At 43.1% G+C, this 144,179-nt stretch overlaps 3 protein-coding genes across 3 annotated transcripts in view; 1 reads left to right on the top strand and 2 right to left on the bottom strand.

The window, feature by feature from the left end:
* slc23a4 (solute carrier family 23 member 4) overlaps nucleotides 1-210 on the top strand; it is a 5,525-nt gene extending 5,315 nt beyond the window's left edge. Inside the window, exon 12 of the mRNA XM_076139553.1 lies at nucleotides 1-210. This exon is cut by the window's left edge and continues 68 nt beyond it. Within this exon, the coding sequence (XP_075995668.1) occupies nucleotides 1-210 (210 nt within the window).
* Nucleotides 211-786: 576 nt separating this feature from the next.
* LOC142988395 (protein FAM180A) lies at nucleotides 787-3,602 on the bottom strand. The gene is made up of 3 exons (XM_076137562.1): nucleotides 3,524-3,602; nucleotides 1,202-1,299; nucleotides 787-1,116 (listed from the first exon to the last, which is right to left on the bottom strand). The coding sequence occupies exons 1-3, from the start codon at nucleotides 3,600-3,602 to the stop codon at nucleotides 787-789; spliced, it is 507 nt and encodes a 168-aa protein (XP_075993677.1).
* Nucleotides 3,603-41,087: 37,485 nt separating this feature from the next.
* Nucleotides 41,088-118,268, bottom strand: tmtc2b (transmembrane O-mannosyltransferase targeting cadherins 2b). Its single transcript, XM_076169526.1, has 12 exons — nucleotides 117,842-118,268; nucleotides 84,648-85,224; nucleotides 66,082-66,916; nucleotides 65,501-65,615; nucleotides 64,965-65,050; nucleotides 63,359-63,543; nucleotides 62,288-62,366; nucleotides 58,994-59,115; nucleotides 54,310-54,391; nucleotides 52,736-52,850; nucleotides 49,011-49,074; nucleotides 41,088-43,276 (listed from the first exon to the last, which is right to left on the bottom strand). Exons 1-12 carry the CDS (start codon nucleotides 117,922-117,924, stop codon nucleotides 43,097-43,099), a joined length of 2,523 nt encoding a protein of 840 aa, XP_076025641.1. The 5' UTR covers nucleotides 117,925-118,268; the 3' UTR covers nucleotides 41,088-43,096.
* Nucleotides 118,269-144,179: the final 25,911 nt, after the last annotated feature.

The following is a 144,179-nucleotide window of genomic DNA, read 5'->3' as shown; positions in this document are numbered from 1 at the left end:
CAGAGCGGAGAAGTCTACAACCTTCCCTTCGGCATCAGCTCCTACTTCTCCTCCTCCTCCTCCACCTCCTGGCTGAGGTTCATCCCTTTCTGCCCTCCTGGCCAATCGAGCTCCCTGGACGGAAGCAGGGCCGACATCAACGCCCTGGACCCCAAGCAGCGGCTGGGGAACCAGGAGGCCTCGCAGACCATCATCGGCGTGGCTCTGTGAGTTTGTGCGCTCGCATCAGAGGAATTTGGGAGGAATTCCAAAAATGATGACATCACTGGGAGCTCACTGCGGACGTTGTGCCGTCAGTTGGAGACATTGTACTGTAGCAACACACCTCACATGCTTCACTTGGCCTTTTGGATCGATGTTACTGATTGATGGACTGTTAGGGAGGAACAGGAAGCTTTTATTTGAACTTTTATAGTTGTCAGCGACTGTATATAATCTTGAAAACAGCTTTTATGTACAGGCAGATGTGCATTCCCCGAGCATAAACAATCATTCCTGAGGTGTAAAGATGAAGGTTTTACTCCTCCTGTCTGTCTTTATGAGTCTTGCGATGCTTTTACACCCGAATGCAGGTGAATGAACGCTGGAATGACACTTGAATGTATACACACAATCCTATACACATATAAGTGTTTGTATATTACCTTGTCTGTACCTCACATTTGAACTGAACGCACCACATTCCATATTACTGCATTTACATAACTTTACACATCGCACAAACCAACAGGACCCATTTGTCACTTGCAGACCCCAACATGGAGCTATTGCGTCATAACTGTCCACTCACTTTGTGCCATCCAGATCCTGCTTGATGGCTTTGTACAAGTTCACAAAAGATTCTGCCCAAACGTCTCTTTGGTGGTCAGTAGTGGAGTTGGCCACCTGCTGGGCGGCGTATATCATGGTCAGCACAGTCCGCTCAAAGTCATCCTGATGTAGGGGACCCAGATGGCCGGAAAGGTGAGAGGTCAGCCTGCGGATGTCCGTTAGCTTCCTGGGAATGATCTCCTCACAAATGACCTCCAGGTTTCTCGTCTTTCGCAGGGAGGCGAGCTCGGCGTCTTTCACTAAGAGATGTCCGCTGGCTTCAAAATGTATGCCTGCCAGCAGGATCTATAGGAATATCGTCAATAAATAAAGAATATCGTCTAATTGCTGGCTTTCAACTGAACGTGTGTATTTGTTTGGTCGGGCTCACCTCAAAGAATAGATGAACATCATTGAAGGAGTGGTGGAAGGTGGGATGCACCGTAGCTGCCAACCCCCTCTTTAGTCTGCTCGCAACTGGGAAGAGGCCTGAAGGTAAAGGAGGGAGAGAGAGAGAGAGAGAGACCTCAGATCAAATCCTGGACAAAATCTGTGACAGTTAAAAACCATATTCTAATCCATCGTCATGCATCATAAATAACAGTTCTATAGCAGTTCTATTTGACTGGGTCAGCGCCTTAGCACATGTGAGACCCAGAACCATCAGGGCACATTGTTGTTAATCATAAACACGGTGTGCGTGCGGCGCGTTTCAAAGTGCGATCCGTGACCTTACAGACTGACTCCTGTCTACAGGCCGTGAGAGATGTGACCTGCAGCTTCAAAGGCAAAGGACGGATCAAAGGCGGAGCAACACATGGAACTATACAACCTTCTTCAGATGATTCCAATATGCACTGGATGGGCTTTAAGCAGTCCTGTGTCATTTTCACAGCATTGCACTTTCCCTTAACACTGTGGCAACAATTAGACATAAACGGTTGTATTCCTTTGCAAACATTCCAAGATTCCATTGACAAGACAATAGAAGGGAAGAGAAAAAGGGGGCAAATAGGAGAAGAACTGTTACTCATTCTCAGCAAATCCTAATACAAACGCTGCCGTGATTCTTCAGTGGGTGGTTTCACTTCTGTGTCAAACAATCTGGAGCTCATGAGCGTTACATCTCAGATGGTTTAAAGGAGACCAGATGGAGGGAGAGAGAAAAATAAAGACAGGAAGGAAAAATACAGACGGAGCTGCAGACGAGAGAGAGAGAGAGAGAGAGAGAGAGAGAGAGAGAGAGAGGAACCTTCCACTTGTTTGTGACACACCCAACAAGGGAAGCGATGGCGATCAAACACCTTTTCTCCTCATATTTGGTCCAAAACAACAAACTCTCTCCATCACTTCGGATGTCCTCCTCATGTTGCACAGACATGCTACTGTGCGTGTGTGTGTGCCTGTATGTGGGAGCACAAGTGTTCTTCCCGGCTCTTATCATGCAGTTCTTGTTCACTGATTCCCTTTCTACGGCTCAGATAACTTGCAGTTAATACCAGCAGGTTAAGAATAATCAAGAATAATAAATAATGCATCAGGAGACTCACTCAGCGCTCAGATCACAAGCTGTTCCTGCGTCTGTGCTACGCTGCTATGACTGTCAGCTCCAACATGGCTGGGAGAGGAAATTGAAAAATATTAATACCCTGAAGTCATGCAGCATCACACGGCATGAACCTCTCACCAACTGGAGCCATATGTGACTACTTCATATCAAAGGATGCCAAGAGACGAGTGTCTACCACGTGTCTATGTCTCGTGATTCTGGGTTTCATTGGTTGGAGTGCTGTTGTGTTGTTAGATGGACTGGAGACTGGAGCGTCAAATCCAAATCAAAACCAGAATTTATGACCAGCAGCATTGCAGAACTGCTGTCATTGTGTTTTGGTGGCTTAAAAAAAGCCAGAATTAACACAAAAAAAGGGACCGCAGACGTTCTACTTCATCAAAAGTGAATCTCCCCGGGAGCCAAAACATTCAAGTCAAGGAACATCACTTTTCTCTTTGTTTCCTATTAGAAACAGGTGCAGGTAACATCTGAGCCTGGTGTTCATTAGAGGGGAAAGGAAATGTAAAGAAGCAATGTTTCAAATCTGTATATGGTCAAATGGTTTGTTCTGTGTTGATTAGGAACATGAAGAAGAAAAGAAAGAAGGAGGAGAGGAAGCTCCGCCCAGCAAGTGACTGGTTTGGGTGTTTCCTGCTTCCATCTTCATGTTACAAACAAACACTGGGACCTTCTCATAATTCTAATTAATGTGGACAAAAGCTGCAACAATGTCAGGAATGTTGTTAAGTATGATTCTTTAAACAGAGAGGTGTTTTTTGCACATTTGAAAAATATGGTTTGCGCAATGAAAACAAACATGATTCATTCTGATCATATTTCAACCAATTTGAACAAAGGGAAGTTTAACTATTGTTTCCCTCATTTTAAGAAGATCTGTTTTGTGAAAGTGACTTTGTGAAAAATTCCTTACATTTTTGAATTTTTTTCATCTGTGGACTAGGAGTTAAAAAAGGCTGGACTTAAACATGGAAAATTATTAAACATATTTACATTTACATGTCTCACACATTCTAGTCTCACAAAATATGTACTTGCAATATGAATGTGATTTTATTTAAGTCAAATAATGTCAACTAAGTAAAGTAAATAAGTCAAAGAAAATAGTAAATAGTAGTAAATAGGTAAAGGTGTGAGTCTTACCTCTGCTGTGACGCTGTGAGGCAGCCGTGAGGATGACGCAGGAGAAAAGAGCCACAATAATGAGCCTGCAGGACAGCATCGTACAGCTCAGAGACAAACTGATGTCCTCCAGCTGTCTCACACTGCTTCTCAGCCACAGAGACACAGAGACTCACCCTCAGATTGTCCCACTGTCACATGTCTTCACTCCCTTCACTTTGAATTTGTTCCCTCACTAACATCATTTAATATACTGGACAACTTCTACATCGTCTCACTCTGTGTGCCCAGGACTGTTTCTCTCTCTCTCTCTCTCTCGATCTCTCTCTCTCTCTCTCTCTCTCTCTCTCTCTCTCTCTCTCTCTCTCTCTCATCACACATCTGCTCTCTCTCTCCCTCTCTCTCTCTCTCTCGCCCCCCCCAGGCTAACTCTCCTTTTAAAACTTTCAGCTGGTTGCTATCAGGTTCAGAGACTCGTCTTTTAAATCAAGCATGTGCAGACGATGACACTTGTCCTTCTCCACCCTCTTCCTCCTCCTCCTTCCTTCTCATCATCACCTCTCACACGCTGTCCTTGACTTACTTCCTCACAGGGTTTGCTGACAAAGTCAAGTCAAAATCTACAAATCTATAGCTCTTGTCCTACTCCTTCTGCTGGAGGAGCCAAACCATCAGGCTCATCTCTTATTGTTCAGCAGTGTGTGAACTCTGTGATCTCCTAGCTATCACATACTAACTGTACATGTTTGCTTTCTTCAAACAAGCTTGGAGGAAAAAACTGTGATTTACTTTGGCTTGTGCTTGTTGATGGAAGAAGTAAAGAGGTGACGAACGGGCGTGAGACCATGTTTATTGTCCTCTGAGGGTTGTTTATGTATCCATAGGGTCAAAGTGAGCTCTGCTTTGGCCAACAGCAGTGTGGCTCAGCGGGTTGGAGTGTGTGCACCAGTGCCAGGATGACCAGGGCGATCCAACTCGGCTGGTGTTCTTCAGGATGCCAAAAGTGGAAAGTTCACACTCTAAGCACGAAATCCACCGCAGTGATTATTCCTAATTATGCAATGAGCACAAGCTCTGGACAGAAAACATATGCAGCAACCACAAAGAGAGACTTTGTTCACAACTTGGCAGAGTTCAGCTCCTCCAGAAGGAACAGTTACTCGATGTGCACCCATATAAAATAACTTTTTATTTGTTCTACACTATGTTAACATTAATTTATAAGGTAACCACTGCTTACAATTGCACTTTCTATATTTTTCCATAACCCCGGTGACTCGGAGGAGACAGAATGAGAGTGTGTTGCTCCTCTGATGAACAGACACGACAACGTGCTGAGGCGTCTGTGGAAGCTCCAAGAACTACAACAAGCTGAAGTTGGATAATCATATTTTTCTTTCAGTAGGCAAATTAAAAGGAAATCTTGTTGCAGGCTGGACTCCAATTGATGTCTTTTCTCAAACTGAGCACAGGTAGACAGAGCAGCCAATTACTTAGCGTCACGGACGATCATGACCCTCACTCAGTAGTCATAATTAAAGAGGCTCAGTGTTTAATGAAGCATATCTGGTGTCTGAGTCGAGTACTTGAAGGAGGTAAATTGCTCCGGCTGAACACACGCTGTCACACATCATTTTTCCAAGCAGCCTTTGGGTTAAAGAAAAACGACAAACTGGCAGAGCTGAAGAAAAAGGAGAACATTCCAGCTGAATCAGGACAGGACATGCCTGTGGACAGACTCAACTGTCTGTCACATCTGGTACAAAGCTGTATAGCTGACTGCGTTTCTGTGGTCAGTGACTTATGACGCTAGAAACAATTTAAGAAATACTTTAAAACAATACAACTCCTCATATCAAATGCAACATAAACAAATTTAAGAATACCGTAGAGGAGAAGGCTGAAAAGGTATTTGTATTAGCGCTAAATATCCGCTAGATGGCAGCATTACACTACATTTATTTTAAACTGTCGCTTATCTCACATTACAACAGTCAAATCAAAAGGGGGATTTTTTGTGTGCCTTATAAGTAAATGTTTCATTTGTGGAAGTATTTGTTACTGATGAAATACATATTTGTCACATTTTTGGAATTTCATTTTGTATTTCCTGATGCTTACAACATGTTTGATAAAGCAGCACATGAATCAATCTGACTCTTCTCTTTCTGTCTGTCTGCGCATGGATGAAACCCTCTTGGCAGACTGATGAATAAACTGTTTGTTTATGCGTCAGCCTTTTCTCTGCTAGAGTTTGGAGATGTGAAGGATTTTGCTTCACACTCTCTGGACACTTGGCACTCTGCAGCCCCGGTGCCACAGATGTCCCATCTACCATCTACATTACAATCATTTGGCAGACGCTTTTATCCAAAGCGACTTACATTACATTACCACCCTTCGCAGGGGGGGAGCAATTGAGGGTTCGGTGCCTTGCTCAGAGGCACCTCGGCAGGGACTCGAACCGGCGCCCCCCCCCCCGGTTCCCAAGCGGAAGCTCTACCCACTGAGCTACTGCCTCCCCATCTGTCATTATTACACACTCATATTTTACAGTGTTGTCTTCAGGGTCAACCTAATTAATGATTCCCTCTACCCCCGGTGATCTTATATGGCTCAAACTCCTCATCATGTCTGACCTCAGGGATTTGACTCCCTGACCAGATCCCGGTCGCATACCGACACATCACCACGTTTGACCGTCAAACCCATTGTCCATCTGTTCCTCATAGACTATATAATGATAACTGTAATTAGCTGCACAGGGAGGTTAAAAATCGCCACAGCCTACGGTGGAAACAAGACTTTCTGGGGCGGCCCGCATCTAAATCACAACCAAAAATAACAGAGTGGAAATACTTTAGATTCTGCGTTGAACTCTGTTTTGACAAATGGTGTTTTTTTGTATTTACAACGCAACGGATGTCCAACCGCATCAAGGCCGAGACAGCAAGGACAGCACAGCCTCACTCAGACCTATGAGAGTACATGTATGTGTCTTTACAGGGGGGGTTAAAGGAGACACAGAGGCAGATTGTGCCGAATCGTTGAAATGTATTAATGTAAATTGGTTAAATTTGTCCTTGAGTGAGAATAAATAGCAGATGGGTTTCTCATGAAGTCTGCAGAATCAAATCAAAGTTCTCTCTTTCAGATATCATTAAAAGTAAATCTAATTTAGTTGCTTACATATAGTTCAATGTCACTTAAGAAGAGACAGAGTTTCCCTTGGCTCATCCTTGTGCGCCCGCTGCCTCGGCTTCTCGCTCCAGTTGAGGAAAGACGCCTGCAAGAAAGTTCTTAATCACATCCATTTTGTCATATCGCCTCTCAGTTTCATTCAGCAAAAAATCTTCCACGCGGAAATCTGTCTGCCTCACATCCTGGACTCATCCTGCTCCAATCCTCTTGTTATCTCCGAGGACGACAGATGTGCTGTCTGCTGTGGCGAGGCCTTGACTGTGGCCCTCATCCCTCACATTCAGCCCTGGCAGTTTTTGTGTGAATTTCTGTATGCATGAATGTGTGTTTGCATGTATCATATCCACAGCGAGGGACACACTAGTCACTTAGGCAAGCCTGTGATGTTTTGCTCCTTTTCTTCCCATAGCCTTCACATCCTCCTCTGCTCTCTGTACCTCTGCTGCTTCCTCTCATACATCTCCATCTTGACATGCGCTATCTATCGTCAACAGTCTCCCCTTTAGAGATCACAAGGAAAGGGTAAAGACGGAGGCCGCTCGCAATCATCACACAAAATCACACTCAAACATCACTTGGATTCCCGAACTGTGCAGGGAATACTTCAGTTTAAAACCCAAGCTCACATCCACCACTTTGAAGCCACTTGGGTTCCTCTCTCCCCTCCTCGTTAAGCTGCAGTAATGGCTCCGTCATCTGTGCAAGCAACCGTAGAACTCCGTTTTGAGCGTGTGAAGTTCAATGGCATTACCTCAGCGCTCGCTCGGAGCTCGGTTGCGGGTTGGTGTGTCACTCCTGTTAGTGGTTTCTACAAAGAACATCGCAACAACGAACACACACAGACACAGACACAGACGCACACAATGAAATATCAATAATGAGCAATCTCAGCGTCTTTGTCTTGACGTCTGTGTTTGTTTAGTTTAATCGTCGTGGTAGTCGATGTCCTAATGGAACTAGATTTCATTGAAGTTACAATTAAGGCTATTGACTTTCAGTATGAGCTCTTTGACAGTCTGCATGAGATCACATTAAGCCTCTTCAGCTTTTATTGCCTCCATCACTCTGTCTTCTCCCTATAGCCCGTTTGGCGCAAGTTCTCCCCTTCTTCTCTTCTCCGCTGTCCTCCATCTTTCCTTGTCTCCCTTCATTAAAAAGTAAACCTACGTATAAAAGCCACGTGCGCACACACACATCCAGCTCCCCCAAAAACATAGGATTTTTTTAAGCTTGTTGAATTGAGAGATATGTTCTATGTGTGTGTTATAGTTTTCACAGCTGTGCACTTGGCACCTGGAGTGGGTGGTGTGTGTCGGGGCGAGCGCAGTTGAGAAGGAGAGACTGGAGCTGGAGTGAGCTGTTACACTGAGCAGAGCAGGTCGAGCTGCAGCGTGCAGGGGAGATGAGATGAAGGTTAGTTGTAGGTGATTGATGGCGTCGCCTGCAGCTCTGTCATTGAGTAATTGACCCGAAGTCATCCGAGTTGTTAGTATTGAATCGAGCATCTGTAATGAAATCATAGACCCGGGCTGTGCTAAACGCAGGGATCCGTCTCTAATGCAGTGAGAGTAATGAGATTACTGCTGCTCGTGTTTCATGTGCTTGTGTGTGGGTATCCTGTTCAGACTCAGTGTGACACATTGAGGTTGTAATAATTCTATAATCGCCCATAAAATTGAAGCAGAAAACATGATTTATGGTTTTGTTACCTTTGCCAAGGAGGCTTTGTTTGCACTCGTGTTTGTTGGTTGGTTTGTTCAATTGTTTGCAGGATTATTCTAAATGTTATGAGCTCATTAGGACACAATTTGTGGATGGCGGGCGTCACCCAGCCAAGAACATCATTAAATGTTGGTGTTGATCTGGATTCAAGTATTTTTCCAAATGTTTTCCTTACATTGGGTGGCATTGCGCAATATTTCTGTCAATTTCTTCAAAAGCAACACATCGACCACTACAATGACCACTGTGTCTGATTAAGGAACATAAATGGATAGAAAACAATAAGTTTGCTACACGTTTGGCCTCGACTCAGGTATTTATTTATGAGTTGATTAGAGGCAAAATCTCTGCAAACCACACAAAGAGGCAGATTAGGAGGCAATCATGTCTGAAAATTAAAGTTTGCGGTTTAAGTAATTTAGAGAAACACAATCCTCTCAATTAATGCACACATGTTTGTCCTGATGCCATTCATGCAAATATTGATCCAATACCAAATCAGAATCAAACCCTGATACACAGACAGCAGAGCAACGTTCACTCGTGTTAATTTGACAAATTCATTGAAATCATAGCTTTAAAAAAAAAATCTATAAGTCCAGCTGAGCTTTCTTCTTAAGGTAAATGTTCAATGAAACAAACACTGCACTTGGATGACGACAGCAGCCTTGCGGCAGAGCCCACAGCTTTACGGGAATGGGACTCATGCAGTCTCAGGATAATTCCTCATTCACATGCAATACTCTTTCAGTCAAAACGTCTCTTCTAGTGTTTGGGAATGTCGGGTGGCTCACTTCTTCTGTGGTCTGACCACAAACTGCATCACAGGCTAAAAAGAGAGTTTGTTTAAGTTTGTTAGCAGGTTTTTGGTCCTTTGGTGCACTCCAATGAAAGCTTCTATAGTCACTTAAGGTTTTACAGCCACTGGGAGAGAGTCATGAAGCCTTCACCCCATTTAATGTGAATCATGTTTAAGAACTCATTCCCATATACAGCGTGTGTATTACTCATGTATTTGCAGGTAAGCACACTTCTACTACTGCTACTAATAATAATATAGACCTTTATGGGTGCATATTCATTTGTAAAGGCAAAATGCTGTTCTTAAAAGTAAGAGAAATAAGAATAGTATCAGCATAAAAGCAGACAGGTCAACATGTGACTAATAATTTGTCATAGCGAGGTTATGAGTAATGACCTGATCATGAAAACACAATCTCTAACTTCTGGTAATGCTGTTTTTTGCTGAGTGGAGGTTCTGGGAAGCAGCAGATTAAGGCCATATTGACTCATTAATAACAAAAACATCCACAGCACACGATGGCTTTGTTTTTGAATAGTAGTAGTAATAGTTTTCACTGCAAAGTCACCTTCTTCTTAACTTTGTGCTCCTTTGTGAATAACACATTTGATTTTCCCCATCATCAGCAGACAGGCCAGCAGGGGGCGCTTCAGGTACCGCAGAAGGCCCTCGAACCACATCATGAGAACCCCTGGTTTCAGAGAATAGGAGCTTGGAGTATAACAGGTAATTGTTCAAACAGTACAGACAAAGACAGACAAACAGAGAGAGAGAATGAATTGAAGGTCTCATCTCTTACTTCCTGTAATTTATCAGACATGTGACAGGGTGTAAGTGGTTAGAATAGTTTGGATCTACTTCTGGATATTACAGAAATGATTTAAATCATACAGCATGTGATTATCAACAGATAAACTCAGTCTGGCTGCATCTGAAGAGTATTTATCATTAAAATCTGTGTACCGTGGAAGTGCTGATGTGTAACAAGTGCTGATTGCAACTTAATCATCAAAACACAAGTGAAGCAATCAAGATATTGTTTAGTTTCATTTGACTTAATCTAAAAGTTGTACAAACAATGAATATGAATCATGTTAACGGCAAAGGAGTGAGAAATAACAGGCGTTAACATTAAGTTTCACTTTGTTTCTACTATTTTCATATTACATACCAGGAGAGTGAAGTGGAGAGCAGCTGGGTGTGTTAAAGGGTGTGTGCTCGTCTCCAGGGGCGCACACAGAAGTGTAATTCTGGAGGTATAAACTGATTATCATGCTGTATTGGAATGCTTGTGACAATACAAATAAGAAGTTATGAACAACGGGGGGGACAAAATCGCAACATTTGCCACAAAATTCAGAAAAATTACCACAGCAAAATTAATGACTGTGATTGCAAAGATTCACCACCAAAATCCACCCAGACAACATGGTGAAGTGGCGACGGTGGCTGTCTTTCTGTTCCAGCACAACACATTCCTGTGGGTTTGTCCTGCTCATAAGTCTTCCTTTGGTTTTTTTGGGTGAGTTCAATTAACATTCTGTGGAGAACTGTGACATATCCGCTCTGACTGTATCTCCATGGGCATGAAGGGTTCTTTCTCAGAGAGCTGCTCTTTTGTTCGGCTTTTTGAAAAGTGATATATCACAGCAGCTGCTTGGCCGTCGCTCCTCCGGCAGCTGATGGGTATGTATGTACATGCGTATGTGTGTGTGTGTGTGTGTATATGTTCACACATGCATTACAGAGAGCAGTTACAAGCAGCCACAGTGTCCTCCACACATTTCCTCCATGTCCAACACTAACCATGCTTTCATTACTTCACACTTCATGTTGTCTCACAAGATAATCTGCGTGAAACACGAACAGATTTAATAATAAACTGTTAACATGATGTAAGATGGCCGCTTCACTAAATTACTGCACACAGAGGAACACGGAGGAAGTACTTACACAACCTTTCATTGTCTGTTTAGACACAGAAAGCAATAAAAGCCCAGACCTCACACTGCTTAAATCACGTTTTTTTACAACCTGCCTTCCACCTACTGCATGCTGGGATAGATGCCAGATTTAGAAAACGAATCAGAATGAATAATAACGAGGGAAATTATGAATAAAGGAAGGAAGATTTGCCACATTTGCTGAATTTGTGTGCTTGTATTCAATTTCGACCACACTGGAGAAAGTATCAATGTTTATTATCTCCAGAATGAGACAAAACGAACAAATTAGGAGTGTCGACGTGCTTTTATGAATCCTTCATATGAACCATATGGGCTGTATAAAACGATTAAAACCCAAACGTTGTTGTTTTTCTTTGCCTGTTTTGCTTCTCGGATAAGGATGACCATAAAAATAGAGCTATATAAGGCATGAAATACTTGTTTGGAGACAGAGAAGTTCTCTCTGAATGCTCTGAATTTAGAGCCTACTCCATTTTAAACAAACAAGATAAGCCCACACATGTTGTATTTTGTAAATCCATTGTTGTTTCATTCATGACCCCGATTTCAGGTCAAGTTATCTACGTTCTAAGTGTAGTGGCCAGTATTTACTCCAGCATCTGTTTCAATCTGGCCTTGTATCACATTTCATCCTGCTTTTACTCCCATTTTTCCGGTCACACTCCGCCATGAGCAGCAGCAGTATCCTGTAAGGGATCAGTTAAATGCCAGAGAATATATCAATGTTTGTGAAACAAATGATGCTGTCACTAAATTAATTCCATTTTCGGTCGTGTATCATTTTAGTCACAACACAACTATCAATATAAGGATTTATCCTGTCGGAAAGTCTCTTTGTAAATGCTTTTCACAGAGATGTTGACCCGAGTTTTTGTTGGCTTCCTTTCAAGGCAAATGTTCCAAAATGCTGTGTACATAAATTACTCTTTAGTCATTATATCACAAAAATCCAACATATTCAATAAGGATGCAGTATCAAGGTGCTACCCTTAAAAATAAGTCAAGAAAGTTACACACAAGACAAAAACAAGCATTATTGTTGTCTTTACAAAAACAAAAGCTTATTTATTGTTTTCACCAAAATATGGGAGCCAAATTCAATGAATAGTCAAATCCCCTTGGACTTGAGAAGGTTAAATATCTGGTATCTACATGAGTTTCAGGAATATCCTCATGTCACTGCCCAATCTGTGTTATGTTGCTAAATTCGATCTGAATGAACATGATGGTTGTTGGGTAAAGCATCGAACAACAAGAGCCAGATGCTTTCAGGAGAATCCTAACTGCTTTGTCCTGTCGATGCACTCTCTGTCCTTGTGATGTTTGAGGCAAAAACATGATCCTCACTGTCGAGACCAAAGCCTTCATCAGATGAGAGCAACATTATGTGTTGTCATGCTGATGCTCTCCTGCTGCGCTCAGCTCCACACCGCTCCTCCCTTACCATGTTGACTCTTGGCCAAGGCACATTAGTCTTGTGTTTTCTCTCTCCAGACTGCATCCTCCCTCCTTCCTCCTCCTCTTCCTCCCTCCTTCTGTCCTCCAGACCTCCCTTTCTGCCCTTTTCCTCCCTTCGCTTCTCTTTATTTCCCCTTCTGTCCTTCCAGCAAAGCTTCATTAGATTTAATGAGCAGGTTGTGTGGTCACATGGGAGGTGCAAGCAGTTTACATTCATTTATTCACAACTGCGGGCAATAAAAAGACTGCTCACAAACCAATGGGATGTGTCCGAGGCATTTGCTCTGACTCTTCTGTAAATCATTAGCTCCGTTTTCAGTGTGTGTAAAGCTTAGTGTGTAAGCTCCGCTAGGCTTTGTTCAATATGACAAATAGACTCAGCAAACACCTAATGTGGCTTCAGAGATTCCTTTCCTCACTTTTGCTTTACCTCATCTATATATATATACTTTGTATCTGGGTTTAAAACCAAAAACAATGAATAGAAATGTTTATCCCATAACTAGTTATCCATGAACGTCCCCAGAAGTGTCTCCAATCTTCTATCAGAATGAGACAGGAACTAGGTACGGCCTTTGGTTCTCAAACTGTGCAACCACTGGAAATAGAAGTGCCCAGGCTGGTGCAACAGAAGACTCTGGTTTCTGCATGTTAAACATTCAAACAGCTCCCAAAGGCCTCATTCTATGACCTGGATTCACCATTTAAGTGGCGATTAATCAGACGACATATGTTTACTGTCACTTTTACTTGTTTGTGAAGGAATAACAGCATCCTGAGTGTGTTAAAGCACAGATTAGAACATCAGGGGGGAAATGACATTTACACATTTCCTGGCTGCAGTGATCTTTTTGAGGGAGCATTAAGGAGTTGCCGTCTGTGATATTTCATTGCAATTATATTATCTGGGATTTATGCTAAAATGACATTCACCTTTATAAGAACTTGTAGGAGGACGACGCTCTCCCTTCCTACAGCGCTGCACATTCTGCATGAAAAAAAGCAGATACACTTCCAGAACAGGAACGAAAGAATTAAGAGATCAGAGAGAGCAATTTTATCTTTTTCATTCCTGCTGAAAAACAATGAATCTTTATTATTTGCAGCCTGTTTAAAAACAAAACATACCGCCGCTCCACTGCGGCGTCGTGTCCGGCCTGCTTCCTGTCCCTGACCTCGCGGGTCACGGCTGCATAATGAGCGCACACTCAAGTTTCCCCGTCTCGTCTGCGCCGCTCTGCCACTGTGCTTCCTGCAAACTATCGCCTCCTCAAAGCTGTTCTGCTTACATGATTTCAATTTCGATTTTCTGCCTGTATTCTGTATATTCAAGGACACATCAGCAGCACACATGACACTGACTTATGGTGAAAGCCAAACAGGACTGAGTGCAGAAATATCACTGACTATGATCAACATAAACACACGTCTCGGCATTCAGCAGAGGCTCTGCCCTAAAACACTCATACATCAATGTGTCACCGGCTGATGCACAGCACACAGCATCAGAATAATATTTTGTTTTTGCGGCTGATTCAATTTTACACCAGACACCATTACTGTATCCATTCTATTCCCCCGTAAGATTTTAATAATCACATATAGGATTAGATTTGTGCTCTTTGAGAGACCACAATACCTTTGGTAGCAGAGAGCGGTAAACCTCATTAATGTTGCCGAAAGAGCAAGGCTCTTTTTAAAGCCGCACGGTGGATTATAAAAGAGACTGAGTCAATATAGTCTTAATTTATATATACAAAGGCTGTCAGCAGGTTCTCTGTGTTGTTTTCCTGAGAGTCACTTTTGATTTAGCGTGTGATCCATTTTGATACAGAGAAGGCAGCTAAGCAGGAGAAAGAAAGCGGAAAGGAGACGAGGAGACGAGGAAAAGAGGAAATTATTTACCAAGGAAGGAAAAGCAAGCAGCAACACAAATACAGCGGAACACACACGAGACACGTTACCAACCACGCTTCAGATAATAATCCAGTATATATTCAAAATATTGGTCAGAGAAAATGCAAAGTAGGTCACATTTCCATTAACCGTGTATAAGCAAATACAGCTCACTCCTCCACATCGCCTCTGTGAGGACTTTAAATAGATATACGGATGGAGAGAAACACAATATCAACATCAGGCAAAAGTTTCTCACTCCTTTGTTAAAACTAGTTGCAGGTTTATATGAGATAAATTTGAGCAGCTATTCATAATTTATGTATTTATCACTACAAACAGACAAAATCCACTAAAAGGATTTCTGATGCCTCACAAATATCAGCTTAATAACAGCAAATGCCGACAAGCCAGTTTGAGCTCTCATACATCACAGAGCAATCAAAGCATTCACAGCTCATGCAGAGAGAAATGAAACCTGGGGGAAGCCAGATTGATGGTTTCCGTAGTGATGTGTGTGTACTTGTGGAATGTCTGTGTGTGTACATGGGAGCTCTCTCTGTCCCACTGTGCTGTGAATCCCTATAGCAGAAAAAAAACACATACACACACAATCTCTCAGCAGCTCTGCAGACTTCTCTTCTGCCTATAGCACGGTTTTATCCTCCGTTCAACTCTTTCTTGGCAGCGTATAAAAGCGCATGGCTGCAGTCGGACAACTCATCACCGGCTGCCAAATAAGAGGTCGCAGCCTGGTTGAGGGGGCAGCAGCCTGCTGGTGGATGTATTGCCGCAGTAGGCACTGTAAATTAAACATCCGACAACTTCTATCTCACTCCGAGGCTGCCTCAGCGGTGTGGGAGAGGAGGTGCAGAGGCTTTTGTGGGGGTCTGTGAATAATGGGAAAGCAGCTGAAGTCAAGGAGGTGCAACACACGCTGAGAAGTGAAGAGGAATAAGCTGCTAATGAAGAAGTGAGGATTATTCCAGAGGAGGGTGAAGGGAAGGGGAGGGCGAGTCCATGAACAAATAACTTGTCTTTTTGAGTAAATAAAGGAGACTAGTCCTCTTTCTCTAACTCCTCATGGTGGAACAACAGTAGAAGGCTTAATCAAAAGCAGACCTCAGGGTAGGAGTTGGCATTTTCTCAGGCTTCAAAATGATCAGCTGCCACTTCTCAGCTTTTTTGTCTGCACTTTGTAGCTCATCTCCCACCTCTGCTGGATGGAGTTGGAGGTCTGGCACCAGACATCCTGATAATGAGGAGAAAATGCGAAAAGCGGAAGCGGTGAAAGGAAATATCCCTTCAAATGTACCCCCCTTCTCCTCTCCTCTTCCCTTCCCTCCTTCCCTCTCTGCCCCCACTCCACCCTTCAACCTCTATTCCCAACCCGTACACCAAGCTGCGGCCTCCATGGAGAGCAGGAAGCTGGACTGGGAACTGGGCGCCTGTCGCCGAGCCAAGGCAGCGGGTATAAGATGTCTGCCTAGGAGAAGGTGGCCACTTTCCCAAGTATGAGCCAGAGTCAAACTGACAACCATGTTCAAGAGACCTGAGGGAAATTACAGGCTCTGAAAAACCTGAGAGCACAGGGGCACTTCTGAAAAACCGGCACCCACTGGATGAGCATAATAACACACACTGGGCTTTTTAGGAAATAATTAAACAAATCTCAATCTGGCACACAGAGATCCTGGGAAAACTGTTGGGTTTATGGAGCTTTAGTGAGGCCATGTGAACCACAATCCAGACAACTTTAAGAATTCAAGTTTTGTTACCAACCAAAAGCCACCCGAGCACTATTCCCATGGTTACGCCTCTGCATTTGTTGTTGCCTCCCATATGTTCCTGTGTATAGATGACAGTGAAATATGTGAGAGTAAAGGCCTCAGTATGTTTCATCAGAACTCCCAGTCAGACATCACTGGAAACCTCCTTTCCACCAGTCACACACTCCTCCCAACCCTCCCCCTCCTAGAGTAAAAGCTTGTGCTGTTATCCCTGTTTAGATCATTAATTATGTTGAGTTTACTACGCCAAAGCCCCCACAGAAGGGAATTCTAAAAAGGTAAAAATAATCAAGTTGTTTTCAGACGAGCTGAGTCAGATGGAACAAGCTGCTACTGTATGTAAGCGGGACCTGTCTCACTGACTGTCTCCACTTATTCTAAACCACAGCAAGCAAAAGCCCTGTAATGTCGATTTCATAATTTTCAATACATCATTTTATTTCAATGGTTTCCACAAAAACATACATTTAGCTTGAAGGTGTTTTTGTTTTAAACACCAGTGTGATCAGTCATCTCTATGTGGCCGTCTGATGGCAGAGCAGCGGGCAAACAACAGGCACGTTTTAAATCCTAAATTGTGACTCATTGTACAGGAGTGTTATTTGGACTCCAAGAGAGGCGGCTAAATGAAGCAACCTATGGTCGAGCTGGTTTCATGTAATTGAAAACACACTGCTCCCTTGCATTCTTGTGGCTGGGACTAGTCTTGTTTTCTGGGGGTTAGCTTCTCTGTTTTTGTCCCATGTGTCATAGTAGAATTATAGTGGAGGAAAAGAAAAAGATTTAAAATCATCCGCACTGTTCTCACCCTGCGAGCTCCTATAGGATGTTTTCTACCACATCACCCTTGTGGAATGAACAAAACATTAGTTAGATGCTCAGAGATCGGATTTTAAGTGCTGTGGAGAGCTGGTTTGTGTGTTTGATCCAGAGGGTTCCCATAAAATATGTTTTGGATTTGAGCTACAACTGTATTTGCTTACCGAGTGGGACTACTGGGCTGATTGAGAAACAGCAATCACAGGCTTATTCATAAGACATATGTTGTGGTAACCCACTTAGCTTCCAACACTGACAGAAAAAAAGATGAAATACATTCATTTTGAGTCTAACAGGTAATAAAGACGTTTACCACGGCATCACAAGTGGAACCAAAATGTTCCCCCTGCTTTTCCCCTAAGTAGCTTTAATTGCAAAATAAATAACACAACCAATAAAGTGTGTGCTGAGTCAGCTCTTCACTGAGGCTGAATCACACTATATATTTTTATAGCTGCACCACAACATTAATTTAAATTCACATTTTAATGTCACAAGTGAGTTTTTGAGAGGTAAATGGCGGCTAATATAATTGATTATATTTTAATGCAGTTTGTATTTGGTCAGTATGTAAACTAAAGCTGTGTGGTTTATCACTGCAGTTATTGTTTTCCTGCAGCTGTCTGTGACCCCCCTCATGACACATGATTGATTGTTGCAGTACTTTGTGAGAGCTGACAGCTGATACAATTTCCCAGAGGAGGCCTCGCTAACCAGAAAGCCATAATCCTTTTTGACTGGACAACATCCATGATGTGTAAGCTGAAGCCAAGGTGTCCTGGTTGTGTTATGACAAAGTTATGAAAGGAATTTGTCTTTCTCGTTATCTGTAGGGAGTTTTCTTTCAGTTCCACTCTGAGAAAGATGTGAGCTCAGTGTTCTCTGCTCATTATGTCTATCGAATTATTCTTATTATGTTGTTAACCATAGATAGATATCGCACTATAAACATTCTGTCTGAGCAGATGTTGCCACACCCTAGACAAGTAAACAGGTCCGCCCTACTGGAAAAGGTACAAATGTGCTGCTGAGCAAATATGTGTGTATTGACAAGAGGATCCTCCCTGAATAAACAGCTCGATATAAAAAAGGATTATAAACCGATTGGACTCAAATGCAGGCCAAACAGGATTAAAGTAGGTTAAAGTATTAGAGTGTGACGTTTGGCAGAAGAGATGAGTGATTGGAGGGCAGGAAGTCAAGTGACCAGAAATGTGAACAGCCGATAACACACAATAAAACAGAAAATGAACTCAACAAAACACAGGGTCGTGACTCATACATACATTTTTGCATATGTACTGTATGTGATAAGTAGACAACATAGTTTTATATCAGATACACAACAGATACAGACACATAGACAGACATATAGATCATTTGTAGTTCTGCCATAATACTGTTCTTTTCTGCCAAACATTTAATGGTTAATTACCCATGTATCTTTAAAATAGAAGGAAAAGAACATCTGACAGTAAGTACTCTTGAATATATGCATTGTATACGTGTGAATGACAGTAAAGAGAATAAAATAATCATTTACAGATTGATGGATGTTCCAAGTGGAGACTGGGATTTCTCCTTTAGCTGTGGCCTGTCATGCTGTCAGACTGTAGCTGCTGTGACTGTGGAACTATCTGACTGTTCCTAATATTTCAAAGCCTCTCATACTCTCAGCATGACGTTGAGGGACCAGGAAAGGCATCGCGAGGGCTTCAAACAAGCCTACCACATTAAACATCAAGCATTTGGGATTTAGTTTGAGCCGTGGGAATAGAAACGTAAGCTAGCAGGCTACTAGAGGCCTCAGAAATACGTTTTATCATTTGGAGTAATTGCGGCCTGGAAAAGCATCAGGATCTACATCATTGCCCCGAATATTATCACTCTTCTTTAGTTTTACTGCCAAATACATACAGTAGATGGTTTGTTTTCTCTCTTTGTAGGCTTTTACGGCCATCTGACCTCTAAACGTTTAAAGATGCTGACGGTGCCCCTCACCCACAGAGTCGGAGCAGCGTTTGACCAAGAAGCAATAAAGTTTAGTGAAAGTGCTGCTGTTATCACAGAGGGAGGCCCTGACGTAACCTTCACAATCAAATAGGATGTTTTTTTCCTAACATTTATTTGACTTTAACACAGTCATGGAAGTTGGACCGAATTTGGAATTATACAAACTGGGGGCAAGAGACGGAAAATCTTTCAGGGTATTTTGAACTCTGAGCTGTTGGCCTGTTTTCTGTGTTATATACGTTTACAGCCTTTATATCACGTTCACCTCTGTGTTTCAATCTGTTACTGTATTTTGGGTTTATTCATGTTCTGGTCATTTGTTTAGCACGTAAATGAGATCTGCATTAATCCAAGCATGTCTGTTTTTATACTCTCAAAGTAGTATGACTCCAGAAATGTCTTCAGGCTATATGTACTGAATTATGCTCATACATTAGTTTGTCTACAGCTCCTTCACTACTCACAAGCTTCTTTGTTAGTTCAGTTTGTTTTACTGCAGTGGTCTGCATTTGTTAACAACCTGCTCTTTTCCTGGGAAAGAGCAACACACCATCTTCTTCCTTTGTGCCGAGGAAGAGAGACCCTGGTGTGCATCCTAAGCACCTATCTGACAGCCCTGTTATCAGCATCACCATGATCATGGTCCTCAAGCTGTGGCTGGGGATATCTGAAGAGCCAATAACAACAAGTGGCTGAACAGAACAAAACAAAGCATCATACACCTCCGAGGTTGGAAACAAGCCAAACATTCAACAGCCTGGGCTTGGCAGTGAAAGGCTAACAAAGCAATTGGAGAAAGGTGGCAGAGAACACGAAGGCAGCCGAGCATCAGGACCTTGTGCAGCAGTGCAAATGGAGGTTGATGCAAAGGCTTTTTTAGCGAGATATTCTGTAGAGTGAACAAAGCTGCAGATATCGCCGGAGCACAGTAGAGGAGGGCCATGAAAACCACCACTGAGGCATTAGGACACACTTCTTCTACATGGCTGTGGAACAGGACGATGCTGCTTCAGGGCCTCAATCGATCCTGTTCAGGTGGCCTGGGTGAGGGTGTGTGATGCTGTGAGACCTTGTTTCCAAGTGGATCATTTCATGTCTCCAAACATAGTTATTTATCTTGTATTATCTTCGTATTAGTTTTGGTTCAAATCTTGTTTTAAATGGGGGAATTATCCGAAGCGAGCCCTCTTAAGCCATAGGATATAACTTTAATAAATGAAGTGTCCTATAGTCTCACAGCAGTGCCAGATAGTGTTCTGTAGTGGCAAGAGTTTGACTTCTTTCCAAAACAGCTACATGCAGCAGGCCAAGAGAAAATGAGGATTTGATGAGGGATATTTAAATCCACTATCATTCAAAGACAATTGCTTGTAAAGACAGGTATTTCATAATTTAATGCCTCGGATTTCCAGAAAACTGATCAAGAATCCACACAGGCATCATCATCAAGGGTGGGCCTGTATGTGAAACACACACAACTCACTCACACACACACTCACACACTGCATAAGCACCCCACTGTGATGACATCCAGATTAATGATGTATTTCCTTTTCAAGCCAGCACACCTACACACTCTTTCTTCACACCAAACAACATTCAACCTGAAAGCAATTGAATGTGAAACCCTACAGCTTGTAAACTCTTTCAATATTGAATGGCTTAACAATTCAGTTTCTGTTGGTTTTCTACTTTGGGGAGTAAATGATGGTCTGAAAGGTCTAGCTTTGAATGTTTTATGATCAACCAGATGAGATGAAGGTTGTGGTTCGGGGTCTAGTTTGGCTTTCCCAGGAGCCATAAATGTAAAGAAGGACTTCCTGTGGTTCAGCTCCTTTCTGTTTTAATTAAGACGTCTGGTTCGGATCATTTGTGAGAAAGGCAGTGAGGTTCTGCATGGCGGTGATGCACTGAAAACATTATTCCACACAATGTTTTCCACCCCACTGAACATCTTCATCCTGGTTTACCCAGACTACATGTAATGTGTTTCAGCTTTAATGATTTAATGTCATTCCTCCTCACAGAAAGCAACAGTGCAGCTACATTATTCAACTTATTCCAGCTACGAGTTTGCTCTTTAATTCATGAGCCACTGCCAAAGAAAAGCAAGACAGTTTCTCACCGCTGTTCATTATCAAGGATCCTCCACCGCCCCAGAATCTACCTGTTAATCTGAGATAAGAGAGGAGAATCCACTGTGCTGGAGCAGCCGTGGCTCACTTCTACCTATTTCAGCATTTCCACTGACTGGAAATTAAAGAGTCAGACATGTGCTTATCTGAGAGAGAGGATCATTCCATATTTATGTAGTATATGAGGACATAAAGTACATCTTAAGACGATATGTATGTAGAGATAGTGCATGTTATGTGTGCTCTAGGCCATAGCATGCTTCATATAATTCAATAAATCCTCAGGGGTAACCACCACACACACACACAGACACACACACTCCCTCCCTCTTTCTCTCTCCCACCCACAGTCATGGCCTTCTATTCTTCCTTTATGTAAATGTGGTAATAAGGGGCCCAAATTCATGTGAACTGGCACGGTGGAAGCTGAAGGAAGGAGTTGCTACTGTGGTGCTGTTACTCTGCCGGAGGGCCTCAGAGCCTCTTGTCTGCACTTAGACCTTCATATGCGAGTTCCAGATCCTAGTCAATATCACTATATCACATACAATGTCTCAATAGGAGTTACAGGCCCACACAGCCGTGGTTCCAAACCCGGTCCAAACTCTGCGAGAGGAAAAGGAAAACCCATTAGCAAGTAAGGGAAAGAAATGGAAGAAAGAAGGTCAGGAGGGGAGGAACAACCTCAAACCAAACAGATTAGAGAAGAGCCCTGAGCACTTTCCAATATAGATATTGTGTAACTCTTGGTAGGTTTATCCTCATTCCCTGTCATGCAATTACAATAAACAGTGATGAAGCAGGGATGAGTGCGAGCGCTTTGCTTCATTTGTTTCCTTCCAGCCGCCTTGCCCTGCGTTATTACATCCCACCTCCCCCCAAATCTGAAATCACAGCTCTCCTCTCATCTCTCTCCCCTCGCTGTGTTTTTAGTGGCACTCATCTAAGAATAGTGCCTGTTCGTCACAGCTGCTCCTAATTTCTGCCAGCCTCACCGCAGCGTCAAACCCCTGCTGCACCCTGATCCTTGATCTTCTATTGGCTCTGAGCCACTGTGGATGAGCCGCAGCTCTCAGTCGCATTGGAAAATTTCAGAGGGATACGCCACAATTCCAATATATTCATCTTTGTATCGGCTTCCTGTGATGCCCCAGACATCTTGAGGTTGGAATAATGGGAGCAATAAATGAATTAAGGGCAAATTCACAGATATTGAAACCAGCGAGGGGCTTTTGAGTCGCAGCTTGATCCTCATGGCAATATTTCTGCTGTATTTGAGAATTTAATATTACTCCCAGCAGGCGTGTGTTCTGTGACAGCACCCAGAGGCTCAGACACGTTGGGAAGCTCATTAATCACCCAACCTGGAGTCACAGTCTTTGTGTGATAGATTTCACAGAGAACGAAGACTGTAACTACGTTTGTCTGTGGATGATTTAATATGTTTGGGTATGTAAATGCTTAAAATAGCCGTTAGTGATAGTGAGTGTGTGTGTGTGTGTGTGTGTGTGTGTGTGTGTGTGTGTGTGTGTGTGTGTGTGTGTGTGAGTGTCCACCTGTATATATAGAGTCTTTCTTCATATTTAACCCTTCCTTCATTAAGAATGATTTCACAGCTGATGACACAGTGTGAGTGTGTACAAGCATGGCATGACTTAACAGCGGGGAGACTGGTGGCCAAGGTGAGGCAGATGGAGGTGATTCTGTTAACATCTGTCCCCGGCCGCCCCTGCAGTAAAATAAATCCCCCTTCTAAGGCCCAGACACTGTTCATGAACATTATCAGGCCATGTAATCACGCTGTGCCTGTGAATGTAATTAGTCTTCCTTTAAAGGAGAGCAAAGGAGCGTCTGAAACAGGTGTCCTGTGAAAAACCCTTCCTCCTGCAGGTTCAGAGAGCAGAAAACCACAATATGCAAATGCAAGCCGCTGCTGCATCCAAGTAGTTTCCCATTCATGAATCCTGTGCTGAAGTCTTAATCAAGGAGTATATTTACAGTAGTCACTCCAGCAGCCGTTACTCATATGACTCAAATTGTGATGTTACACTAATGGGCCTTGAACGAGTCAAGAGACCTTATTCCATGAAGTCTTGCCTTTAATTTGTCAAGTTAATGCTGCATTCAGTGAGACAGCAGCCACATGGACTAACCTGGCACCTCACACTCATTTCCGTTGCTTTTTCTAGCTCTTTCAGCCATTTTTACACTTTACGTACAGGGGGTCTTTTGTGTCTTGAGAAGCAAAGCCTGCTACATGTCACCCTCAGCTTTGACTATTAAAACCGTTCCACAAACAAAACAAACCTTCCGTCTCATTCATGCACGTGGCTTAAGCTTCTCAGGTGGCTTGAAATTTACGACACTAAGGTGCAGCGGGTGGGTTGGCCCCTGAGTGCGTAAGGGGGAAATGGGAGAAAGGGCATTTTTGTGAGCTGTCCTCTGACACACCACCCACACAGTCCTAAGCGGGGTGTTATCCTCCGCCATAAATCACTCGGGTCATTAAATCCCACCCCAGACACTCTTCTGCCCTTTCTCATCACAGTGCTATCACTTCATCTTTATTCAATTAGGGAGATTAATGGCCCAGGATACAGCACCCAGGTTGACATTCCGTTATGGGGGACATGACTGAAATGTCACAGGATGAGGAGGACAGGGTGTGAGAGGATGAGCAGAGAGCCTCATTTACTTCGGACACGGTGGAAATCCCAGCGGAGGGACACTTTATTCCTGTTTATGGCTTCACCTGTTGCTGCCTGTTGTGGTTTCTGGAGATACATACATTATTCATCCTATACACCATGATCAAGATTTAAATTTATTCCTTATACAAGACATATTATGAATGTTAATGCACTCAAGTCTAAAGTCACCTTGAAAGTGCTACTTTTAATTTAATTTGGCTTTCATTTGCCCCCTAAAAAGCTGCACTGTAAGACATCCTTCAATCCTTCACCTGACAGGGCTCCACTTTTGAGTCATGATTGTAGACAACAATGGAAAGCTTTCACACTATTTATTAAATTATTTACGTATATTTTTGCAAGAACTTTCTATAATCAATAGATACAAAAAGTGCTTTCTTGAATAATTTTCAGAAATCATGCGCCATTTTCGAACATATTTGATGTGATTTAGGAGGTTAATATATGTTATTGTGTTTTTCATTGCTGTACTCAATGTTACAGAATTAATGGGATAATGATTTCCCCTTAATAATTCTGGTGCACTGTTCTGCAGCGTTGGTTACAAATGTGTTTTCCTGCTGTCTGATGACGAGCCAACTGAGAGCTCTATCCTCACCAGGATCATTGGTAAAACCTCATCACAAGATCACAGACAGCAATCATCTTTTCAGTGAGGCTCACTCGAAACACTTGTGGTTCAATGTAAGCTGCTCTATCAAACCTGGAGACAAGGCACTCCCTCGACTACCCATCGACTGCCAGAGCCCACGGTATTTCCCTACAATAGAAATGGGAAATGAACTGGGGATTGGCCAATGTTTCATCTGTCAAACAGCGGACCACAGATGAATATCGGCCCTGGGCAAGGACTTTGAAGCCTGCTTGTTAGTCTTTCCACAAGAACTGCCACTGAAATGCAAATCAGGTGGTCAAACCCTCTCTCAGGGATAACAATATAAAAAATGAAGACACAGGCACACAGTTCCTGATGTATTGTTCTGTTGCTAAGCAAAGGAGAGCTCCTGAGGGATATTTCATCATGATATTTTCTACACTTGGAATTGAAATGCATATTTTATGCATTTGTAAGCACTGCCGGGATGGATGACAAGCTCCTGAGTAAAAGGGCCTTTCCCCAAACATCCACAGCCACTTTGATTAAGTAAAGGGGGCTATTTTATATGTTTGTAGATTTTGTAGGTTTGTAGACATTGAAGTCATTCTAAATTTAGACAAGAAGGTGAGTGCAGATTTTAACCTCAAAATGTACACACTGATTTTTATCCAACTCATCTCATCAAACAGACAGCTTGGCAATTGTGAAATTTTCTCCAGATCTGGGTTTGGATAAGTACCTAAGTCAATCATTTAGGAACAGACAGGAGAAGTTTAACGATCCAGCCTGTCATCAATTGTAACAGCGTGTATCCCTCTAAGTCTTTTACATTTTAACACATCCACAGTACATCCATAACCATTTAAGTGCCACATTATAATCGTCCTTGCGTCACTCCAATGCATCACACATATGAAATGTTGCCCACCTTCCTGTATGGAAACAATGAGAGGTGGGTTTTTGTTTTGTTAGCTGTACTTTCCACATAGGTTGCAAAATTGACTTTTGTGATGCCTAAGAACCTGGAACAAAACAAAACGGAGAATACTTTTGTAACATGCATATCTGAATTTCTAAGCAACATGCGTGTTGTGCCTGTATTCCTTTCACTTAAATCGTCTCCATGGCCTTGGAGATGTGGGAGTTCACTCACTGGTGTCCCATCACGCTGAGAGGTCGTCATCTGGCAGGTGACTGACAAGAGCAAACACTCAGGCAGCAGTGGTATTGTTTGTGGGGGTGAGATCTCCTGGGAACTCTCTGCACAGACCCCTACACTTGCAAACACAGACAGGATTGTCTACCATTAGTTAATATTCATTCCATCCACAGACTGATTGTCAGGCTGTGGGTTGCCTTTGTTCAGGTTCTGTAGTGTGGTTTCAGATGTTGTAAAATGTGACAGTTATTGTTAGTTAAGCATGTCAATAAGCCAGTTAAAGACGGAGCATATGAAATAAAATAACCACTCTAAATTAAAATGTAATAACATTCTAAAGATGCTACACAAAAATTAAGAGGCAGTGTGTAATATATGTCAGCTTAAATGTAGATCACTTTAATATTTATCTGCAGCTTACAGCCAAGAGTCCTCTGAGCATTGCTAAGATAATTAGCCTTTTATTCAAGCAGGTGGGCCAAAGCACAGCGGAGCAAAACAATCACACAAACGTCTTCCTGCACGCAAATTCTGTTTGCCTGTGCGTCTCTGATGAAATAAAGTGGAGTAAAAAGCTTTAGAATGGATATAATATGATTGTACAGGGAGTCACGGGTGTAACGTTTCCAATTACAGCTGTTTAATCAAAACACAACCTCCCCAGAGTAACTCCATCTAGGTTTATGAATTCTAATTAAGAGGGCTTATTTGCAGTGTCTAGTTGTTTTTACTTTGGTACAGCGTCATTATGCTTCAATACATATTTCCTCACTTAATGTTGTATCCTACCTGCATGTAGTATTATATGTATACATTTAAATACGGTCCAGCCAAGAACCCATTTATGAAATTCAGAATTATCAGCTTACATGTTTTTAACATATTCCCATTTGAAGACCTCAGAAGTGGTTTAGCACAGATTTCTTGTATGCAAGCTGTGAATGTCTTGGCAGTTGAACCAAACAGCAGACAGCAATAAGGCTCTACACTTAAGTAAAATAACTGTGATATATAATGATATATAATATGATATAATGTTAAAGAAGTAGGGAGCAGGAAGTCTTTCTGACAGACTGGAGCTCATAGTAGAACTCCTACATCTCGCCTCGGGATGTATTCCAGCGTGTCAGACAGACCCAGACTAGGTTATATGTAGGAGGATATTATGTCCCATTTGGCCTGGGAACACCTCTGGCTCCCTCAGGAGAGACTGGAGGACATGGCTACTAAGGATGGGGACATCTGGGCTACTGCTTGGTCTGTTGCCTCTGTGACCTGCACCCAGAGGTGGAAAATGTATGGAATTATGGATAATGGAAAACAACTAGAATTCACTAAGCCCATGTGCTCTGTAGATCAGAAAATTAGAAAAAGGATCAAGGTAAATTCCGTATTAGGCTGGTTTGGGTGTGATTTTAAAGGTTGAACCAACAGTGGATTAAATTGAGCAATGGTTTTGAATGGAAACATAAAACGGTAAAGGAACACACCGATCTTTATTGCGTGATAGTAGAAGTGCCAGTGAAAACAGAGCTTTCTTCTTTGGTTATTCAACATGGCCACTGTTATGGCAACTCCAAGCACAATTACAGCCCTCTTTTCATTAAACCGTCATTTGTCACTATGGAGAAAAGTCAAGCGTACCATAAGCCCTTTCAGGATTGTCCTTTCTTCCCCCACAACTGTCTTTTTTGACCGGTGGTTGTCAAGGTGTAAGCATACGGTGTGCTGAGAAACGTACAGGCCAACATGCAAGTGTGTCCTTGAATGACAAGAAAATGGACTTAATCAGACCGTCGGGCCCAAGTTAAATAATAGTTAAAGGTGGATGGAAAAGGTTACGCCTAGCCTGGCAGTAGAAATGTGCACTCTCCTGCCAGAATAGCTCACAGCACGGCCTGCAACTGTACAAATGTTGTCATACTGTCAATATTTAACAAATTACTTTCTGAGCTGTCTGTTCTGAGCTTCACATCAGCATAATAAACTGGGCTATAAAGAAGACATGCACTGTAATCCTTGCGAGCCAGTTGTACTGCTGACTTGCACTGGCTTCCATTCCTTGGAAGAGAAACCTTCTCGGATTCACGGGCAAATGCGAGTCTGAGCAGTGACGCGTTCACTTTCTCATTCTTCAGTGGGATTGATACATGGTCGGAGGCGAGGCGAACGAGCAGCTTGGCAAATCCATTAGCATAATTGCATCATTAATTGTGAATCCTTTTCACTTTGAGAAAAAAGTGGCTGGTACTGGATTGAGGTTTCTAGTCAAGAGAAAAGCTCCACACATAGAAGTTTGTAACGAGCCAGAGAAACGCCTGCTGCCTCATTAGTGCGAGATCCCTGCAGGCCTCCTTCCCTGAAAGAGGGGGGGGTCTGACGCCTGTGAATGACAAACCCATGGTGTTCGGCAGAGTGGAGGCATTCAGGTGAAAGTTATTACACTTTTCTTCCCACACTCAGCTGCCTAACTCAGCTTTAGTGTTTTCCCCACAGGGACACTTCAAGGTCGATTGTATCTCTCCAAGTAAAAGCAGCAACCAAACTTGTGTTTGAAGAACTATTCCCCAAACTGCTATCTTTTCATAATGGGAATGCTCTCACCACATTCCAGCCTGCTGGTGCTCTGACACAGAATGGGAGAAAAGAGTGTGAAGAGGATGAATGAGTCGGTAATTAGGAGTGTACGGCCCATCTTGAATTAGTAAAGGAATGACAAGTGAGAAGCCCGGCCTTTCATGTTGAGAAAGAGCAGTGGGTAGTGAGTGGGCAGCACACAAGGCACAATGGTGTGAGCTTCATTTAACAAAACAAAAGATAACGTGTAAACACAGTGTAAAATCTAGACCAAATTGTACCAGGATTTGTGCTGGAAAAATACTAGTACAAAAAATAATAATCAAAACATTCAAACCTTGAGTCTGTTTGATTTTTGCTTTAATCTCCCTCTCCCATTTTCCGCTTTCAGCTAAATAATGATCATGGTCAAGTTGCTCACCAGTCCAAAGCCGATAACATGCCTGATGGCTCCCAGATGAAAAGAAGCCACCAGAATTACTGCAACTTTGTTAGAAATTAGTCTTTCACGGATGTGTAAACGCTGTCTTTCCAAAGCAATTATCGGGTACATTTGCTTAGCCTGTATGGTTGAATAATTAGTATTCCTCAGTGCTAAAATGTGAATCAGTTTTTAACAGGATAATAACTGACTTTTCCAGCTCGTCGAGCATCACAGATAATGTAACACGCCAGAGCAACTATCAATTGCAAAATAAAAGATAGTTTTCAGTAAAGAATAAAAAATATAATTCCTGGTTTGTGTGCTTGTTTTCATATTTAGTTCATTATTCATAAAAATGGATAAGACGTCACGAGTCATGGGTCAGATGTTCTGCAGCACGTCGGCACTTTTCAAATCCTACAGCTCTGTTCATGCTCCGTCTCTGCTGAAAATGATTATGCAACATTTCACGTCGATGTAAAAGCTGAACAGCCTTCTGCTCAGTATCATACATGAAGAGAATGAAAAGATTGTGCTGAAATTTTCAAACACACAAAACTATTCATAATGAACAACATCCACATGGGAACGCGAGTCTCACATTTGAGGAAAGCCAAACACACTAAAAGGTTTTAGCTGTGCTCATTCTGGATGGTGAAGCCGGGTGATGAATGACAAGATTGAGATTTTGGCCAGTTTTTAACCACCCAGGTGAGGTAAAAAGGCCATTCAAACATTTGTTGAGAAGTCTAAACCAAAAGTGGCGTTATTTTAAACAGGACTGTCGTATGGAATACAAAGTTTGTACATTCTGTGAATATGTAACATTTAATATATACTGTATAAATCCAAATGCTCCACATTTGTCACAACACTATTTTAGTGCATTATCAACTTGTTTAAAGCTGCATAAAATAATGAAATGTTTGAAACAATCTCTTGTATTGGCTGGAGAGTTGCACAAGTTATAAAACAAAGCAAAGTTACCGGTCTAGCTGATCCTCCTGCTAATACACTCACCACCCCTCTAACATTCAGTCCTGGTAAATATTACAGCGATGACACAAATACAGTATATCACATCAACACATATGGCCGCTGTTTCCTCTGTCATACGTCGGCCTGATGGATGATGACTTCTCGGCAATTAAAATCAGTTCTGCTCTTTCATCTTCATAACAAATGGAGCATCCTGTCCACGGGGAGTCTTTGACGTGATAAGCTGCATTTATTTCTAAGGTACTATTCTTACTCGGTACCAAACTGGATGTCTGTTAAAGCTGATGACTAAACCAGACCCTCGCTTGCAATCCCATTTCCGCTATGCCTGACCTTTGGCCCGGTTTTATTGGGAAAAATGCGAGCCGTAAAAAAGCACAGAGAGAGGATGCTTATGATGAAACAAAGACGCAGCAGGGTCGTATTCTTGATGATTTCAATTATATCATAAACAATGTGTAGGTAAGAGACAAGTACAGGGAGATAACTCATGTTTGATACAAATATGGGGTGTAAATCATCTCTAGGTTCTGATCTGGGAAACTACATGTATTATGAATCGGGCCCATGGTGGTTATGTACACAAACGCTTGTGTCTTGAGCTACTTGAAGTTACTCCACCAGATAATTCTATTTTTAGGTAAATTGTTATTTTTGGAATTCGCAACACAAACAGTTCTTTTTTTGTATACATTTACTCAAAAATGAATAGCAGTTATGCCTCCCTCCTTGTTTACCCCCAAACATTCTGAACCGGTTCATTTCACTTCCCTGCCTTCTTATCGCCAACAGCTAGAATGGGTGGTTTTGTACCGTCTTGTCTTTTGGATAAAAACAAGTATCAGATGTAAAACCACAACCACCATTTAACAATATTTACCCCCCACCCACTCAAAAGACCACTCTTACATCTGGCTAAAAGTTTAGGATGCCTGTACAACACATAAACAAAAGCCTGGCTCACATTTCTTGCTCATAAACAAGCTCTCGAGAATTCAATGTCTGACCAGAGAGCAAACGTAATTGCCTTTAAGTATGATGCCTAAAGTAGAAAGGCAGATCTTGTGATTAGAATGGATGATTACATGGTGAAAATCCATAATCATCTTGGATAACGTCTGCAGAAACACAAGCGATTCACATTGGATCAGCTCTCAGTCTTGTACTTCTTTAGACGAAAAACCTACAGGCCAATAGCGTCTGAGATTTCCAAAGGCTCCAGTTTCTACCATCTAAACACTGGGAGAAGATTGGGTCCTTAGAACTTGACTATCTGCTGTTCTAAGGTCAAGGCCAAAAATGAAAGGAGATTGTGGTTTTGCTGTTGTCCTTTCGCAAGAGGGTGAAACTACAGACACACAAATTAACATCAGAAACTCAGAATAAACATGAATTATAGTGGCACGTATTTAGCATGACACTGTGTGGTTTTGATGAATTCAATTATTGTTGAAATTATTGTAAAGTGTTAACATTTGCCTAACAGGAAGGCAGCAGGCAGTGTTGAAAGTTGTGTGTTTACCCTACACAATGTGAACCACTTGAGTTGGATCGTGAACAGAAGAAGGTTTAGATCATGTTTCTCCTTCATAGTCTGCTCCAAGTTTGCTCTGTAGAAGCTGTTGATTGCAATGTTTTGTTTTCATAAAAGCAAAACAATATGGATATGCCATTCACATGCAGGATTGTTATTTTTGTGGCAGTGCTGGTTTGCTGTGATGTTATAGAGGCCGACATGTGAGAAAGATTACTGGACTGAAAAGGAAAGAATAAACTAGGAAGATATAAAAAGCTTATATTGTTGTATTGACTCACCTGAGTTAACGATGAAGTCTACCAAATATGGTACACAGATGTTCATTTGAAGGGTCATTTGCTGTTGATGTTTTATTAACACAAGTGTTTTAGGTGACTGCGCCAACTGTGATTAATGATCCCCTGGGAATTTCAGGAAATTGTGGTGAACGTATAATTGCAGGGGAACCTTTCTAGTTAGTCATTGACAGGTCAGAGGTCTGGCAACCAGTGTGGCATTTACAATAAACTGGAGTGTTTGATGCCGGCGATGCCATAGTGCTGATGGTACAAGGACCGAATCATAAAGTAAACAGGGTAAAGTAAACATTCTTGATAAACACACTAAATATTAATGAACTGTGTTTACTGTGTGTGTGTGTGAATGGGACGTCATAAATATATACATAAGGCAGCACCAACACAAACCAACTCTTTGTCTAGCTGTTGGTCAAATCAATATGTAAATAAATTTAGTAATGATTGCTGTACAATTATAAATTCAGCAGAAAGCCTCAGGTTATTGTGGAGAAAGTAAATTATTCACTTTGAAGGCTGAATGTACAATCTGTGACAATAAATGTTATCTTTTGTAAATATATCCCATCCCCAATAAACCAAACTTTAGTTATGTAGTAGTTTGGATCTAAAAAAAACGGAATATTCACTTGATCCAGCATTCTTAACACCTGCAGTATCAGCATTTGCTACCACAACAGAAGCCAATGAACGAGACCATATCTGACCTAGTGTGTGACCTACCAATTCAGAGGCAATTCATCTGTTTATTCTACAAATTGAGAGGAAATCTATGACTTCCATATGTGTGACCGGCAGAAATTAAGCTTCACACTCACAAATCCCTGAACCTTTGTAACTCGAGTCCCATCTGGACAATTATCCATTCAAGGAAGATGGAGGAGGATTTGTATCTTCAATAAAATATTCAATGTAATGATGAAATTATGCCTTTAAATCTGAAACCTTGTTGCCCAATACGGTGAAGGGGCAGAGTTCCTTTTCTTTTAAAAAAGTATGCAAGACTACAGTAATAATAAATCAAACAGACATTTAACCAACACGAACCCTAGTATATAAAGAACTACATTGTGCTGCAGTAGCTGTTGAATAAAGCCATAAATAAAACCGAGCCACCATGTTACTCAATGAACTCCATCTGTTCGTATTAGATAGCTGGAAAGAGAACAGACAAGGAGGCTCCTTTTGATGAAGATATAATTTTATGGTTAATCACTGTACACCACTAAACCTCAGCAGTCATGTTGGAAACAGAGTTAGCTCACCACGTAATTAGGTTAAAAAGATCTTACTGTAATAGCAGAAAAATGAGCAAAGCATTGAAAAAAAGAGACCAACTAAGATAGATAGGAAAATAAATACACTGATGAGGTTTCCAAGCGTTAAGAGAAACTAGGAGAAGCTGATAGTGCTGCACAGACGAAGCTCATTGCTGAAAGGCCTCAAAGTGGAGTAAAGCACTGCAGCTCAAGGTCAGGTAAGGCTATGGCTCCTCAATAGAAAGTAATAAACTAAATACACTCATTTGACGACGATACGATGAATGAAAAATAAGCTTCTGCTGCTCACTACTCAAAGAGCTGCAAATCTGCACACTGATCTGCAGCGGCACGCTCAGCCAAATTCAACTTTGACCCATATTTTGGTGACATTTCCAACAAGCAACCAGTGAGGGAATACCTGAATGGGAATGCCATGTTGGGAGCCATTATCAAATTTGTAGATTGTGGTTAGTGTTGGAGCGCTGCTAATGTGTAAGTGACCTTAATGTTTGGTCCCCCTGGGCTGATGATAGACAGATATGAAGGTACTCCACTGGTAAAGAAATGAATTCCCCCAAAGGCCAACAAGCAGTCATGGCATAAACGCTGACACAGCATTCCTGCATAAACTGGCAAATTTCATATTAGGATTCTAAATTTCTTCTCCAGGCAGTTGAAACAGCTGAAATGTGATTTGTACGCAGCTTGCCATTAAAGTTACATGACAACAGGTTTTTTCTCAGCACCTCTTGCAGTAAATAAAGTGCATCAATAGTGTTTAGCTGGTGGTATCAATAGCGACTTTGTTCATTTTCTGCACTGCCTAGTTTGATACAGAGCAGATGCAGAAGTGCGTGCTGTGCGCTCTTTTTGGTGTTTCATCTCTGTGGCCTGAAGCGACTTTCATAGATGGGGATGGTAAATCTTGACACAATCAAAGGCATAAATGCATCAATTACAATCAGGATGTAATTGAGCCATCAGGCTTGTTTGAAATAGAGCTGATTTGTAAGAAGTCCATCGGCTTTAGAATGCTGATTTGACAGAAATCACATTAGCGCGCATGTAGTGCACACACACCACACACTCCTACACATGTGTTTTAAGGCTGCGTTTAGACAATTCTTGGCACATGATGAATCAAAATGTTGTGTATATTAATTGTTTTAAAAGGGGCCGAATGTATTTCATCCATATACACACTTCATCATTGTCACAGACGTAGGGAGCTATTTTACTTCCTCAGGGATAATGCCATGTTTGTGCCAACCTATACATCATGAGCAGTAAGGGGTTCAGTGTCTTGCTCAGCAAATGTTCTCAAAGAGCCCAGAATCAAACCATGAACCTTCCAACCCCTTGACGAGCACTCTGCCATCCTGAGCCACGTCACCACACTGTATCACAAGTGATATCCGATCAACAAGATACAGTAGTGACACTGAACTTGTAATATGCGAGTGAAGAGAGATCAAATCCAGCTTTATTTAAAGTGCATTAGACACGAGTGGCTCAGTACAAACAGGACAAAACACGCAACAACTACATATCTGCACGTGACCGTTCCATTTTGTTCCTATAGGCTCGTCTTTGCAGAGACAGGGAACGCGCACGTCTCCGCATTAAAAAGACCGCATTAAGAAACCCTGCTGATTAGCGGCTTCATGATACCGATTATCCCTGGTTGAGGGTTTTTGAATTTGTCAAAAACAAGGCCAAGATCTGTTGCGCTTCCTTCATGGTGCAGTGTACAGTCTGGGCACAAACAAAGTCAGAATTATAAGCATGAGTAGAGTCCTTGTTAGAATTAGTAAGGGAGGGGAAAACATATTGTTTACATCAGAATGAATTGCCCCCAGGATACCCGTGACTCTCAGTTAGGCCTGCTGGTCGTCCAAACCACAACTTTAACTTCCATTGGAATTCATATCAGAGCAGTCAGGGGCCTCTGTTTGGGAATCTTGGTGCTTAAAGTCCTGAAGCCCATTTGCAAATTACCTCCTTCACAGGCGACGAGGGTAAAATAACAACCAGCCCCCTGCTCTCTGTCCAAGACCCTGCTACCTGGGTCAGCTACTGTAGGGGCCAGGAGCAGGAGGGTGTCAAGCCTGTTCAACCAAACACTGCTGACGCGAGACCTGTTGCTCCTTCCACCCTAACCTACTGGTGTCCCATTTCTGTTATTATGGGTAGTATAGTTTTTCATGAAAATGTCCAGAGTTATTAGCAACAGATTTTACTGAGTTTTGACACCAGGGTACGATAAAGCAGACTGTGGAAGACTTGTGCTTGGTGTCCATGCTCTATATTTGCATGATGGATGGTGGCACTATCTGAAAAGGACAGTTTGCCTCCTCTAATGGGTCTCTGAGGAACAAAATCAGCCATTCCCACTGCGCTATAGATAAATAACAAGCTGAAGGATTCCGCACAAGGGGGGGTCCAGCCAAGGAAAAGCTGACTGGCACCCTTGCAAAAAATAGCTGGAGTTCCCTTAGCAAGATAATGAGCTTAATCAATACTGAAGGCATAGAACTGAAGATACAAAGTTGAGATAAAGCTATATTTATAAAATCACGGACTAGACGTCAATACGTGCGCCTTTGCAAATTCATCAGAATCCATGGTGAAAGGTAGCGTAAGGTGTGCTGCTGCTTGGTCAAACCACATTTTCCGGTTCCAGACAGCTTGTTCAGCAGAGTTGAGACGTGAAGAGCTCTCATGCTATGTTTGTGTTCCAGGCTCCATTCTGACAGGCGGCGCTACGAATTAAACTGACAAGGCTATGCGTGTAAATATCCCTGACTCTACTTTAAGAGGTACCTGTTTGGATCAGCTGAATATGAATGTGGGCAGGATTTTTGCTCGTTATACAAGATCTCCTGGCATGAATAAAGTATATTAACACAATTAGAAACAAGAATTTGTGTGCTGCAATTTGAAATAAACAGCTGCAGCTGTCAAGACCGTATTGATGAAATGCCTAGAAAGTTATAATGTAACAGATGGTTGGAAACGGCTAAGGAAGGAACCAGAGTTGCCAATAGCAGTGCCAGCCTCAACTGGCCCACATTCCTATGAGCTGCATTAATGAAGTCAACTTCCTAAGTCTGAAATACAAGAAATGAGAAAATCAAACTGAGCTGTTGAATAGAGATATTTGAGCTATTAACTTTTTTATTTTCCTGGGTGGAGTACATTTCTAATAGACAACATTTCAAGTAATAAAGCACAGCATTAGAAGGGTCAGTAATGAACAGCTGTTGGGGATTGGGATGTAAAATGCAGTATACAAACTCACCACAGAGTTGTTTCAGACCAGGATGGGTAATAAAGAGGGCAGTTGTTAACAGGCAGAGGAAACTTTGAAAGGAATGGAAAAAAGTATATGAAATCCAGCCCAAACCAACTTCTGATGATTCACCAAAACAACTGAAAATAACAGGTCAAGATGCCAACATCACAACAAACAGACTACTAATAATGTATAACTGCTCCTCCTCAACTCAACTGGACTGTACCATCTGCCAAGGCAAGGAGAGGCACAATTAAGACAGAAAAACAAGCAAATAAATTATATTTATTATCATTGCTTTCCATTTAGCCATGTGTGTGCTCATGATAAACATCAAATGCTTACACAAGCACCAACTACTGAAACATTTCAAACAGAGCCATTTCACCCCTTCAATCACTTTTGACAGTGCCTGTCTACTGCTGAGGCTCTAATGATGCACACCTGTTTCCACTCTGCCCCTTAATGACCTTCAGGAGCTTTGGGAGAACTTAAATGTACTCCAACAAACCAGAATTCTGATAGTTGTTCATATTAACTGATGAATTCATTGATTGAATGCTCTGAAATCACTCATTTGACTCCAGAGGAAACCTGGTGATCCTAGGTAGCAGGGCTCAGGGTGAGGAGCAGCTAATTTACACCTGTGGAAATGTCAAAAATTTTTGAAAACACAGAAGTCCCTGGAGGTAAAATGTCAAGTGCAGGCATGCTGTAAACAGTAATGACTGCAAATCCAATCACTTCCTGGGACATCACATTTCTATTTAGTTTAGAACCAAGTCCAACGGTTTCCTTTGCCAGTTGGAGCAATATGCAAAGCAGAAATTTGCTGATCTCCTTTATACTGCCTGTTATATCTACTTTATCTCTAACTGCTTATTTGCTCCAATGAAGCTAAAAGCCAAACAATAACTGCCAGCACTTTCGCTCTCTCTCGGCTTACACATGTGCAGTGAGGAGCTTGGTACAGTCACAGAACACAAAAGGGGAATTTTGAACCATATTTGGGAATAATGTCTGAATCAAATTGTGGCCCACATGTACAGTCCAGGCCTGCCGGGTTTTGACAGTGACCTCATGACCTTCTATCTTGCGCCACTGTGATGACTGTCCCTCCTAACCTTCCATGACATTCAGATATTAACGTTCATCTCACTGAACCGCAGGCCGGACTAACATTGAACATGTAATGAAGCGATGACAGATGAGGCGGTGCCGTGAGTGTGTGTGTGTGTTTTGGAGTGGCTGTATTCTATCAAAATGGCCACAGCACTGGACAGATGGGAAATCCGCCCAGATGTAGAGGCTTTACAATTGCGTCATGAATCCTCCAGGAACCGCAACTGGTGCGCATACGGAGGTCCTGTCAAGAGTTGGGAGGATTGGACCTCCATGAAAAAAGCAACTGTGAGAAAATGCCATGATATGACCCAGAACTGTGAAAAGATGACCAGTACCAATACCTCAGATTGGGTTGTGTAGATTAAGACTCCTGAAAAAAAGCTCTATTGAAATGAAACTTGTAAACTGAAACCGTAACTCTTGGGTTTAATGCAGATTTGTAGCCACCATGCTGACATCCATACCATTATCTCATCTTTGTTGTCGCCTATCCTCAGAGTCCTCATCTCATTGTCTGGGTGTGTATTTCTCCCTTGTGTGTGTGCTGACCACATTATTTGCATTACGGCGTTGTGTTTTTTTCCCCCTCAAAATGTTGTCAGCGCAATCTGACAAAATGACAAATGACTGAGAAATTGGTGTGGTGTGAGTGTGGGTCAGTGCAGCTCTGTCAGGAACACTCACGTCACACGGAAAATAGAGACAGCGATGTAATTTGACTTGGCAGTGTAAGCCGACCATGCTGTGCGCTGCTTCGACACAGCATAACAACACTTTTCTACATTACAGCCTTACCTTAAAATAGATTAAATTCATATCCTTTTCCCAAATAACCCGTTTTTAAATGGAGTCACCTATCTAACCCTGAGACAGAGATGGAGCCGAGGTCAGTCCAGTTGATTTGACTTTGATTATAAATGAAAGAGTTTGAGAAGAATCAAGGTTGAGGTTGGGGTTGTGGGTTAGGCTTTAAGCTTAGCGAGTATAGATTTGAAATGTGAAGGAGGACGGTGTCGCTCTCATTTTGTTGGAAAAAGTTTCAATGTCTCCCAAATGAGGATTCCAGGTTTTTGAATGGCGTCATCACATCCAGATAGGCTTTGTAGTTTGAAGATCATCCAATATGTTTATAAGAGATCAATCCTCAGTAAAAAGAAAATTGAGAGAAAATGTAGAGAAAATGGTTGCAGTATGTGCTGGAATCCGGGACACCTGAAATTCTACTACAGCACAGATGAGTAATGACTTCCTATTATTTGATTGCACGACATTGGTGTCTTAAAGGCAACGATTACTGGCTTAAAGGGTTCTGTGAACACTTTTGAGTCACATAATGCACACGCACACCTCACACACACGCACATATATCATGTCACATGTAGTCCTTTCTCCCCCAAACCGTGGTTGTAGTCCACCTGATGGTCTGAATGGAAATCCAGCTGTCTGGAGAGTCAGAGAGGAGCCGGTTGTTTTGACAGTGCGCTGCAGGATCTTCACATCACGTCTCCGTCTCTGGAACTAATCAATCTTGACGTTTCGATACGCTCAGGCCGCACCTGCTTTCTCTCCGGCTGCCCCACACACACATATACTTATCCTTGAAATGTACATTTGCGCACCCGTGCATGCAAATAATTCCCCACACACACACACAGTTCTTGAGGACGCTGCCTTTTTGCCTCTGTGGCGCCACATCAGCGATACCCAACACAAGACAGAGTACGTACTGTCGCTGTGGATGCAAAATAGGGTGTCATTTCCTGTAAAACCACAGGTCTAAGCTGCCAAAACACACAAAATGCAGTGTTCAGAAGGTCTCTAGGGTTTGGCTGGTAACAGTGCTGTGTAAATCCCCGAGGGTGGCCATTTTGGGGACACGGGGATCTGGATTTTGTCTTTCACTCCTTTCTTAATGCAAATGGAAAATGCCAGTATGTGCACCACAGGCAAGACCATACAAAAGTACACACACACACACACACACACTGGTATGTTATGTTAGATTATATGTGCTTCTCTTCTTTTGTACTTCTGCTTCACTGGGCAACAACTGAAGATATTCCAGGTGAAAATATCAATTTAAAAGACAGACAAACCCCACTGTGAACACCAAAGCCCTTCAATAACGTGAGGTACGGTCTTGGGAGTCCACCATCTGATGCATGAGCCGCATCTTAATGCTTCTTATATCATGTAATAAGAAGGGCTCTCGGGTCCAAAGATCTTCACAGCAATCCATTCCAAACAGGCTGAACGCTCAGACGTACCATCGCATATTTGCCTGATAACAGACTTGCCAGATCATAGCATCATAGGAAAAAGAAGTCTGTTTTATACCTTGAACTCCTCTGGATGCTGGAGGTAATATAAAGTAATGAAACCCACTCAGCCGTGGAAGTGGAAGACAGACGTTCTCCATTTCCTGGATTGATTGGACTTTGAATATTTTGATAAAGGAACAGGAAATCAAGCTGCATGAGATGTGATTTGCAAAAGTCCAACTTATATTGTAGCTCTCAGGCCCCTTACACAATGAAATATGAATCTTAAAGTGTGGGTTCTTACTTGTTATGGTGAGAGCAGCAATCTGTAATTCCCCCACAGAATTCAATTTAGAGGCGTTTCGGCAGGACGTCGCGATAATAACAGCGATGATGGGTCGGATGGATGAAGGTCTTGCCACAACATGCTTGATTTGATTTATCTTTACCACCCTCATTCATGCTGTGCGCTGCTAATAATGACTGACAAAATTACGGGGCTGTATAAACACTTTAAGTGCTGAGAGATTTAGAGGCAAACGAGGTCACACAAGAGCCTGGAAATATTACCGCCGAGGAAAGAGCCGCTGACACTCCGGTCCAAATAAACTAATAAGCTCAACATATCTGCTTAATTCATTTTTAGAATGAATGGCATAGCTGTTTTTGGCGAACGTTGTAGCCAGACTTGGCCTGCGTCTTCAAACACGGGCCTTTTCTGGGTACAACCAAATTCTGCAGCATTCCTACTAAACAGCCTTTACGACAGGGCAAAGACCTTTCCTGTGAAACTGCTTGTAGCGTCTTTAAAACTGTGCTCCCTGTTACCATGTGGACTGGCATATTATGTCAGTATCGTATAGTGTTTAACATAACACACGGGCAGGCAAGCAAACTTCTGCCGAGGCTCACAGACAGAAATGAAAGCACAGCGTCTTCGTAGCGTGACTGCACAGACCACCGATCTGACAAGCTTCACTATTTCATTATTTGTCAAGATAAGCGAGGCGCACCTGTGTTATGAAAACACAATTCAAAGCAGACGCCAAAACCCGGGCTGGTCGCTGTGCGTTCCAGAGCAATAAAGAAAGCCGGGGCACCGCGGTGGGCTCAGACCGCGGGAGCAGATCTTCCCTGTGCGAACACGTGAGAAACATCACAGGGCAGACGGGCTCCCTCGCTCGCTCGCTCGCTAGGGGAAGGGCCTTTTGCTTGTCAGCGGGGTCTGAGTTGTGGGGGAGTTCAGAATGGAGACGCAGCAACCATATGCAGACACGCCGCTTTGCCTTCCATATGGGAATATTTACATCTCTTTGTTGTTCCCAGATCAAAGCGGAGGAGATCCATTTGACTTGATTTTATGACACAATTTAGCAAATTTGCAGGGGGAAATTTGAAATGCTCTATAAAAACCTGTTCCACAGCATGCGAGACCACCCCATTAATGCTGATGCAGCATCTTGTGTGAATATAAAGCGACTGTGACTGAGACTTGTGTGAGTCAGTGTTGAATAAAATACACACAGGAACGACAAAAGCAAGAACACCATAAATTTATTGTGGAAAAAAAAGCAACATTGGGAAAAGTCTATTCTGGCACGTTGTTCATTTTTTTATATTACAAAAAAGAGGAAAGGCTACAAATCCTGATAATTTATACAAATACAACAACTTTCAAAAATAAATCTTTAATTTAGAAAACGCTCGGTGAACGACTTTCTGCAATAACCCACTCGCTTGAGATCCCTGAGCAGAGACACAGAGGGAGACGCTTTCTTTCCCCTCCATCTTCACTCAAGCAACAACAGTAATCAGTGTTTGTTCCGTAAACACGTTATACAACGGGAGATCATCTTCAACGCCGGGTGTGTGTGTGTGTGTGTGTGTGAGGTGGTGCTACAGGATGGACATCACACTTATGGTCAGATAGAAACATTAGTGACATCATCACGACTGCAAAGCTAAACTGCATGTATTCCTAATTCTTTCTGCATTTCAGGACGATCAGCCACAGAAACGAAATCTCATCTTGATAATTACCTTCATCATACGCGTGAAACACAGTGCCAGCTGGTTTGGTTGCTAAGGTAACCCGAAGCACAAGGTACAATGTAATTAACGACGACAGTACAAGGGGCTTGAGGTCAATATTGAATAAGGAACAAAGAATGTGTCACTCTCACATGTGCTGTCGATATGGAAAGTGCTGTTTTGTGTAGACTGACGACAAACAAAACCGATGTTAATCACACAGAATATATACAAAATGACAAGGAGAGAAAGGGGAAATACTGTACTTCATGTGAGGAGCCAAACGTGCTCAGTCAAAGAGCCTCCATTTACTTTATTCTGTACACACTGTAGGTATATATTAGAATTCATTTATACAAACACCATGAAAATTATTTTTTTCTAACATTAAGACAGCCACTTTAACATTTCCCTCAGACACAGCATGTGTGAGTATCATGTGATAAGGTGTGTATCATGTAGACGGCTGCTGTATTTGGTAAAAACTCCAATAGTTTCCACTCATTTGTAGGGGTGTAGGGACATAAAGTGACCATATCTGATGTCCATTCGTAGCTTCTTGCTGTTGTCTACAAATAAGATTTCCTGGTGATTTGCGTCTGCGTCAGAAAGCACAGCAGCAGAGATATGAATGCTACCTGTGCACTTACACTTATGTGGATGATACACACCTTTGACAACCAAGTTGAAGATAAAAAGGAGTCACAATTGCTTTGTTTTGCTGAAACCTAATGACCTTTTTTTCTCAAAACGTATTTGGCAATGTTTCATAGCCGTCTTAATTGATCCAAACCCTCAGAACTTCCAAGAGGTTATTGAATAAAACAAATTTCCCTTCTTAGCTTTAACACCGGCACTCTGGCCATCTACTACATGTGATTTACAACAATGGTGCTAATTTATATCTTCATTATGAAGCGTAATCTCATGAGCAAACAAAGCATTAACATGTGAGAGAATGCACAAACAAGAGATGGCAGTGATGTAAACGTGATGTTAATTTGGAATTTTTGGATGGCATCAAATTCATCAAGAGCTTTATTCAAAAGGTGCAGAAATTCATCCTCTTTGCTGCATGGGACTCTTTCTCTCTCTTTCATGTTTTATCTTGCACTGCCCAGGGACAAATCTGACCCTAAAAGAACCCTTTCAACCTCAAACGCTTTTTTTAAAATCACTAATTCAACACAAATGTTCAAGCATGTACCGAGGGTTTCACTTCAAAAAACAACAACATGGCTCCTGTGAGAGCACCGACTTCGAAGAAAGTTATATAGAGTTCAAATACTGTGTAGTGCTGGCCAAATTGTGATAAATTCTTCAGAGGAAAGCTGCTAGCCTGAGGTGTATGAAGAGCTCCGGAGTCATTAGGAGGGCTGTACAGTACCGTCTGAGCAAACATCCTCCTTAATGCTCCTCCATCCCTCCTGGATGAGGGAGAGTGAATGAGGAGCTTGTAAGCCCTCCTCACCCAGGCTGGCATACAGATGGCAAAGAGGTGACAACGCTGCTGTGATCAGGGGCTCAAGGTCCTCAGTCCCTGTTTCTCCATGATGTTCCACAGCTTGCGCAAGTTGGACTGGGTGATGACATCATCGGGTTTCAGGTGCAGCGCTCTGAGGTAATTGGCCTCGGCGTCTTGCAGTTTCCCATTGAGGTGGAGAATCGCCCCCAGGTTCATCAAGGCTGCAGGGTACTGAAAGCAAAAGAGGTCAGAGTGACATTAGGATGATACAGCTTCATATAAATTATACTTCAGGGAGGATTCAAGCTTTGCTCCAGATATGTCAGCTCTGTTCAAGAACAGCAAACAGCCTGAGGAGTGTGTACAATGCACACAATCCTGCTCATTTAAATGCAAGACACGAACAAAAGAACAATGTATGCCATTAATGGTGTTTAGACTGAATCAATTCATGAAAAATTCAAATTTCTCAACATCCAGAGGCAGAGTGTGGCATGTTTAGTGAGATGAATAATGTAAATGCCTTATTTTTAAATGTATATGGTGAATAAGTGCAGCTACTGAATGAATAAGAAGGAAAGAAATCTCACCAGACTGATTTCACACTACTTAGCCAGATGCAATAATTGATGAAGACAATATCAGGAGATATTTACATACTGACAAAGGCGTATGCAAATTTACAATAAGCAGCAATTGCCAAGAGCCCATTCACATAAAACCTTCACTGCAATAGAACTCTTTGTCACTTTGTTATGCTCCACAGCCGATCTAGCGGTCCTGTGTGAACCCACTGGTCAGATCACCCAGACTGTGGTCCATTGTTTAGAGTTTTGTAACCACGCTCCATTGCGTGTCCGCGTGTCTTTTCTGTGGCCGCAGCAGTCGGAGGGCGAAACCGGGCGCTTTGAAGTGGTCAGAGATGAATGTATATCCCTGCTGGTGCCATGAGGCAAACTCATCATCGATTCCGAAGGATGAGTCATGAGGATTTAAGTACAGGAAAGTGTCCGGAGCGCAATCACGGGCAGGACCACGGAGCGTACGAGCCAAGGGAGGGGCCCACATCTGATCTCTATTTTAGCTCGGAGCGTGGAAAAGATGTCTAATCATGTAGAGAAGCTACTGTATTACTGCACAAGCACGGTGGAAGGAGGAATGCTGAAATGTCTGCGTATAAATGGCCGATGATGTGCTTTCACTGCTGTGTTTATGTCTTTTTCCTATAATTATCTCTCCATACATCATTGTCACATGGAATGGCACACGATGATGGCATGTTGACATGTGAAAATGTGTTATACCACAAGCCTTAAGCCTTTTTTTCATGGCCCATTAACTAATCAAGGGTAATTCATAAAACAACACTCTCTGCATGACAGGGTGTTTTGAGAAATATATAGAAAAGCAAAAAAAATGTGAAAAATAGGAGATTAAAAATTCCCTCCCAAAAATTGCCTCTATTCAATCCAAATCATTTAATTGCTTTATCTATTTAGGTTTCCCTGTATGGGACTGAGCCCCTGCAGTCTTATAACGCTATTATGTGTCACACTGTGCAGAATGGTTATCTTTGTCAGACTTTACAATATCGAGTTTGTGTGTCAGATTGAGCGATGAATGCCTGCTGACACTTAACACTATGATAAACAGGAAAGGAGCTGTAGGAAATGCTCTCTTTCTCCCTCTCACAGACAGAGAGCGAGTGAGAAAGGGCGTTAGAGAGACAGGGAGAGAGTTCCAGTTCTAAGATTTTGGTCTTAAATTCCTCTTTTGCCTAATTTAGGATGGAGCACTAAATGGACCATCCGTGCACATCGTCTAATACTCCAATTTCATCACAATTCTTTCAAGATTGTTCACTTTTGTCAGTGCTCAAACCTGCAGGAGCTTTAACAGACTCTGGAACGCACATCAATTGGAATATTTTCTCCAGCTGCGACCGACTCTGAGATTATTCCTGAACCACGTGGAAATGGGCCCCTGAGGGCAAACAATGTTTAATCACTTCCCATACAGGTATAAAAGCCGGTCCAAAGTTCATTCTTGCCATTTTCGAGGCGGTTATTTATCCACGCACGGAAAACACCTATGCAAAAGCAAACACGGCCACTGTCAAACTGTTGTGGCCATTTGTCTTCCTCGCTACGCACTTGCAGGCTGCGTGCAACCGCCCCGACTCCACATCGTTCCATCCTCGTCTGATCCACTCACAAAACACTCAAAAACATTTCTGTTTTTCCACTGTCAAAGTTGGATGAGTGATGCTCCATGCATGGGAATTTCAATGGGAACAATATGTCCAACAGTACTGCTTTCCACAGAGGGGGAATTAAATTCATTAATAAATCAAACAGACTGGAATAATCCTATTGTCCCTTAGAGAAAACCCACTTGTTCCCCTAACACACATAAAACATGCTACAGATGTCTGGGCCAAACTAAAGCCTGACATGAACACTTCTAATCTTGCCCAGCGACTCCTAATGTGCTAAAGCATTTAATTAGCCGATAAGGTTTACTTTTACAGCCGGACTGCATTCTATACACGTCGTGCAATTACATGAATGAAGCACGAATCCACTGGTGGAAGAAATGCAACTAACTTTCAATTACTACACACACGAGAAACCGAGGTTATGGCTTCCATCGTCGGGGTAATTCTGAGACTGTTTGAGCAATAAATTACTTGCCGTTTGACCTGCTGCTTGAAGGTCAACCCACAAAATAACGCCGGGGGACAAATTTGCAAGTTAGAGGTTTTTTACTACTTAGAAAAATAGAAGTCACAATGTAGCTGTTTATAGATACAGACGCAGTTGAAAGTGGCAGTAATCAGGCCACACACACGCACACTGTAATCACAATGTGGAGGCGTGATTTGAGTCATGGAGACGCTGATGAAGGAGGTCAATCACATCACAAGTTGGTGCAGCTGATTTATATTGAATCCAAGCAAAGGCAGAGAGTTGTTACTGACCGCGTGGTATCAGAAAGAGCCGGAGCCTGAAGCTATTCACACATTTAAATGTCTATTTAGCGGCCGAATAGTTGACCTGAACGACCTCTTTCAGCCAGATTAAGCTTAGCCTGATTAAGGTCATAGTCAGACTAATATTGTAGCACTGCTGTGCATGAAAATCTTGTTTTGAGAAACTACATTTCCTGAACATTGTCTAGTTTCTACTCCAGTATAGGCATTACATTACATTACGATCATTTGGCAGACGCTTTTATCCAAAGCGACGTACATTACATTACCACCCTTCACAGAGGGGGGAGCAATTCAGGGTTCAGTGCCTTGCTCAGGGGCACCTCAGCAGGGGCTCGAACCAGCGACCCTCCGGTTCCAAAGCGGAAGCACTACCCACTGAGCCACTGCCTCCCTCGGTATAAAAGCCATATAGGTACTTAATGATTCAGGAACTTCTTATTCCAGACAGTTCCAGGTTATTTAGTTCCTAACTTAGCTCTGAATTGAGTTGAGGAAGCTACTAAACACCAGAATGTGCCACTGTTTAGGATTTAGGCAATACATTGGGGTTTTGATTCTACATCTCCATCTAGCAAACAGAAGATTTTAGAGTAATGAAAAGGTGTCGAGCATGTCTAAACACATTTCTGGGATCAGTTTAGGAAAACAATACTGAATACACAAATGGAAAGCCTCTGTCCATTTGCTCACACAGTAAGAAGGCAACTCACAGCTTTCCCCGATCACTCAGAATAGATATGATGAGTGAGAGACCCCAGGAAGCACGGAGCAAAGCTTCCTGGGTAGAAATTCAGCAGACTCCTGGTTTTCCTCTCAGTGCAGCTGCAGCGGAGCTTCAAAGGATCCCTCTTTCCGCCCATGCAGACCCCTTACATTCCCAGTTTTACTTTCCTTCCTCTCCCCTCTAGGCTCTCACCTTTCCTCACCCAGGCCTTTCTCCTTCTACTCCACAGGACTAAGATCTGTTTTAATTTATACCTCATACTCCTGCAGTTTCCCAGCTTCCACAGCCTTTTCTTAATCATTTTGCCCTCACAACACTTGCAACAGTCTGCTAAATGTTCCCTTGTCAGGAGCCTTCCTACCCCCCCATTTCCTGCTGTTCTGTAACCTTTCTGCCTTACTACCCTGTCCAAAACTGGCATTTTGCAGCAGAGGCATGGCCATATGTGGAGTATATTAGCTTGGCCTGTAAAGAAATATACCCTCCAACGTCTGTGAGGGTTGAGCTTGAAGTTGGGTTGAGGAGTGACATAACCATAAGTACAGATAATGAGACAAAATACAAATTTGGGTAAAGCAAATTGACTTTGAATGGCAGGATTTCATGGGACAGATATTCTAGATTGAACAATGCAAAGCGAGCATTCCTCCAGCTTGGGCTCCTATGGATTGAAGGAATGGGAGAACTAATCTTTTGAGGGAAGGCAATTGTCCTCTCATGCTGGGAGTGAGCAGACATGTGTGTTTAATATAAAACACCAGGGCCTTTGGAGAGGGACGAGTCAAGCTGCAGCAAAGCATGAAACGACAAATGAAGACGGACAGACTACATGGCTTAAGTCAAGACGCATCGGGAAGAACAAAGGATAATGGTAGAGAAGATGGACAAAGATCCTAATTTGGGCTTCAGCTTCATGCAAAACAAAGTGCAAAAAGGATAGAGGAGGGGGGGAAGAGCCTGTGTGGTGGACACATGGACACCAAGAACCAGTGGAGTTAATATAAAACTGATCCTGGAACACACACCTTATCAGCATGTGTAGTGTTTTACAGAGATACATATCCATCTGGAGCTTCTTCCTTTAGGTTTACACAAGACTATCCTGAGTTAGATTCTAGCCTTGAGATTTCTGTGTGTAGTTTCTATGATTGCCTGTCATCCGTCTTCTTCTACAGTCCAAAAACAGCCTGTAGCTGTGAACGTTCGTGCTTGAACGCGCTCGTCAACGTGTTAGCCGGGTGACAGACAAGCAACTTGACCAGGGTTGCACTCTGTTCCTCCGCAGGCTCCGGTCCCCTGTGACCCCGCAGAGGGCAAACTCATTCACACACCTACGTGCAATTTAGGCTTTGAAAGCTTCACCTATCCTGTGTGACTTCAGAGAAAACAGACAGCAGACAAAGAAGCCAGAACTGTTCAGAGGTTAGTTGAGTTCTCACAGTATAACACTGCATTTTCATGTAAACAGTTTCCTTTACGTTATTTATACTTTGAGGTCGAACAATGAGAACAATGAATTTTCTCACTGTACGTCTGGGTTTAATTACAGCTTGTAATTACACTACGCTCTGTTACAAGCTGAATGCTACACTGACACTAACAACAACAAAGAGCCGATAGCTCAATTTCATGCTGTGGACATTTGAAATGTTATCCCATTGTTTTACCCGGGTTTGGTGTTTGTAACTGTTTGTGCGTTTCATACCACGGTTTGCATGTTTGTAAAGACAAAGCAGTGTGTATGTGTGTGTGTGTGTGTGTGTGTATATAACACTGTCCAGATATATGTTGGCCATTAATCCTGAGCCCATTTCATCTAATCAAGACACAGGAACAAACAGCGTGACCACATGCCAAACATATTTTGCCCCCACAGCAGATTTCACTTAAACAACTCCACTCCTCATGTCGGAGCTCTCAAAGACTGAGACCCCATTCATTTCCAAGATGTCACAGCTCCATGACCAAGTGTTATTATCATTATTCTTACCCAGAAAGTTAACCCTGGCCTCCCCTTTGAAGCTGGTGATGGATGCTGCATAAACAAACCTCTGAGCTCAGTCAAAGCAGAGCCTTCTTTTTCTGTTTTCTCTGTTTGATCCAATGACACTGAAGGTCATTGTGAGAAAACTGACAGGTGAGTGCTGTGAATGGGATTATTTGAAAGCCACCCAGACAGTGATTGCACAGTGTCCATCAGGGTTAAGAGTAATGGAGCTGATTAGTTAGATGTGGTTGTTACTCACATTGGGTCTCAGGCTCGCCGCTTGTCCGTAATACTTCTCGGCCGCCTCGTTTAGACTGGCTTGTCTGCAAAGGGAAAACACAGAGAAGCAATCATTACTCATCTTTATTGCTCTTGGCTTCAGAAGAGGCCCCGAACTCTGTGTTTACTGGTGCTCACGGGTCACTGAGAAAATAACAGGAGGGAACGGCATAAGGGATGAGGAAAGTCGATGCAATCGCCCGACTAGGTTTCTCGTTCGATAACATCTTTCATTCGATAACATCTGTGCCGAGCCGTGCGCAGCAAGCACTTTCTGCTTTAATTGAATCTTGAGGTCAGGACTCATAACCTCTCGGGTACTCGGAGAACTCATCAACAAACTGAGCTTCATCGTAAATATTCTCTTTTTATAATCCTGCGTACAACGGAGGAGTGAGACTGCGGTCGAGATGGAAACGACAGAGACGGAGACGCTGAAAGAATGCAATCAAAATGAATAACATATGGCCCTTAATACGGAGAGATAGACCTGCAGATATATTATTCAGATAAGGAAAATGGACAATGCTGCAAGGTGTAAATGTGTTCAGATCTGAAATGTGTTCCAGATCGCTCTATTAATACAGTTATTTTGAATATGGAATTGCTATCAATAGCTATCTGCACCTGCAATCAGTCCAATAATACACATTTACTTAGAAACAGATGAAAGCCGTCCATGGAGCAAAAATAGACGCAACTGTAAGTGCAAATCCTTAATCATAGTCATCCTAATGCAGAAATTGCATTTATCTGAAGTCTCATACTATCACAACAAACAGAACAGCAGAGCGGATGCAACAGCTACACCAAAATATGGCGCACACTCCACGCTGCCGCATGAGGGATTTTGGGGCAGATGGCTTGCCAGCATGGGTCCCTGGAAGCCAGATATACTTTGAGCCTAAGAACATAAAACCTGCAGTCAACACAGGAATGTCCTTCATTATGCTTTTCATCTATTCTAATCCGCTGTTCCACTTCCATTCCTAAGGTTCCAAACCCCAAACCTATGACTGATCTGCGTTTCCCTTTGGCCCGTGCAGCCCTTCCTTTTTATTAATACTCGGGTAAATTAGAAATCACCTTTATGGTCAGCAGCTGCATGCATTTCACTGATGGTAACAATTGTCTCATTGCAACCAATTTAACTTTGACAATGTCAAGGGCAGAGTCAAAGACGACTGGTTGTGGCGGCCCTTAAGTCGCGCTGATCAAAGGAAGCCAGGCTGGGGAAACCACAGTTTCATTTAGGCTGTCTCAGTCCATTAAGGGATCATCATCCATATGGCTGCAGATAAAAGGCAAAGCTTTCATTTTAGGAAAACCAGGTCAATGTCCTTAGTGTGCACATATACCTAAACACACACACATGCACGCGCACACACACACATTACTTACTGTATAGTGACTCACATGAATAGCAAATGCATTAAAAAAGGCAATGTTTGCATATTATCTAGAAAATCTGCAACAGGACCAGAATCCAAAAACTTTTAAATCTGAATAGTTATTTAAGACTGCAGAACACCAATTAGAAGAAATAAATTGTTAGAAGTAATGAACAGGCTTTATTTTCCCAAGCTTTGGGATGAGAAAGAATAGAAGATTAAGAGAAGAAATACAGATTTTAACTTCGTAGCATTCTCTTCTATATAAACACACACCACTACATTTTTCATTACAAAAGGCAATCCAAATACATTTTAGTGGTCCTTAGATTATGAATGTAGGTTTAGGTGAAACCCTAACCATATGATTGTTTGCCAGAATATTATTTAGAGAACACAATCTCCAACCAGAGGAGAAGCAGGACCTGGTAGCTGTCTGACAGTGGGTGATGGCCGTGTGTTGGGACAATGAAAGCCAAGTATGTAAACCGCTGAATGGGTTTAAACCCAAACTCTCAACACAGACAGGGTTTATGAGTACAAGACCAGAAAAACAAAGAGAGAGAAATAAAAAAGTGAACATGAATGAATGGAAACAAACAGTAACTCTTTCTCTGACATGTTATGTGTTGACATGCAAATGCGGTCTGCTATTGTTCAGCCCTGGTGGAGGTATGCGCTCCACTGTGAGCCCTTCTAGTTGAAGTCCACTGAATTGATAAATTGTTGTATTTACCACAACAGTCAGATATTTGTGTTAAAGCTCACGTTCCTCCAAAGTCTCTCTCTCTCTCGCCCCCTCTGGGTAATTCTGTGACGCAGGTAATGTAACTCGCTACCCGTTTCCCTTTATGCTTGTTACTGCTATAAAGTTATCAATTCAAACCAATTTACAAACTTGGAATAATGGAAACAGGCAAATGTGTACAAATTGGCATCCCTAACATCATGACAGGCCTGTAATACACAGAATATTTCTCTGGTTACGCTCTGTTATGCCGTGATTCAGACATGTGGTTTGGATGGAAACTTGAATATGTAACCTGCAAGAGTGTGTTTTCCTCCTGCCTGTGTGTGTGTGCATCTACAGGTTCCATGTTATGATGTCACAGCTGTATTCTTCAGTCCATCTAAGATCTGACGCATTAAGGGAGGAACAGTGGTCTCACTATTCTGCAGCCTTACATGTGTACCATCACACTGCAGACCACACATAGCTTCACATAACACGCTGGGTGTTTAAAGGCGGGGGGAGGAAATGGATAGTATGGGAGCTAAATTGTCAAAACCAAGGGCCCAAGACGGCAATAAAAGACATTTGCACATCTGAGACCCGCTGCCCCTCCCTTTAATCTCTGTCCCTCCATCGTGTGGATTCACTTGTGTCCAAACCGACCGAGGGCCTTTCCACGCCGGCGTCCAACACAAACACATAAAGAACATGAGCTGTGGCGAAGTGGGACCTCGTGCCAAAGAGGCGGAGGGAGAGTTCAACCTAAGCCCAGCTTGAAGCTCTCTGTAGTTGCCAGGGGTCTGGACCCTGGAAGAAGCTCTTGATAGTGAAAGCTGTTTGGTGGTGAAGACCCAGCTTGATGCAATGAGGGGGGAAGGGCTACTCGTAGAAGCAGCTGGCTAAAAGTCTTATAGCTGTGTACTCGTGTTGTACTCTTTGGTAAAGCCGGCAGCAAAAGCTTTACTACCAGCACACAACTCTGCTCAGCTGTGATTTCCATGGAACAAACAAGGGAATATACACGAGTAAAAGAAATGTGTTGGAGCCGTTTGCTCAGTCAGTGGGGCAGCATACTGTATGCTGGCACACGGCTGTGTTTACGCATTTCCAATCATGGCTTATGTTCAGAAACACACCAGCTTGTGGGTTCCTACGGCTTTGGTGCTCAGCCTCATCAGCTGAACCTTGCTCCGATTTGGAAGGGGACCTGACAAAATGAGCCAGGAGCAGCAGAGAAAGAGGCAGATGAAATGAGAGAGAGAAAGAAAGAGGGAGAGAGATACATATACACAGCTGCACAGCCCGTGAAGACCAACCAGCGACTCTCGGGCTGGCACTGCAACAAGAGGAGAGGATTACAAAATGCAGCCGTTTAAATCACACGAGCTGAGGGGCACGGTAAGCCCCTGGATAAAGCGTACAGACGGCATTCCTCCCTCTCTCAAACACATCCTGCGTTCTGCTCAGCCATGGAAAACTGCGGGCCACCCATCTTCTTCACCTACAAAGAACCAAACACCCTTGTGCGTTCTTGTGCGCTTTGGCCACTACTAAAATCCTTCCCGATTCCCAAACGCTCACCTGAGCATGTGGGCTGCGCTGAAGACCACATCGAACTCCCCGCCATCCAGGCCCGCTGCTTTCTCAGCCATCTCCGCCGCTTCCAGCAGCCGTGACTCCTCCAACAAAAACTGACCTGGCAGGGTGGAAGAGAATAGCAGCGCTGTTAAAATACTGTGGGATACCCGCAGAAACGCAAAGGGAGACACGGGTCTGGAAGTGTTGCCTTTGGCCTCGGTGGAGGGACGGCCTGGCCCGCTTCGATAATAATAATATGCTGAAACACAACATCCCCCTCACTCTTTGGATATCTCTCAGACTCATTTGTTCAGATTAGTTGAGCTTGATAGGAGCGTTTCTTTAAGATAAAATGTGAGGTTTAGCTCTGCACTCAATCTTTAAGGACCCACCAGAGGGGAAGGGATTATGGAACCCTGACAAGGCCGTGAACCCAGGGTGGATCCCTTGGTAAGGGCCAGGTTTAGAGAGGAATTAATACCCTGTTGACTTTGGTTAGCCTGACTACTGTACCGGGATTCTAAACCACTGAGTGGACCTAAGCATATTTTCCTTAATAACTGTGGATGAAATGGAAGCCTTCTCTACAGGCTCAGGGTGAGAGCCTTAAGGAGAACTGAGCTGAGTGATGGAGGGTTTAGAATACATGAAAGCAATTTCTTGAGTTATAAAAGGACAGTCCCTTACATTAATAACGCTTTACTGCGAAGCTTACTCTGGGCTTTTTACGCAGGTGGTCTCTGGAATTCTATCACTCTCATTCATCATCTGACTGCATGGAGTTCAGAGGAATATTTCACCTTAGGCTCCACCGGTTCAGCACAGTTTCATGGCTCAGTTTCAGGGACTTAAAATCGTCCTAACAGACGATTAGGGCTCTTTCTTCACTGCTGACAAGGATACACTTTGCTTGTGAAGATCAAAACGGTTTGTCACGTCATTTATCAGCACCTGATTACTACTATTAACAGAGCCGTTCAGACTGGCAGAGGATACATAGAGTTCAATATTTGAACACAATAAGCTGGTTATTAATGGCTTTAAATGGCACATATGGCTGAAATATTCAAGGTAAATCAGAAAGCTGACACGAGTGAATCATAAAAACTTTCAGACAGACGAGCTTTTACAGGATTTTAAAGGAATAAAGCAATTAACGTGTCACCTTATCAGAACTCATTCTTACTATGACAGTAATTAAACCCTTTCCTGACACGCAACTCTGCAATTTCAACTCGTGTGAGTCACATGGAAATGATATCGGGAAGTGGAGAGATGCTGAAACTGTCACGTTCCCATTTTTATGCCCCGCAGTAAATAGAACAATATGAGGAAACGTCTCCTCTGGCTGTTTTGAATCAACATCCTTTCACGTTTCATCCCAGAACCGACTCGGAGGAAGAGACGACAAAAGGGGTCAGCTGGCGGTTGTCTTAACAACCTGCTACTACAGCATGTGTGTGATTTACTATTTGTGTAAAGAGAGAATATTAAATGATCAATTAGAAACGGAGGAAGTAAGAATAACATTATGAAACACAACAATGAAAAGTCCAAGAATATGAATTGTCACTTGCCGTAATGCATGTAACAGTTTCCTTTGGTTGGATCGAGTTGGATGGCCTTCAGGAAGTACCTCTCCGCTTCTGTTTTCTGCCCCTGGGAGACGGATTTGACAAATATACGTTACAAAAACATCACACTCGCCTCAATGGCCAAAATACCTTTTTGTATACATAATGTCCCATTCCAAGCCACAGACCTAATCTCACTATAAATCCTAATATATTGATATGAAACACATGCAGGCCCCGGTGTTATTCTTTTAGAGTCATGTGTCATTCTGTCAAAGTACACAATGTCATGCTTGGCACAGCCGACTCCTGGAGGCACGGTCTCATTCATTATACACTTTTACCTTCACGAATAACACTTCCACAGCGCCACCGCAGATCGCTGGCGTGTGTGGCCGAACCGGTATGAAAGGAGACAGAGAGAGAGAGGAAGAGTGGAAACGAGTTGAAGGGGAGGGACGGGAAGAGAGCGAGAATGGAGAGCGTGTTTGTGGATCTTTGAGGTTCACACGTACGGCGCACGAACAAGTGCTCGGCACACACAATGAGGTGTGTGTAGTTGTGTTTCTGTTTGTGAAAAGAGGAAAGATGGTCCTGGGGGGTGTGAGGATGAGGATGAGTGCTTTACGGCATAGAGAAGCAACTGTAATTGGACTTCGATATCTCCCAGGGGCCTTTGAGACACTTCACCAATCACAGCTCATTCAGCACAGGGCAGCTGACCAATGGCAGAGCCAACTTGGACCTTTGACACATCTGTTCTCTCAGTCGGGCACCAGCTGCCGTGTGATCAACAATTAACGATGTGCACTGGTCTATAAAAGCTGTTGTCGTGGCATTAGCTCTAAATGATAATTCCTTGGCAGAAACAGTGCACATTATTTATGAATAAGTGCAACAGGCCATGAACTGGACTTCTACCAAGTCTGAAGGCTTCACGTTAAACGCCAATGCATTAAAAAATACAGCTAAGATTACACCAGACAGTGAAACACACACAGTCTATACACTCCACATGAAATACAGCCAGTTGCTCCCGTTTTAGTCAACTTGACACACGGGCTCACATCCAATCAGTACAATGTAGCATTAATGACTGTATACTTAAACCGGCATATACATTTTCAGAGAATGTTAGATTCAATAAATACATACTGCTTTAATATAAATATCTCAGTGTGGTTTCCCTTGATGCAGAGGAAAATCAATCCCGTGCTAAGTATATGTTTTATTGAAGCGATGGTGTCCAAGTGCGGATCGCAGTTTCAGTCTGAAAGCACCGTTTCTGTGTATTTTCACACTCTTTTTTTCTGGATGGCAGATCGTGTAAATTTGAAGAGCAGCTGGATTTAAAATAACACTGGCCTGTGTCTGTTTGCTGAGCTTCAGACGAGAGCTCTCACCGTGAAATGAGCTGCAGTTGTGCGTGGATGAATGGATCTGATTACGGGCAAATCTCAATGTAATCACAGAGAACAAAGTCAGGGTCGGGGTTCTACATCAATTATCTCAAAGTTGAAGCCGCCACTCTTGGATTTCTGGAAAAAGTCACTAGGCTCACCTGTGGGCCTCCAGCTGAACAATGACGCAAAGCAAAGGCGTTTAATTGAGCTATTGGGAATCCAAAACTGCTCTAACACTTCTCATCTAGTCTCATTGTGTGAAATAGCAATTATTATATGAGTTTTATGGACCAGGGGCTAAATGTGATGAATAGTAAACATTTACAATTCAAACTAAATTTGTCGAAAATCTCTGAAAATAGGACTGTGATTTGTCACACTTCTCAAAATTGGGGACACGAGCATGGATAATAATCTGGATTCTTCTGAAATCAGGATTAAATAAAAATCCCACAGTTATGGTCGCTCATTACTATTACTATACTGAGCTTCAGACTTGTTCAGGGATGAATTCAGTCTCGCTAAAGTAGAACATACATACAAGAAAGACAGAAACACTGTTGAGGAGCAGTGGAACCCATGACCTCCTTGCTTCCTTACCATCAATAATAATTTCCACATTTCTGGATGTAAAACTCCCTCTTTGATAACTTGAAAAACACCAGAGGCCTGGCACTAGAGGAGGAGGAGGAGGAGGAGTGGGAGAGTAAAGGCTATACTGTATATAAATAGAAACTCAATATAAATCATCTTTCTGCTCTCCTTTACACTGCAGTACATCCCCATCTCATGAGCTTGTTGTTTGAACACTATATCCTCTTATTTTTCACACACACCGAGCCTATTTGTGCGCGTCTCATATGTCTGATCTCCCGATAACATCAGATACACTGCAGATGTAGCCCAGGCTCCGCGGGCGCCGAGGTGATTATAATTGAAAGCTGCATCGTATTAGCCGAGGAAATGACATGTGAGCGGCGGGCGGACTGCAATATCAAGCATTGGGGACACGGCGTCCATCTCTGACCCCAAACACATCCCCGGTCTCTCAGGGCGCCAGCGGAGGTGCAGAGGAGTCAGCACAGCGGGGAGACGATACTGATCTCTGTAGTAATATCATTAACTCAACCTTCCCTTCACCCGCCCGCCGTCCTTCCACCGCTCTGGCCACCTCAGCACCATCGCTGCTCCCATCTCACCCTTTCCCTGACCCCACCCCCCCTTCGCTTCCAGTCTCTCACTTCACCTCACCTGCTGGGTTCTGAACCTAAGACCTCTGATGGCTTTTTGAAGATTCCTCATAACTTGCAGTGTTGCCAGTATGAGCGGGGAGGGTAGAGGGCAACGGAGGCTCGGAGGGGAGCGCTGGATTTAATCAGTCTTAAAGGCTGTTGTAAATTGGACGGACAAAGAGCTTGGCTATGCCTGATGAGGCCACAGCAGAGAGGACACGCAGTCTTACAGTAGCTGGAAGACGTTTTGGTTCTGGCTGCTTTTAGATGAACCTGTACCAACAAAGCAATAAATCACGTTCAGGGTTGCTATGTTGGTTATGGATGGAGGTTCTAAGCCTGTCCAAACATCTCACTTATCTCCTCTAATAGTATTTATTTGCATTCATGGGAGCACTAAACACCTCTCTCATCCATCACAGTCAGAGATCTGCAGGGAATCAGGCCTGCGGATTCCAACTCCGCTTTCCTCCAAAATCAATAACACTTTCTGAAATAAATTGAGTTTCTCTCCACGACCCGCTGATTTTTCACAAGTTCACTTCTCCTCCTCTCTGCTCCAAAGATTTGTGTTGCTGGGCCCAGACCTTCCGTCCTCGCTGACAGAGTATGGTCTCAGATGTATTGATGTTCAGAGCCCTTGATTTGGGAAGTGATCCATCTCCTCTTAATAAGGGCCTTTTATCTGCAGTCAGTCATCTAAGTTAGGAAAATCAATCTATAGAGCTGGAGTTTCATTTAATCTAGCCAGAGAAAATGAAGATTTACACACATGTGTGAGCCACATGCAGATTGGGAAAGACTGTTCAGGCTTGAGGTGAAGTACTAAGACAACAAGTGACAAAGGCGAATCAAATTATACTGATAGAACTTTCAATTTCATTAAATTGTGTCTCTGTCTGTGTGCCACAAACGTAATTTGATGTAATAAAAATCAGGCTTTGGTTAAGGACTTGAAAAGAAGTCTGTTTGAATCGTGGAAAAGGACAAGCCATCCAGATCCCACCGCTGGGGTTTTGAACCCATTTCTATCGTGTCATTAGAGACCCGACTCTTGGAGAGACACAGAGAACCTCCACCCTTCTTTTGACCTCCTGAGCAACTCCTCCACTGTTCTGTTTCACTCTGCCTTATTCCAGAAACTCCCATCTAGTTGTGATCTCTAACTGAAGGCTGTGTGGAGTCACCACATGACTGCCATCCTGTGTACTGTGGGACCCTACACACACTCCTCCTGCTGCAGAGACCTTTCCACAAAGAAGGCTTTTCTCTGCTTGTTCAAACACAGGTCACCCACGTGAGGACATTAGAGCATTAAACCTGGAAAATGTGGGGCAGATAGATTTGTTTATCTGCAGTGATCAGAGATTTTTCAGAATCAGCGTTTCTGTGTCAACTGGCTGATATCTAACATGCTGCCGTTGATTAGATCCTCGAACAACTTGTTTTAGACGGACCGATGAACTAGTGACAACCTACACGGAACACAAAGGGCAACTGTGACGTGACTTTCAATCAGAAAACGGAGGAGAGCTTTCTGGAAATTCCACACAATCACCTTCTGTCTTCATTTTTCCCTCTAGTGTGTGTCTCTCTGCGGTGTGCATACACATGCTCCATCTTTTCCACTTTCCTCCTCTCACCCACACACTATTGATTAACTGTACGGACTTCAGGAAAACATTACAACCATCAACGGGGAGCGGGAGGAGAAAGCCGATGAAAGAAAGCCCGGGGAGATAAAAGAGGGAGTAATGAAAGTGAAAGTGAAATAACGGAGGAGAGGACAGGTACAGAATGAGAATAGCCTCCGCCATAAACAAAGTTGGACAAAGTGAGCAAGCAGCAAGACAAGCTTCTAACCTTGTCGGACTGGCAGGAATTATTCAACCGAGAAAATGGAGCGGCTATTGTTTACCCACGACTGCTCGAGCCGGGTGTGAATTTGTGTAACTGTTTGTGAGAGGCGAGGAATTACTGAGCAGGGGATTCATGCTCAGCCAAACATATCCTGGGTAAATAAAGGGGAGACAAAACACAGGTGTGTCTTACCGTCATGGCCAGCAGCTTGCCGTAGGTGAGGTGTGCAGGAATGTGGTCCGGCTTGGCTCGCAACGACTCGGTGTACCAGTGTTGGGCGTCAGTCAGCTTGTTCAGTCTCATGTAGGCCTCTCCTGTGTGAGGGAACGGTGAGGGTTGAGTCAGAGGTCAGGCTGTCAGGATGTGTAGAGCTCACACATCTTCCTGTTGTTCTCCGGGGGGATTTTATGTGACAGCGTAGCGGGGATGACAAGACTCCAAACTCTTTAGAACTCAAAGGACTTTTGTTTATGAGCAGGAGAACTCAGCATGTTAGGATAAGATTCTGGTGGAACTTCACTATTTTGAGTCAGTTTCTGCAAAAGTCAACAGCCATAATTAACACATGACAGACCGCATGATGGATGATGTGATAATGATATGCTTGAGGAAGTAGGAGGAAGAACTGCTGTGACAAATAGTGCAAAAAAATATGCAACATCCACAGATATGCAGATGCAAACAATTGCAAAGTATCTAGTTCATCTTTTGAGATGTTTCTCTTTGAGCTGGTACAATATGAGGAGAAGATGAAATTTGTCAAGGCTCTTTCAGCCTTGGGGAAAGTATGTGGCCCTCTAGAAGTTTTAATGTTTCCACATTCGTGCTGCAGAAGAACAACACATAGCGTTCATGCCTCTCACATGCTGGATTTCTGGAGAATATACAGTAAGACTCTCTCTCTTTCTCTCTCTCTCTCCCTCCCTCTCTCCCTCTCCCTGATCTGTCAGACATCATCCAGTACCACCCTCCCTCCCTGCCAGATCATAACCTCCGCCTGCTCACACCTGAAACAACAATGACCTCTCTTTCTTAGCGATCCCTTAACACTTGTATTATTACAAGGATTTGACAACATAGGCTGGTAATAAGGCACAACAGTGAAAAACATTCGAAATGTATTCATGGAAGAATGACAGAGGTGCCGAATATACTGCAGGTGTTAACATTTCACTCCAATGTGTAACATGGTTAATATTTCATAAGTCGAAGGGACGGCCAATTGACTGGACATGTTTAGTCTAGAGTGAAACTGAAACTTGGATTCCTGGTGGATAAGGGCTCATAATTTTCCTGATGTGAAACGATGATAGGCGACAGGTGACGCACAGCTAATCACAGAGGAATGACTTATCCTGTTATCTAAAGAGAAACAAGCTTTCTTCTTTCCCTGTGAATGAGCAGTGATGTTGTGCAACGATACAAAGGGCATACAAATCTGTAAAACCATCTTATTTAAGACATAAATTCCTTTTTTTCTTTTGTTAAAGAAATATGGCTCAAGTCTGAAGCATTTCCCCCCAGACTATATAAGTAACATCAAAGCTCCGGGAATGTTTTCAAGATGGTATCAATCAGTACAACCTTGTGGTTCAGATTAAAGCAAATCCATAATATTGTAGTTCAATAATTGAAAAATTCCTTAGCAAAAGTTAACATCAGGTAGAGCTAACATGAGAGATTATGGGATATCAATAATCACAACAGACATAAGAAGAACTCTTGCCAATCCACATTATGATCCAGCTATTTTTATTCCCTGTCTTCATAGCGTTGCTGAAAGACAGATTGGCTCTTTAAAAAGTTTAATTTTATATGGAAATTTAATCCATTTATCAAACTTTGGCGCAAGGGGGCAATGAGTACTATTTAAAATGTATTTACACCTCTGTGGCCTCTTCTTTTTGGAGGTAATATGCCTTTCTGGCTGCAGGCCTCTGCTGCAGATTAGCACAAACATCAACGCGCAATCAGAAGTGACACAGAAGTCCAAGGAGCTGAAAACCAGCTCTTGGAGTGGAACATTCCGCAGCCCACTGGAGAGTGCTGGAGCGAGACCAGCGTGGTGCCGATTACCACCCAGGTCTGCCTCTGATGAAAGTTTCTGTTCCTTGGCGTCTGACAAACAGCATGAGAGCGGCAGCAAGGAGGGAAAACTGGGAATAGACACGAGCAGGTGTGCCAAATGTGCAAATGACTTCAGTGAGGAAACAAAAGCGAGGAACAGAAATCACAGATCTCTGGCTCGCTGCCTCCATTCCACATCCAGCACTGTTGCTTAACAATCGCTGGAGCCTTTGGTCAACATTTTGACATAATCTCAGCAGTTTTGTCAAGATGTATTCTTTTCTGCGGCACGTAATCGAACCCATGGCACTACAAGTCTAGAATTAAGAGTATTTAGTCTGAGTTACATGTGTGTGAACAGCTGTGGGCAAGCGAGAGCAGGAGAGAGACAGGGAGACATGGAACGGGGCAGCCGTAATGAGTCTCCAAACAGCTGCTTTCTTACAGCTCTAATCCAGCGAGTTTGGCTATTCTCGCAGTGGAAAGTCATTAACTCTCTTTAACCTGCTACTGTTTGTCCAAGAAAATATTTAGGAAAAACTGGAGTTGAGGAAATCATTGCTGAAGATCACAGTTCTAATGTTTTAATCAGTTTTCTCCTCAATAGCTGGACTCTCCTCATACCGCATGTCTGTATTCTGTCCAGGCATTAAAAAACATCTCTCTTCCCAGATACTGTACGGTGGGGATTTGATGAAATCTTTCTGGCCTTACTTCGCCCCATCTTGACCCATTTTACCTGTTATCACTTTATATATGCAGCACTGTTTCTATTATAAGCGTATGGCTTCTATTATGATGTTTTCTCCCATGCATTGTCAAAGGCTTCTTAAATGTGGTTTAGAGTCTGGAGCGTAGGATTCTGTTCTTATATTGTGGTTTGGGATTTCCTGGGCCTGCTCAATGACAAACTTAGAATCTGTTTAATGAATAGATTAATAATGCCACCCACCTAGTAACCGTAAACACACGCTCCCTTAAGACTTTTGTTTATGATGCTCCTATGAAGACTTTATGGTCAATTCTTTGATTAAACTACAGTATTTTGGGTGTGAAAGCCTTTATTTTCTCTTTATTCATTGTCTGTGGTGTTCACCATTTGCTTCATTCAGGCCTAGACCTCTTTGCTTGTGGTGATCTTATTTCCAAATTCTAAAGATTATTAAACCCTTGATTCAGTTAGGGCTCCAGTATTCTGGATATAAAGAAGAAATTCTGATCCAAAGCTACATCTTCCCAAGGCTGAAGACACTGTGACTCATGTTGAGGTCGTGCTCAGCAGACAGTGAAATCGTGGCAGAGACACCAAACCGAAACCAATCATCAATCACCTGTTGTTCTCAGTTATCTGGTATTTTACTTTCACTATGACATTACAGCATTTTCTTCATGCAGTTCCTACACAGAAACACTACTTACCCATCATGTTGTAGAGGCTCTGTGGTGCAAATTGTCTTGGCATTTTCTGTATTGCTTCTTTAAACACCGAGAGGGCCTCCTATGAATGAAACAAATAGAAAAAGAAGTTGAGGGGGGATGGGAGAATTGTTTGCATAAGAGACCAGAGAGCCCACGCCAGAGAAACTGGTGCTGGGGTAACTAGTCATTCCTCCCCTACAGCCAGGGCCCTGACACAGTGAATACACAGCGTGGAATTGGGGGTCGCCGGGAGGTTGGTTCATACAGAGGAGAGCAGAAAGGGTCTATCCTCAGTGTCACGGCTGTTAAGACAACGAGAGCAGTGTCACATATTGACTCTATAGTACGCACGGTCTGCCGATTCACCTCAGCGTCTGTTTGGAGTTGAAATGTAAGGAGCTGCAGTCCCTTTAGTGTAGGAGCAAATGCTATGGTTAGAGGTTAAGAAGAAGAGGGAATGTTCGCTTTCTTTCAGCAATTTATAAAAGCCTAGCTTATTGAATGTCAAGTACTCCTGCCTGGTTCCTGATTGAATCAGCAGCATGGGTGCTTGTGTACAAAAATAAATGTGCGGCGCTGAAAAAGCATTTGATCTTAGACAATATAGTTGCTCTTTAGGGGCATGAAAGAGAGTGAATTTGTTAGACAGCCCGAGGCTTATCCATACACAGCACTGAGTCCCATATGACAGAGGCAATTTTGGAGTCTATCCATTGAAAACATCACATTTCCTCAGTGTCCCCAAAGCCCCGAAGCATCCTTTGGCAGCTGCATTTCATTTCACTTCATAATTGTTATATACAGTATTTTCCGCCATAACATATTTTTTCCATTACATGTAAGAGAACACATTTTACTGCTCATTGTTGAATCAAACCAAATATAAAAATATGTTTTTGGCGCATAATATTAGGCACATGCAATAAAGATATATATTTCTAAATATTCTGAATGGCCAACACACTGTAAATGTCTACATATCTAGAGATTCACACACATAAAAGTATACGATTTTGAAAGAAGCACTGAGGGAGTTTCAGCAAATCATAAAATCCATATTTTTCCCGTTACCTCCTGGTGTCCCTGCTCGTGAAGCAGCTTTCCCAAGTTATACAGGCAGCTGGTGACTGAGCTCTTGTGGGCGTGGGGGTCCTTCAGATTCTCATCGGGGATATCAGCACAGGTTAGGAAGGTGCGCTTGGCCTCGTCCATGCGACCCTGATTCATCAGGATGATGCCTGTATTCAAGTAGGCCGCTGTCAGGGGACAAACAAAACCCGGAGTCACAGGGAGCACTGGTGATGAAACTATGATTAATCAGGAGCTGGTGGATATGAAATGCACCACTGGGGTAAAAGAAAAGCATCACAGTTCATCTGATTCCTGCCTTTTTGTTGACCTTTGTAAATATCCTGTGGGACACTCTGGATGATTGTTTAACTCCGTCAGACAACATGTAACAATCAATGGACTGCTGCAGTAATTAGTCTCTGTGGACTTGCCTCTGTAAACTATTCTCTGTCAAGTCTGTTGGCATAAATTAACGCATTGGATCAATCCGGGAGGCTCATCTACAGGCTGATGATATATACTCAAGAGTCAAAGAGGGGATATGGGAATCAAGCAGCATTCAATCATTGTCAGCCAAATAAGCTACCAACAAATCATTGTCTGGCTCTTATGGGACCTGTATCTGCGTCTCACACATGGTATTGCATTGGCCTGTCAATATCTGGACTTTTTCCCTCCGCTGCACATATCCTCACCGGGACAGGAACAGATAAAGAAAATCTAACGTCGACAAAAACAAGCCGTTTCCATTCTCAACTCCCACAACGTCCTGCCAAATTGATCTTCTTTAAACCGTACGTTGACAATACGGCAGGGATCATTTGTACAAGATAAGACGGCACCTTCGACATCTCTGACAAAAAAATGCTTGGGTTTGTTCTTGTAAGCCTCTCAATTAGTCGGTGAGTAATGGCGCAACCTTGAAAAAACACTTTAACTGTCACATTCTCATTCTGTCCTCACCATCTTGCCTGCTTGCGGTAATTAATTAACCTCGTTATCAGCTGTAACAGATTGGATAATTGTGCGCTGAATGAAAATTTTCTAGTCTAGCCGCGATCCTGATTAGGCCCATAATTAATCTGAGGAAGAAAAGGACGAGGAGCTTTCCAGATCCACTGTTCGTCTCTCGGTGACTGATTTTCCCAGAACAATGGGGGGCTAATTTATTTCACCATCGTGTAGGAATGAGGGTGATTTGTAGTAATCAGGGTGTGGCACTGCTTAGACACGCTCAACATGACACTGTATGGGGAATGTCAAGGAAAAGTGAATTTCTTAAAGGGGAAGGATTGATGAACAACGACGGGGGACAGACGCACCGAAATGAGGGAAAGTGTTGTGCAGGGGGGAAAAAAGGAATTAAAAATCACTCCGCCATACATCATTGCCTGAATTCATCATTTTGAAAGACAGTCTGACAGCTGTGTTGAAAGTTGAATTTAGCCTCACACACACACACACACACACACACACACACACAATAGCCATTGCCACCTAGCGCCCGCCTTTCGCTAAACCACAGCCTGCCTTCACTGTTGCCTGGACACAGCACAACCACAAGAGCTGGAGATTGGTGTATAAAAAGAGACGGAGATGTACTTACAAGCCAGTGTTGGCCGGCTCCCAATGGCCAGCTTATAGTAGTGGAGCGCCTGTGAGAACTTGTTGTTCTCCTGTAGCAGCAAACCGCTGGAACAGACAAAAGAGATGAAGATGTGGTGCATGTTAGAGCTTTAAACGTCCAGAAAGAGGATGTGTTTAAAGTTAAAAGCCGCCCTTAGAGGTAGAAAACAGGCAGATAATAAATCTGAGGAGAAAGATTTAAGATCTCAGCCGACCACAGTCTTAAGCAAACTGTGAATATTGGCTGTGGATGTTTTGTGTTCCCCTCTGGCTAAAGCACCATCATTAATAACCCGGGTCAGACAGACATTACCCTGGGGACTACAAGACAAGACGGCACTTCCTCCATGTGAACTGCTCTGATCAATGGAGAGCCGGTCCAATTATTCACGCACTCAGCCATGTGTGAAGACATTTTATGCCTGAGCATTAGAACTGCAAACGACAAATTAGATCACGAGTGCGTGAATGTGCAATCCTCGTAAAATACCTCACAAAATCCAATCAAATACTCACAGGTTATACAGCATGTCAGCCATGTTGCTGCGGTAATAGAGGGCGTTTCTGTAGGCCTGCTCGGCCTCCTCCATCTTGCCCTGACTCTTCAGAACGTTGCCAAGGTTACCCCATGCTGACAAGTTAGAAAGGAAAGAGTAAATCAAATGGTGTTAAAGGGAAATTCACATTACCTTTAATCAATGTTCTTTACAAAGCTCATAAATTAGCGCAGAAGGAGAGAGAAGGAAGGGATTTTAGAGTCGGTCGTCATTTTCTTTTGTGAAATAAAGTGAAGTCCACAAAGACTTTTAAACCACTGGGCAAATAGGCTAATGAGCGTTCATGAATGTGTAATGTGACAAGACTGTATGAGTCAACATCTAGCCAGCAGCCACAGAGCTCCTGATTCGTGTCTCTCTGACAACATGTGTTTAGAGTGCTAAAATATGTAAAGTTTGCCTTTAAGCAGTTGGCTATATTTAATTATGTATTGTAATTCAAAGCATCTGATGCTGGGCTCCCAAAAGAATATTCAGTAAACAAAACCAAGCTTCCTTCATTCAATTAGGCTTCCACGACCACAACAAGCCGTGTCTTACCTTTAGCAGGGTTGACGTAAATCCCTGACTTGTAGAGCATCTCCTCATTCTGCCAGTCTTGGTTCCTCAACATGGTTTTAACTCCAAACAGGAGAATCAGCACTGCGCTGCAGTATGTCAACATTGTCCTGGCCGACCGGCGTCGCAGACGGACGTACAGTGACCTCAGACCCACGGCCACCAGCAGGCAAAAGCCCATGCTGGGGATGTACAGTACTCTCTCTGCTATCACAAACCCAACATAGAAGAACAGGTTAGTGGCAGGGAGGAAGGGAATAGCCAACAGGCCCAGGGAGAACACCACCACATTCTCAGTGGTGGGCAATGGAGTCCTGCTCTCATAGTGCTTTTTGGTACCATTTTGTGCACTATGAGTTTCGGTGTGGGTGTTGTTAATGTGTTCCTGATCATTACAGTGGTAGCTGTGTCCATTACTGTTCCCATTCCTGCCATTGGTGATATGGTGTGCTTTGCCATTAGTTTCCTTCACTGTCTGATGTGTTCTCAGACCAAACCAAGCCAGCAACATCAATCCAAGGTAGAAGAGTACTGTGTGACAGTTCCTCCAATCAGCAAAGCTCCTGATCAGAGGCAGGGCATCCATGGACCAATCAAAGCTGAGTGTGTCCGGGCAGAGGAGCAGCCAGAAGTTGGCGGCAGGCAGGTAGAAAAAGGTGAGCAACCTGGTGTGGAGCGAGGAAGAGTCTGCTCCTGGGTTATCAGAGTTGGAGAAGTTGGGAGGTTTGTTGCCCATCCAGTAGAGGCGGCAGGCCAGCAGGACGGCTCCCCACGACCCCAGCAGAAACACGTTCAGCAGCAGGTGAAGGTTTTTCCTCTGGAAGACAAAGAAAACATAGAAATATGGATCAAACCGACAAATAACGAAAAAAGAAAGACACAACTGATAAAGTGTGACAGCACATATTCAAAACTCATTTTCTGAGTGCTTGTGATCTCTTTGACATTGGGGCTTCTAGATTCGATCCCCACTATGGATGTAAATTGAGCTCAATTCTTGCAATATGTCCACTGGAATAACACAGAGAGGATGAAATGACTCCTCCACTGCTCCAGTTGCTCCAAATAGCTCATCCAGTACAATTTTGTCCAAAAACTGCAGCTTTGAAATTCATTATGCTTCACTAAAATAGAGATATGACGTCTTTTAGTATGTAAGTAAGTTTTGTTTTGGCTATTGCTCTTTTTGGAAACACGTGAAGACGAAATCACTTCCATTATTTGTTATCATTGCATCTTATATCCTAACCAGAAAGAGACAAATGGCACAGTATCTTTCATGACAGCTTATTCCCCATGACTCATGACTGTATATGAGGAAAGGTGAGCACATTACATCCTCTGTAGCTCTAAGGCCTCCAAGGACATCACATACACATATGCATGACCCCATTCATCAAAAACATAGAATTGATATTAAACACTTTCACACATGGTGTAGGGAAATGCTCATGAAACATTTATGGTGTGTTTGGTTGTTTAACACTTTGCTGGCAGTGCACTGACAAATGACATAATTACCCACGGGCACATTTCATTGTTCGGACAAACGGACCTTTATTATTATGTTTAGGTTGGAATGTAAACTCCTGTTAGAAGATGAATGAAAGCATATAACAAAAGCATAATAAAAGCCCCGCAATCACCCCCCGGTGAATGCACAGCACTGTCCACACTTTTACCATCATTACCTTGAAATCAAATGTGACTTATCGTGCAAATGTAATCGGAACCAGATCTGCTAATAAGAAAATGTGTCTGTATGTCACTTTTGTCGAAAGCAGACACATGCCAGTGGAACACATATCATCCTTGGTTGAGGTATAAAAGAGAGATTCTAACATGGCTAGGTGTCAGTCAATAATACTACACCTACAGGCTACAGTATGTTCTACTAATCTCAGCAGTCGGGAATGTACATCCTGAGCAAAACATAAATCCTAACATTTGCATTTACTCCACTCATACTCGTCGGTGTGTCAAATGTAAATGCTTCTCAACCCAAGGCAACAAAGACGGGGCTCACGTTTCCTTAAAGCCAGCGGATGTGATCTCTCCATCTCTGTACGCCGAAGGACACAAACATGTCTTATCTGTGATCATAAATTCCATACAAGCACTGCTTTGGGGTGAAACTATTGATTTCCTCAGCTGTCCATTGTCGTTTACAGATTGAATCAGTGAAGACAGGCTCCGGTAACCTCTGGGGATATTCGACTGTGGGGGGGAAAAAACTCCCTTGTCTGCTAATGATCACCGCTAATGCACAAGAGCTGAAGCCCAAACACTTCAGGCCACAGAAAATGAGACTGCAAACAACACTATTCACACCAGCCTCCATGACAAGACCACGGAAATGATGCCCAAACAACTAATTATACTGCTCTCTGTGGAGACAAACAGGGGGCGGACACAGTAACGGAAACACATGGCGATATAATGCAAGTCAATATAACATCCTGCAACAAATCTAACCTCAGTGAAGCTTAGAATGTTTGTTTTTGTTGAAACTTTCAAAACAACTACACACAATCACTAAGTATCATTACATCGTCTATTTCAACAATACATTCATGACTTCTGCTGCATAAAATAAACACAAGGTTCAGAGTGAAGGCACAAATTACGCACATCCGGAGTGTTTTTCCTCCTAAAATACGGATCTGTGCAATAAAACAGACTCCACAACAGATGCTGGTGGGATATCGTTAAATTTTGGGAAGCACGATGTTGATCTTTAAATGTTCTGGAAACGCTACTTTAAGTCATAAGTGTTATTATAGGATCATCGTAAAAGATAAAGAGAAGAACTGCATCACTGAAGAGGGAGAAGAAGAAGAAGGATTCATGGGCAAAATCTAATTTCAGCAGAAGAATTATGTCTTTGTGGCTGTAAGGGAAAAACAAACCAATGCACTTCCTGAGACTTCCTTAAGACACTCATCACATCGCTTGGGGAGATCTGACAACAACCCCCACTAATGCTGCGTTTCATAACAGAGGATACAACACTGCTGATGACGTTCTTCCGTTGCTCGGCAGCAAAAGGTCAGCATTTCAATCCACATCACCAGTTCTCATTAATTTGAGAGTAAGCGTCAAACTTGCTGCGCTCATCTCCTCAGGCAGGATGAAGGCTACCTATAGGATTTGTGAAGAGCCATCAAATTAAATACAATTGGGTGTCATTTTTATCCGACGCACTTTAATAACACGTTGACCTTATTTAAGAACGTAGAGTCGACGCGCTGAGTGCAGGAGCCAAGAGGAAGAAAACACAACAACAGCAACTATAGCTGGAAACCCACTGTGACCACTGCAAAACAACTGGAGCTCCGGGGCAAAAACAAAACATGGTCAGAGCTAGGCAACCGCACACACACAACAATGACGTTCATGCCAAGGAGTCAGAATATTCTCTGTTGCTAGGGAAAGGTAATTCTAATTAATGTGTTGGGAAAATGTTAAGTAATGACATCTCATTATGCAGAAAGTGAAAACAAAATGGAACGCACGCAAACAGGTTCCAAATGGACAAAAGTAGGACTGTCATGTGGAAAAACCAATGTGAGCAACCCAAAGTGACAGTGCCAGTTCAAATCAGGTCCAGAACAGAAAACACATGGGTCCCACAACAGAGAAATGCTGTTTTCATGAGAAACTAAATGTAGATCCACAGTTAATCCTGTACAAAAGGAGAGAAGACGTTTTTGGTGCATCGAGGTCAATGCCATGCCTATGTATCATTCTAATTAGCACTCTGACACAGGAATGTACCATCTATGTTCCTGCTGATAATGAGATTAGACACCAGGTCTTGGTTTAAACAAAAATAAACAGATGAACAGGAACAACAAGACTCCCGTCGTCACTTCCATCCATCTATACACTTAACACTCAAACAGATGACCCCCGTCTTGACCTGCGATTTGCAGAGGGAGGATTTCGCAAAGCTTATGTGGGACAAAGGCTCGCTCATGTACAAGTACACTACTGACACTCAGCTATGCAGTTTGAGCAGTAAAGTGTGATATGAAGTTTTAAAGGAAAATGGACCCCATGTCAGGTCAGTGTTAAGGGTTTCAGGCCAAAGGAACAAGAGATTTGATTGGCTCTTGTCGGGGGCGGTAGCCAGATGGTATCAAGTTCCTCAGCTCCTCTTTTGACCAAACATAAATTAAAATAAATACGGTTCAACTTAAAGATTTGTATGGCAAGAAATGATAAAAAAGAAATGTTTATGATGAACTTAATCCACCACTCCTTCAAACTGACATGCCCTCGAAAAGGCCAATGACCAATCTATCATCTACCATGTGAACTCTGTGGATGGATGGATGGATGGATGGATGGATGGATGGAAGGTTCATCCCATTTACAATTCCAATATTGCCAAATCCAAAGGGATGTACAATCCTTTCAGAGAAGACTGAAAGGATTGTAAAGTGGAGAGTCAAACTTACTGGAGTCTCGCCAATTCATGAAGTGCTCTGTATTCTGTGCTTCCTGAGCTGTATTAATACATCTCAACATCTGCTTCAAGGAGATCGAGCATGGATTTACGAGACTCTTCCACAGCCTCTCAAAATCACCTCTCGGGTCCATGCAGGGGCTTAAGAGACACCGTCTCAGTGTTTACTCAGAGCACTCTGCAGGAGAGGTTGGAGACAGACATTCCTTTATCCTCGCCGAAAAACTGGTTATCCAAAATTGGGTGTTACTCGTGGAGGGCAGAATGCCAGGTTCTCAGCTAAACAGCAGCCCTGATCTAAGCTCTGTGTGCTTCACCGTAACTGCACCACCTTCCTCTCCTTTAATTCAGCCGAGCAGCTTTGTGCCTGCTGTGGTGAGACCACCCTCCACAGGGCAATGAGTTGCTGTGTGTCTGTGTGTGTCTGCGTGTGTGTGTGCGTACACCTCTGCAGGCCAAGAAGGTGATGACAAACTGGCACTCCGCCCACTCATAGTCATACCTGGCCCAGTGACAAACAGATATGTCATCCTGACTCTTCCCAGATGCAGCACGGTCAGACATCACTACTTCAACCACATCCATATGTGTGCAGCGGAGGAGTGTGTGGGTGTTTCATTTACATTCAGCAGATTGAGAGTTCTAATTTTAAAGCAGGATAAAGTGTTTTGGCAGTATTGAGAGCATAAAACCGTCTGATTGCACTTTACATTTGTGACCGTTCTGCTGCTATATGGACCTAGTGTCTGCCAGCTGGCTGGACTTAGGATGGAAAATAAAAAGTACGCAGGCGGCCGGTGAACAGGAGCAATATTGGACAGTAGGCATGGTGGACAACACGGCCCTCATGTGTGTTATCGCTTCAATAAACACATGTGCATCCTCCCTGCAGCCTGCAGCTAAATAGGTCACCATTCAAAGCCTAAGTTCAATTACCCGCAAGGGAAGGACTCCCCGAGTGCAACAGCTCAATTATGCAGAAAGCTTAGGCATTCCTGCTTTGTCTCTTTTGTCTGTAATCCAGTTTAGCTTGAAATAAGTGGTTTAGCGCAACCCAGTAGGAGGCAGGAGAGCATTTCTGCTTCCCTTTTTGTGTTTTCAGCCACAATCAGTTCAGAACTGAAACAATTTAGCCTTTATAAGGGAAGCATGTGAATAAAATATCCTTGGAGATGAAATGCAAAACAGGCCAATTACTGGATCTGGGTTTGTGCCTGTTTTTTCCCTCGATTACACTTTGATAAGGTTGAATCGACTGGGAAGAAAACTCAATCTAATAGCCCCCCCCTCCTCCTTTTGTGCAAACATCCACTAGAGTGTTTCGAAAGACGTGCTAAGTGGAAAGAGCACACAAAGAAATTTCATTAATTAGTTTGCAGAAAGAGTGTGTTCTCTTGTTAGGCGCAGGCTCTTTTGCATAATGGGTTGATGCACACTATACTGTTTTTCGAGGGGCATTTTAACGAACCTATGGCAGAGCAATCCTAAGACCGCTTGGCACTATAACAAGCCCCATATAGAGCAGAGTCTGTGAAGGAAGAAGTGACACGACTGAATCTCCCTTCCACTTCATCATTACTGAGATCAATTGTCTGTGGAGGGCCTTTCATCAAGATCCTGCCTCACATTGATAGGTTTGTAATGGGAGTGAAAATGAGCTCAGGCGACCACTCAGGCAACCACTTAGAGGACAACCACCTTCAGAGCTGTCAAATCACACGGTCACACCCAGCTCAAATAAGGACATTCTGTCTCCTGAAAAGTCTTCATGACTCTTTCCAAGGATTTAATGAATTGATTTATAACTTGGCCCAGATTTATATTTCTGAGTGTCATTGCTCTGTGATTGTGGTTCAGATGATCAAACTTGTGGTTAATGAACCATATATCAGTCATTCCTCCTTATCAGCTTTGGCCTCTCAGTTGGAAGAAGAAACTCTGGGTGTAAAGACCTGACAGTTAGCAAGCGGGACAAGATAAGATTCAGGCTATTCTGCTTCCCAACAACATATTATGGATTACCAACAGCTGGGCAATGTTCTCCAGCGGCGATTAACCCGCTGTCTGACATTTGGCTGACGGAAACCAAGCATATTTGGTTTGTTTATGTATGAGCTCTTTAGATTTAGTCTTTGCCCTTACACACTGATGGCTGCCTGAACCACTAATACAATCATTTACAATGCCTGCATGAAGAAATCTAACATGACAAATTATATTTCCTTATTTTGTTTCTTTAACACATGAATTGAGAGAGTGTGGGTGAACTAATTCATTCCAGATTCCTACACACAAAATAAGAAAAGAAAGAGAGAATGCTAATAGATACTGGAGGTAGTAACTCATTAAAACAAAACAAAGACATTTAACAAACCAATGTCCCATTACAGAGATGTTGTTCTAAGGGATTTACCGGTACAAGCCAATGAAAAGCAGCATCTTAATGAGCTGCTTATAAGTGTAGTGATGCCTCCTTCACGGCAAACGCGGAAAAAACAGGCAGGCAACAGGTGTGTATGAATGAGGCATAAGTGATTCTTGAGACTCCTTACAGAGAGCCAAGGTGATTAAAACACTTAAAACACGTCAGTGCTCAAGGCACTGATCTGGACTGATTACAAAGAGTTGGTATAAGAAGTAGTTAAGACAAAGATTCACTTTAGGGACCCTGCAATAAGAATTATCTTGAGTGTTGCCATGTGAACCCTGAAACCCAGAGTCAGCGGTTTTGGCTGATTTCACTGGTAGACTAGTTCTCCTAAACTACATGTTTAGGCAGCGTCTCGTGCTCTGGTGTTTATGAGACGCTCTGGAAATGTTACTGTAGAATCTAGATGAAGATTATTTTCAAAAGAAACTGGAACAGTATGGATGTGAGAAAGAGTCGGAGGGAAAACAGGATCAACCTCAAAAACAACACAATAACAAAGCAATGGCAATGGTTTAATGACTGAATGACATTTCTTGACAGTAAAACATTAAAGCGAATTAAAAACACGGCGCTGCCTTTGGAGGGAACGTCATTTAATCCAAAGAGAACTGACAAACAAAACAAAATCTGCATCGTACCGACGACATCAATATGTGATGTTTATCTGAGCGAAGACAAAGAACTGGCACTGCATTACATTTTTTAAGAAGGAGCGAAAAATCTGAGATTGTGGAGTGGTGAAAGCGGAGAGATCGAGCAACATTTCTAACCAAAATGCCATAAAAGACGCCACCTCATGCTCTATTTGGCCGGGCTTTATTAACCATAATCATTGAACCAACACAGGATCCATTACTCCTGAAACGTTCACTCAACATTCCAGCTAGTCCCACTCTGTCTCACTTATGCTCAAAGTCCTGAAGCCAGATGACCCTGGTTTAGGGGTCAGTGGGGATGTCCTTCACCCACTTTCAGAATCAAGACTCCATTTATTTTCTCAACTGCGGCAATCAGGCATGGCAATCTATAAATCCACGGCAGAGGTATAAAGAAAGCCACAATTCATTCTGTCCCAAGCAGAGGGTTGCGTCTTGATGGGATGAAATATGAACTTCGCGTCAGGAGTAAATGGAGAAGTGTGTTGTAGGTATGCAGGGAGAGAATGTGCAGCGCTGGCCAGATCGACGTCCCGCTAGCCCAGACGCAAGAAGACTTGACAGTGGCCCGGGGCAAGGAATATAAACAGCTAATCAATGGAAAATCGCCCGTTTTGCCAATTCTGAGCGGTTACTGAAACACGAGTAGATAAAATGTATGGAAGCGTTAAGCCATTTTGAATGATTGTGAGTCACACACACACACAAATACACAGACACACACACGCTCATACATTACAATTCATTTGTAATTCAAAACTACAGCGAGTGAAATAACAGTCATACTCCAAAAAGGGGAAAGGGTCAGGCGGATGAAACAATAAGAATAGAATGACAATGGAAAACCAAAAGTCTACTCAAACCCTTAACATTTCCGAGGAGATATTTATTGAGTGAAACCGCAGTAATAATTTGAAAAATAAACTGACTGTCCCTGAGTTCTGGTCGTAAGTTTCTAGGATTTATTTGGACAGCGAAGGCCAACCAGACTGTGTGACCACCGCTGCAAATTTGCTGTGACAAGATGCTGATCCAAGCGTTATGGAAGCGGATGAAATCTGGCTGGAAGTAGGCGCTGAATAGTTGCTCGATGCCGCTCGTGGTTAAAATTCCGTCAAAGAACCTCGGCGATAATGGCAGAAACAATGACCCAAACGGTTTTAGAAAAGAGGCATGCTTGCAACCGTTGCCAATTGTGTCTAAAATAGATTTGTCCTGTCTATGCATGGATTCCCGGTCATTACAGCACATTTGGGAAATCAGAGCCATTGTGTTGCAGAGGTTTAGAGAGGCGGTAATCTCCTACAGAACATGTATGCAGCAGACGGACAAAGCCAGAGCTGGGGTCCAAAAATCCAGCAAATAAACTGTCAGAGGGATGTCAGATGTTGGCCGTAGAAAATTGCTTGGATGCATTTTTTTCCACCGTGAACCACTTTTAAAAATGTCTCTCTGGTGTGTCACGTTACCACTCAGAGCCACGTCTGTGTGACAGCATGCCATTTGTTGCCATTTATACTGGCTAGTACCCGAGCATGTGAGGAGCTCCACATAACGCAAAAAAGATGACTTGCGGTGTGAGACGACAGCGAACAGAAGAAACAAGTATCAATCAAAAAACACTCTGGGTTAAAATCGACTCCAAGCTGAATCATCAAATGACGCCGTTCCACTTTTAAACCATAATTAGTGCATCTGTCTTGGTACTTTGGAGGGGAAAGATACCAACCTGAAGAATTTCTCCACATTGCTCGCTGACAATGGCACGAGTGTGATTGTGTGTCTGGAAAGAAAGGATTGGACGTGTTGTGTATGCACTGTAGTCATCCTCTTTATCATTTATATGGATTAAAGAAGCACAGCGTCTCCAAAATAGAATAATTTAAAGACGAGAAAAGGGGGAGATTATTAGTTGTTTGTGTAATAATAAGTCATCGTTAACAGAAGACACAGAAATTCTTCTTTTATCTCTGGAGTCTGACAAGAGCAGCGTGGTGGGTGATGAGTTCACACAGTCCCACAGCGAGAAGGTTTGGATCTGGTTGGGCTTTTCTCTGCTAGTTTACATGTTTAACTGTGTGTGGGTTTATATCAGTTACTCCGATTTCCTCCCACAGTCCAAACACATTTGTCTGAAGATGTAAACTGGAGTGTGAATGAGTTTACATGTATGTTAAAACGTGAATGTTCTACTCAGATTAAGGAAACTTTTCTTTTATGTAAACTGTAATCAGATTAGAATCAGCATAGATCGACATTGGTGTACTCTGATTAACAGACCAAGATTATGGGATTATAAAATGTTTTTTGAAGCATTTAAAAGTTCTATCCATACATTTTACGTAACCACAACACAGACAGACAGACGGTTGCTTTGGAGAACAAATAGCACAACTTCTTATATAGCTCAGCTTGGTACAATCATGGTGCATTCAAAGACTACCCACATGGTTGAATATTCCGAATATAGATGGGACATTGCTTATTTTGCAGCTATAGAGTCGTAATTTATGACTTGGCTAGAATCAGCCTTGTGGTCAGAGTCATTAAAGACGCGTGGAATGATTTAAGCCTTGGTATGTAGCTTTCAGCATGTGAAGTGGAGTCAAAGATTGCGAGAAATAGATTGAGTGCACGCGAGAGGAGAGAACGACGGACGAAAAGCTTGAAAAGAGTCTGAAAGATCAAATGGAAAAATTGAAAAACCTTTAGGCTAATGTTGTGAGAGAATGCCAGACGTCTTTCTGTAGGTCTGTGAGCATAAACACGTCTTCATGCAGCCTTTCGACACACACCGGGCCATGATAAGTCAATCCCACACCACTATGCTTTCTGAGTACCAATGAATCCAGGGACTGAGGGGAAAACTCACATATATGCCGGCATAGGAACGTTGCACCTGTAGCTCTACTCCTCGTACAACTCTCAATCCATCTGAGACACAATGCTGAGATGCAACACATGAAAGATTCATGGGAAAACCTTCCTATATCTCAGATAGATTTATTCAGCTCCTCAGGCATTTCCTGGGGAAGATTGCGAAAACGTTTCCCTCATGCCAATAAAACTCTGGAGATAAAAACAAACAGCTATGTCCACGTGTATTAATAATATCGAAACATACGACAATTACATAATTCCTCTTGTACATTTGCTTAAGGACAACAAATCCTATTGTGAAGGAGGATTCTTTCCACAGTTTGCATCCATGTCTACAACCGCCACATTGGCCAAATGTGGCTTTCCTTTACCGCTGAGATAATCATTCCAGTGTGTCACAGTAGAGGAATTGGAATTGGACAGGGGCCAGAAACCATTTAGTCGAAACGATCGACTGATTTAATGTTAAAGGACAAGAACTGCAACTCAGCAGCTAAACAAGGGAGAATGGCAAACAATTACAGTGTATTGTAAGAGCAGAAATGAGGGATAAACAGCTGAGGAACCGCACTCAGTCTTTCATGCCTGCATTAGCACAGTCAACAATCTCCATGTGCTTAATCACAAAGGCGGTTTTAATTCAGCACAGTGCTTGAAAAAGAGGTCCCATGCTGCCTATTCATCATTTTGCTTAAATGGTCACTGCGGTGGTTTTGAAATATTAGATCATCAAGGGGGTGATAACAGACTCACGGTGGCATTCAGGCTCTTCCTCACATATTAAACAAAAGACGTGAGAAGACAACAAAGGAGGATGAGTCAAGGAGATATGGAGTGGTGGGCCTGAATCTGAACAAGGATCTGGCCTCTGGTGTAAGACATCAGTCACTTTAAACTGACCACAGGGCTAATTCATAAACTCCTCACGGCAGCTGCTCAGGGCCATGCGAGATATGTGCCATAAATAATTTAGACTCGGTACTAAAGCTTGTCTGACATTAATTAGCGCGGCGGTTTCACATTACAGAAGCGCTGTTGAAAATCAAAGAAAATCAACATTCTAGTGAGCCGGTGCATATTTACTTTATTCTGCTTCCTCTGGTGTAAAAGTTAAATGTCATATCATGCTTTAGTCAGAGGTAATAGATTTAAATATATTGAATTATCAACTGAGTGGGCTTACATATCAGATTTATTGATCACCAACACATGAGACATATTCTTCACCGCAAATTCATAGTCCAACTGAATAGGCACTGGGATAGAAAGCATTCGCAAACTCCAGATCCAGATCGTATCTTGATATGATTCAGCCTGTATCCGCCCAAGATCCAATCACGATCTGATCCCACACGACACGAGGGACTCAACATCCTCCTCTCCCTGGAGAAAAGCATCTCTTGAAAGATAACGCTCAAAAGGCTAAATTAGACACAGTGGAAAAAAACAGCGGAGGGGAATTTCCCTGTACATGGTTTCCTGTGTTTTGCTGGTCCAGTGGTCTAAAATCATGGAAACGTGGCAACCCAGGACCTTTGTCACATCTCATCCCATTCTCTCCGTCTCGGTCACACTCTACTACGCAGAAAATGTTTAATATAAATTCCATTTCATTCTACTATAGGACCACAGGACGAGGGAAAACCCAGTGTTTGGACAGACTAACATCATCCTGTTAGATGGATCTAGTCCTAGTTTGTGTGTCCTAAAATAGACAGAACTCCTCCTGAAAATGCTCTATCTTCCTCCATCCATCTTGTCCCTTGGCTGCCCCATCCTTTAATGCATCTCCCCTTTCTTTCATTCCTCTCCATCACTCCTTTGCGTCGTCTCTCCCACGCTCCCCCCCTCCCCCCACACTGTTCCTCTTGTGTCCCTCCCTCCGTGCTGTCAGCTGTCCAAGGTAATATGGGTCTTCGCTTGAAATATGCAGCAGTCCTTCCTTGCAGCACGCACAGAGGCAATTTCTTCCAGGACCTTGAACTAAAGCGCACCACTAAACTCTCCTGTTAATACATCGGACCACACTCCCTTCAATGGTCTTTGTGTATTGTCCAGGATGTTGTGAGATGATGCAGCAGAAAGGAGGTGCTGATAGGCCTTCATTTGTTCCCCTCTCCTTTGTTAGTTTGAAGTGGTATTTTGGCCAACTTGCATATGAATGATTTTATTTCTCCTCTCCAGCAGAACGGTTTTGGCAGCAGTATTTAGAGGATAGTTGGAGGAGATGCTTTGTTTTGATTAGGATTCTTAATAGCCCTATTTACTCTACAAATGGCTTTGGGCGATTTTTCATTCATTCATTTTTCAACTTCATCGTTTTGTTCAGCTCAGTTAACGGTGAAAAAACACGGCAACCTATCCTAAGTAGAATAGAAAACAAGAAGGCTAAGGACGTGGAAAACGGCAAATCATTGGGACACGCAGGGTCCACGTCAGGCCGAACAAAGTCTTAAACCAGCCCTTTGTAGAATTCTTGTGTCATTACTGCAACTGGAAATTAAGTGAAGCAGTGATGCAGATCTGGCTGACAGATTTTTCATGCCACTTCATTTGTCGACATCAAAAGTAACCATGAAAAGAATCCGTAGGCAGCGATTGAAATAAAGGCCAAAACCATATTTCACTTTCGCTGATGTTCAAAATGATGGTTTGCAATGTTCTGAATCTGAAATCTCAATTGGCCTTAGAAATTGCTGGAAGAAAACGGGCAAACTGTCCAGAAAAACAAAAAGCTGCCATATGCAAACTCTGTGAGAAGTAATGTGGAAACAAACAAGCAAACCCCATTTTTTTGTTTTGTTTGAGACAAGCCCATGAATGCATGACACTGGTATTGTGGGACCTTCCCTTCCAGGACTGACTGTCTTACATAACATGCCACCATCGATTCTAGTCACGGCAGCTATAAAAAGACTGACCTATGCATCCATCTTCCCCGAGAAGCAATAGAAAAGGGGATGGGAAATGAAGAATTCTAGCTACACGCTGTACTTTTCTGTTCCGTACCAAGATGAGGCAGTTTCAGGCATTTTATATCTTTCTCCGTCTTTTCATCTCTTTCATGCAGAGGACAACGTCAGGGTCACAGTGTTGGCAGCCTGGTATCGTGCCTGTCAGCTTTGCTTATGCCTGATGAATGGAAAGGATGAAACAAACCTCGCTCAAATCTCCTTCCTTCACTTGGGTTGTACTTGGCACGTTGCCCCTGCAAAGGAAATGCATTTAGGGGAACCTGTTCATTCTGCTACATGCTGGATGTCTCTGCACTATTATTGAGCTTTGCTTCGCTTGATTTCTGTAAATGTGATTCCATCATGCACACCAGACTGTCCATCTCCCCCATTCAGACAAGAGGCAGTGGTGTGTACACCCATGTGTGAGGCAGGTGGGTGAGGGCAGGGGGCACTAGCTGAGCCCACCAGACCCCATCCATCACACTGTGACAGGATCCATTAGAGCATGGAGAAGCATCTGTGGAGCCCCAGGTAAGAATGTATGGGGTGAGCTGTGTTTCGTTTTACCTCATATAATACATAGGAAGGGTATGTATATACGTCATATTTTCTATGTAGTGTGTGTAGCTATAGATCATGGTCACACACACGAAACAGAGGACCTTCCCCATCTGATGCCTGCCCTTTTCCAACCCCCCTCCATCTCCGACATGAGGTCACGACTCGCTGGTCTCACCAACTCCACAACACCTGGAGCCCTCTGCACAGGTAAACACTGTCAACTCACTGTCACCAGCCAGACCTATTACACACACAGCCAGCAGTGACCTTCCACTAATAGCAGAAGTGTGAAGAGGAAGTGGATGGTGTGAAAAGATAAATCGTGTGAGCTTGACATTCGCCGAGGGGCAGCTGGGCCTCGTCCCATATTTGGAACTCATTTTCCAGTTGCCTGTGCTGTTTGATGTTGGGCACGGAACAAAAGCGTTCACAAAAAGGCCATCTTGAGTTTCCCTTGAGATACAGAAAATCTTTGTGTGTTTCCTACACAGAGGTCCCCGGTGGATGTGTGAGGCTGACGTTGTGGAGGATGAGCTAACCATCACACTCAGCTGACATGACATCACCTGTTCAAGCACTTCACACTTTCAAAAGCATCATATTTCCTTATTGTGTTCTCTTTTCATGGTCAAGCCGGGGGTCTGAGTGCCCTGTGGGATTTTGGGCTCGTCAGCTGCTCCACCAACAGTGAAAGATAGATCAAAAGAAAGCGAAAGTCTAAGATGTTTACGTCAAACTACAGAGCCTTTTTCCCTTTTGCAACCTGGCATTTAAGAAACAGCACCTCAGGACAGCTATGCGCTATGCAGAGGAATAAACATTCCTGTAGCAAATTAGGGGGATCTATTTGTATTTAATTTCAGTATCTTTTATTGAAAATCAGCCCATTATGTAGTGCCATGCAGGAATCTGCCTTCAGCCAACACTTTCTTTCCACATAAATACTGTAGTGGTCACACCATGCAGACTCGTGATTGCTAAGTATGCTAAGTTTAAATGCTATAAACTGATTGCCAAGGTGCAGCTCAGTCCTTGGGTTGTAAAACGGTGTAATCAAGCACAAAGACAATTATAGGTCCACAATATAAAAGGTCAGTTTAAGTAAACAATTTAACAAAAGGTTTTCTTCCCCCTGCTTTTGAGGATAAGAAATTAGAAGTGTGGGTCTAAAGCTATCGGCTACTATAGTGGAAAAGGAAGAATGTTTGTTACCATAGACCAGAATCTTCTCCTAACACCAAGAATAAAAAGTTTAAATTGTCAAACGAAGTGAACTGAGATGGAACAAAGAATATCACCATGTCAACCGTACTAACATAAATTACAAATAGGGCAAGCTCCAGATCTTTATACGGCAGAGGCAATCCTGCAGCAATACCATAAAAACATATATTGAACTCTCTCTCAGACTTTAATGGACCAAATGAAATTATCTGACCGTCGTTAATCTTCCGTTAGCATCTTCCTCTGAACGCCACGTCTCACACTCCCATTTCCTTTCATCAGCAGCCAATACATTGTTTTTGATATTACGTATATATTTACAATGTGTGTTTCTTTGCTCCCTCTGGAATTACATTTTTAGCAGTTAAGGAAATGACTCCATGATAACAGTAATAATAAGATACAACATAATAATAACAAATGTATGAACTCAGGCACAAAATCCAATAAAAATGTCAGATTAGAATCAGTTTATTAGTTTAAGGGCTTCATAAACCTACGCAGCGTAGCGCCGATCAATTATAATGGAAACAATACAAGTGACATCACATCCATCATATCAACAACACTGACTGGGTGATATCAGGTTTTAATTTAATCATCCAGATACTATGAACTCTATATTTTGGTCTATATTTGGTACAGTGACAGACAGGGCCTGTGGCGGTTCTATGGCAGCAGCACACCGCATGCTGTGAAAGCCTGCAGACCATCTCACCCCCACAGTAGCCAAGAACCACTGCAGAGGCTGGAGTGGGCGGTTGGATGTCGTTTATCAGGCCGATAAGCTTCAATACTGGCAACACCAGCAGACAAGCATGTGGCACTGATGCCTGACACATACCTGTATAAGCTTGCGTGTGTTAAGTTTGAAATGAGACAGTCCAGACCGCTGCAATACATACATTATCTATTCAAAATGTCTTTCTCTTCTACAAGCATCGATAACCAGCATCTATACATGCAGGACACTTTTCTTGGTCATTTGTATGCAGAGAGAGTGCAGCTACAGGCCAGTTGAAGTGAGTTATGAACTGCAGGCCAACATGAAATTACTGTGAAGCTCCCAGTTGTAACTGCCTACAACCTTCAGACCGCACACAGAAGCCGTAATGACACAATGGGAGATTTGCAGTAGATATAAAACTCTAATGTAATTGACTGAGAGCCACAATCAGATAAGCAGGTCCGTTTCAAATGTTAAAAGTCAAATGACTTGGAGTGCAGAGCGCAATGATAAAACACTGTGCTGGTCCATTGTGACCTGTCAGTCAGAGGAGATGCAAGGCTCTTTAGTCAGTCTGAAGAATGAGCTTTATGTGCTCAAACAAGGGGGAAAAAAAGCAGGGACACAGTGACAGGTCCTTTTTCATGCCTTTGTGCCTTGTTTCCCTCTTATCACGGAACATTAATGCTACAATGCGGCTCCCTATGTGTGTGCGCTTCGGCGGGGGAAAGCTTCCAGAACCTGACCGATCTGCATTTGCACTGCATTCCTTTTTCAGCTCTGTGCACAATTTAATGCTCACGTGGGCGTTTAACGGCTCACGCCAACCTACCCTGAGGAGAAACTCCCTCAGCTTATCATCTGTCAAAGTGACTGCCTCACTCCAGAGAGAGCGAGAGAGCGACAGAGAGCGAGAGTGAGAAGGGGAGAGAGAGGCAGAATGCACACGCTGCAGTCTGTTTGCAGAGTGCGACGGTCCCTTAGGTCCTTTTTATGAGGACAAAGAGGATAACAGATCGGGTCACATCAGAACTGTACTTTCTGAATCGGGACTATGATCACAGAGCACAAACAAGCCGTGGAGGAAGGGAGCCTGCCAACCTAACGTGACTGAAGTGATGATAACAGTGATCTGTCTGTGCTCCCTTTCTCCATGCTGTCAGTGGCGGTGCTTAATGGCATGCTATGATAATGGCAACTGTCACCTCAAGTTTAATGTTAGGAATATCAAGCCCAAATCTGGCAGTATCCTTTTCTGCAAACGTGCCATTTCACTACATTTCTTTGCTTTCAACAGAATGAAAAACAGTCAGACATTCACTTTTTTGGTTTTCCAGAGTATTTCCATAACTGCCTGACAGCCCACACAGTTCCTTATTTGTCTTTTCGACATAAAGTAACCCATTATGAAGCGAGCTGTGACACCACATTGCCCCTGTGCCCGAACTAAATGGGATTTCTCTTTATAGAATTTTAGCGAAAACACTCCTTTTTCCTTCCTTGCACTCCTTTGTGATACCATGACAACATGAATAGGTGCGATACATGCAGACTTGCTTGATAGCGTGTTGGCAAGGTCAAGCAGACGGCTTTTTAGTAGCACTTGCCTGTTAGAATTGAAAACCTACTATAAAACTTTTTCCCTTTTATATACACAGGTTGTGTTTATGCGCATACATCCTTATCAACACGGAGCGGCGGAATTCTAAAGCTAAACTGGATGTGCCATGCTGTAAGCGGAGCACATCTGCCTCGGGAGACGCTTGCCAAGTTAGTTAACCACGATGGCAAAACATAAAAGGAATCTATACGGTCTGCCACTCGGATTTTTTCCAAAGACAGTTGGATCAGCAGGGTATGTGGATTTTCAATCAAAAAGTTGAACAACTGTCAGCCATGAGGTATCATCTCCTTCTGCCCTTTTGGCCCCATTTCCTCTTTAGTCTAGCCAGGCTTGACATGTTGGAAAGCCCGTCTGCCTGCGGGAATGGATGGGTCGCTCTCCAGAGGACACCAAGAGTCAGATAAGGCTTAAATCATCGGAGGAGAGGGCGAAGAAGAAAGCAGAAGGGCCCTCCCTCTTCATTTCAACACTGCTGAGCAGTAAAAAGGTGGGGTGAGATTGTGGTCATCTTGAGCCAGCCAGCCTTCAATTTAACATCACCCTCTCTGACTCTGCTGCTCTCTCAGCTCTCAACCTGCTCTTTGTTGTGCTCAGTGCTTTGCTACTCCTTTATTTAGAGGGGATGGAGAAAGCTGCAAATATTAAATGAATCAGTGGCAGCAGTTCAGTGCGACTGTGCATCTGAGCCCACAGGGAGGTATATTTCTGTTTGTTTAGCTCTAAAACATTCTGCGCCAGATGCACACATGTACAGAATTTCCCTTTCCTAACAGTTGTATTTTCATTTTTCATTTGAGAACAACTTGAATGTCACAGCTGTGCATACAACGGAAATATTTTTAATTACATTGTTATGCACAGAAAAGAGATCAGTGCACACATGGTCGCCACACCAACAAGCATATGTATATGAACTCTGCATTGCTGTTTGCAAGAGACGTGACAGCGAGGGAGAGGGTGCAGGAAATGTGATACGTGTGAAAAAGCAGCACCGCAGGGTGTGAACAAACTGTTTACCTTGTAGAGGAGCGTGACGACCTGTCGCAATTTCAGCTTGTGGAAAACGCAGACATCATACAGCGCCGACACAGCCAGCACCGTCACTCCCAGCTCTTTCCACAGCATGCTGCAGGCGGCGCAGCCCAGACTGCCCAGGAACCATGCCACGAGGTGCCAGGTCCCGGCGTGGCCCCGCAGCGTGCAGTGACGTATGTAACACAGCAAGGAGAGCAAGAAGAACAGGGCGGCGCCTTCATCGGCTCGGCCCACGACGCCCGCTACGGCCTCGGTGTGTATGGGGTGAGAGGCAAACAGCAGGCCGGCGATCAGGCTCCACAGGCCGCCTCCCAGCAGCAGGCGAGCCAGGGAGGTAAACAAGCTTGTCACTGCGCCATGGAAGGCCACATTAACCAGGTGGTATCCCCAGGGCTCCAGCCCACCCACAGCATGGTTGAGGCGGAAGGAGAGGGTGCACAGAGGCCGGTAGGACTTATGGCTGCCACTGTGTGTGAGCAAGGTGCCCCAGAAGTCATCGTAGAAGATGTTGATCCAGGGAGTCTCTGGGAGCAGGTCCTGATTGGTCTTGATTGCACGGCTGTAAGGAGAAAAAGAGAAGATCAGAATGGGACGGTACAAAATACATGCTTCATATGCGACCCATGGTCCGATCAGATTACAATGAGTCTTGAATGTTGACATTTTTGACAACTCGATTTCATACTGCGTCACGACCTGACCGCTTTACCACCCTGTCATATTCCATATAAGTACAAGCTATACAAACAGCATTTACAGTATATTTCTGCTGGCAATTGCAATGCAGATCCTCTGAGGAAGACTCACAGCTATTCTTTACCAGTGCAGAATAAGCAGAAAATATAGGTTGCTATGAAATGAAACTTGCATTTGCTTACAGCTTTCCCCAGGAGTGTGGTCATGTGGCATTTACAAACAGAAAATCAGAGGGTGAGCTCAGGAGCCCGAGGCGGCTTTGCCACCACAGCCACAGCTCTTACTGCCGGGGAGATGGGGATTAAGCAAGAGTTCCACACCCTTAACCGCAAACAAATATGGGCACACAGCAGGGGAACGCCATGTTGGCAACACTGTAGAATGGAGAGAAAGTGACCTATTGTGGCAATCTGTGTTTGGAAGCATTTTCCAGACGGTGCCAGTGCAACACAGAGAGATATGCAAATGTATAAGGCCGATTTTAATCAAAGGTTGAAACCAGATGTTGTGTTTCCAGCCTCTCTCTGCAGGCATGGCCATCGAGTAAGAGACCATTATGACAGGGAAGAGCCTGCATGACCGAGAGTTGCGAGGCTCCATCAGCCACAAGCTGTGTGTGTCAGAGGGTAAGCGGACAGCCAGCAGGGGTCCAGAGTCGGGAAAGAAAGGGGATGCTTCTCCCTACAGGAGTCCCTAAATGTTTTTTTTTTCCCTCTGTAATTTTGGCATCTAATGAGGTCCCTGACACAGCGATGGGCCTCTTCTCCTTTTGCTGGGAGGTGAAGGCGCTGATGATTAGAAGGCAACAGAACAAATCTCCTTAGAGAGGAGTCGGTTGGCAAAGGCACGACAGAAGTGTTGTAATTAAAACTGTGATAGATGAGACATGACACATGATAATAAGCAAACTGTTCCAGGTTGCAATCTGTTCTCATGGTGCTCTCAATTAACACACTCAATTAGCTTAAGAGAAATGGGTGCGGAAAGGAAAGGAACACATTTTATCGCTGAATTATTATGCGCTAAATGTGAGGAATTGCTGAAAAAGTGAATGAACCAATAACAGTCAGCTGGGTGATAAAGGGCAGTAGCTGTTGTGAGGCTCTTAAGTGGAGTGGTCTGAATGCAATGTGGGGAGTTTGGTGCAGTGCAACGGAGACTGCAGCATTCATCAAATCGCAAAATGAAGCAGCTCTGACACGGGCGAGTAGAAATAGCCCTTAGTTCTTATGATGAATCCGAAGGAAATAAATACCACCTGGCCTCAAGACGTTGAAGGCGGCATAGAAATAATCAGCTAGGATATAATAGAAATGCCTTTGGTTGTCAGCGCACAGATGCTCAGGTTTCTCCAGCCTCTATAGTCGGGGGCTCCAATCTCCCGGCAGCAGGCTTAGACCAGGGAGCCCAACTCTTCACTTCATTACTTAGATATGCCAGTTTATTTTCTCTGGCCCATTTGTCAAGCGAGATCTTCATTTTGCCGCAAGATGCTCATATAAGAGGCATTACGGTTCAATTACATCTCAAAGCCATTTTGGAGACAAGTGTGCTCTTTTTCTTTTTTTTTTCTTCCTTTTTTTGTTGCACATTATAGTGGAGCCAGTGAGGCCGCTATATGCTGCCTCAAAAACCACAGCAGATATGTCTGGCAGCAAAACATAGATTAATGTAAGTGTCAGCCAGTTCTAGTTTTCTTCCAAGTCATTGTGTAAGAGATTCACCTCAGATTGTGTCTTTTCTATAAATCATTAGTCAGAAAATATCTAAAAAACCACTGGCAAACTAAAACTGTCGAGTGGAAGAGCAGTTGAATTGAAACATTGGAATGATAGCCTGAATATTAATGATCAGTTTTCCCAATCCATGGAATTTCATCAATCCACAACCAGACCAGCAGGTCTCGATCGACAAGCCCTGCACCACAGCCAGCGAAGGGGCCAGCTGGAGAGGAAGATTGAGTTTCTGTAGCTGGCCAGGCCCCATCTTTCTGCGGAGCTGGCAGTGGGGAGCCACCACTCTGCAGTGAAACCCTTTTCCAGCCGGGAGCGCATTCCTCCCCCCCGACCGCACGCCTGTATGCCGGCTCCCAGAGGAACGCTGGGATCATGTGTCCACTAACAAGAAAAGCCCCCAAAAAACTCCACTACCTCCCCATCTCTGTTCCTCTATCATCTCCTTCCTGCCAGGTTGAATCCCATCCAAACTCTGTCTGCATCTCAATCTTCCTCCATAATTTGTGGTTTAATGTGTCATAAAATATTTCCTTATCTCAGTGGATGGGAACAGGGTTTGAGAAATACAGGCTAAATTAAGAAAAAAAGAAATCTAATGCAAGAAGGACGTCTATGAAAGCCTTCTAATGCTTTGCACACATTATCATAAATTGGAATTATTGCATTGAACTCAGTGTTAATTACATTTGACTACTACACTGACTTCACTGAAACAAAGGCGTGCGATCGTCCTAAAGAGGGAAAACAAAGGCAGCGTGGTGTCTGGTGTTAATATCAATAGCATGACTAACTCTAACTCGGCTCACATCTTCCAAACCCACACACAGAGGATCACTTTCTCTCCAAAAGCCGCTTCAGAGGGGAGAGACAGGGAGCTGAGAGCCATTCTGTCACAGACCGATGCTGTTCCCAGTCTGTCAAAAACTCTCAAAAGTGTGTAAATTATTCCTTGTTCAGGATCAAGTCATTTGTTTCTCTATTAGTAGCCAGAAGCCTGGACAGTCCACTGAATGTGCGTCCATACGGAACCAAAGGGAGACAACAACCTTGCTCTAACTTGCTTATGTAATTCTGTATTTGCATAAATGCGCTTCTAACATAAGAAAAATGCTTATGCCCAGCTAATCCACAAAACCATGCAATTATAAAACCAGAATAAAATAAATTTCCTATGTGGCTGAACCCAAACCCTCTTTAGGAAGTTAAAAGGCGATGCAATGAAAAATGCTCCAGCTATCTCCTTATCTCCTTAACTACACTTCCCTTGGGAAATAATCATGTGAGAGCAAACCTCTTTCCCCCCTGGAACAGCATCACTTATAATGTCAATGCATGTGCGGGGGTTAGGGAAAAATAGCCTGGACCGGCGAGTATTGGATCCCACATGAAGAGGCTATCTGAAATTGGAGATTGATTGGCTTCTCAGGGCAGAAAGTAGGCAGCGGTCAAACACAGAAGATGAGATTGGATATGAGAAAGACGATTGAAAACCAGGGATGTATCATCTGGGTTTTACCCCTAACACGTAGTCAATGAATACAAGATGAAGCAGCAGGTCAAACTGAGCTGGAGAGCCAAAAATAGGAATAATAAATAAAAAAAGAAGCAATCTATTGAAGCCTGTAGGACACAAAAATAAAAAAATAAAAGGACACATAAGAAAAGCAAAAGCAAATATCAAAATGTCAATCAATTCTAAAAGCAACACATCATGCTGAGAAGACAAATCCTTCCTCAAGTTCCTACAAACTCAGATCACTTGGGTCAAAGTTAAACAATCACATATAAAAAAAGCACAAAAAGAGACCGATCTGTAGTATTCACACTGATTCTGTCATGGGAGACGAAAGAGACCATTCGTCCGGCTCACGCACAGTTTGGCCATAAAGAGAAAGTTAAGACGTATAAAGATTTCCATTTATGACAAAATGAGAAGTGAAAATCAAGACTGGTTGGAGTTTGGGGGGAAAGTGATCGAAGGCCTGCCAAGTATATGTCATCACCCAGCTTCAGTATCTGAATGAAGCACAGTGGTATTTTTAGACTGCCCACAGAGACACCGGGGTAACCCACTCAATGTTTCCGGCAAGCTCTTTTGTCTAATGTTTCTTCCCATGGGACTGCTAGCAGGTCATTAATGGCATACCTCCATACCACTCGTGGTACCTAATACAGGAAACATGGTCTCTTTGTGTTTAGCTTTCTTTTGCAAATAGTATTGTATAGTTAACAGAATTCTTCCAGGATCAAACTAATCAATACAAATTAAGTTGAAAGTCAATTGTGAACAATAATATGTAGAGAGCCTGTCAGGTCTTTCATGAAATGGAAAGACATTGACCGATCTAGAGGCCCTAGGCTACTGTGACTAATGCAATATGTGGCGTTACAAAGCAATCTAAGTCTCAAAAGCTCATTTGGATTCATCAGTTATTAATGCGCAAGATGATGAAGATGAAATGCTTTAAGGTGAAGGCACAGAAGTTGCCAAAAGAGAAAAAAGGGGCGTTTCTGGAGAACTTTGTAAACAAGCAGCGATGGCTTACGCTGTGAAATCTCCGTTTTTAAGTGAGATTGAAATGAATAATCCCAATAGAGAAGTTGTGCTGAGAGAGCTGAGACTGAACAGGGAGGACAGTTCTGTGAATGGAGGAGGAGGGTGTTGTGTCTTCAGCGAGGCGAGTGAGGATAAACAGAGCAGGTTGTTGTGGTGTAGCTCCCTGTAGCAAACACGCCAGAGTGGAGGCGGCTGTAAAATCCCTATTGTCAGGGATGAATGGCTGCTTTCTTCTGTCTGACATATGTGATTAGTAAGCCTATAATAAAAGCCATTAATAAAAGGAAAACAGCCCTGGCGACATTTTAGAAACATTCCTTTCTACGAGACAAAAGCCCTTAATTTGCCACTCTGTTGTTACATAAGCACGAGAGAAAACCCTCACGCTATAGGATGACAGATGCTGCCCTCTAAATAACCCCGTCTGTAGACTCTCAGGTGTGCTGTGGGAGCATTGATTTCCCCCCAAAACCAGCTTCAACCAATTCTTCTTGAGGATAAATGTGCATCTCTGCCTCTTTTACAATTGGAGTTTCCTGTATAATTAATGCTGGTGGAAAGTGGGGAGCCTAGAAAAAGCCTTTGCTTGGTTTCTCTGAAATCCAAACCTGACATTTGCTCATTACTTGTCAGAGGCTGAATTGTTTTAGCAGATCCTTCTTAAATACACTGATCACTTTGTCTAACCTTTGCCAATTATCCATGTGAATAAGAAAAATACCACCGACACCACCAAACAACCAAACGGATGGACAATTAGGGATTCATTTCCTACAGCGGTTCCAGGATTGTTTCTGTTACATTTCTTATAACATACATCTTCTTTCCATTTAAAAGTCAAGTACACATAATGTGCATTAAAAGGGAAACAAGCTTGCTGTTTCTCAGAGTGCAACAGTTAAATTGCACCTAATCCTGCCACTTTCTGCAACTAAGTGGACTCGGTCTTCCCCTCGGGGCGGATTATTTGCAATGCTCTACTGGCACAATCATACACACTCACTCCATTTCATGCCACAGTAGACAAGCAAACACTGGGACTTAAGACACTGAGACTGGAGTAGGAGAAGCCAGTCCAGCACCACAGTGTGTTTGAGCCCGGTGAATACCAAGGCCTGCTGTCTAGCATCACTGATCGACCCTTTGTGTTTGGTGGGATGGGCACAGTAGGGGATGACCTGAATTCTGATGGCTACCGCTAACCAGCCAGTCAGCAAACCGACTGATTAGTGGGTCAACCTTCTGTCCAGCCAACCAGACGCACTGAACAGGAATCCTGGCAAGACCACATTGCATCCCATGGTGCATTGTTGCCAGGGCCGTGGATGTGTTCTTCCACATCATCCCAGGTCCAATAGAGGCATTAGGAACAGAGCCCGGTTTGACAAAGCTTTATGGAAGTCTTTCCTGTTACCACGTTTCACTGCATGACTGTCGAATCAACTAATAAGACAACCTATGCATTTCCCCTGATCATGATAAAATATCTCCCCACCATGGTTGCTGCAAGATTTCAGATTGCAAAAGCCTATTTTTCAAAACTGGTGCTTTCAAAACAATACTCCTGAATGATAAATGTCATTTTTAGGTTTTGTGTGTGATATAATGTGATGTTTACAGTCGATTCCAGGTGCAAGAACCAATTACAGGAGCTATCTGTGCAGAGCAGAGCCTGGTGATATACACTCTGATTATTGCATCTAATAAATCTGTCAGCATGTGCAGGCCTGTGGCAAGAAAGCAAGGAGCCTATGGGCCAGTCTTATATTATGTAGGCACCTCACTTTCTCTCCCACACACACACCTCTCCATCTCTTTCCCTCTGCACAGATACGATCAATTTGTATTTCTCATTTCCTCTCCTTTCGAATGTCCAATAACGGGTAATAATGTTTTTGGTCCTTATAATTATGTTTTATGTTTGCATGTTTTATACAATCCATCTATCAAAGATCAAACAGATTGTCATAGTGGTAATGAATTTAAAAATCAAGCTTCCCTGTTATTTTTTTCCGACAACTAATACTGAAGTGGAAAATCTGTTTTTGTTAAATAAACGTCACACTCCACCAAAGACCAAGAAAAAGGTCTTTGTCCTCCTTTTAACTAAACTAGTTCTACCTCTGTGTTTCCCCTCATACTGACCCATGTCTAATGCTGCAGTGGAAGGGGGGGAGGGGGGAGGGGGGAGGCTCTCCAAGGCACTCCTCCTCACAACGGGAGGCCTTTTGTCACGCCCTGACCTTTTTGGTCACGCAGTAATAAATTTGTTTGATTTGTTCCTCCTCTCATGTTGAAAACGCTGCTCTCTCCCCTCAAGGCAGTGGAAGTTATCTCAGGCTTCTGCTTTCCCTTGGCTTGTGCCTGTATTGCGTGCAAGACCCATCCTGCCTGGCCCACCATGGGGCTGTTTAAGCATTCTGGTCTGGGCTGTGGGGATGTTGACCCATCAAGAGGTTCAGTGATAGGGAGACCCACACCGGATGGCTGGGACCAGCAGAGAAGGATGGAAAACCCCTGTACAAGTGTGCAAGTCAGACCTCCATGCAGGGAGGAGACAGATAGCTGGAGGGATTGCCTGGCCAGCACTTTGCCATCCTTGTTCCCAAATATTTTTACATGTGGGGTGGAGGGCTTTACGAGGCACAGTAACCCTGAAGGTTGAGCCTGGATCATGGCACATCACCAGAAAGGCCTTTGCTTACTGATGTTTACTGCACGAGGGGTTTAAGTGCAGGAAGAAGCTTTGAGAAAGCCAGTGAAGCAGAAAGGAGGAGACATCTTTAGTACTCTGACCCCTTCAGGCACCATCTTATATCTGCAGCATTCAAACCAGCTGTGTTTAGTCCTGTTGCTCTCTACAGCTCAGCTAAATATGAAAATGCTGCCTTGTTAACAATGTAATTTGCCTAATTTATCAAGACCTGAACAACTTTGAGAGAGCAGTAAAGCTAAAGCGGGCAGATCAAGGCTGGGAGAAAGAACATCATTACTTTCCCTCATTGCTCAGATCATACTGTTCCGAGTTCCTGTGATAAAACCATGAACATTCAAAGCAGACCTTTCCCCACTCAAGGCGACAATTAAAACACAGCGTGGAAGCATATTTGGGTAATTTGGGGCACACACACGCATTCAAAGATTCATTACATTAATGAATGGCAGCATTCAAGGATGCAGCTCTGTGTGATCTCATTAGATGCTATCACAACAAGTCTCGACCCAACCTTACTCTTTTTAACTTTCTTCTTTGGGCTCCAGTTCAAGGCCTTAATTGAAGGCACATGTAGCCTACACACAGAGAGACCCAGGGCCCCATGTGAGCCATGTGAGTGTGTGGAGGCAGCCAGGGGAAGGGCGGAGGGTCTGAGGTTCAGTGTTCATTCAAAGCTCAGTACGACAGACCCATGACAGACAGAGCTAATGTAGCCGATATCTGATATTGTCGCCCCATTAGCTTTCGTTTGCTCTCAGATAGTCAGGGCCAATGTGAGCTGGTACACACACACACACACACACACACACACACACACACACACACGCGCACACACACACAAAGTCCGAGGGAGGAAATAAGGTTAAGGCTCTGTGGTAATCAGGTATTTATTCTTAAGTAAATTGGATTTGGCAAACTAGGCTTCAGGGGCTTGATGCTTTTACAGTATGTTAGAAAAGACGACAAGGAATCAGCGATACCGCACGCTGCCGCTTGGTAGTGTTCAAACACACAACTGGGACTCTCTGAACATGGTGAGAAACAAATATAGTATTTCCACTGAAAGGAAGACTAATGGCTCTTCTCAATGGTCTGAAGTCTCGTAATCCTCTGGAGCAACCTAAATATCTCCAGTGTTGTTTCCCATTGCGTGAGACTAAGGAGCCTTGTAATCTCATAAACATGTCCAAGAGAAACCCAAATCGCCTCTTACGTGTTGTTTAATGGTTCGTCTTCCACATGGTGTCAATTTGCATTTTTATACAGGAACTCATTTACGCATTTCGAATTTTCCAACCACCAAGTCACACAAACTGCACAACCTACTGCTTTAGTTGAGCCGGCTTTTGATTTACAAAGATGCGTGCTGCTCAGACAGAACGTGTTAAAATCGTGACTCATCACTTTTTCAGAGGTTTGTACTTTTACTCAAATACAGCTCCTGTTTATAGCACACACACAATCCCCATAAAAAACACAACGGTGGACCGAGCTGGTAGAAGAAGAAAAAGACAGTAAATCCCGGTGCATCACAATTCATAAAGCAAATGTCAGCTGTAGGTATATGCTGATGACACTATCATGAGCTTGGACTTACTGTGGGATGACCTGAATTGAATCAATTGGGACAAAATGAGCTGCGATCAATGCAATCGAGTCCCACAGGCATCACTCCACTGGAATCTATACTGCCTGAGGGAAGGTTTGATTGTTAAACAGATAGCTGCTTGTTTTCTTGTTTCTATTTGGCTTGCGCCGGTGATCGAAGTTGTGTGACTCCGCTTTTCTCCAAGAGGACATTCAAGCCTCTGCTAAAGAACAAACTGAGCAACAGGGCCATGATCATGAAGGATCATAATCAGGAGTTGTATAAGCTTGACACCATGAACATCTTGCCTGCTTCATGTCAATTAAGTGTTGGGGTGGCACTGTCAATATAGAACTTGACAGAAGGTTTCGAAAATTGCGAGACCGCCGCCATCATAAGAGCAAGAAGACAAAAACTCTACTCAACATCTGTGCAAAATATCAAAAAGCACAGACTTACAGATACAAAGAGGAAAATGAAACTTAATAAGCCTTGCACGTGTATAAAGGATTTATGGGTGAACGGTCAGCCATGGGAGTAGAAGCAGAAACAGATGGAAATATATCAGGTTTTTAGTATAATAATATGGAGACGAGATGCTTTTTTTTGCCCAGTCAAATATGATAAATATGGCCGTAGATGCAGGTTTGATCAAAGAGGCCGGAGCTCTTTGCTCATATTGCAGGATTCATATGGTCTGTAATGAAGGGGAGATGCAAGTACGGGTGACTGATGGGAATGAGGTGCTGTGAGGTGTCTAATGCAAGCATGGACACGGTATCAAGAAAAACGTTGTGTTCCAAGTTTTAAAATAGATAAATATATAAATAATACCTATACATTTTCAATAAATTCAAAAACTGCAGTACTTGGATCAGACTTGTAGAGTACAGGCCTCCTTTTCACTTCAACCAAAGGTAAAGGATGACTGGAATTTCATTTGCACTTGCACGCCAACGGATTTCTCCACATCATCAGCTCAACTCAATCAACTGCCCAAATTGTCAACGCAAACCTCCTGAGCAACATGAAATGAAATGCCCCCTTTTCTCTGTCTTTACTTAGGCACATTCACATGGACAGAAAGGCGCGCATTCACTGCATTTCTGGAATACTTGTTGGTGGCATATTGTAGGTGGAGTGAACAAAGCAGAGGGAGTGGACGTAGAGGCTCCGGTCCCCAGATAGGAGGACAAAGAGTGAGGCAGAGCTGAGGGCTGGCAAGCCGGTTGAGTGAATAAGCTATACAAAGAGCCCCGGAGAGGAGAGGAGGCATAGCCGGGCCAGTGGCCACGTACCGAGGCCTCAGTCTTAGTGAGCCACTGGAGCACGACCATGTGTGGTCCATTATCGCACCCAGAGAGCACACAGCTCCCCCTCCTACACTCAATGGGAAGACGGATGCCCCCTCGCTGATCACCCAAACCCTGGTAAGAAAAGATCTCAGAACAAAAGCTTTCCCCCCTTTGGGAGAGAGGGAGCGCGAGAGGCATTGAGAGAGGCCGTAGGAACATGCCTGCACGAGCTTACGTGAGGACAATGGCGCTGACAGGTGCTGGTGGAAGACAAGAGGACAGAGAGATAGAGGAGGACAGAGCGTGGAGGTAGATGACTAGTTTAAGGAATGGGAGACACTCTTCCATGGCAAATGGCTTCCTGATGGGAGCACCACAAGTATTTACGTCCTACGTTCACAGATGGCTTGTTTATTGACCAAGGAAACAAAGGGATCCTGCAGAGTAAACATGGGGATGCTGAATCAGTACAGCGCTGTAGAAGGCAATGTTGCCAGATGAACTGCCTATTGCTTATGTTTATCCATTTATAATGACACCCGACATGCAACCACCCTCAAAATCATTAAATAAACAAGTCAATATTTCCACAGTTATGAGATTCAGTAAAAGCACTTGTCAGAACAGAAGAATAAGCCTGTGACTCATCCTTCCTTTCATTCATTTGTCTTCATCTGATCTGACTGCAAACGCCGCAGCCCTCTGGAGCAGGAAGCAGATGGAGCCGTGTCCTTCATCAGATCAAAAACTAGGGAGGCAATTGCTTCAGCGCCTCAACTTTAGCCTCTCCATATATGCAGCCCGTGTCTGCAGGAGTGCATTTTTCAGGTCAGCCAACAAAAGGGGCTGAAAGGAGACGTCGGCTTTTTCTGGAAACTTTTCCTTAAGGAATTGGGGTCAGCCCCTCTGCTCCGCTGGCCTTCCGAGTTCACAAGGATCAGCGGAGAAAGGAAGGAAGGAGGGGAGAGCGCTTACGTCATTTGTTGTCACCTCCTGTCCTGTCCTCTGTGACCACGTCTCTTACACAAGAGGCTTTGTGGCTGTATTATCTGCTGCTAAAAGCAGATGAGAAGAGGGTTCAGAGAGCAGCTGGCTAGCAAAACTTGCTCCCCAGATACTCCTGTCCTGTCCTGGATGTTCAGCGGGCCATATCTCAAAACTGTCACTACAGATCCATCAACACGAGCATGTATAGGACCTAAACATTTACGCTTCAAACAGCACTTCACAGCTTGTTAGGGGCTCAGATAAACGTCTGACAGCACCTCTGTGTCTCTTGTTTGAAATCTGCTCAGATAAGGTTAAATATCACAAAACCACAGAAAGCCTTTGCTCTTGGACAGAGTAGTGAGTCTCGTCATTGTGAAATACGATGATAAAAAAATATTCTGCTGCAAAAGCTGTTTTTTTTTTTATCTATGCTTGTCTCTTGGTAGCATTTAAGTGATAAAATTAACAAGACAGTCACACTGTGCCTTCACACCGTGAGTAACAAGATCAACAAGTCACGAGAGGGCCATCATTTCTCACAGAGTGAACACTGAGCAAGCTTTAGCGAGAAGGCAGAGAAAACACACTACGTAGATCTGATTTGTTTTAAGACATCCACAATTTACAGCCGCTCAAAAACTGCATACTTATTTTTCCCCCGTTCAGATTTAGTGTCATGGCTTATTGCTCTACCTTATGGAAGAGATAATGAGGGCAGACTTCCGTGACCTATTTTCCCGAGTTTACGGGACACATCCTATGTACAGCTTAGCTAGAATGTCAAGGCAGCAAATCATGTATTTCAAGCTTGTTTTTCCTAATGAAACGCCCACGCAAACGCAGTCGGAGCATCCTTACTCACCCCTAATCGGGATGAACCGAGCCACCCATCTGGCTCGCATTGCGGACACAGTAAAAATCAGAGGTGGTGAGAGCTGATGAGACCATCATTAGAGCATCTGGAAAGGAAATATCTGTATGACAGTCTAGTGGCTGTGTGTGTAAAATTCTGAGGTTAACCAGTTAAATATCCCTGCTGTGAACGGTCAATTCCTCAGAAGTAGGAAAAGACGGAGACAATATTTGGTTAACGGTTGACAGCAAACAAACATTGCTCTGGGTGTGACCACCCAGGTTCAGCATCTGCAAACGATGCTGGATGCGAGGTATTAACACAGCTGCCCACATGTTCTTCCTGTGGTAAGAAATCAAAGCTTGCTCATTTGAGATTACACAGCAACAAATGTCACACAATCCTCCATTATCAGGCCGGGTGGAACTTTGCGGAGGGGAAACAATCATCGCACAGGATACTGCATGTGCCAATAATGTGTAGTCAAGGTTTCAAATCACTGTGGATGTCCGAGGAAGAGCATGAACGATGTGATGCCTGGCAAGAAACATGCTTTTACTGCGTGTTTTTGCGGACACTCCAGTGTGTCAACCTATAAGTGTACAGTGTGTTTCGTTGTGTTAGCCTGGGATCTGCTGCATCGCACCATCGAGACAAGAACCTTTAAACAAGTCAAGCAGAGCCAGAAAATAACGAAACACTCTCGCTCGGTTTGGCAGAGCAGAGCGATTACTTCAGCCGTGTTCAGTCTCCTTCACTCACCATCGCCTCACTCCCACCTCACAGCCAGATAAAGATACCGTGACATCTTGATATAAACTTTTGAAAAAAAAAAGAGATCAAAGATGTTTGAGGCGACTTGGCCAAAAGTACCATTCCAAGGTGAAAGCTCCTCTCCAAGCATTTGTCCAAGTAAGAAACTGTCATATGTGGAATGTGCTACTGAATATAACTGGCCAGGAATCCCTTCTTTTGAAAAAAAAAAAAAAAAAAGGTATACGTTTCATCTTGCAACACCGCCGGCAACATTTCTCGTGTATGCTGTATATGAATAAATCTCGCAAAATCATCCAGTGCGCTGCTTTTGGATGTTTTCTATACACCGGGGAGTCGTTTGTTTTTGCAGGTGGTACATTTCAAATCCACATACTCCTCTCAAGTATGCTATACAAAAGAAAACAAAGGAGATTAGAACTGCGGTGCTTTTCTTTACTTCCTCAGCAAATACAGCATCAAATATAAAACATTGCCGGTGTGATGGTACATTATGCCAATGCCACAGTCTGTGTAGTAAACGCTTGTCTTCAGTAAATTCAGAGAAGTCTTACTCTACTTTTTCTTCCCCCATAATCCCTTTGTTGCCTAGGGGATGTCATTTCTAGGACAACTCTGAGGAAGCAGGGTGGGTGGGTGAGGGGATTCCCTCGTGTCCAACCTACAACAGCATGGCAAGAGGAGCTATGATGCGTCAATCAGACATGCGAGTGAACCCTTGCTTCTCCTCCTCCTCCTCCTCCTCCTCCCCCGCCAACACCCACTCACCCACCCACCCACAGGCGCAGACACACAACACACACTCATCTTCCTTCAGACAGACCAGGAACAAACCATAATGGCACAATGACCTACAAACCGCAACCCCACGGGAATTATTCACAAGCTTTCAAATCAGATTCCATTAAGAGTCAGCTGCAGCAACAACAAGGGGGGTGGGGATGTTGCAAACCCCGCCACACCCCCCTCCCTCACTAAAATATCATTACTTAATGAGCTCCTTTCAAAAACAAAAGGACCGGTCTCACTAAACACTCATTCTTTGTCTCCGATGCACCGGTTATCCAGCTGCACTGACCAGGGATTGTGCCGCAGCTGTGAAAATACGTAGGAGAATGAATAAAGGGAGAAATGTGTGGGAAGTCGCAGGTAGTGGAACATACAGTAACATATGATCTTATTTTTAAGGGAGTGATATTCACACCAGATGGGATTTAATGCAAGCGATGATGCTGAGGAAGGTCTGAGGAAGAACGGTGTGAGCAAACAGCCGCTTATAGCAATCTACCCATTGGAGCGCTTCAACACATGTCAGCCTTCAAGATACATACATTATCATTTATAACTTGCTTGTATAATCTATTTTCTTTCCTTTCCCTAACTCATTATCCACACCTCTTGAACAGCAGGTGTGATGTAAGTAATGAAAGAATATGAAAGTATAATGAAGTGCGACGCGAGATAAGAACCTTGCTCCTACACAATGCAGCTCAGCGTCATGCAGGTTAAACAGTAGACGAGGGAGGAAGAGGAGATTTATTCAGCACTGCTCAGATGTTTTCCAAGGTTGTAGGTATCGTAGGGAGGATGGTGAAAGATATTTTTCTGTGAGTTTTGGGAGAGAATGATATCACCCCTGTGTCAGGCGATATATCTGAACTGATAAGACGAGATCTTCCTCATACATAACCGAAGGTAGCGTACAGAGGCAAAGTGCAAGGGTAGCTGAGATTGTTGGAAAACTGTGAAAGTGTTTATTTCCTGGCACTTTTTAACCTTGTGCATTTTACAACCAGCTAAGTTGTTATTATCATTATCTGAGTAGGACTGGCATAGTTGAATGTGGGAGGGTGGCGTGAACTGCTGAACTAAAATGACGAGGGTGAGGTGTTCTGGTAATAATTACATCATTCCTTCGGTTTTCGGGAGAATGGAGGCACTTGAAGTTTCGCATTCTTGATTTCGTTCTGTGTGACCCACATCCATCTTGAATATGTACAGAGGACATCTAGAAAACCTGTGATGTACAGTATGTGTGGATTGGAGGGTGGGTGAGTGGAAATAGCCTGAGCTGCCTTTGGTTGTATTCATATTGGGAATTCAAATGTACCAACACAGTGTTTCAAGACTGAATACAGATGTAAACATATCTGATGGTGGTCTTAAATGCATGCGTGCATGAATCGCTGTGTACTTTGCATTGGTCCAAACTAATACTACAGCAATTTCATTCATTTCAAGGGTAACTGGAAACCATAAACACTTTTATGGCTGTTTTCATTGCCGTGTATTCGTGTCTCCGTTTCATTAGTGGGCTTGTGAAGTGACGCAGCTTGTTTAAAGAGGGAATTCAGACATTATATGAAATGTCAACAATCACAAATCCGATTAAGTACACTGAGGTCTCCTTTAGGTTTTCTGAAGTTGCTGGATCTCTTATTGTGTGGACCACAGACGATCTTAGGTCTAAACAATACTGCATATAACTGATTTGAGTTCCTCACTTTGTAGCACCGCTGAAATGAAAATGCGTCCACAAAGTACAGAGCAAATAAGTGGAGTTATCAACAAACAGCCTTTTCCCCCCTCAGCGCTCAGATGGACCACCTGTTAGACAGTGATGCTCATTATATGCCGGATACTGGGAAGCCTCGGTGGAGCTGAGCTATCATAGAGCCGCACTCGTCCAGGTGGAATTCGACTGTACTACACACTCTCACTGGGAAATCACTCAGACAAGCTCACACACACACACACACACACACACACACACACACACACACACACACACACACACACACACACACACACACACACACACACACAGTCTCAATATGTTCAAACACACACACTCACATACAATAAACACATTGAATATAAACTGCTCGCCAATGAACACAGAGGCAATCACCATCAGCAGTCCTGAAGGAGTTGGGAGCCCATTATCTAGCCGGTTGGGATTTGATTTTGTGTTTGGGTAGCTCCGACGTGACAAGCTGCTGGTGGAAATAGATTATCTCGGCGGGGTGTTCGAAATAACTTCCTTCCGCACACAATGGAGGGTGTCTTGTAAACATTCTGCCGCCCCATTCTTCCGATGGAGTGTGTCATCAGCGTTTATTGGTTTCAGCCGCCGAAGTAACCGTAGAACATATAATCTATCAGACGGGAGGAGAAATGCTGACGCGGCTGTTTCCCGTCTCACTTTTAGACTTTTACTTGGTTTTATTTGTCAGAGTAAAGCATCAGGCACTGTAACCATAACGATCATCCGTAAATATAGATGTTTAAGCTCTCAGTGGGTTTCACCTTTATAAATCACACTTACATCTACACAACTTAATGCCACTTTCAGAAGCCGCAGTTTGGTAAAGAGGTTGTCGCGGCATTAAAATAGCTGTGCGAGTCCCTTTGTCCCCTTTCATAAACGATGCGGCTCACTGGAGAGCAGAGATGATGTAAAGCTCATTAGACGACCAAAAGGTCATCTTGGGTATTTATAACCGTTACATCATTACACCCTGTTTATTTACATCTTCCGCGTTGCCAAAACCTCCAACAGATCGCGTAGGATGTTGAGTCTCTCGCTTACTACTTCGAGTCTTAGGATCGGGTTATACTGTGTTACATGAACATGGGAAAGTTTTCAAGAGTTCGCGTCCAACTGGAAAGCGGAAAGCTCACTGGGATTTTGCTGTGTCAGCCCAATTTCCCGACAAAGAGGTGAATTGGCCGTAAGCTGGGTAATGTCACAGAGAGGTTGTTGGATCGTTGAAGAGCCGTGAAATGATGTTTGCTCCTATGTTGTGCTGTGGGCTTGTGGGAGTAAACTTCAACTTTATTTTCAAATGCGGCAATGAAGTTCTATGAAATTGAGTTCAAGCCGTGCTGGGTGTGAAATGAATGTGACATGAATTGTTCCAGAACTCCACCTGCTAGGGATTGTATACAAGCTATTTGTAGAGCAGTCGCTTGAACTTAGATGCTCTATAATTCTGTATTAGTCAAGTCGGGCTTAGAAAGAGCTCTCTTTCTTGCCTCTTTGTCCCGTGTGTGTATTAGTGAGCGAGCCCCTATTCCACCGATGTGCTTAACTAGGAGCGTTAATGACGAAAGCGGGACAAAGGAAAGGGCAGAGAGATAAACTGGGGCGAGAACAAGAGAACGACATCGACAGGAAGAGAGAGAGCGGGATCGCGTAAGACAGATGTAGGAAGATGTGAACAAAGCGATGAGGATTAATTGTGCAAACCTGCAGGCCTGTTAGATCCCTGATAACAGAGCTGCATGGAGGGCAAATCTTCGCAGAGGAAAGATTTACTGTCCTGTTTGACCTAGAACAAGTCCGTGAATAAAGAGCAGGAGGTGGGATTCATTTCATCCTCCCACCTTGTGAATCACATAAAAATCCAGAATTATGGTGGGGTCAAACATTTGTGGTCCACATGCTCCATTCTCCCTCACAGATCCTGAATTATAGTCCAGGTGTACAGCAACATACCGGATCGGTGCAATTGTTATTCCATGTTATTCCCCCCAATAACAGTCACTTGTTTGCTCCTTTACAGTAAAAGCCAAAGAGACCAATCCACTGCCGACTGTGCTCTTATAGATCTCCGCTAGCTGGTTGCCTCATGTTTCACCTCTGAGTGAAAAAGACGGAAGGCAATTTCCCGTTTCTGTCCACCAGAAACTCAGATAATCAATACGGCTCAATGCTCTGACACCTATTACACACCGGTGCAACAAATGACTCTGACTGCACAATGTCAATCTATTGCAAAGACAAAACACATTCATACATTATCCATCCAGTCACCGCAACAAGTTCCCATTCTATTTTTGTCTCCTGTCATTACTCAAAAGTATTCACGGGTGTTAACAAGCTACTGCAAAATAATGAAATCCGGAGCAACAGATGCAGGCCGTCCGCTCAGGCCCCGACTGCTATTTCCGTGCATTCCTGAGGCTCAGCACGTATCAAAAATTCATGTCATGCAAACTGGGTTAAAACACCACACTGAACACACATTTAGCTCCAGCTCTGTAGTCAAGGGTTCAAGCCAGTCTCGGCAAAAAGACTGGGTAACGCGGAATACACACTTTCGGCACTTTCCGCTGCTGACTGGCAACTGCGGCGGCGTGGAGGAGCCAGCAGGAAAGAGTCATTTCCACACGGAGGGGACGAGGCGGAAAGAAAAACAGAGACAGAGAGAGAGAGGAAGTGGGGGAAGGCACAGGTCTTGGTGATGTCCTGTGTTCCTACGGCGAAGGACGCAGGGAGGACAACTAAACACGTTATAAATACCTCTGGAACTGCTGACCTTGAGGGGTGCAAGTGAGGAACCTTTGGAAGCTGCACTCGAGGTGTACGCGCCACTTTTATAGGGTGAAAATGGGCTATAACTCCTTCCAAATCTTTAACTCCCCTTTCCTGGAAGCAAAACATTCCCTCAAAAACCCCCAAGATAAATACATGTGTATGGATTTCATCACTTGTAAGTGTCTCTGAAATTGCCCAAGAGTTGAAAGCTGGTGTAAGGTACTACAAGGTATGGTGTTGGATGTGAAGATTGAAACTGGACCGTCCACCATTTCTGGTAGAATTAAGCAAAACAAACCGGCACAGATCGTGTAAACTGGACTCAAACCTATGTCACAGATGGGAGGTTCCCCTTCCACTGGAGCCGTATATTGTTTATTAATCCTTGTAATGGCTTCTAAGGTGGAGGCTTAACCACACCGGATATAGCATAAGTGTGTAATGTGTCCATACCCTTGTAGCTGCACACCGTGTCATGGTACATTAAAAGCCACCAGTTGGGGTTTCTTACTGCATCTTAAGCTGTTGATATCACTTACAATGATGGGCAGTTAAAAAGGAATTAGACCCTTTCTGTGGTATGGAAAACCACATGGTCAAACATGTGGCCAGTGAAAACAAATGGCCTGTGTCACCGAGATAGCGTCTGCGTCTCTCTCTCTCTCTCTCGTCTCCACTGGTGGTTGGTTGATAGTAAAGCAGCCTTCCTTGATTACTTGATTTGTAGTATGTATGTAAATGATTCAGTTTCACAAATGAAAGCAAAGGCAACAAAGAGCTGCAGCACCACTTCCCCCACATCATGGTGCTGTATTGATCTCCCTGTAGGTCATGGACCCCTCTTCAGTCTTCCCTCCCTCCACTCATCTCGCCCTCAGGACTGCACTTGTCGTCTCATTTCAGCGGCACAGCGTGGGGTTCCCAGCCAATTCATTATCATAGTTGGCGTTTCATTACGTTACGGCCATTATTAATATTCCAGTGCTTCATGCAAAGTACAACTTCCGGGCAAAACAGCCATTCAGGCTCTAGTGGTGTTCTTTGTGTACGACGCGTTTAGTTGGTTTTCTCACTCCAGTTCAACATTCTGTTCTCTCACTAGACGCTTCGGCAGCGAGCACTGATGCAAAAGCCAGATAAGTCCGTTTCAGTCAGCAGCATTACTTTATTCTTGGCTCATTCCTATACAAGGGCAGATTGTTGTGTATTGTTACTAATTTATGTGGAATCTGCTCTGTATTAACTCTTGGCCATACAAGGGGAGGCCTTAAGCAGCCATATTACTCATAAAGTGGGTTAGGGCGATCACTGTGCTCTCATTAGGACAATAAGTCAGATGTCAATAATGGGAGGAAGATAAACAGGTTCTTCTTCATTCTATGCATTATACAAGACTATAATCACAGCTACAGCCAACAATGCTGCTTTCTTATCTGACAATCGTTCCAACTTTCTTTACAGCAAAGCATTAGAGTTTAGGCTCTGGCCCTAAATAAATCACATTACATCCTCCTTAAAACACAGTCACAGCAGTCACACACACATCAGCGACTAAGCCACTCAAACCTGAACTGATGTTGGTATGGAAATACACTGCTGAGAATAATACGTGTGGGCATGTGCCGTCAAGCCTCTAAGAGGATTTGTGGAAAATTGTGTTTACCCCTGGAATATTGGTCTCCTGGGACTGAAGATATGCAGGGATATTGCCCAAGTTGTTTGTTCACAGCAGTTGTTCCAGTTGTGAAGGATTTAAATGGGATACAATAGTTGCAGGCAACGTACAATAAGAGGACGTTTTGTTTTGTTTGTGATTTCACATTGATTTGTGCTAGAAATTCAGCAAATTTTCTTGTTAAGGCATTAGAAAGAAGTCCAATTTGTATTTCCAAAACATTTCTAAGAGGGAAGAGGATGAAAATTGCAAACGTTTACTAAGTTTTGTCATAATAAGCTGCCTTGGAAAGCAAAGCTGACTACTGCACAGTTCTGCAGTGACAGATCCATAGATCAGCCAAACGCTGCATCACACACAGCTGAACCTACATCATTATAGCTTTATTGGACCGAGAAGGTGAAAGCTCTCCACTCTTTTGACTGCTACATTAAAGTCTTATCATAATGCACTTTGTATTATGATGGATGTTGTTTTGTGTGCTGAGACAGACAAATCCATACGCTCCCTGCACAGAGAGCCGGCCTGTCTTTCATTAGGATTACTGTTTGACATCAACGAGGCAACAAAGACGCTACATTATGGAATCTTAAATGACTCCATTTAGCACCACAGAGCCTGATAGATAGCCGAGTGATTCCACACTACTAAGGTGGTCAGGGCTTTGAGGTTTAGAGCCGTTCAGAAGGACAACAGGCTTTTATCTCATTTGTTTAATCAACAATTCTTTTAAAGAGTTTAGTTCAGCTTTGACACTCATATTCGATCAAATTTCCTTTAATCTTCATGAAAGTTCTTCCTCTGAGCATTTCTGAGCACTCCTCACAATATGAGCCTGTGTTCTACCCTCACAAGAGAAGTATGGAGCCAAAACTACAAAAGAGGTTTACCAGCCCTTCGACCTGGGACTGAAAGGTTTAAACTCTTAATCTGGTTTAGTCTGTGGACGCCTACTGCTGCAGCAGCTGACTCACGCCTGGGACTCCACTGACAGCTCCACACAAAGTACACACAAAGCCTCCTTAGCCGGACAATTCTGCAAATAATTAAAGCTTCATCATGTGTTGTTTTATTTAATATGTTTAAAAGTTTGAAAGGATGCAAGTGCCTTAACGAGAAAAGCACATAGTGTAACCCGTTTAAAATTAAAGATGTACTTAACAGAAAACTTTGGTATTTTCTGGGAGGTTCAGGAAATGAAACCTGCACAACCACAAACAAATATGTTTTTGATTACCGTGGACAGCAGTGAGACGGAGACAGACAGGACGAGACGAGTGCAGAGCAGAGCAGAGCAGTCGACTGACCTGTGGCTCTTCTTCAGGCCTGCTCATGTTTCCTCTCCCCACAGTGTCACGCTCACTCCTATTCATTCCTAGGCCAAGGATTCCCCCCGCACACTATGATTAAAGGTATTTTAATGGAGCTAAATCAGTAACGTTGAGCTGGAAAGGCAATACTCTAAATAAGCCATGACCGCTGATGGCTTTCAAGGATAAATAACCAATATTTCAAGCGGCTCTCTCCTTTTATAAAACAGGAGCTGGACATGTTGAGAGAACCGGTCTCGTTTCCCTGAGCAAAACCAGAGGACTTCAAGATAAATGACACGGATCATTCAGAATGATGAATACGTGATTATGGCAGAGGTTAGAAGGTGTCCTTTTTTAAACAACACTGCCCAGACGGTGTGTTGTAAAGCAATCAGACTTGCACAATATGCTGCCTGTCTATTAGGGCATATAAGGGTAAATCTAAAATATTCAGTTCAAATGATCAGTGCTTGCCTGGTTTAAGCTTCAACCGCATAGTCACAGTACTCATGAGAGCTTAGACTCACAGAAGGTGAACGCCAAGTTTGCAATTGCATGTAAAACACAAACCGCCCATGAAAATAACACGCAGTTATCTTAAAATCAAAACAATAGCCGAACTTATCACTTAAGTTTAAAATAGAATGAGAAGGATAAGCAAGGCATCCAGGCAGCGTAATTCAATAAGTCAAAGGGTTCAACAAAAAATAAACTCCTTCATCACACTACAATTTTCAAAAGCAACAAGTTGAAGTTTCTCCCTCATATGGAGCTGCATAAACGGTGCACAGTGTAATCACAACAATAATCATTAGATATACATTAGCTGCCGTGGTTATATTCCCGAAAATCCTCAAAACACTTATTAAGCTGCTGTTTTCCTCGACGAACTTCTGAACACTGAATACTTCTGAGTACAATTAATTTGCTGATGACATGTCATTAGAGCAAATTAAAAAGCTCATTGAGCACATTAACGTGCCAGCATCTGCGTCGCTCACCATGACAACCAGAATCCATCATTCATACGCGAGATTTACAGCCGCACATGTTCAGCTATGCAAAGTGAGATGCATCATAATCTCAGACATCATTCTGATCTCCACTTGTTTGCCACACACACAAATAAAGACGTGTGATCACATCTCTTTGTGCTGTGCATCTATTTGTGAACAGATTGCATTTCGGAGGCAGCAACTCAATATATTCTGCCTAAAAATAAATTTTCTGATGCAATAGTTACGTCATTTATTTTCCAAAATGGGTATTTAGCTCATTGGATGATATGAACAGGCTGAACAATTGTTACAGGAGCAGAATAATGAAAACCTTATCGATCTAAAGAGAACCAGCTATTTGTGCGTTCAATGGAAAACTATGGTGGATTATCCCTCTGCTTAAAATCAATAACATCACAATGAGCTGTTGGTGGTAGATGGAAGCTGGGTGATTGTGAGTTGAGAGGGTTTAGAGGGAGGGAGGGAGGGAGGGAGGGAGGGGACTGATCATAGCACCAACGGAGGCGTTCTCACCCCATACAACAGGGCTGCATCTCGGGGGAGCCCACATGGCAGGAAGTGGAGGCTGCTTTATTTCAGCTGTCTTCTGGGAGAGTCATCGGGTCCGTCAATCACCCGGAGTGACGGCCCGCATTGCAGAGTAGTACTAAATGAGGAGCGGGCGCGGTGACAGCTACGGATAAATGATTACTTTACTCATTTGCTGTCCAGTGCTGATACAGCCTTTTCTCTTAATATGTCTGAAGGAAATGTCAGTGGGTTATGTTAATTCTGACACCCCAAAGAAATTAACTGCTTGAAACTAATTTCAAGACACTAACTCTTGGTTCTAACAAGTAGACTCATCTCCTCTCATATGAGCACTATTCAGTTAATAAAACCAAAACATTTAGCGTGGCCAGGAGACCAAACGTCTGGCAGAAGTTGATATATTTTGGCAAGGAGCGAGAGGAACCGAGGAGGAACGTTTGAGGTCTCTGATTGACATTTGTTTAAACAGCCGTGAGCCTTGTATGTCTGAATGTTGGGGTCTTCATCGGGGACCCCGACAGTCTCTTACACAAAAGAAAACAAGGCTTACAAGCCAACAGCACAGAGGATGGATTTCATTAAACCGCTTCCTAATTAAAACAGCTGCCGATGTTTCTACCATGTGTGCCCACTGTACCGGCCGGACACTGTGAGGAGACCCGTTTGAGGGGCGGGGGGGCGGGGGGGCGGGGGGGGGGGGGGGGATCTGGTGTGGGGTTGGAAGTCCCTAACAACTCATCAGGTAAATGTTGTAAGATCTTAAGCAGCTGGAGTTCACAGTCAGGACAACAAACGCTCACTACAGGCTGAAACTGATAGCCTCCAGGCATTCCCAGCCACACTTAAGCAATCAGGGATCAGACTTCCATCTAGAGCCATAATGCACAATCAATCACTCTTCCTCACTCTCCAACTTGTTCCCTCTCTCTCTTTGGCAAACCTCTCGGAGGGCTCCTTTAGATTAGAAATTTATTTTTCTAAAGAGCACGTTTAAGACGTCTCATTATTCTGTCAGAGCAGCTGACAACGCTTCTCTCTACATCATTAAACCTCTGGGGCCGCGAAAGGAAAAACAGTTGCACACACTTTCACCCAACCCAAACTTCCTACTCTGACCAAAAATAAACTTGAGCCAATTGTGTGTATCCATCTCCTGCCGAAAGAGGAAGACCTCACTTGGCAGAGCAGTCAAGAGGGTAAAGCCACACATGCGAAAGGATAAGGTCAAGGATAAGGAGAAACACCGTGGCATGAGATACTGCGGGTCAGCGCTCAGCCAAAATAAACGACAGAAATCAACCTTGTAAACCTGCGTGATTCCATCAACGTGTCAGTGATGTGATTTTATTCACGGTGGCGGTGGGAAGGAGCGAGCGAGGGAGAAGGAGAGAGTTGGCTGCATCGGAGAAATACAATACAACACAAGCTGTTCTCCTTCTGGAGAGACGTCAGGATCGTCTGTCTCACCGAGCCGTGACAAGCAACATTAGAATACGGCAATTTACACTGAATCGGATTCGCTTTACTAATGCTACCTCCACCTCCATAAACAACACAAACCAACACAAATAACAATCCACACCTGTAGCTGGTGAGTGAAAGCAAGGATACATACACTCACACACGCGCCTTTGTACAAACAGAAGTAACTTAATCATAACCTACAAATATATCTGCTTTCATTCTTTCATACACCACAAACACTCGGTGAAAAGCCCCCTTAGGCTGAGATTACAGCTCTGGACCGGATTCAACTCTTGCCCTGTCGCAGTGCAGCCATTTGATGAAAGGCTTGGCATGGGTCACTAAAGTGCGGTGGGCATTTCTCAAGCTTACTTAAATAAAACGATATATGAACCTGGTCCGGAACCGTCCGTCTGGTTGTAAATAACCTGTGGTGTCCCAGAGGGTGGCATGCTGCAGGCTGTTGTGCTTTGCATGCATTTTGAAGAGCACTTAAACCACACACCAGGATCCCGGGCCTCACAGTATCAATTAGAGGCAGCTTGTGACAATATGTGCTTCCTCCGTTCCGCTCCGGCCTGGCGAGAGGTAGAAAGCAAGGAGGGAAGAGCAGGAAGGAGGCAACGGGGGCTACTACTCCCACAGCTGGGACTGTCCTCGTCCACAACTATTCACCCGTCCACTTGCGCTGTCAGCTGGTCCGCAACTTCAAAATAACTACAACTACTATACACGTCCGACCTGTCAGTCCCCATTTCCTGCCTCTCATATGAAGTGTACAATAATGTTTCCTCCCCATAGATGTCTGTGTCTGCTCCGGCCCAACAGAATCAGAATAGAGGCCGTGAGGCGCAGACAGTCAATGGTGTCCCGTGCTATGGCCGAGGGGGGAGCTACGGGTTAGCCACAGTGGCTAAATTGCCCCGACCACAGACCCTTCTATGCCACACTTAGGAAACACCAGATACTGTAATCACATCTGAAAACCACATCAACCACAATAATATCACAAACTTGAGACATGTCGTTTAGGGAACTGATTTTAACGTGGCTACTTTACAAAGGAAAACTCCTTTTTGCCGTTACAACGGGATTGCACCGTGTGGAAAACTTAAGTAAATGATTGCATCTAATGAGGAGTTAACATGGACCTGAACACGAGAGAGGAGCGACAGGTTTCTTTGGCAATTTAGCTGGAATTTTTGTGTTACTCACTTGCTTTCACTGGTGGCCTACTGTACAGCGGGGCTTGGGTTCTTTCCCAGGGCTCAATGCCAAAGACTGCCCAGTTGCCGTTGACAACAAGATTTGGACCACTCTCAGCCGTTTCGTTTGATGTGGTTGCCCCCCTGTTGGCAGCCACTTTTGTGTGTTAAAAACCCCTCTGTATCCTTCATCTTAGTGTAAAAGCTTAATGTGGGACAAGCTGAAAGAAGGCGTGTTTGCTTTTACAACCAAAATTTAGTTAGAGATAGTTTAGTTAACTAGCTAACTACAGTAGTTGGTATATTGATGGCATGTTGAAGCCTCTATTATGTGGTTTTGTTTATGCTGTCTTCCATCTTCTATCCCAGAACTCCAAAATGCTAACCAGAGCCCAAACACCCGCAGTGACTCAACCCAATTGGTTCCGACAGGTTTGGTCCACAAAGCTGAACCAGTTTTTGGCCTGTTTGGACAGCGAACAGCGAGGTCTCGCTTCTTTGTCCGTCATAAACAACAGGCCAACACAACCAGGGTCTAATTCCTCTCCATTTGGGGACAAATAGCCTCGTTCATTGGGTTCAGGGAGAACAAAGGGGCCACACAGTCCCTTCTTCTTACAATGGACAAAGGCAGTGCCCGAACCGGCCAACTTGTGTCATAACCTTATCAGAAAGAGCCAGCGTTCCCTCTTCAGCCAATAAGGTCCACGGAGACGGAGAGGCCCAGTAAAGAGGGGAAGCCTTCTCTTCTTCGTTAATGAAAAGGGCAAACTATAGCATCCCTGTTGGATATGGGGGACAGGGGAGTTTTGTTTCTAATGTCTTGGGGTTCTCTGCTTACATGACGTGGCCCCTCTCCTCCACAGTGCTGTTAATCCCATTAATATGAAGAGGGCCCAGATCCTGAGACTGGCCACCGGCTTAAGAGCCATCAGCCAACATTAGCTGTCGTAACCAAACCCCTGTCTAGACCCATTAACGACTTAGCCCAGCAGAGTCAAATCATTTGAGACCCTTGTACAGTGTAAGGAACATTCCCGCTACCCCAAAACACTACTGCTGAGGAATGCACAGTCAGCAAGCCAGATACATCAAGGTATTTGATCATAAACGAAACCAATCTAATTTTCTCAAAGCACTTTTGATCGCCCGTTTTGTCTCAAGGTTTTTCTTGGCAGCTTAAATGCCTTTCTCACATTGCTGAGTAGCTACGGTGAATGTTTGCTATGCAACACTCAGCACATGAAGGATTTGTGTGTCGGATGATTCCGTCCAGGATTGCCTATTGTTCCCATTTAAGGTAATTACCGCCTGCGCGTGTGGCTGTTTCTCTGTCTATGCCTCTTCCATGTACTCTGATTCTGTGATTACATGATGCATTAGGAGAGATTATCCCCTGGATTTCAATTAAATAGAAAATCAAAGAGATTGGGACTCAGCAAAAACGGCTCAGGTCAAAGTCTTGCAATGCAGCAAAGACCATCTCTAATCTCAATCCACCACCAAGCAGCTAACCCCACATCTACATATGTCCCATTCTCATCCGTTCTACATACTAACCCGGTGATTACAAAGCATCAGAGCCTGATCAATGTTGCTTTGAAGCGGCTCTGGCATGGCAACAGCACAGCACGGGCCTATAGGAAACTGTGGGTATGAAACGTGCGTAGCTATCCGCTCCACAGGAAAACCACTGGCCTTTAGCCCTCTAGCTAGCGCATCACAAATGCCAATCAACTGAGGCGAGCAATCATTGAAGTGATTCAGCTCCATGCACCCTGCCAGGCATATGCAGTTTCATCCAATGATGGACAGCAAATTGCTCCAGCAATCAAAGGGCTTTTGGTATATCCAGCTCCACACTGTGTGATCGAAACGGCACCAAGCCATCACAGGTCTTTAAGACTGATGGGAACTGGTAGGAACTAATCAATTTTCAGGGGCTAATTGCGTCTCTTTTACCGTATAGCTGAACATGTGGATGCCTGGATTGCTTGTAGAACTGTCTCCTGCCCTCGTATCCAAATTGTTTTTATGAATTGAATTGAATAAGTCACAACTAGAGTATGTTTTATATTATTGCTTCCACTTTTTGGTTGTGAAGGTCTTGTTTGTTCTTGGTGATGTTATTCTATTGCATTTTTCTCAGGAGGGAGCAAATCATGTTCTCGGGTCATAATCGGCGCCAGAAAACGCAGACGGCTGTCATAATTTGAAGCAAACCACTTATCTGCTGTATTTTATCAGTTATTAATTCACAATTCATGATTCATGACTGTAGAGCTCATATGAGAGTTTGGCAGGTGATGAGAATGGAAAGGTTTAGGGGAGAGATTGTCTAAAATGAGGCAACGGGAGTGCAGTGTAATGATGTAGGCTGCATTTCTACTTTCTCCAATTTTAGTGCATCAATAACGTTGTTAAGTACAGTCACAGACAGACATTGTGCCAAACACTCAGGTCTTTCAAAACTTCCCAACCTAACCACAGAGAATGCAGAATGAAAGCCAAAAAGTTTCACAGAAATGTAAGAAAGTGAAATCCAGTCACTGAGATATCATTAAATGATATTATTGTCTCGATGACACTGTGGGAGAAAAATGAGCATCATATCAAGTCAGCTGTTTCCTATTGACCTAAATCTGAACTCGCTCTGCCCAGGACTGCAAATGCTTCAAGTAATTCTGTGGGGTTTTGTGGGTAAGTGAAGCAACACACAAACATACCAAACCCCTCATTAATAGTATTTTTAGAAACAAATGCATTTCTGCCAGGCGAGCTTATCTTGCGATTGTGGTGAGGGTGAAAATAACAATTTCAACCCTCATAAGCTATCTGTTGGAAAAATGGAGAGGAAAATGCAGATTCAATCTATCTGTGGTCGTGTCTGAGCGGATCTCTCCAGGCTGGTGCAGCTTCGGTAATACTCTAAAGAATACTAAAGAGGAAAATAATCAATTTCTGCAAAATGAGTAGACAGCAGCATATTACTTATTGTCAGGATGGGCTGAAGATCATTAATTTGAGAGAAGGAGGAAATGCAAATTGAAATGAAAATTGAAGAGAACTCACGCTTAAGTGCCTCGAATGTCAACGGCCCCTCACTGGTCTCCAGTCTGAATACGCTCCATGAAAATGAGAAAATTTGAAGAAAATCAATGGGTTCTATAATCAGGGCCTGTAAACTGGAAAGGATTCCTGCCGTATAATTCCTTCCTATCCTGCAAACAACTCCCTTGGTGGTTTTGGGTAAGGACAAGCACGGACATCAAAGCCTCCTCTCCAGACCAAACAGATCCATGGCACATTAGATACTGACAACCACCGTGGTTATGGGTTTGATCATCCATGCATCCAGCTATTTTCTATAATCACCTATCCTGCTCATGAGGGGGTTGAGCCTGTGTTGCATGTTATATTAATGTTGTATTTACTCTGTGAGATAATGTGGCTGAAGCTGCTGCTCCTTCTCTCTGAAGTCATCTTCACTGACGCCATGTTGCCCCCTCTGTGTCATCAAGAACTTTGATGTCTCCATCATGGCAACGACGAGAAAACACCACATCCCTTTTTGATTCCACTTGAAACCTCCCCTCTTCAATCTGCAGAAGGGAGAAAACCCCTAAATGCTCACCAAACAAGACCATCTGGAGGCAGCCATTGGTTGATCGGAGCTGAAGGCCTAAATGGATTTTGAGGGGGGAGTGTGGCGGTGGGGAGGGGGGGTAGTTGAAGGGAGGGAAAGGGAGACAGAGGCAGAGAGAAGAAAAGAGAGGGAAGCAGCTAAGACTACCAAACCATGTCGTGAGTCCCGCTCTGCAGGCAGGACGGTAATTACAGGGCACAGACTGACTGGGAAAAATGCGCAGATACTCAGACTGCAGGGTTGCCGCCCTTGGGTCCTCAACATAACCACAACCCCAACCAGCCCATCCTTTAGTATGGGCCAAGGAGCAGCGTTCCAGATCACTGCAGACTGAGACGCGGTGCCAGGGCAGAGGCACAGAGTCCACTCGAGGCCAGACAGGCCAAGCGAGGCCAGTTTCCACCTCACACGGGTCACGCAAAGCTGTCATGAAGTTACACAAGCTACTGTGAATGGGTGTCAATTATGCACCTGGGATGTAAGGCGATACGTCAATTTACACACTCAAAAAGGTTCTAACCATGCAGTTGTTTGTGCCACGTACTACAAAAAGAGGTGTAACGCCAAGTGTGGCTCATATCCCATCCATCTGCTTCAGCATGAGTGTTCGGTCTTCATCCTGTCTTCTGCGATGCTCTCAGGGCAAAAGAGCAACAACTTGCCTCCCAGACGTCTGGCCGTTATAAATCATCGAAAATGCCCAGGGAAACTGTGTCCTTCACCAACCGCCCGCAACCTTCACACATCCTCACACAGTCAAAAGTTACGACATCGCGTGAGGGCAGTTCATCACATCCTTCACCCCCTGACAGGAAACAATGATCCATAAAACCCTGTGTGCGTCACCGCTAAAATGTCGCTCATGGTTTTCAACGGCGCAATGGAAAAAGGGTGACGCTGTGGCTTCTTTAACTGGCGTAGTCACCTTGGGTTACCTGTGACGCAACATCTCCAGACTCGTAAACTTTTTAAGTCTTGGGGATATTTCAGGCATGTTTGTGTGCATCACGCATTTAACCACAAACAAGTGAAGCCAATAATACCCCACCGCTTTCACCAGGTTGTGTTCTGCCTGCAGCCTTGCAGCGAGCCACAGGATATTGCACCAGTATTTCTCCTCTGACATTTATCTAGGCGCTCCCATTCCTTTACTCCATCCTAACTGGAGATTATAGCGGCTGAGATATGAACTACATGATGTATGATTCCCATTTTCCAGCGCAGGTGTCAAAGCTGTGTACGCACTAATGATGAGTGTGTCCAGGGGAGTGAGAGGGAAAAGCTCCCCAGGGCGATTTGGCACCGTGGAGCAGACCACTCTTCCAGCCCGTCACTTTTATCTAAGGAGGGGCTGTGACTGAATGCAGGGGTCAAAGAGCTGCTTTGCGTTGAATTAATATTTAGCATCTGCATCAGAAATTGTGTATTTGTCTCTATTTTATCTGTATAAATGTACCTTTATCTTAACTTTGACCTACTGTAGCCTTGGCTATTGTGTAGGAATGCATGAAGTTTTACACAAATTAATGTGTAACCAGTGAATTCACCTTTGATCCCAACAATCTGACTCACAACACAAAAAGCCCAACACATTTATCACACATAGCCCGCAGCTGTTGTTTTGTGTTAAACACTCCCTTAGCCGTGACAGGGAAATATAAGAAAAGACATTACATATTCCACTGCAACGCCAAGACTACCAGCCAATCGATGGTAAATACTCGTGTGTTTTTGTTATGGCAGCTTGATAGCCTTAAAGCCATTTTGCAGACACGTACACATACACACACGACCGCCATCCTGGATCGGAACATTTAATCACAGCCTGACTTGAGACAATGGACGGGATTCATAACCACAGGCACAAAAAAGGAAAACGCGCTATCTATCTTTTCGCAGAGAGAAATCTAAATATCCATATTCATTTCCTCTGAAACTATCCGTCACATACGTTGGACAGAAGGCAAAGTGTGCCTTTAAGTCTAAGTGCTCCCTAAGATTACACATGATCAATCAGATGTGCATGCGTATAATGATATCATTTGGTTGCGACATTAAAAACACATTTGTTGAAATCAAGAGGTCAAGTTGATCTCAATTAATCATTAACTTATAGAAAAATTACCAGTTCAAAAACAGGCTATTGCTTTGCTTGCTTTGTCTAGCAAACTCACATTAAAAATGTCCAGCAACTTCAACAGATTCTTTGCACTCACACCAGCCTTTACACAAAGCAAATCCATTATCAAGTTAGAGCCGTCTGTGTGTCTGGAACTGCTTTTACTTAACAAATTACATCTCTCCATGCTCCCACCCGGCCTCTATCGCTCCCACTCTCTCTCCCCTTCCTCCCCACTGGAGCCCAGGGGGACAACGGGACGGCTGCTAATTGCACTCCTGATCCAAACACATGGTGTTAAAAACAGATAATGCCAGATGACAGATAACGCCAAATGACAAACATCATCCAGACAGGATGTGTCTGAGGAATCTCAAACAGCACCGGCTGGGATGCTGTCTTTGGAGAACTTTGTCATTCAGACGTGACGGTTTCATACGAGGGCTGCACTTTCACATGGATCACAGCTGGTATGATAATAGATAGCATTTTAATGAAATTTCTGAAAGTTATATTGAAGGTTTGGCTTTCTGTCCTGCATTCAAATTTGGTGGCTCCTGGTTCCCCGGCAGCCACACGGCAGCGCCTCTCTCTCTCTCCCCCGCCTCTCCCTTCTCCTCTATGTAGCCACTCCCTGACAGGTTTATGGACACAGAACACCATCTTTCTTCCACAGGAGAGACTGTAGCACCTGACTGGAGTGCAAAGTGCAAAGGCATAGCTTCTCTACTACAAGACTTTTAGCAAAAAAAAAATACCAAAAAAGCCCTTAGGGAATGTGTTAAGGAGAAAATGTTCTATATACAGAAAAAAATGTGAGCAGTGTTGTAAAGAAAACACACACTTGCCAGTTGCAGCAGAGTGTGTTTATGTAGCGGAGTGTGTTTATGTACTGTTTGTTCACTGAGCTGAGCCCTATGGGTGTATGGTTCATGCTTGCACAACACCTGTCACAAATACACACAAACTCAAAATAGCTGCAGATGTGGTGGCTATGCATGAACGTACATCCACACATGAGTGATTGTGAATTACACAGTCTCTCTCTCTAAGTTTTTATTTATTCATCTCATTTTTATAAAGGTTGGTATTTACATTATTGGCTAAAAAAATTGATTCTGATTCTGAAGGGCAATTAGGGGCAAGTATTTTTGCTAAGTATGTCCGAATTCTGCAGCATTACAGAGGCACAAATCACCATGACTGTATGACATCAATCGTGTAGGTCAACAAGGAAATTAATAAAGCAATATTTGGTGCAGAGTTTCAGGAGGATAAACGCTTGGACGCGTCTGTAACAGAGGTTGCGGGGCAATATGTCTCCTCCAGAGATCAATTATTTCCTCAGCGAAACTCCAGAACAAACTCTGCACTCTGGAGACTTCAGAGGCGCGCTGACTCTGATCTCCCTGCTCATCCTGACGGGAGAACTTTAGAGACGAGCAAAGGCAGCGAGGACATTACAGTAACAACATTAACAACACTGCCGAGGCGCTTTAACGCTCCATGCTCTGAGTGATACATGTCAGAGTTACGCTGATGGAATGAATGAAACGCACAAACACGCTTTGATAGAACGACACAGTGCGGGATTGGTTCAGTGTGAGTGAATGTTGGTAATATGGCTGTCATTCATTCATTCGTCCATTCATTCATTCATCCATCAATCCAAGTACCTGTCATCGTAGCAGAAATCGGCGCCCAGAGTGTTGACATACAGGACCAGAGCCACGGCGCCGCACAGCAATTCTGCGAACATCTCTCTCTGTCTCACGCAGGGGAAATAAAAAACAAAACAGAGGAAATAAAAGAAAGAAGAAAGCTGGAGGTAAAGGGGGGTAGTGAGTCTATTCTATCCCCACTGAGTCCCCGTCTTTGTCGGGAGGTCTATGCGAAAACAAGTCCAATTCCCCCCCATCATCCTCGCTGAAGTGGACAAAGTGGATAATCCATCGCTCCGCTCATTCTAACCCATGTTGGTTCCGAGCTGGAAGGCTTCGGTCCAGCGGAGAGGAGGACGGCGAGGCGAGGGAACGACCGGGCAGCGCTCAGTGAGGCGGGCAGAGCATTTCAATCACACGCCGTTCGCAGAGCACGACCAGCGGCTTGATGCTCCGCGGCTGCCGCTTGATAAACGTCGTGATTGAGACTGGTAAAGCTAGCGCTGAGACATTAAGTGCTTCCGGTTACAATTTCAGAATAAATCACCGGCAACCGTACTCGCGTCCCATGCGGATTTTCAAAGACTAATTCTTGCGCACACCAATATTTTTCAATTCAATTATGTGCCTTTACACAGTTGAAAGACTCAACAGTTTCTTTATCGTCAGCTTCCAAGTGATTTTGTCGAGTTTTCCCTCAAATATAGGGTAGTACAATTAGGGGACTTTTACTTTTCTTCAGTTAAACATTCGTCTAATTCAAATTCTTTAGAATACGTTTAACACACATTTAATGACTTCTGTTATAATGTTTGTTTTTTTCGTTATTTGTTAACCTACTTCGCTTACAGTGCACTACCCATCGTTCTATGATACAGGATTGTCACATACGTATTTTTCAACTAAATGTATGAATAAATCAATCCTGTAAAATTCCACACAACAAACTACACTATACTGTACTATATTTTCTTATTACTTCTTCATAATTTTTGTGAACGTCAAAAGCTTTCTAATTTGACCAAAATTAAAAGTCTGGTAAACTTGAAGACTTCCGCTCACACTGTTGGTATCTTGGTAACTTGACGCAGTTGTGACTGAGACGCATGTGGTTCGGATCTTACAGCGCATGCGCACTGACCTGCTCTTCAGAGGCACACAGTAGGCTAAAAAACATATTAGTGTGTTATTATTGTAATGATTGCCCTGAAAAGAGGCTCGGGGGTGTTCAGTAATTATTCAGCTCAATGGATTTAAAAATCAGACGGTGAATTTAGTTTCACTGTTATTTCATGAGGGATTGTCAACACTGTATCTGGATATTAACTATTATTATTACTGTTAGTGTGCGTGATTATTCCATCTCTGATAATTAAATCCTCTTTGGTTAATTGAAGATATTATCAGTATTATCATCCATTGTACTTTAAACTAGTTCATTAAAATACTTTACTTTCATTACGATACTAGACTAATCTGTACTAAACATAAACTATGACACTACAAAGCACACAAGATGAATATTATGTGTGTTTGGGCTCCTCTTTGTCAAAGGGTTGTCAAATAGTTTGTGACTAAAATACGAGTGAACAGCAGGGTCACACGGTAACCAGTAGAGGGCTCACACAGCGAGGGAAACTGTACAACACAACTACTGTCATTCACAATCAAATGCAAAACAATGCAAAACATTCCTAAATAAATGCAAAGTTCTGTTGCTAATCTGTTTTTAGTTATCTACATTCAAATAAGGGATCCAGACTCATTTTATTGTGTTTCGAAAAATATTCACAGATTTGATCTTGAATGGTGAATTTGAGGATTGGCCCATGATTTTTTGTTTAACTTAATCAAGTCTCAATAACAACATAAATCAATTTATTAAAGCAAGTGAAACTCTTACTTTTCATGATGTTTTGTCCAGAAAATGTTTTTGACAGTTTTCCATAGAGGATGTTGCACAATATGAAGGGCGAAGCGACCAGCTGTGAAGAAACAAGAGGAAAAAAAAAGAATCATTCTGAAGTGCCCCCATAGACAAAGCAAGTGGCATGGCCTGCTGCATATTGATTCAGGGCTGCTTCAATAGGCAAAACCATCTGTCAGGGCAAGTTTCAATGTAGCCTTTCACAGCAGCAGCAGGACACTATGATGTAACACATTTTAGGAATTAATTTGACTAATTCTCGCCTGCGTGCTCAAGGCACCGGTTTATTGACTAAACTGTTCTTCAAATGGTCGTTTGTTGATGAAAGTGTCCACAGGGAAAGCATTGGGAGCTGCATTGTTTAAAGAAAAAGCATATTTAAAATGATATTAAGGGAAGTCGTGGAAAACGTACTGTACATTCTCAACTTCACACATGTAAAGTGTCCGCCAAAGTGAAAACATGTGCATGTATGTGTGGCTGAAAGAGAGAAGGAGGGGGGGCACAGTGGAGTGGGGGGGGTGGGGGGGTCATGCCTGATGTATGTGACAGAGGAAGACCTCCCTGAATCTCACTGGATCCTGGATGGTGAAGGAATTACAGGGACACCGCTCGGAGGCTGTTCGATAATTACAGGTTCAGGCCCACGTCTGAGGGCGAAATCACTTCTGCATGGAAAAAACGAAAAAGAAAACGTAAGTGTGGTAGAACAGAAAGTGATGCTTAACGCAGCCTCTCCTAAGTATGGCTTTGCACAAAGCCAGGAGGCTTATTCGACTTTGTGGGTGTTTTGGAAGGCTCGGCATTTGGGTGAAATCAAATGGTCAAATAAGAAAATGATCTGCCACTATGTGATGAATGCAAACGTTTGCTTGACCCGCAGAAACACACAAAGCTATGCACTGTTTATGTGTACTGTGAGAGGGCCGAAAATGAAAATACTGGAAAACTGCTTCTTAAATCGCAAAATCAACTGTGGATGACGTTCATTGCCGGTTTTGTGTTTTGTAATATTATTTATAGTCTCTTCCTCTCCATCTTCCAATCGTTCAGCATAGTATTCATCATTTTTATACAAGCTGTGTTCAAAAAGAGACACTATAATAGCCATGGGAAAACAGGAGCTCATTAGTCTTAGATATTAACTCTGAATATTCGTCTCACCACAGCTAACTCAGCAGTAAGCTCTTGCCAGTAAATTACTTCTCACTCTTAGAGTTACTGGTGCAATAATGAGAGAGAACATAATGCTGACGGTAAGATTGAGGGAGGAGGAAGCACGTGTCCATCAAACAAGAGCCTGTGGCATTTCCATTAATATAATTTGTTGTTCTGTTTTTCAGTAGGGAGTTAGTGGGGCTGCACACGGCAGTTCCGTTAATTGTGATGGAACCAGAGTGCAGCACAGAAGGTTTGAATGACCTCCTGTAGAAAGTAAGTATGAAGAAAGACCTGAGAGTCTCATGCTGCATCGTTGTGTGATGCTGGGAAGATTATATTGAACAAGGCATATCGACACATTGGCCCAGGCATATTCTTCGCACCTCTCTGAGCAATGATGCGTAGAGAAGAACATTCCAATTTAAAAAGCAATTAGATTCCGAGCAAAAAAGTGAGGAGAGAATAGAAATGTCTCATCAACACATCCCAAATGCAGCATGCCTCTTATCTTCACTTGGTTGAATTAGTGGCACGTATCCCTGAGGTTTCTCATTTCAAAGAACTGCAACCTTTCCTGTTTACCAGCATGCCCTGTGAACCCCCCGACCCCTGTCATCTTCGCCTAACATTAATGGATGAGTGAAGAAACTCAGACAAGAATGAAGTTGAGCCCAATCGTAAAGTTCTTCAACCTTTTTGTAGCCTCTCTGGTGATTACTCAGAGTGGAACAAACCAAGAGTGAGGGAACTTCACAAAGCTTCAGATTGATCTACAATCTCACATGGTACAACCAGGAAGTAGAAATAATGGTGAACTCCCTGCCAGACTCTTTTACTTGAGGACCACAGCACAGGTCAGTCACAGGTCAGTCCTTTACTCCATAGCTGCTTGTTTGTTTACAGTATCCAGAGTACCATCAAACTAAAGCCTGCTGACCCATCTGCTCTCATACAGTGTATTTATCTCCTGCTTTGTGTAGGACTTGACTTCCATTGGCTGCCCAGACACTGCAGGCTGATGAATTCTCCTTAAATTGCATGAGCACAAACATTAATACACACATAGCACGAAAACCACAAAGAGAGTGAGATTCTCCATCACAGCGCCCCCTGCAGCGACGGGCACTCTGCCGTCTCCCCTCTCACAAAAAGAGGCACAGTCTTGAATGCTGGCTCTCTCTTCAGTCCTGATTTCTGATAGATTCTTGTTATTTGCTGCCATGTAAAATGAAAGCAAGATGGTGACACTGATGAGGGAGAATGAGGGGACACTTGTTAAGTTTTACACTACTGACTTTACAAATCTGCAGGTTTTGCAGTGTGTGTTTTGCTAAATAATAGAAATCCTGTTTAAATGCTTTCTTTGTTACGGTGTGAATGAGAGGTTGTGTGTGTGTGTGTGTGTGTGTGTGTGTGTGTGTGTGTGTGTGTGTGTGTGTGTGTGGTAGAGAAATTGATATACAGTATTTACCTGACCAAACGACAGAATGATGTCATCCTGCACAAAATGCACCTATGACATCATCCTACTGACAGCATGATGTCTCATAGCTGAATGCTCATTGTTATGTCAGATTCTTATGCACCCAGTTACAGAAACTGAAACAAAAGGGGGAGCAATCATTGGAGCGAACAGAGAAAAAAAGAAAGAATAAAAAACTGTATATATTCTATAAGAATGAATTGCCAACAAATTCAGAAAAAAAAGGTTCTACTGTAAATTTTGACACCCGTCACATTAAATGTCACTTTTCATTTGTGTTATCATTACCACAGCAGGTTCAGTAACCATTTATCTTTTTTAAGCAATGGAACTCTTTGCAAAAATTAAAATGGAAACAAAGCAGCGGCCTGCTATAAATAAAAACAATAGATCCCAAAGTTAAGCCTCAGCCTGCAAAAGCCAAGAACCTCCATCTGTTTATGCTATACAGACGTAGACATTGTTGGAGGAATGCTGTGGCTTTTTCCGAATTCCGTTTTTTTCCTTGTTAACCAAACCAGAGGAATGGGGGATAACTGCAACTGATCAGGGGATCGCTGTGGCCGTGCACGTCTGCTGCCAACGTATGGACAACTGTGCCAGCGCCATGTCCTCTTTATCACGGTCACTGGCTTTCCAGGAATGGATCATTGTCTCCGTTCCAAACACAATCACAGAAACCTCTGTTACTCATAACCTCCACGCACCTCCACAACACACACACTGCCAACACTCAGGGCCCATGCGCTAAAGCTGTGTAGCTTCATTGATCTACGTCACTTCAGACTGACAACAACGACAAGTCTTGGGCCTTTTGCTCAAATAACAGTGACTTTGTTTATGCTGGACAATGAAGGATCTGCTGACCTTTCATGGAAGCAGATTGGACGGTGTACTATTCAGCACTGAGTTTTTACGAAGTCAAAACAACCAAACTAGGCTGCGGTTCATAAATAAAAGAGATAAGTTGGAGATTGATGTTATATAACCTAAGTGGTGATTATCTGCATAAGGGCAAACAAACCACATTCCCTGTATAAGTAGCTGCAGCCGGTAACATCAGCCATGATTGTTATAATGAGGCCCAATGGGCTGCTTAAGCTTAGCCAGTGTGTCCATCAACTAAAATACCATAAATATATTCAATTAGAGGATGTTTATTATAGCGTTTTAATGAACACACTGCTCTCTGAGTCTGTTCCAGCAACCTGTGCAGGCTTTGAATCCCCAGTGCAGTATTTGTGTGTGTGTGTGTTGGATACTGTTAAAGCAGATTGTGTGTGTGTTCATCCAGCGTGTCTGTTTATACATATGTATGTTCATGCATCAATCCCAGTCGTTTTTGATGTGTAACATTGGGTACTTAGGCCTGAGTGCCTCTGATGAAAATCACAGCTGATCTGGGTTAATGTGTTCAGCAGAGGACTGAAGAGGAGACCTGAGCTGAGGGATCCTATAAATGTCAGCTCAGATCTTGGGCCTGCTCCTCCTGCACTCAGTCACGACTCTGCTGGTCAGTGGAAGCCGAAGGATTAAAAAGTACAAGTAAAGGTCTTGTTGATGTTAAGGAATAGTGTATTTTTGCTGTCACTTCCCTAGACAGATAGAATTACATGTTCACTGGTCTTGAGACTCTTTGCTCTGCTGCAGTTTGGCAGATGTTGTGGGTAAAGCGGCAATTTCTGCAGATGACACGAACAGCAAGAGAAAGGAAATAAGGAAACATGCTGGAGCCAATCCGCACTCCCTCCACTAATCCCTGCACGGCACGCGGACGAGTCAGATCCTCTTAAACTTCGTATGCATGAATTATCAGCGCTGAGAAGCTATGGATACTAATGGATGGACTCTCGGAAGGAAAAATCAGTATTTGCTTTGCTTAGATTACTGGAAAACATCCCTGGTATTAGAGTTTGTGTTGTCTGTCTGATGCCAACTATCAGTCAAATCAATTTTATCAAGATGTTCCTCTGAATGCCATTACCATCAAGAACCAGTTTAGACTGCTGGCCTCGCACATGAAATGGAAATCAAATGTGAGCAGGACAGAGTGGCCTCTCGGTGTGGCTTGCATCAGCAGTAACCCCTGAGTTGGAGCGTTCCAAAGCTGTAAACATGCCATTTGATTTATAGTGGAGTGAGCACATAGTGGAGAGTAACTAGTCACTGAATGCTAATGTGCCAAAGTTAAGCCTTGCATACCAATTTCTTCTCCCTCTCGCCTTTGCCAACACACTTCTCACACTATTTCTCTTTCTGTCCGCCGCCTGTATTTGTCTTTTGTGCCCGCTTGCTCTCGCTGCCACTCTCACTTACTTCCTGACCGTCTCTCTGGAGACAACATACGGTTGACAAATCGCTGGGCTGTGTTCAGGCTCTACGTAGTGGAATAGTGTCAGTGGCGAAGGCAACATGCGAGCTAAGGAGGGCAAGTGGCTCCAACATTTTCCCTTTGTTCTGCTTTTGCTTTCTTTTCCAGTCGTGTCCTGAGCCAGACATTCACATGGTGCTCCAGTGTCAAAGCGCAGCCACACACCAAGATATCACAGTGGATTACTGTATGTAGAGGGGACGCTCTTGTTTGGGGCAAATGTAAATGCACTTATACTGTAATTCTTCCATATAACGTGGTTGAGAGTATGATGATGTATTATACAGCAGGCAAAACTAACATTTCTCTTTACAGAAGGAATAAAGTTGTTGCATTTAAGAAAGAATAGAACATAAGGTCATCTGAGTCAAACAGCTGGGGTCCTGTCCATTCAGGAAACTAGGACTATAAACGAATCCCTTAGTATTATTGGCCTAATTCCTGGATTATGTGCCATATTGCAATGATTCAGTGATTTCCATCTAATCTGCATGATGTAATCTTCACTAATCAGGGTTTTGGTCAAACATGACAGACTTTTCTGAATATTCCTATGTTTCTTATTTATTCTATTGTTATTTTATGTTTAAATATCAAAGCCAGTGATTTGATGTGGAATTTTGTTTTGTGAGAGAAGTGATGACATTGTGCAGCAGTGAGTGTGCTGAGCTGTGCAGGGCCATGATGACAGATCACAGTCATTGTGCTGTTGTGCTGTGGTGCTGGTTTGCAGCAAAACAGCAGGATGCATGAAACAGAAAATGTGACCTTTGTCTGCTACATCTGTAGAACGAGACAAAGACTCAAAGGTCAGTCTTGATATGCACATATGTAAGGAGGAAGGTAAAAAAAAAAAAACGTGCTCTTTTCATTTTATATCACAGATGTTTGGGATGATGAATTAAATCTTATCTGTCTTTGGGTTTAAGTCTTATCCCTAAAGCAAACTGAGGACTGGGCTCACAGTGGAGACACGTTTGCCAAAAATGAGGCAAAGAGACGACAGACACTAAACAAAAACTAAACAAATACCACAGCGCTGCTACCGGACTTGACAGATTATCTGTCAAATGTAAGGAAATTACACACAAACAGCTCTGCCAGATCCTTATACAATGACTCTGACTGAGACTGTATAATGTGATAGGATAGTCATGAAAAAGGTTGAAATCTCATGCGTTCGCTACGTCGGCGATATTGCTCTGACTGCCTCTGACAGGAGGCTATTTTCCACCATCATAATTTCTGGTTTTCAATGAAAATGAATGGGGTACAGCGGGAGTCGCTGCCACTGAACGCCATCGCTCCCACTTTTCAAAACTGGCACGCAATCAGTCACAAAGTCGACGTTAAAAAAATGAAATTCTACTCTATAGCTTCAAGCAGAGCAGAAGTGAGACTGCACTGTGGTGGAATTCCAGTAGACAAATGAGATAAGTGCAGCAGCCCATTATTCTTAATCAGGATTTAATAACTGACATGCACTAATGTTATAAAAGGCGTGTATTAAATTGTGAACAGCCCATACACTAATGACAGCACGGGCAAAGCCTGGGTGATGATAAGAGGAGAGAAAGAAGCTTCTAAACCTCAGATGAAATTACAGGAATTCATCTCATATCTCAAATAATGATTGAAATGCCTTCACATGCATATAATGATGGCTTTTGTCCTCACAGCGCATAGGGCGTCGTGACACGTCAGACTGTTTACGACGTCTCCTAGGATTACAGAGAACCCTTCGTCTGCAGCTCCGCCGTCCTGCCCTGTGATACTGGAGCCTGTATCGCTGAGGCTCTAATGGGCCCTGTAATCTGCACATCCTTTCAACGCTGCAGCCAGGCGCTGAAAGACGTGGAGGATGTTGGAGAAAATATTTTGAATGGCGATAAACAGTGGCTTGATGCTGTTTGGACATTTTCCTACAGGTTTCAATTTGGTTCCAACATCGGAGGAGAAAATTATGTTGCGCAGGTTTGTTTAATTTTTCCACGGTCCGAGCATCTGGAAATGTTTCAAAGTAGATTTTAGTCTTTTCTGTATCGTGCAATCGACTACTGCGATTCACTCGGGGTTTATTGTCTTTTGGTTCCTCGTTTTTGAAAAATAAGTTGTGTCATTTTTAAACACAAACAGCACCCTGCAGCTTTGGTGATGTCAAAATCTGAATGTGAATCACATTATGATGTTTTGTGACTTGCTGTAATCATGGGAATCAGACACACGGGCTAATCGGGGGACTTCCCAACCACTCTGGGCAAACATCACGTAGATTTAGGATCACACTAAGAAAATGTTGTGTTTCACCATGCAAAGAAGTTTGGTTGGTGTTAGGACATTGCCTCATTACTCAACCCACAACGTTTTTAAGTTTTTAAAGAAAAGAAAGAACAAAAACCTGGTTTGTTTGGACCAGGGAAACCACACTTTCTCTGCCGCCTCTGAATGATAAAGAGCCAGAGGCAGCGATGTTTTGCTTTAGTAGTAAAGGTCACACTGTTGATAAATTTGACCTAATCCAATTAACCAGTGCCCATGAAGAAGACATGTCTGATTAAATTGTACAATTATCAGGCACCTTTATTGGCTCTCGTTTAGCATCGGCTGCCCTTTGTAAATAGATTCTTAATGGAATTACATTTGAAAATAGTCAGCATTCACTGGCCGTCCTTTTTCGACCAAAGGTCTGAGTGTCACTAGTGCACTAATGGAATGAACAGCATTGATGATGATGACTTTGGAGGTAATAGTGGGATGAGTGTTAATAATGATGCTCAGTGGGCGGCTCAGCCTTGAATTCTAATCGGTTATTTATACAATAAATCCTGTCACCATTCCGTGTCCTTATGGCTTCGGTGGATCATTCAATGCAGGGTATGCCGCAAAGTTCTGCCTAGTGAGAAGATGATATATAATAGATCACACCAACATACGATGAAGAGATATTTAGTTCCAAAGTCACTCCAAAGTTGAGTTGGACTTCCTCCCTTCAATGACACAGAGCCGTCTCTGGGGTATGATCACTCAATCCTCATTAAGCACGTTTTACTCATTTCACTTCATTATCGTCAGCATTATCTTATCATCACTGTCACCGTAGTGTTCCCGAGCGCCGTATGACCGAACCACATGCCTAGCACACATGTGTTTTTGCTTGCATGTTGGAACTGGACATTTTTTTGGAAAAATAATCTTTGCCTCATTTTTGCCTGCCAGCTCGCTGCCTCATCACAACAGATCATTTTTACTCCCTGCAAGCAATAACACAAAGTAATCTTCCCAGCTTGTTTCCCCCCTTTTTCAGTGGAAAAAGCATAACCTCTTTCAAAAATCGTGACACCGGGCACTTGCTGCGAGCCTCAAACGCACTCAGTCACATTTGTTTTCGCCTGTGACTTATTGCTGTGAGACTGAATAAAAGCTGAAACAGTTTATTACTCAGGAACTATTTTTGCCTTTCGATCAGGTAACTAAAGCATCGAAGATGTTGGCAGCCATTGGGACTCATTTCCCCTCTGTAAGGGACATGGAACATGTTCTTCACTTTCCACTTCACATCAAGAGTTCTTCTGGTCTGTTAATACTCACCAAGAGCATCTTTCACAAATCTGAATCGTTCCTTTTACTCTTGCATCCTGATCCAGGCAACGGCTTGAGTTTGTTTACTATTGCAAGACGCATGAAGACAGTGCGGCCATTGTACATGTGCAAACTTTGCGTGAGTATCAGAGAGGAGGCACACACCGTTACAAACAACAGACTGTGACAATGCAATGCCCCGAATGGCCCGTGCCCTCTCTCTCTCTCCCTCTCTCTCTCTCTCTCTCTCTCTCTCTCTCTCTCTCTCTCTCTCTCTCTCTCTCTTGAAACGAACATGCACACATCTTGAAGTGTTTAATCTCATCAAGGCTTGTTTTATTTGTGTAGCGGCTCCCTCTTAGAAGTGGCAAACTGGCTGGACTGAACACACTCCACCCGTTCACCGCATCCCACAAAAAGTGGACTGATGCCTGTGAGAAACTAATTAGCCCTTGGCGAAATCCTTTGATGATAAGGAGCAGCTTTTGGTAACAGCTAGGGGCTGGGACATAGCAGAGGACATGTTGTTGTTGTAGTATGAAAAAAGCGCTGTCTGCAGGGTAGACCGAGTAAAGGTGCAGGGGAATGAGCTCTTAAATGCAGGTGTCATATGTTAGTGAGAGTCTGTTGACTTATGCACGATTGCACTGTTCCACAGAGACAAAACAAAACTTTCAGCCAAGAGCCGGCGAGAAGGTGTGTGGAGCATCACAGCTAACCTGTGACAAGTGAGAACACAGAGGACACATTTCTCATTTGAATCATAATCATTGCCAGAAGTGTTTCTCTTTCTCCTCCCAGTGTGCCAGAGGAGACGCATTGGACAGGCAATCGTAAGAGGCCCGCACAGACCAAACCTGTAAGTGATGGATTCACTACATCACACGGGCGCAACCAGCGCTGAGACATCAAAAATCTTCTAAAGAAAAATGTTGAAGGCCATATCTTGGACAACGAAGGAGCTAGAGAGCTAAAAAAAATAAAAATGGACGCAGCATCCAGGCTGCCAGAAGATCAATTTGTGCAAATTTGGGAAAAATCTGAGATTTTTGATAATTTCTGATTTTGATAAACTAGACGAAAACGTTAGGAGCCCATATCTTGGAAAACGTATGGAGCTAGAGAGCAAATCATTTTTGATACAGCCTCAAGGCTGCCAGAGGATCAATTTTTGCAAAAATCTAGAGCGGAGTACTGTGGTGGCACAAAGCAAGCATCCTTAGGTCGCTGGTTCAACTCCGCCTCGAAGGACAAATTCTAAACAAGGGCCCTCTGAATAAATGAAGTTCATTCTCATACTCACAAAAATGAACAATTTGGTCCGTGGTCACTTTTTGACCAAAATTTAAATTTTCCCCAAACATACACCAATGGATCCCAGTGCCATTTGGATGCTGTGCTCTCAGAAACGTTGGTCAAGATTTAAAGAATTTTTTTTATATTCTCCGATTTGCCCCAAATTTGCACAAATTGATCCTTTGGCAGCCTGGAGGCTGTGTCAAAAATTTTAGCCTGCTAGCTCCTACGTTGTCCAAGATATGGACTTTTAACGTTTTCCTCTAGTTTTCCAAAACGTTGACCGTGGGGTCAAGATTTTGACATCCTCCCATTCCACACATTCATATTACAAAGCCACCGTTCAGCCATAAATCTCCACCATCCACCCATCTGGAGCCCATCCTCACGCTCAAATGCCTCTCGCAGGCACTGACCTAACTGCAGTCTGATGCACAAAAGCCCAGAGCAAGATATCACTCCAGTTTATCGCATTATACAAACACAGACATACAATACTTGAATACACTTGTCTGAACGTGTAAGCATATTGAATTACTACATTGTGCGAACACAGTGCGCACATATGCATGAACACAAACCACTGATCAGGGGAGAAGAGGGGGAGGAGTCATCCCGTAAACACTGAGATGAGTAAGGATTGGAAAATTCTGCACAGCCAAACATCATATTTCCCCAGATCAAAGAAGAGTTTAGTCAGCAAACTGAGTCTGTTATTGGTTATATAATTTGGGTAAATAATAACTTTGCATGTCATTCGTTTACTTCTGTCTCTGATCATGAGCAACATTTCACTTTGACGGTTCATGTAGTTCAATCTCTCACTATCTTGGGGAGAGCAAACAGGTGCAGGATCTGGCTACGCACCAAAACAGAGCACATGCAAGAATGTGAAGACTGTTGCTCGTATCAAAGCAGTATCCTAGCACACCTGTCTGTGAACTGTCATATAAATTATACAGCTCTGCGAGGCTGGAGCTTTTGTAAAAACAGAACTGTGTTAACAGATAAACATGGGAAGGTGCCTGAAGAAGAAGAAGTGAGAGCGAGTGCGCTGTGTTTGCAGTGCTTGGTGATGGACAAAACATTCATACATTAGCACCCCAGTCTCCAGCCTTTCAGCCGAAGATAAGAGTAAACATTAATGGTCTCCATGGTGACACTGAGCAACTGGTGAAACCGGGTAGCTGCACATAAAGGAATCAGAAGGCCTCAGAGGAGCTTTTAGTACCATGGTAACAAAGACATGAATGTGTTCAAATGTAATGCATGCACCTCTTCATTATTATTAGTATTCATAACTTCCTGAGCGTGTGAGTGATAATGGCAGCACTCTGATCAAAATTCCGCACTAATGGGATTTACTGACGGCTCCTGAAGTGAGTAAAACTATATGAGGACTGAGGTTTGCCATTAGAGAGAAACCAGAGAGAGCAGGTCAGACACAAGGTGGAATCTCTCAGAGGAAGAACACGCTCTGTGACATTTAAAAGGATGAGGCGTGAGATGAATCTCTCCCCTCCGGTAATTAAGTCTTCGCAGTCGCTCCGCCTTGAAATGCAACGCAGGCAGATGTATTACCTCTACATAACAATTGTGTTTGTGTTTGTGTCTATGTACTTGTGTGTATGTCCATGTCAAGCTATTCTATTCTATTCTATTCTATTCTACTCTATTCTATTGTGTTCTATTCTATTCTATGTAAGGTGCCATGGGTTTTAGCTTTATGTTGAACCCACAGCAGACTAAGATTTGTAAATTCCTATTAAATCTTGACATAATAACCTATAACTGAATATAGACTGACTTACAACACTGAGTAAGCTTGAGCACATAAGTACACAATGTGCTGTACATCTACATACTGTTACTCTTCATAATTGAGATTTAACTAGATCACATAATTGCATTTGCTTCAGAAGAACCAGTGCTGGAGATTTGCAACTTTTATTTAAGATTGTAGCTCCTCTACTATTCATAGGCAACCAGGGTAAATCCATGTATGGTCTGTAGCTGCTTCTGATCAGAACATTAAAGGCAACGTAAGGCAGAGCAGCTTGTGATCTTTCAAAGGTTACAGCATGAAAAACCACAGAACAGGAGTTTAAGTTGGAATTTACTGCTTAATCTAGACAGTTGCAGTATATGCGGGTATTGAGCTAAGTACTGTATATTAGAGGTAAATCAGCTGAAATGGTTGCTGCTCTGTGAAAATAGCTTTGATGCAGCAACCATTGCTCTTGGAAAACCTCCATGAAAGGACAAATGTACCTGAGCAGACTGAAAATCAATAATAGCTCTTTTGTCGGTGTTCGGGAACTCAGTCATCAGGATTCAAGCCCCCCCGCTGGGCTGATATCACCGTACAACCAATCCTTCATAGCCTCGCTAAGACCAGAATCCATCTCTATGAGAATATCTGATGCACCAACCCTGCTGCAGAGTGACGAGTGAGTTTAAATCAGAGGTCATGGGGGAGCCATCGCCTTTCCACAGGATAATTTCATCTCCAATAACTCACTTCTTCATCATCTCACGTAGCAGTAGGCAGTTGTCTCTCTTACAGAACCTGAGGATGTGTATGATACCCGTCAACACACAAGAGGGAGTTCAGTTTTTTCCCCTGTCGGTCTGGTAAAAGAGGCCTCAGGTGTGTGTGTTTATGAAGCAATTACGTGACAGAGAATTCCCAATCTGTCAGAGGGCCGGCCTGATCTATTCGCTCTGACCCGTAAAAGGTCGCTCGTGATATCTGTGGTTCTCCTGTGTGCTCATCATGACTGCCGGCTGCACAGGCGATACTCGTGAGCTCGTGAAGCTTTGTTAATCATGCAGAGAGATGGCAGATGGTTGTGTTGCGACAGGGAGTGAAATAACTATTAAATCAGAAGCATTTCCTCATTCTGTAATGTCAATATTTAGTAGTCAAGTGAGGCAAACATTAAAATCACAGAGGGTGACAAGTGAAAAATTATTCAAAGCATAGATCAGTTGCAAAATGTAAAAAGAAAAGCAAACAGCTTCGGCAGTCTCAGTCTTGGGAGTTGATGTGTTGCAGCTTAGGCACCTTTAAGGCATTACAGGAAATTCCACACAATGAAAACCATGACACAAATAGAAATAAAAATGAAAGATAGACACAAATACAGAGAAACAGCAGACCTGATGACACGAAGTCCTGCAATCTGGTCTGAATCTGCTGTATCTAAATGAAAAAGAAGAAAGGTTCAGTTTGGTTGATCATATTCTGTCACTGTGGAGCTGCTCTGAAGGGAAACAGTCCCCTGATTGCTGAACTACGAATGCAGAATCTCCTCCTGCCTTGTGTAACTTTCACTTTGCTGGGTTGTATAATAACACATTTTTGGCATTTTTTCCAAAAGCCTTATCAAAAAGGTTTAAAAAATGTGATCTAAAAATGACAGTTGTCTGCCTTTTCTGGCTGAGATAAGCTTCGTTCTTGTCAGTTCCATTTTGAGAAGTTCCTGAACTATCTTCCAGAGTGGGAACCAACAAAAGGATCCAAGAACTACCGGTCTGATACCCGCACGCAAGCATTATGACGCCAGATAGATGGGTGATGGCAGGAAAAGAGAATGCGTGATGAGGGGATGAAGGACGCACCTGCAGAACTGAAAGTCATCTGACAGCGACAGGTCGGAATCACAGGGGGAGAATCGAAACACGCATGAATGAATAACAAGCAGCATTCCACGTGTTTCCCCGAGGCCGAGCTATAATCATTCAGAATTGTTGATGCAGATAATTGTGTATTCTCTGCGGTAAACATAAACCCTGTGACATAAATAATAACAAAAACCCACATGCTCTTTTTCATTAAACACGTTTTGACAGCAAACAAACCCTGGTGGGAGAGACTGTTTTAATAATAATTTCATGGAATTTAAAGAACAACATCTGGCGGAGTCCTGCACATCATCCCCTGCTAAACAAGCCGAATTAAACAAGAACGCGTACAATGCTGCTGCCGGTGTGTGTGTTTCTGATTTGTTTTGCTTGGCTGCACAGGTAATTAGTCTCAAACCCTCTAATGAGAATTTATCTTCTACAATTCCGAGACGGGTTACTAATTTTGCACTTGTGCCTGTTTATGACATGCAAATCCCAACATATCTATTTAATTAGTAATCAGCTGCATCGGCGCAAAACCACACTAACTTCCCCTCGCCCAGACAGGACAATTGGATCTGTCCTCCTTCTTGCTGGATTCATCCGTCACTTGTTTGACAAACGTGGATTATTGTGAGCTGTCTCCCAAAGTCCCTGGTCAGCTTCTCGTTCACTCCTCAACCATACAGTAAGTGTGGGGTTACATGAACAACAAGAGGCCATGGGGGCTTTTCCAACCCAGGCACCCTGTCAGCAGAATCTGTGACACCGCAACACGGTACCATAAATCCACAGATATTGGATCCCTGAAAAACACTCTCACTCCCTGCCTCAAGCTACCCACCATCACCTCACAAACACATTTCCTTTATAGAGACTTATCACTCTTTGACGAGACATAATTTGTCTGCAAATTGAATTCAAATGTAGTCTCGGGGCAGTGTTGTCTGGATTTTAACACCAGTGACTTGCTGATTCTGTTTTTCCCAGATGAGATGGATGGATCAAATCTGTGACAATGGTCTTCTTGTCTCTGTTTCCCTTTTCATCCCCGCCGCCGCCGAGGAAGAGGTTCAATCGGTTTATGATGCATATGGATGCCGTCGTGCCAAGTTGTAAAAATGGAAAGAGACTGTCGGAATTGCTCTAAATGGCGACGACTTAAGCTGTGGTAAAGTCTAAATCTTCACCCTTTAAGTGTGCAAAAAGCCACCGGAGAAGAGTCCAAACAGAAAGATAAAGATTACAGGAATACCAGCAGTTGTGATCTGATTTCATATTTTTATTGACATTTAACCAGTTATTTCTGTTAATCCAAAACATAAATATTTACGTCTACATGTGCATAACCAAGTCATCATTTTTAACCACTGCGAAAATAAACATTGCGTGTGTACATTCTACATTATTGTCACATAAACACAACTTGCTGGCTGCACCGTCATCCCAGCTCATGTTTCTGATTTGTGAGGTCCTAGACAGCCACAAAACCTCTGAAATACTACAAATATAGTAACAGAGATGACTCCATTGATGTCCTTTAGGATTTCAGTGTCATCTGGACCGTTCAAATGTGAAAAAAACAAACAAACATATCATTCAGACTCAAGAAGTCAATGTTAACTTTTGACTTTAATTAGTTTATAAGCATGAAGTCGCTCACACCTAATAACATGACAAAGAGCTTTTTGGATTCTTTATTGTTATTTTTCTCCAGGTCACATTTATGTCGATCTATGTCGGTCAAAATGCCAACATACAGCATTAAAATATGGACCGTCGGCAAAATCTGTGACTTCCTAAATTGTATACATTTGAAAATGAATGTGTATTATAACAAGCAGAACCAATGAATATGATGCATAACACACACACTGTGAACATAAACACACATGGTAAATGCATACAGTACTATGAACTATTAACCTTTTCACAGAACTATGATATTTCTTTCACTTATTACATTAAGTGGCACCTAAAGCAATATCCCAATATGCACATATGATAATCTGTGGTGGAGCTGTCAAAAATTGGTTCTCAAACTGAGCACCAAGCAACTTGGAGCACCAGATTCCGTAAGTAAAGCAAAAATAGAACCAAAATCTAGTCTCTCACTTAAAATGCATTGTTTTCTGACACTCACGGTATAATCTGATTATTCTGTTGATTTGAAACTGATTTTCAAAATGCTGCAACTGTAATCCAATGGATTTGCACATGTAATTGTTTTGACAAAAGTTATAAAAACGTAATAGAAAAAACCTTAGTACTCATCCAAATCAGATGACATTGCAATTTATGTTCACATCCAAATAATGTATCTATATGTGCCAGTAGAGCAGAGTGACTTATCATGGTTGGGCAGTTGCCCTCTTCCTCACTTGCTGTATTTGTGCAATACATCACATGTATGATTGTGTATATATTAAATCTTGCTCAAATTGTGTAATTTCCTGTGTTTAGGAGAATTTAATTTCACGCAGTAACAGCCTTGGGGGTTTACGTTGTTTCTGTGTATGTTTCTTCTCTCTTCCTTTCTCCTGTACAGCTCCACTGTGTGGCTGTGGGAGTAAACAGTGGTTCAAAACTAGGCTGAATGCACCTTTAAACACTTCGAAATACAGGAATTCCACAAAAACTCTGTGCCAGGCCAATGTAGTCAACATACTCACCAGTTTGTTACCATAGTTTCCAGAAATTAGTCCATATTTGAAGAGCATTTGACCTTTGTGAGGGAGAGGAAATAGATCAGTGATGCCAGCATGTGGTTTATAACTGCGTATCTTTTGCCTTTTCACTTTCTCTCCTTGTGAGAATGAGCTCAGCACTCCAGTTTCTCTTGAGCCAACTTTAAAAAAAATATATAGCCAGAAGTAACACACATCGTCCACTCTCCACATTTATCTCTGTGTTTACATGTACCAAACCTTTTAACACAAACACTGGAGTGCCAAAACGTTCACACGAATTGAATTTCAGCTTGGAGGGTTTTTAAGACATATTGCTTAGTGCTCCATTTGTTTTTGTCAAAAACTACGTTCTGTATCTTAAATTATTCGTCTTCCAGGTCACTGGATATCTACTTTATTAAGGTTATTGATAACCTTTGTCGAACTGCCTGGGGTGATGTCTGTTCTATGTTCCACTGGACATCTGATATCACAAGTAAAAGTAAATCCAAAGTTTGTTAGATTGTTTAGTCATTGATATATTGATTCCTTGTGTTGCTATGTTGTTTTCTGAAATTATAAAAGTTAATCACAATGAAATTCCTTATGAAACAGAACTTTCACAGACACATTCATAATCTGCCATAACTGATTTAAAACGACAGACCCAGTTTGTACTGATGGCTTTAAGTGAGACACCAACTGCTCGTCGTTGGTATGGTGAGTGCACACGAGCTTCAGAGTCATAGCCAAAACATCCCTGTCTCAAGGGACGTCAGTGAAAGCCGCATCGTCTTAGCGTTACCATCTGAAACTCATTGAGGTTTCTCTGTCAGTGACTGATATCTGAACAGACAGTTTTAATGATCGACTTATTTATGATAGCTGCAACGCAATAGCTTGGTTTGGTAAGAAATGATTTACGAAATATTCAAGAGCATGTTCCCAAAATAAGAGTTGAGTTCCATTAGAGGGACTGAGAATCTTCTGAACGTTTTCCTTCTTCTTGTATTCCCGTCTCCCACCGAGTAAAGCTTAGGCATTAATTCTCTGTCTTTACGAGTGGCTGGCATGAGAAAATAAACAGCAGTTCAGCTCTCCAACGCTGAACTGGCGATACTGTGAGCGTGTATGCTGACACAACACATGTGATTTATGGATTTGACACTCACTGATTCATAGTTAACAAGACCCAGCATGCAAGATCACAAAAAATGAATATAAAGACAGAAGGGAACAGGAAAAAACATTCTGTACTTGATGTCTCCTTCTGATTGATGTTTCCTCTCTGACATGGCATCATGTGATGATCATGAGACGCAGACAAGAACATTAACAGGATGAGAAGTCACCAGTATTGCGGCCGCCTTAACATCGCTGCATCCTCAAGGGGATAATTACAAAGGAATAAGTACATTTTATTGTTCTCTGACATTTGCAACAGAACTGAACAGAAGCTGATTATTGCAGTAATTAATAAGGCCATGAAGTTCCAGATGACTAAATACCTCTAAAGGGGTCGTTATGTTGTTGCTATCTTTTGTCTTACAGTCGAACTTAGTAGGCAGTGTGTGTTGTTGTGTTGTTAATTTTTCAAAATGAGTTCAATGAGTAATCATTATAACAAACCCACTGCGGCTGAACTCCCCTCAAGGTTTTACTGTTGATTGGTCGTTTGCTTACATTACATTTTCACAGCAACATCTACACACCTGCTGAGACACACTTTGCCTCAACCAACTGTATTCTGACAAGAAGGTGGATAGTCGAGAAGTGTGGAAGAACCACATCATCTACAGTATGAACTGGAAATGATGTAATCATATAAATAGTCAAATGACATTTATAAGGTTAGGGTTTGGGTTCACATCCTTCTTGTAGGAATGCAGATGGGAAAAATGCTTAAGACACACTTAGAAAAGTCCAACAGTGATGCCAGGGCAGGCAACCAATAAAAATCAACACTGGCCTTAAAGAGACAGTATCTAAAGCCACCTGTTTCAACTCAGTGCACTCAGCAGTGCTGCAGCAAGAAAGTACAAAAATGGACCACTGTGTTTTGGCTCTTTAAAATGCTATAATCGTCTAAATATAGAGCCCTGAATAATAAAAGTATAACTATTATGTTTCTCTCCATAATAGCAAATCAGACCAAAAATTTTACTCAGAATTAGAATGAATTTTCCCAGTGTTCATACACACATGGGCACAGTCCCATTTTCATCCAGAAGTATCAGGACATTAAAATGATCAATCATGTTTTGTATACACGATTAAGGCTCATGTGTACAAATACTCTCTCCAACCCAGAAAGTACTATTTTGTGTGCAGCAGAATGGAAAGAGAGCAGCCATTCCATCGGCTATGCTTGCATGCAGCAGAGAATGTGCTTTTTGTTTAGCATGATATTAAAATAACAAATCTTATTGTCTCATCCTGTCGACCTTTCTCCATACATTGCATGCAGCACACGGCAGCAGTTTTCCATTCAGGTACTATCCAGTGGAATTTATCGACCATGTGGTGTGCAGATTCATTCAATACTTCACACGCAAGAAAGGAGGACATTTGATTGATGATTTCTTGGTTATGATGTCTGTTATCTGTTCGGACAGCATTCTTTGCTTTGCAAAACTAAAAATCGAAAACTGAAAACATCTGGTGAGATGGAAGAAAACCAAAGTGAGCTCTTCCTGTTCAGCAAGAAGGGAGTTTATTTTTCAAATGTTTTGTGAGAAAATTATGAATTTAATCAGGAAGATCATGACATGATGTAGGTGAAAAGGATAAAATAATCCTCAAATATTGAAAGATTGCATTATGTCTATAAACCAGACCATTATTACGGGATGTCTGAAAATGATGGATTTTGACTTGTTGAGTAATTAAATGGTGATTTCCGATAACTTGTGAGGTGCATGTGCGTGTTATGGGACATTTATCTGTAAAATGAAAACATTGGCAAAAGCTTGACATCATTATCATGGAATTGCCCCGAGAGTAAACACTGTAGCATGTGTGTGAATGTGTAACAGCTTTCGACAGACAAGGACACAGCACATGTACTTTATATTCTTAACAACATCCAGGCCGTACAATCGCTTTCAGATGATTGATGGTAAATAAATAAATAAATGAATGCTAATTTCTTGCAAAATCTGGTCAGGCATCATCAATCCAAATGCGTCCTGTCCAATTTTGATTTTGGAATTAGTTTTCAACAAATGAGCGCTTCAATTCAATTCAATCTTCTTTCCCTGTTTGAAGAATCTCTTCAATTAAAGCACGACATATTTGACTGATCTTTTTGTGGGAAATGAGAGATTATTCATGAAAAAAAGTTGCAGGAAACAGGAATTAAAACTTGCAGACACATTGTATTTTCATCACCTTGTCTAAGTGTTTATGGGATCTTTTATGGAGTGCTTGATGTGCAACGCAGAGTAGATCGAGCATGGTCAAGTCTATGGAATGACGCCAATGTATAACAAGGTACATTGAACACCTCCGTGGCAGTACCAGTCAGTTCAACAACCTCCCGTTAAACCAGAGATGGGAGAACATCTGGCCCTGAGGAGAGACTGTGGCCCTGTTTGGCACTGCCATGTTCCAAAACAGGAGATTTGTGATGACTGAAACCAAAACAACCCCTCCAGCCCCCCCAACTGGCAAATTACAATTCTTTGCAATTTATTTCCTCACTGAGCTTGTACCTCCATGTGCCAAACCTCGAGCTTGTTTAAACTCGGCTCAAATGTGTTCCCTGTACAAGCAACACTCAGAAATGATGAATATGCTGAGAGGGCCAACAGAACCTTTTGCAGCAGAATCCATCATGGATTAAGAATGACTTCATATTAGGTGGTTTCTTGGGAGGGTGTTGTACTCTGCGTGGCTGGGCATATTTCAGACACCCATTATATTCACTTCATTTGTTTTGTTTAAAGGTCAAGTGTGTGTTTAGAATGCTTCATTCCTTATTTTGAGAGCAGGAGTGAAGAAATGTATAGGGTGAAATTTGAGCGTGACTATCAGATGAATACAGCTCATACATTCAAGGTATTGTGGATGATATCTTATCCTGTGCCGGGCGATGGGGGGGCTGGAGCTTGACCCTGCATTCATTGAGTGTGTCAGTGTAATGGTGTGTTTCTGTATTCCAGCTAACTTTAACCTCCAGCACTGTGAGTGAGTTGGTATACTAAAGTTAGGTTAGTATGGGATGTGTCATCTGTCAACAAGGATAGGAGGGGGGAGTTGTAGATCTTAATTGTTATGGTGATGTTACTTAATGCCCAGTAACTATGTTGGGACAATCCTGATGTTGTTCCGAGTTTGTTTCAACACTAAAAGAAGGATAATATTTGATTTACATTTTATTTTCGTGTTAATATGTTAAGTATGTTAATAGGTGAAGCCCCCCACCCCCGCTCCAAAGTGGTACGTGCTCGTGAAAACGTCTGCCAGTTTGTGTTCGGAGCTGAGAGACGGACAGGTAAGTTGACGGAGCATTTAGCTTCTAAAACGCATTCCAATGTTTTATTTACAGTAACGTTACTTTGTTCAAAGAGAGTGATGTAAGAAGGTTGTAGCATATAAAGCTGAAGTCTGTACTTCTAATTGTTTCGAAGTTAAACAACAGCTGGTACCTGCTTGTTCTCAAGTTTTTTTTTTTGGCCTCGGTTAGAGAGTTGCATTGTGTCTTCCAGGGGGGGAATGTATGGGATAAATTTGAGGTGTATTGTTTCCTGTGTCACTGTGTTCATCCTGTGATGGCTTAGACATGTGAAGGGAGCATATTTATTTTATTTTTCCTTTGTTTTACATTGTTATTTCATGTATCCCTCACAGTGATTAGAGAAGAGGGTGTGGAGTGAACATATGCAGTCCCTGTTACATGATGCATCATTACAGGTATGCTCGCCACTGTGTAGACTTTATTTGGATTGTGTAAATCTTTTGCGATGCAGTTTGTGTTCGTAGCTGAGAGAGACAGTGATTTGAGAAGAGGGTGTGGAGTGAACTTATGCTGTCCCTGTTCCGTGTTGTATCATTAGAGTAAAGGAAAAGAAAATCCAGAGAGTGCCAGAGAGTGCTGTGGTGTTCAGGGTTTACATCACCTCACATCAAAAGGTGGACAGACACGGACATGCACACTCATCCAACACAACTTTCAGAATCCCCAAATGCTCAAATCACAGAACAATCTTTCCTGCAATCTTATGTCGACATTGTGGTCCGAGGAGTGAAACATGCCAAAAAACCACTTTGATTTTGCAAACCAATGAGGAGCCGTTTGCTTTTCTGCAGATGAAAAGAAGAGAAATCTGGACAAAATGGGAAACATTAGCCTCATTTCACCCACTCACATGCTGGAGCTCTTTTCTCGCCGTCTTAAACTAGAAGGGGACTGTGTTGATAATCACAGACTTAAACATGTCGGGGCGTTTGGGACTGAATCACTGTTCAGGATGAGTCTTAATGATCAGCACCTTGGCTCTGTGTTGGAAGTTTTCATTCCAGATCAGAGATGTTTTGTCTGGAAAATCTGAGCTAAAATGTGTAGACCGAGCTTGGAATATCCTGTATGTTTTCGGTCTGTGGGAGGAAACTGGAGCACATGGAGGAAGCCCATGCAGACCCCTTCTTGGTGTGAGGTGAAGGTGCTAACATTAATCAACCCTGAGTGAAAATCCTACTGCAATCTAAATATTATAGCGGGGAAATCATGATTATAAATCCAGAAAAATGTGTTGATCATTTCATAAATTCACATAACTTTACATGAATTTGCATATATGCTCTGCAGAGAGTTTTTGTCTTGGCCCAGAAACTTCCTTGCAATGCTGAATAAAAAACCCTCTAAAATCCCCTCAAACTCTCAGAAGGCTCATTATTTAGAAAGTGGATGCATTTGTCTTGATGTTACATGGTGAGTGCTGGGTTATTGCTTTGAGAATAGCTCAGTAATGCGCACACTTATATTGCTTGTTTCACCCCCTGTACAACAAATGAGAGAGAAAGCTACACGATGCGTAAAACTCTCAGCTCGGTAAATCCACGTGGACTCTCTGCATGGTAATCTATTCAAATATACCATAACAAGCACCAGAATCTATCACATGCAGTCTATTCATAGGGAACATCTGCAACAACTCCAGAATGTGGGCTTCAAAGAGGCGCTCAGTTAGATTTACGTCGGGGGCAGACAGAATTGCAGCTAAGTGGCTCCACTTTGAAATACATCGTCGTGACAGTTCCCATTTCACTTCACACTCTGACAGGCTTAAAACACTTCTGCATTACGATGGAACAAGTTTCCAAAATATCAAACGATCTGGTTTTGTTGGACTCTGATTTCACTGTATCACGATCATCGGGAACATATTTTCCTACTTTGTATATAATACCGTGGGACAGTCCAGACCCCCTGATGTTGAAAGGGCAAACCATGTAAACGCTGTATTGAAAATTGAAGTACACAAGCTACTTATGGAGGGTCAAATCCTTCACGGCGGCAGTAGCTGACTATTTCTCTCATGGCCTGAATGTAGATGGTTTTAGTCTCCGAACACTCCGACCTGTCAGCCTCTCAACTCTAAAGCCGACGGCAAGTGTTTGACACCTTTTCGTACAGACACTGATATTATATCCATCTGTCTAACAAGCTGGCTCGCAACGTAAAGGACATTAACACTATGGCGCAGTTGGAAATGCCAATAAAAGTTAAAAGTAAAGGTTTATTCAGGTTTATGTGTCATCTGAGCCCCGATACAACCTGATGATTCGCCCCATATTTTGTCTGTTTTGCCATAGGTGCAAACCCAGATTCATACTTTATTGTACTTGGCAAGTAAAGAGCAGAACCCAATCCAGAATCCCAAAGACATCAGCGACCCACTTTAATCAGATGTGTTAAAGTGCGCCGCCATCTGCCAACCCCGAAGCTCCTTGGTAACACTTTGGGGATTTCAAAGGAAAGCGGCTGATGAAATACAGCAGGACGAGAACAAAGAATTCAGAAAGCAAAGAAAAGCCAAGCAGAATCTCTGTCTCTGCTGTAAAATGTTGCGCCATACATACCTGCGCCGCCAAGTCCACCCAGAAGAAGAGTAATAGCTCACTGACATTTACAGCCATGAACCCAAACCAAAAGCTAATATCTACTGTTGTTTTAGATGATCTAGACTCATTTCATAGATAGACATACCCGGTCCTATATCTGAAGGATGAGTCGGCAAACATTAAATATTGTGCAGGTATGAGATGTATAGAGCAATACATCAGGTCTATAATATTCAGCTCATACTGTACATGAATTAAAACATAGGAGCTATTATGGCTACCTTAGCGGACATGTTTTGTGATTTCACTCAGTGTGTACGGCTATGCAGCAGCACACAATGTAAAGTGGAGCTGTATCTTTTTTTGCACATCTAAGTACAGCAAAGTGCATTCCTTTAAATGAAAAAAAAGTCTTTATAATATGTCCCCTTTAATGAAATGTGGGCTACATAATTGTATGATATTTGTGTCAAATCTGACAATGAAAGCCGCCCTCCATCCAGACATATCCAGAAAGTACAGTATTAATTCTCCCACAGGATGATAAGAATAACAACCTGCTGAACATCACGCAGTGCCTCTGATGAGGTTTCTTCCCCGTGGCCTTCAGCCGGCCCGGCCAAGCACATTCCTCCATGGCTGCGCTGTTTGCAATTTGGTCAGAGCAAACTTTTACAAGAGATGCCACCCAGACTGAAGGCAGTGCCCTCTCAGAACACAGTGATTATCAGTGTGAGGTCTCGTTGTGTCTCCGTCTCTCTGTCTCTCCCTCATTCCGTTCTGTACCTGATCGGTGTCGAGATTTCTCCAGAACTCCCTGGGAAAATAGCATTCAAGGTCCTGTGCTAACAATCTGAAGATCAAGTGATACCATTATAAACAACGTATGCGTTCAATAACCCTTAACCCAATCCCCACTGTCAGAAGTCAAAGACAGCTGAAAGTCTCCGAGGCGGCGGAGCTGTGCATGCTGTGCTCGGCAGTTTACAGTCTCTTGTAATGTGAAAAGGCTCAGGTTTTGGCAGGAGTGCCGACTGAAGGCCAGGATGGAAAGTATCAGTAGCAGCTTGGCTGTGGAAAAGAAGCCGTAGCTCTAAACTGAAGCCACTTGATCCCTTGAGGAAGATACACTTCTCACCACATTCTTACTCTGTCCAGCTTCAGGGTGATAT

This window comes from Genypterus blacodes, unplaced genomic scaffold (assembly GCF_046128005.1).
Source record: "Genypterus blacodes isolate CSIRO-AG114 ecotype Tasmania unplaced genomic scaffold, CSIRO-AGI_Gbla_v1 ptg000015l_1, whole genome shotgun sequence".
Taxonomy (NCBI): Eukaryota; Metazoa; Chordata; class Actinopteri; order Ophidiiformes; family Ophidiidae; genus Genypterus; species Genypterus blacodes.
Note: the sequence above shows the minus strand (reverse complement) of the source record. Positions and strands in the feature narration are given on the sequence as shown.

Excerpts from the sequence above, each read along its gene's own strand:
- tmtc2b (XM_076169526.1), bottom strand. The coding sequence starts at position 117,924 with ATGTTCGCAGAATTGCTGTGCGGCGCCGTGGCTCTGGTCCTGTATGTC. Across the intron at positions 62,367-63,358 it reads ACGAGCAGGGACACCAGGAG|GAGGCCCTCTCGGTGTTTAA; the intron begins GTAACGGGAAAA and ends TTTCATTCATAG. Across the intron at positions 52,851-54,309 it reads AAACTGTTACATGCATTACG|GTCAGTTTTTGTTGGAGGAG; the intron begins GCAAGTGACAAT and ends CCACCCTGCCAG.
- LOC142988395 (XM_076137562.1), bottom strand. The coding sequence starts at position 3,602 with ATGCTGTCCTGCAGGCTCATTATTGTGGCTCTTTTCTCCTGCGTCATC. Across the intron at positions 1,300-3,523 it reads CTCACAGCGTCACAGCAGAG|GCCTCTTCCCAGTTGCGAGC; the intron begins GTAAGACTCACA and ends CTTTACCTTCAG. Across the intron at positions 1,117-1,201 it reads ATGTTCATCTATTCTTTGAG|ATCCTGCTGGCAGGCATACA; the intron begins GTGAGCCCGACC and ends ATATTCCTATAG.